The 124,078-nt window shown below is 44.4% G+C and overlaps 2 protein-coding genes across 6 annotated transcripts; both read right to left on the bottom strand.

The window, feature by feature from the left end:
* Positions 1-2,063: 2,063 nt before the first annotated feature.
* LOC133354681 (uncharacterized) lies at positions 2,064-10,472 on the bottom strand. Its single transcript, XM_061571731.1, has 2 exons — positions 10,404-10,472; positions 2,064-8,170 (listed from the first exon to the last, which is right to left on the bottom strand). The coding sequence occupies exon 2, from the start codon at positions 7,873-7,875 to the stop codon at positions 5,512-5,514; it is 2,364 nt and encodes a 787-aa protein (XP_061427715.1). The 5' UTR covers positions 7,876-8,170; positions 10,404-10,472; the 3' UTR covers positions 2,064-5,511.
* A 9,106-nt stretch (positions 10,473-19,578) lies between these two features.
* LOC133354588 (paraspeckle component 1-like) lies at positions 19,579-114,604 on the bottom strand. 5 transcript variants are annotated; one of them, XR_009756605.1, is made up of 10 exons: positions 113,277-114,604; positions 106,649-106,950; positions 105,304-105,399; positions 104,704-104,900; positions 104,123-104,207; positions 98,933-99,047; positions 91,047-91,104; positions 84,079-84,239; positions 28,433-28,553; positions 19,579-26,923 (listed from the first exon to the last, which is right to left on the bottom strand). XR_009756605.1 is itself a non-coding variant. In XM_061571542.1 (9 exons), exons 1-9 carry the CDS (start codon positions 114,444-114,446, stop codon positions 79,511-79,513), a joined length of 2,382 nt encoding a protein of 793 aa, XP_061427526.1. In that variant the 5' UTR covers positions 114,447-114,604; the 3' UTR covers positions 78,613-79,510. The 5 variants fall into 5 exon arrangements, 3 of the variants coding, with proteins under 3 accessions (XP_061427526.1, XP_061427527.1, XP_061427528.1); XR_009756606.1 differs by lacking the exon at positions 84,079-84,239; XM_061571542.1 differs by lacking the exons at positions 19,579-26,923; positions 28,433-28,553 and adding an exon at positions 78,613-79,708.
* Between the last annotated feature and the right edge of the window lie 9,474 nt (positions 114,605-124,078).

The following is a 124,078-nucleotide window of genomic DNA, read 5'->3' as shown; positions in this document are numbered from 1 at the left end:
ACTCACCCACCCAACCACCCACGCACTCAATTACCCACCTACCCACTCACCCACTCAATAAACGAAAACTTTACTATTTCTCATTGTAACAGCTAAGGCCCACAGAGCTATATAGATCTTTTTCAAAAGCGACCTTGTTACAAATGACAGGTAAACAAAGTGGCTTATCACATATACATTTATTGCAGCCAAATCCTCTGAATGCAAGTTTATTCTCAATGCAGAGGTAAAATCCCGAGGACCCGGAGAAAAATCCACGTGACCATGGGGAGAACAAGCACACTCCAAATATACAGATGACAGGGTCGGGATCTAATCACGACCACCTGTATACTAGGCGAGGTAGTTAATATCCTACCACCGTGGCGCCCTACTCTGACTCACCTACCCACTCATTACCTACTAACTTACCCACTCAAACTCTCACATTAACTCACTCACCCACTCAACCACTCAACCAACCACCCACTCACTCACTCAACCAACCACCCACCCATTCATCGATTCACTCACACAACTTACCCAAATACCCACTCAATCTCTAACCCATCCCACTCACTCACCCACTCACCCACCCAATAATCCACTAACCCATCGAGCTCGTTGTTGTGAGCGTCGCTCATCCGCCCTCCGTTGTTGTTGGAAGGCAACTGCCTCCAACTGCCCAGTAGCGTTCTTCACGAGCCTCCTCCACTGAGGCCGATCTTGACACTGCTGGTACCAGTCATCGGCAAGTCCACTCAGCTCCACGTCCTCCTGTACCACATCACTCCATCTCTTCTCTAGCCCTTGCCGCGCCGGTTTAGCCCCCTCGATCCGTGCCGAACAAAAGCTGTTAAGGCATGCGGTGGCTGGGCATGCGGGCTACATGACCCAGCCAACGCAGCCTTGCCTGCCGGAGGAGCTTACCGATGGGACTTTGCCCAGATCTTTCAAGGATTTGTGAGCTCCTCACACAATCCAGCCTGGTTAAACCCAGGATGGATCGTAGGCAGGCCAGCCTAAATGTTTCTAACCGGCGAAGATGCTCCATTAGGGGGGTCCACATTTCGCAAGCGTAGAGAAGGGAGGGAATGACCGTGGCCGAGAAGACCTGAAGCTTCGTGCGGAGTGACAGACCAGGTAGCTTCCACACAGCGTTACGCAACCGATGAAAAGATATTGCCGCTCGACTGATTCGGAGTGAGACATCTGCTGATAAACTGGAGCCGGTCATAAGCACACTGCCCAGGTATGGGAAACTCTCCACTCTCTCCACAACTGCCCCATCACCGATTGGGAGTTGTGGAGGTGGAGTGTCCGATGGTACCTAACCTCCAACCCACACACACTCACCCACCCACACATCCACGCACCCACACACTCACCCACCCATTCACTCATCCATCCATCTACTCACTAACTCACCCAGGCGTGCACCTACTCTCCCACTTTAAGATCCACTCACCCTGCCACATACTCAATTTATAACCCAACTACTCACCCACCCAACCACCCGCCGACTCCCTCAGCCACTTAGCCACTCACCCACTACCCACGTAATTATTGACCCACCCACTAATTTAATCACCTACTAATGTAACCACCCACTAACTCAATCACTGAGTCACTCGAACTTACCCACTCACCAAGCCACCCACTAAATCTCAAACCCACACTCATGCACTCACCCACCCGCCCACTTACTCACCAACACCCTTAACTAAATCTAAATTATGTTTTTTTGCCAGGTAAGGCACACTGACCTATATAGATTGTTTTGAGAAGCAGGGTTTGGATCGAACCTACAAACTTAAAAATACCAGGCAAGGTAGTTAACAATTTGCCAACATGGCACTCCACTCTCTGACTCTCCCACCCACGAGAACACACACTCAAACACCCACCCATTAACGCAACCATCCATTCATTCAACCACCGAGCCAAGCACACACTCACCCACTCACCAAGCCACCCACTCAATCTCTAGCCCACACTCACTCACCCAGCCACTGACCTACTACCCATCAAACGTCGCACTCACTCATCCACTCTCCCACTCGGCCACTCATCTGCACACTAAATGAAAATTACGCTTTTTTTTATTTTACCAGGTAAGGCCCTCAGCTATATAGATATTTTTCAGAAACCACCTGACCACAAATAACAGCTCAATGAAGCGGCTTTTCACGTATAAAGTTACAGCAGCCAAATTCTATAATTGCATGTTTTAAAATGTGGAGAGAGAACCCGGAGCACCTGGAGAAAATTTCACGTGACCATGGGGAGAACATGCAAATATACAGGTGTCAGGGTCAGGATCGACCTCACAACCTCCTGTATAAAAGGCGAGGTCGTTAACAGCTCGCCACCACGGCACTCCACCCACTCACCCATTCAAAACCACCCACCAACCCACTCACAAACCCACTCACTCTGCTACCCACTCAATCTTTAATCCACTCACTCAACAACTTACTCACCTACGGGTCGCTGGCTCGAGCTGCGTCTGGTCGCCTGGCGCTGGAGTAAGAGAGCGATTTCCCCTCTGCGCCCCTCTATTTATCCTCCCTACCTCAAAGGAGATGCTGCGCTGAACAATGGGCTCGCGCACCTCGAGTGCGCGCACGGCGGTTCCGGGCGCTTTTGATATGCTAATCAGTGAGCGGCGTGAACTCCAAACAATGGCACGCGCCCCCCTCGCCCGGGCCAGGCAGCTCCGCGGTGCCTTTGTTCCGCTAATCAATGAGCGACCTGCACGGCGCAAATTACAATCAATCCTTTTCTCACGCAGGCCCCCATCATCGAGGTTCATGCGGCGGTGTCCATCACAAAGGCCCGTCGTGGGAAGCTGTGCATGGCTCCCTGCGCGCCTCCCCTCTCCCGATCTATTCATACCTTCAGCTTAATCGTTTACCCTCCCCAACAATTGTGCCTGCGCGCTCAAGTGCAACCATCCCAACCTTCCGTGACTATGCGCAAGAGCCCCTGCGGTCTTGCTACTCATGCTGTCCCGTCCTTCCCCTGCTTGCCTCGATGACCCGTGGGGGTGTGTGTGAGGGGAAATGCGCCTCAACCGCGGTGGCCGAATGCCCCACGCCGCGGCCACACCATATTAAGGCCGGTCGCAGCGCCGCGGTGCAACGTAGCACGGGGGAGGTCATCCAATTCCCTGATCGCCGGAAACCGTGAGAGTTAATCCCGATAAGGGTTTCTCGGATAAAAACCGGTCGGCCAGGCGACCTCCCCTCAGAGCTCTATGGGGGGGGGGGGGAAATGAGTGCGGGTGTGTTCATGTGAGGTGAGGTGAGGGGGACGCGGGGTCGGCTCCGTTGCTTGGTGGTGGCGAGGTCGGGGATTTGGCGCCTGCCGAACGGCTTCGCGGCGGCGGCATCACATAGCCCCCCGAGGTGCCAGTCCCCGTCCCGGGTTGACTGGAGCACCTCGCTTGGGCCGCGCCCACGAGGAAACGTTGCGGGGTCCGGGGGATCCGTCCGGACCTGGTGGCTGGCCTCGGGGCGGGTGGCTCCGTCCTCTGTAGCTCCTGCGGCGGTCTCCTCCTCTACTCCAGCGGCTCTCCCCGTCCTCCGGCACCTGTGGGCTGGGGCACAAACTCAGCAGCGGAAGGGTTTAGCGGCCGTCGTCCGCGCCGTCTCCGGACTGGATCGGGGCGTCTCGGGGGCCCGGCGGGGCCCATGTAGTGTGCGAGGCCCCCCAACACGAGGGGTGCGGGTACTCCGGGATTTCGGGGCCTTCGGGTGACGGGGTTCTCTCTCGCCGGGGCCACTTTCCATGGTTTTAAGCAGCGGACATTGACCACCGTCTCTCGACCCCCCTCCCCGCCATAAATTAGTACCGTCCAGGGGGAGATCTGCCGCACCACGGTCCAGGGTCCCCGCCAGTAGGTCGTCAGTTTCCCCACCTGCCCGGCCCCGACGCGAGGGGTGTGTAGCCACACCTTAGCGCCTGTCAGGAATAAGGGGGGTTCCATGCGGGGTCGGGTGCCCTGTTCCTGCCGCCGATGCGCGGCTTCCCCTTGCGGGTATGCTCGGCCTCGGGCTTCTCGCAGGGTCTCCAACAGGTGTTTCACGGGGCGGCTTCCCTCCTCCGGCTGGGGGGGAGGGACGCCGAATAGCAGATCTGCGGGTAAACAAGACTCGCGGCCGAACATCATTAAAAACGGGGTTTGTCCCGTCGACGTGTGTACGGTGGTGGCATAGGCGAAAAGGGCGTAGGGGAGGTGTTCATCCCAATCCCGTTGATTTGCGGCCGCCATACGTTTGAGTTTCCCCGCTAAGGTCTGATTCATGCGCTCCACCATACCGTTCGCCTGGGGGTGGTACGCTGTGGTTCGGTCCATCTGGATTCCGAACTCTCGGCACAGTGCCTGGAACAACTCGGCCTCGAACTCGCTACCCTGGTCGGTGAGGACTCGTTCTGGGATCCCGTGCTTAAGTACGTAGTGTTCCACAAATGCCCGGGCCACCACCAAGGCCGTTTTATTAGGGATGGCCACTGCCACGGGGTAGCGGGTGAAATACTCTACTGCGACTAGGATATATCGGTTGCCTCGATGGGATCGCGGGAATGGCCCCTGTAGGTCGATCCCTACCAGCTGATTCATGCGGCTGACGCGGAACGGCCTTAGGGGTACCTGGTATCGTGCCGGTTTCGGCCCGCACTGCTGACAGGCGCGGCAGCCCTGTACCCAGGCCGCCACGTCTTGTGCCAATTTAGGCCAGAGATACTGGCGACGCAGGGTCTCTCGAGTACGTCGTTCCCCATCGTGGCCCCCGAGTGGGTGGTCATGCACCAGCCGTAGCAGCTGGGGTCGCACCTGGGCAGGAACACAGATGCACCCCGGCTGGCCGGCCTCGGTTAACTCCCGTACCACTCCGTTCTGCACACACAACCGGGCATACAAACCGCTCCAGGGTCCTGGTAGGGCGCTCTTTTCCTCCCGCAGTGCCGCCTCCACTGCCGCCAGATCCGGATCTCGCTGCTGGGTCTGTCTCAGCTGCTCGTCGTTTAGGCCCGGGAAGGCGCAGCCGATGTCCTCCTGGATCCGTCCGATCGGGTCCCGAGCCGCGGGTCCCGCGCTTGCCGGGCGGTCGACGGGATCCTCAGTGCCACCTGTGAGGGTCTCTGTGGCGCACACTGCACTCTCTCTCGCTGGGGGGGGGGGGGGGTCAGTGGCCGCGGCCTCTCGGGGGTCCGTTGCCTGCCGGCAGCGTCCCCCCATGAAACACGGGCAGGCCTCCTCCGCCCTCGTCTCGGCGTACACCGTGGGTCGCCTCGACAAGGCGTCCGCGTTTGCATGCGTCCGGCCAGCCCGATACTCGATTTGCAGGTTGTACTCCTGCAACTGCGCCAACCACCGGGCTATCTGCCCCCGCGGCACCTTGAATGTAAGAAGAAACTGCAGAGCATAATGGTCAGTGCGTACGCGACATCTCCTGCCGTACAAATACGGCCGGAACTGTTTGCATGCGAAAATCACGGCGTACAACTCTTGGCGGGTCACGCAATAGTTCAGCTCAGCAAGGTCCGGCTGGCGTACGCGATGACTCGTTCCGTCCCATCCTGTACCTGTGACAACACCACGCCCAGCCCGCTGGTGCAGGCGTCGGTGTCCAAAATAAAATCGGTGGTAAAATCGGGGAAAGCGAGGGTGGGGGCGTGGGTGAGGTGGTCTTTGAGAGTGGTGAAGGCCGTCTGGCAGGCCCCCGTCCACTGATAGGGGTGCTTAGGGGAGGTGAGTTGGGTGAGAGGGCGTGCAATCTCGCTGAATCCCTTTACAAATCGACGATAATAGGTGGCGAGCCCCAAAAATGATCTGATCTCCGTCAGATTCCTTGGTCGTGGCCACTCCACTACGGCGCGTACCTTCTCCGGATCGGTGTGCACGCCTGCCTCGCTGACGCGATGCCCGAGGTACCCCACCTCGCGTTGTGCGATGTAACACTTACGTGGCTTGAGCTTGAGATGAGCCGCTCGCAGTCGCTGGAACACCTCTCGAAGCCTGGACAAATGCTCAGACAAAGATCTACTGAACACTATCACATCGTCCAAGTAAATCAGGCACTGTTCCCATTGCAAGCCCCGCATCACCAACTCCATCAGCCGCTGGAACGTCGCAGGCGCATTGGTGAGTCCGAACGGGAGTACTCGAAACTCGAATAGCCCCATCGGGGTGGTGAATGCGGTTTTTGGCCGATCCTCCTCCGCCATCTCCACCTGCCAGTACCCGGACGCGAGATAGAGGGTGGAAAAATATCGCGCTCCGGCGAGGCTGTCGAAGGTGTCGTCGATGCGGGGTATGGGGAAGGCATCGCCGAGCGTGACTGCATTTAGTTTACGGTAATCGACGCAGAACCGGGTTGACCCATCCTTTTTCGTTACTAGTACCACTGGGGCTGACCAGGGGCTCGCCGAGGGCTGAATTATGTTATCGCGAAGCATGTCCCCAACCGCCTCTTTGATCTGGGTGCGTTCGGGTGCGCCTACTCGGTACGCAGGGAGTTTGATGGGTCGGGCTGCACCGGTGTCAATTTGGTGCTTAACAAGGTCGGTCCGACCCACGTCCGAGTCGTGTTCGCTGAACACGTCGGCATACTCCCGCAGTAACTCGCGCAGCCGATCGGCCTCTCCCTTAGGTAAGTCCGCCCATGGTACATGTAACGCGTCGAGCAGGGGAACGACCTCGGCTCGGGGAGTCGGGCCGACTCGCCAGGCCAGGTCCTGCTCACCCTCAGGACGACCGGGGTCCTCAGCCCAGAGTGCGAACACCGAGTCGTTAGAGTGGCGTGCGTGCAGGGGGTGTACTGTGGCTATCGGGGTGCACCGTCGCAGTATCGCTGGGGTATTGTGGGGGTTAAACATCCGCATAAACAATCGGTCCCCATCTGCGTTTACCAACGTGGCGGATCCCACAACCCCATACCGTTTTGCCAACTCCGGGTGAGGAGTTAGCATTACCTCCCCTGATGGTCGGAGCGCGGGGTCGGTGGGGGATGTTGCCACCGGCACCAGCATCTCGGTGAGCGGGCCGATGGTGACTGCCGTCGCCAGGATAGCGGCCACAGGTGCAAAGCGGCGGCGCGTTGGTTCTCGTCCCAGGAACGGTATCCGCTCGCCGTTGCTCTCCATGGTGGCGCATCGCTGGCGGGGTTGCACGTTGAGTCCCAACCATTCTAGGAGGTCGGTGCCTGCGATACACTCGTGACACAACGCACTCGACACGTAGAACTCCTGCGTGCACACCTGGCTGCCTATGCGGACCTCTAGGGTGGCTCTCCCCAGCAGCCCCATTCCGGCTCCGCTCGCAGTGTGCAGCGCGCGGTCCGGGGCCTGCAGGTGACGCACGTCGACCCCGATCGTGCTGCAGTGCGCTGCGCTCACGAGCGAGGCCACCGCCCCCGTGTCCAGCAGGATTCGGGTACGCACTCCGTTTACCTCCCCTTCCACCAGCGACGTGGCCGCCGTGATCCCCGCCACCAGCTCCCGTAGCCAGTCGCCAGGAGTCACCGTTTCTGTGGGCGTTGTTGCTGGAACCTGTGTGGAGATCACTCGCTCGCCATTATTCTCACAGCTTGTTTGTGTCGGGGCTACGTCGATTTCACCCCCCGGTGGTCCCCTCTCTAGGGGGGCCTTAGTGTTTGACCTTAGCTCTTGTCTAGCTCGGGCGACCTGAGGACAGTCCCTCCTGAGATGCCCTCGCCGATTGCACACATAACACGCCCGGGGAGGGGTGGCGGCTCCGTAGTGGGCTCTCTGCCCACTCCCTCCTCCCCCAGTGCGCTGCTGCTCATATTCTGCTTCTAGAAGCGCTACTCTCCCAGTTAATCCTCCTACCTCGGCCTGGACCGTCTCTACTATTGTCTCCAGCGCAGTCATGTGTGCCCGTACTTGGGTTACCTTGTTGTCTACTTGGGTTACCCTGTCACCTACCTGGGTTACCCTGTCACCTACCTGGGTTACCCTGTCGCCTACCTGGGTTACCTGGCCGGAGACATCCTTTATACCCGTTTGTATACCGGCAACCCATCCCGAGGTTGTCTCGCGGGACACTGGAGGCTCTCTTTCCCGGCCCCTTACCGTCCTCGCGAGCTCCTGTTCCTCCTCCTCGTCTTCCGAGAGCAGGCTCGCAATGGCGCGCTCTCGTCCCAGCCCCCGGAGCTGCGCGCGTTCGCTGTGAATTATTTCACACTTACGTGCGCGCTCGACAAGGGCGTTAAAGGGAAGACGTGGGCAGCTCATGTCTGGCTGCCACCACGCCGTGCGAGACAGGTACCGCTGGATTTTCTCGGCGGCCAGTTCCTCAATAACATCAGTTGCGTACCCCGGGCGTGCGATCTTTGTTAACTCGCGCACATCCTCGGCGTAATCACGTAGATCTTCGCCAGGTTGGCGACGGCGCGCCTCTAAGGCCGATTTTGCTTCCTCCTCGTCACGCGTGCCAAAACGCTGATCGAGTCGGCGCATCAGCTTCTCTAGCTGTGTCTGTGCGCTCGCGGGTAACGCTTCTACAAAATCGGCTGCCCGCCCATCAAGATTCATATTAAGTTGGCGTACTGCCTGCGCGTCCGTCCATCCATTAATTTCCTTGGCCCCTAAGAGATTGCGGGCGAATGCCTTCCACGAAGGGGCCCCCCGGCCGGTAAATATTAGTCTTATTTTAGCGTGAGGTAACGCGGGGGTCCATCCCACTTCTGACACCAATTTGTGGGGGCCGTTGGCCCCCGAGGTCCCTCCCGCCTGCATCCCCTATTCCGTTTACGTTACCCCACCTCCCTATTACCCGCTACGGTTTCGCCGGCATTCGAACGCGACGCTCCTACTGTTACAGCCTCGCGCCGCGCTCCCATGCTGCGAGCATACGTGCGCACATCATCATCAATCAAACGCCGTGCTCGCAGTATAGCCCTGTGCGGCACGTTACCAATGCGCATCCGTATCCGACACGTAACGAACGTATGCGCACTCCCACACACAGCTCTGTGCGGCACTCACTCAACACTGACCACCCACGTTAGGATCGCGCACCTGTATTATACACGTCGTGAACGTGCGCGCACACACATACAGCTCCACACGCGATACCCACTCTTGCGCCGCTCTGCGCCGCGCTGGCCGCTCACGATATGATCGCGCACCTGGGGTACGCCGATTACGCACGCCGAGAGCTTACGCATACACTGTGCCACACGTGTTCACACTTATAACACGAGATCACACGAGGCCACGATCAGCTATTAATGATTTATTATCCGCTACCTGGAACTAGATGTTAAATCAGTGAGTCGACGAGGCTGGCCTACGCTGATACCTCTATACCTATTCCCGATTTATCTGCTATGATTCTAATTCACCTTATTACTCACTGTTAAGTGTCCACGGCGGTCCGCTGATCCTTGTGCTAACCGCGTGCCTCGGTGCTTCGCACGGACGTCCGGGTCGCTGGCTCGAGCTGCGTCTGGTCGCCTGGCGCTGGAGTAAGAGAGCGATTTCCCCTCTGCGCCCCTCTATTTATCCTCCCTACCTCAAAGGGGATGCTGCGCTGAACAATGGGCTCGCGCACCTCGAGTGCGCGCACGGCGGTTCCGGGCGCTTTTGATATGCTAATCAGTGAGCGGCGTGAACTCCAAACAATGGCACGCGCCCCCCTCGCCCGGGCCAGGCAGCTCCGCGGTGCCTTTGTTCCGCTAATCAATGAGCGACCTGCACGGCGCAAATTACAATCAATCCTTTTCTCACGCAGGCCCCCATCATCGAGGTTCATGCGGCGGTGTCCATCACAAAGGCCCGTCGTGGGAAGCTGTGCATGGCTCCCCGCGCGCCTCCCCTCTCCCGATCTATTCATACCTTCAGCTTAATCGTTTACCCTCCCCAACAATTGTGCCTGCGCGCTCAAGTGCAACCATTCCAACCTTCCGTGACTATGCGCAAGAGCCCCTGCGGTCCTGCTACTAATGCTGTCCCGTCCTTCCCCTGCTTGCCTCGATGACCCGTGGGGGTGTGTGTGAGGGGAAATGCGCCTCAACCGCGGTGGCCGAATGCCCCACGCCGCGACCACACCATATTAAGGCCGGTCGCAGCGCCGCGGCGCAACGTAGCACGGGGGAGGTCATCCAATTCCCTGATCGCCGGAAACCGTGAGAGTTAATCCCGATAAGGGTTTCTCGGATAAAAACCGGTCGGCCAGGCGACCTCCCCTCGGAGCTCTATGGGGGGTGGGGGGGGGGGGGAATGAGTGCGGGTGTGTTCATGTGAGGTGAGGTGAGGGGGACGCGGGGTCGGCTCCGTTGCTTGGTGGTGGCGAGGTCGGGGATTTGGCGCCTGCCGAACGGCTTCGCGGCGGCGGCATCACACAACTCACTCACAGACCCACCCAGCTAATCACCCACTCTATGTGTAGTCCTCACCACTTCCAGTATTGTGAGATATTCTTCCTCCCAGCGGTATCTTCACGACAACGCCCTGAAGGGTGGGCAAGCCTCTCAACGAGTCGGGCGAGCGGGGCAACAGCCTGGTCATGTTGGGTTCATAGCGCAGTGCGGCACATGCATACACACAAGCAGAACACACACATATGAACACAATAACAACAGTGGGAGCCACTCACGCGATAGGGATGGGCCGCATGGTCCACTCCAGCTCGATGTACGGCTTGCCCGGATACAATGTTAACTACCTCGTCTGGTATACAGGAGGTTGTCGGTTAGATCCCAACCCTGACACCTGTATATTTGGAGTTTGCATGTTCTCTCCGTGGTCAAGTGGATTTTTATTCTGGTCTGCTGGATTTTCCCTACACATTAGAAACAGGCGTTTAGAGTAGTTGGCTGCTATAAATTTCCACATAAGGCACGTTGTTGACCTATCATTTGTGGCCAGGTCACTTCTAAAAAAAGAGTTATGTTACTCAGTAAGATGGTTGAGACACAGGTGATGAGCCTGTGTGTAAGGGGTTGAGTGAGTGAGCGGTTTAATTCATGATTGAGTGATTGATTGGTTGAGTGAGTGGCTGAGTGAGTGAGTGAGTGAATGGTTGAGTGAGTGGCTGAATGAGTGATTTATGGAGCGATTGGTTCAGTGAGCGAGCGGGTGGTTGAGTGAGCGAGTGAGTGGTTCAGTGAGTGAGTGGTTGAGTGAATTAGTGAGTGGTTGAATGAGTATTTGAATGAGTGAGTGTTTGAACCAATGAGTGAGTGTTTGAGCGCATGAGTGTGTGGTTGAGTGAGTGGTTGAGTTAATGACTGAGTGAGTGATTGATTGAGTGAGTGGTTGAGTGAGTGAATGGTTGAGTGAATGGTTGAGTGAGCGAGTGGTTGAGTGAGTGAGTGAGCAGTTGAGTGAGTGGTTTAAGTTCGTGGTTGAGTAAGTGAGTGGCTATATGAGTGGCTGAGTGGCTGAGTGAGTGAGTGGATGAGTGAGTGAGTGGCTGAGTGTATGAGCGAGTGGATGAGTGAGCAAGTGGCTGGCGCGCACCTTGGCTGCGTTGTCCAGAGTGTCCCGCTGGTGCCGCCCCACTGTGTTGCTGCACTCCGCCAGGGTGAGAGCGGCTGTTCCGCGCCCGCAGCTGCTCCAGCGACTACGCCATCTTGCCCAGCCCCTCCTGGCGAGCACGCAGCATGCCCTGGAGCTCCCATCACATGGTGCTGGCAATCTGAGACACCCGCCTGTAGCACACACACAGAAGAAGAGATACGGGAATGGATTAGGGTGACCCGGGTGACGAGAAGTTCACTACTTCGCCCGGTATACAGGAGGTTGTAGGTTTGATCCAAACCCTGATGCTTACATATTCAATTCTGCTCGTCCAGGCGGGGAGAATCCAATCACATTTATTCGATGTGATGTTTCTCATGGGATATAATAAGCGACAACATTTGGACCCCAAACCGAGAGGATTCTGGGATGTTTGTGGTTTTTTGGCAATAACTCTGGAAGGAAATGTCGCAGACCCATCAAGGTGGGACTCGTCCAGCGACATAATGGTTGAGTGAATTCGGGAATGGTTGAATGAGTGAGTGGTTGAGTGAGTGGTTCAGTCAGTTAGTGGTTTAGGGAGTGAGTGGCTAAGTGAGCGAGTGGTTGAGTGATTGAGATAGAGTGACTGAGCGGCTGAGCGGTTAAGTTAGTGAGTCGTTGAGTGAGTGTGGCTGATTGAGTGAATGGTTGAGTGAGTGAAAGAGTGATGGTTGAGTGGTTGAGTAAGTGATTAAGTGAGTGAGTGGTTGAGTGAGTGGTTGAGTGAGTAAGTAGCTTCGTGAGTAAGTAGCTTCGTGAGTGTGCGGCTGAGTGTTGAGTGTGTGGCTGAGTGAGTGGCTAAATGAGTGAGTGGCTGAGTGAAAGGGTGAGTGGCTGAGTGAAGGAGTGAGTGGCTGAGTGAGTGAGAAAGTAATTGGTTGAGTGGTTGAGTAAGTCATTAAGTGAGTGAGTGGTTGAGCTAGTGAGTGGTTAAGTGAGTGGTTAAGTGAGTCCCCAAGCCGAGAGGATTCTGGTGAGTCGTTGAGTGAGTGGTTTGGTGAGGGGTTGAGTGAAAGGTTGAGTGACGGGTTGAGTGAGTGAGTGGTAAAGTTAGTCGTTGAGCGAGTGGTTGGGTGAGGGGTTGCGTGAAAGGTTGAGTGAGTGAGTGAGTGGTAGAGTTAGTCGTTGACCGAGTGGTTGAGTGAGTGGTTGAGTGAGCGAGTGCTTGAGTGAGCAAGTGAGTGGTTGAGTGAGCAAGCGAGTGGTTGAGTGAGTGAATGGTTGAGTGAGCAAGCAGTTGAATGAGCGAGTGGTTTAGTGAGCGAGTGGTTGAGTGATTGAGTGAGTGAGTGGCTGAGTGAGTGGCTGAGTGAGTGAATGGTTGAGTGAGTGAGTGGGTGGTTGAATGATTCGTTGAGTGGTTGAGTTAAATATTGAGTGAGTGGTTGAGTGAGTGAATATCTGAGTGAGTGAGCGGCTGAGTAGTTGAGTGAGTCGTTGAGTGAGTGTGTGGCTGAGTGAGTTTGTGGCTGAGTGAGTGAATGGCTGAATGAATCACAGCTATGATAAAAATGGACAACAGCATATAAGTGGTCTTGTATTCACTCAGTAAATGAAGTTTAATATAAAATTGTACACTCACAGGATCGAGATAAAGATGACATTGCACATCGGAGTAAACCGAGTCGCGGCTATGATGAAATTTTGCATTAGCATAACATTGATTTATTAGCATACAACATTACTTTTGCAGAGCGATTTAATACAAAAGTCTGATAGACTACATTTTATAAAAAGTACATACAAACCAGGCATCAATACCGTTGCTTTGTATGATCGGACATTTTGAGCTTGCTGCTGTATCGACTGAGTGGAATCAATACAATTAGTATCGATTCACAATCAACAAAGACCATATATGGGAAAATCTCTGATCGGTGATTTTGATTGCATCGTATTGCAGCGCCCCTTTGATGATGTTATAAAGCACTTGCCCCAACAGTCTGTTAAAGGCTATATGGGGATCTTTGTGTGCGAGTAGCTCACAGATCCTTGAGAGATCTGGACACTGTCCGATCATCAGCGAGCTCCTCAGGCAGGCGAGACTGCGTTGGCTGTTGTCTGTGCATTATGAGGTGTTAAATATCCCACGCAGAGGAGTCTGCTTATAGGACAGATAAGAGGTTCTTCACTGACCGTGCCCCGTGTCACCTGAACGTTAAATGGGGTCCCGGTAATTCAGTGTCCATCGCTGAATCATCTTTCACCATCACCACGCGTCCATTAAGGCCAATGCGACGAGGCCATAAATAGACGCCGCGTTATAACGGGGGGGAGGGGGGGAGCAGGAGAAACGTCGTACTACGTGACATCACAACACCCTGCACACAGCCATAGTGGCTGATTAGGGTGCGCATCGTTCACGAATATGTGGTTTAAGTGGTTGAGAGTATATTTTGGTGTAAATTGATCACGATGCATTGCGTAGCCTGCATTTAAAATTTCATGCGTGGGTGTGTGAGCAGATATGAGTGGGTGATTCTAGATTTGAAGCTTTTGTGACTGCAAGGATTCATACTCTTAGTTCTTTCGGTAAAGTCACGTAGGTAAAAAAATGAACCAACTAAACGTCCCTCTCTAAAACCCTCGGCTGCTAGACCTCCCAGACTCTATGGTCTTCCCAAGATCCATAAAGAAGGCACCCGCTACGACCCATCGTGTCAACGATTAACTCTCCTACCTACAAACTAGCCCGTTTTCTATCAGACACTCTACTTCCCTTCACAGGCAAGACCTCTTCGGCAGTACTCAACTCAACCCAACTAGTCTCTTTGGTCAAGGACATGGTACTATCTCCTGATGATATCCTCGTTAGTTTTGATGTAGTATCCCTGTTTACCAAAGTTCCAGTGCCTGATACCCTAACAATAATTGAGGACTTGGTCCAACATGGATTGAATTCTGATGTACCTGCGCTGGTTAGGCATTGCCTCACCAACACTTATTTTACCTGGAATGGCACCTTCTACAAACAAAATGAGGGTACCCCTATGGGCTCCCCCTTGTCACCAGTGATAGCCAACATGTTAATGGAAAAGTTTGAATCAGACGCCATCCAGACATCCACCCTGCGTCCTTCCCAGTGGAAGAGGTATGTGGATGACACTTTCGTCATTTGGCCACATGGCCTCCCAGCATAGAACCACTTTTCGGACCACATCAATTCCAGACATCCATCCATCAGATTCACCATGGAAGTGGAGAAAGATGGCAAACTACCATTCTTAGATATTCTGTTTGAGAGGAGACCTGACGGATCCTTGGGACATTCTGTTTACAAGAAAGCCACCCACACAGATTCTTACTTGAAACCGGATTCTCACCACCACCCATCTCAAAAGAATTCTCTCATCAAAACGCTATACCACAGAGCTCATGGCATTCCTGACCAACACCACCTGGCCAGTGAATTGAGACATGTACATCGGGCCCTCAGGATGAACAGATACTCTGAACGCACCATCCGCCAAGCTGTTTCTCCCACCATACAGAAACAGCCACTTGAACTCTGATCAAAACTGTCACGTTACCATACATAGCAGGCGTGACCAAAAAGATCTCCAAAATTCTAAACAAACATAAGATCCAAGTCCGATTCAGTACAGTACATAAAATCCGTGATCTAATTCCATCTGTGAAAGATGTCATCCCTGACTTGCAATACCCTGGAGTCTATAAACTGAGTTGCAGCTGTGGTGACTGTTACACTGGGGAAACGAAACGTCATGTCTCTGATCGTGTCCGCGAGCACAAGTCAGATTTGAAACACGGCAAAATTGAGTCGTCCGCCGTTGCCGATCATTGCTACAACTCGGTGGGCTCTCATGAGATTGTTTTCTCCGAAACTAAGGTGCTCTGCAAGCCTTCTGGCTACCATCAAAGGTTTGTACACGAAGCCATTCAGATATACAAACACAGACATAATTTCAACCGTGATGATGGGTACAAACTTAGTAATCATTGGAAAGATGTTATCAACCATGCCAAAAAGATTTAATTACACATTTTTGGACCATCTTATTTAACAGGTACTATTCTACTTCATCCCCAGTGTTTAACAGTACTCTCCTTTTTTGTATTTGGGTTGTCACCAATACTGGGTTAAACAACATGCGCAGTGTCGTTCTCTTTTAGCATGTGTCCTTTAGCATGCCTGTTGTTCTCTTTTAGCCCCCCCCCCCCCCCCAATATGTTCCATTCATCGGCTACCACACTCAGGTAAGCTCCTCCCCCCTCCTCCCCTCCTTAACTTGTATTTTAAGAACTTGTATCTTGGAATTTTTTGCCTCACTTGATACAGTAAATCTAGCTGTGACGGTCCCACCTGATGACGGAGACTTGTGTTGTCTCCGAAACGTCGTGATTTATTATTTTATTTTATTTCTATTATTACTTTTATTTAGATTTTATTTTTTACCTATATTGTATGTGTTGGATTATGAAATTTTGATAAAAATAATAAAAATTAAGAATTTTCAGAAAAATGCGCAAATCGCATTATGTTAATGTGTGTATTAACATGCATTAATTATGATAATGTATGTAATTATATGCATACATTATGATACTCACGGAGATAATCGTAGTAATTTATGCGGATGCTTGTGATTATGTTACTGTGAGCAGTTATGATAATTAGGCTCAGCTTCGTTTACCCAGTGTTATATCAATCAGGATAACACGATTATCATCGATTAAACGTTTACCGATTATCTTAGTGTGTTTATGTTATTTTAGGTCTCCAGTTTCAGATCTCATCACAGGCTACAGTTCTCAAGAATAAGACAGTTTTGCATGGACTTGGAAGAAACACTCGAGACTTGGTGTTAAGCAATTTTAATTCTAAACAAACACATGACACTAGTATGCAAAAGCAAGTATACGTCAATAAATTCATGGGCAAGATTATGCAATTAAGGAAAATGGATGACTAAAACATTCCTTATGTAACTCGACGGCAGCAACTGCTTTGCACGATCAGTTGGTAGTGAACGCACCACCTCGAAATGGCAACCCTTTTTGAAACGCAAAGATAATTTTTTTAAAGTCTTATTCGTGTGCGTGCTGTGTGTGCGTTGTCCCCTTGTAAAATTAATTCATTCTTAGAGCCGGGAGTTGTGTCGTTAGCTTGTGTGGTGTGGGAGGATACAAACAGCGGCCAGAGGTTTCCTCTGGGTTGGGCGTGGCCGCAGCGAGTCGTGCTGCTCGGGGCGTGCTGCTCTTGCGCTCTCTCTCCCTCTACTGCTAGATGACGAGTTGGCACGACGCTCGGTGACGCCCGGGTCGTGCTGCTGCTGTGGCTCTCTCCTTGATCGTTGCCAACTTCACACGGACACTCGCCCTTGCTTCAGGCTGTGTTGGCTTGTGGCTTTGGACGACGCGGCTGTGCTCACTGGGTGGTGGTCGGTCTGAGTATCAAACACACTGCGCATTCGGTGGCACTTTCTCTCTCTTGGTGGCAGCCCCCGGCTTCTCCACTGCTCGATTGATCGTTGAGTCGACACGATGCTCGCCGTCGCTCTGGACGTCTTGTCTGTTTACACTGGTCGTTGGTAGGTGTGCCCTCAAACACACGGCACATTCGATGGCGCTGTCCTCTTCCTCACAGCCGTTTGATCAGGCTTTCTCCACTGCTTCGCGCTCTCTGCTTTGCATGCTTGGTCGACGCTTGGCGATCTCCGCCCTTTTACAGGTTGATTGCTTGTCGTCACTCGTCACTTTCTCTGCTCTGTGCTTCCCTTGTTCGTGCAGCTGCCAGCTTCACTCGCACTTAACTTCGTTCTGCGAGAAGCGACACCTGCTATCGGCATCGGTGTTTCGTTTCCTCACGACGCTCCGCCAGCCGGAGCACGGCTGAAACCCAGCCCCGACCCAGGTTGAACTCGGACATCTGCGACTCGAACGACCCCTCCTCGTCCCATCACTTCTCGAGGCACAACCGCCCCAGCTCTCTTGCGAGCCCCGTCGCAACGCTGCATCGCAAGCCGAGTCGCGAGACTGAGCGTGACTCGAACAGACTGCACTCAGACTGTCACCTTAACGATGTCTCGTCGTCCCATCTCTCCTCGAGGCACGATCTGCCCCAGCTCTCTTGCGAGCCCCGTCGCAACACTGCGTCGCAAGCTGAGTTGCGAGACCAAGCGCGACTCGGACAGACTGCTCTCAGACTGTCACCTTAACGACGTCTCATTGTCCCATCTCTCCTCGAGGCACGATTTGCCCCAGCTCTCTTGCGAGCCCCGTCGCAACGCCGTGTCGCACGCCGAGTTGCAAGACTGAGCACGACTCGGACAGACTGCTCATTCGCTATGTGCGCCCGTGCCTAACTCAAAACGTGACTCCCCTCTCTGCGCATTCCTTGCGAGCGGGCAACAAAACACAAACAGAGCGAGAAGAAGCAGACACCCCCGCGACCCCTCCTCGCGACCTTTCCTAACCCTCCAAGCATTCATGGGCCATCTGTTTGTGCCGGACCGTTGGAGACAAAGGTGGCTGAGGAGATTTTTGCAATACATTTATATGGCCCTGTGTGTTACATTTATTCTTGAGTTATATTTTAATGTCCTGAGGTTAAGTGCAACTAAGTTTCCACGTACGCTTCCTGGAATTCGTACTCTTTAGTTTTTAGGAAGGTCATGTAGGTAGGCAACATATAATTCTAAATAATATGTATGCTGTGAATACGAGTAATATAAGAGAATTACTAATAATAAAAAAAATTTTTGTTTGTTGGTTAATTCTCTTTGTTAAGTTTCTACTTTTCGGTTAGGAAAACGTTAAGAAAACGCGAGTGGCAACCGTTATTATCCTTTACTCTGCTCTGCACCCCCTCCGTGCATATCAAGATGTCTTGGGAGGTCAGGCCATCGATCTTTGTCCATCTGGATGTCTCTGACCTCTCTGTGACCGACTTCTTACCAGTTTAATGGCCGTTTCACAGATTCCTGGTGTGCTTGGAGTGGGTTGTTTTCATTATTTAATTGAAAAAAAAGATATAGATATAATAAAAAAAAAATTCTTAATTATTCTTAATATTAATAACAGAAAACAGGGCATAGATACAACACCTACGTGACTTTACGGAAAAAACCTAAGAGTATCAACACAGAGACCCAAGGGCTCGCACGTGAATGTGTGGTGATTTAGTTGAAGGTGGAGGGGGGGTTACCAGCCCCTCACACCCATCCAGAACTCCCTGTGGCTACTGGTGGCTGCGAGGCGACGTGAGGTTCACAGCTGGTCAGGGTTGGCGCTCCCCCCTCCCCAAATTGACATTTCTCACAACCACCGCTGCATTATCGACCGTCACCATTCGCCAATAAGTGACAGTAACGTCACCACGGCAACTGTGCCAGGCGCACTCTGAAGCCACGGGAAGTATCGAAGGCTCGTTGACTGGAGATCCTGGAATAGACCCAGGTGCCATGGCTTGGCTGACAGATGACTGGCAGATGCACCACCTTTACCCCGTACTGTGCCAAATTGCTGCATATTTATCATCCGGTGTTCCGCTCGTTGTTGTGAGCGTCACTCCTCCGTTGTTGTTGGAGGGCGAGTGTCTCCAACTGCCAAGTAGAAGCGACCTTCACGAGTCTCCCCCGCAGAGGCCGATCCCGACACCGCTGGTACCAGTCGACGGCAAAGCCCACTCAGCTCCACATCCTCCCGTACCGCATCAGTCCACCTCCACTCCAGCCCATGCTGTGCCGGCCTACTGACGCACTCACCCACTCATATTTGCTCACGCACCCACGCATGAAATTTTAAATGCAGGCTACGCAAAGCATCGTGATCAATTTACACCAAAATCTACTCTCAACCACTAAAACCACATATTCGTAAACGAGGCGCACCCTAATCAGCCACTATGGTTGTGTGCAGGGTGTTGCGATGTCACGTAGTACGACGTTTCTCCTGCTCCCCCCCCCCCCCCGTTATAACGCGGCATCTATGGCAGGGGTGTCCAAACTTTTTGCAAAGAGGGCCAAATTTTATAAAGTGAAGATTCCCGGGGGCCAATAGTTCCTTCCGACATTTTTACCACAAAAGTTACGTGAAAACACACACTGTTATAAAACAATTGTCATTGTCACAATTACCTTTATTTTTCAATTGACAATGTAAGCCACAACTCTAAAAACACAATTCTGCCTTTCAATTAATCAGATAACATTGAACAAACGGTATAGAATACCTTAAATTTCCATGAGTTAAATATATTTGCCTCATGAACATTTTAAACTGGAGTTATAAGTAATACAAAGAGAACTGTTATCATTCAACTTTAAAACAAGTGAATTTTGCCCTTGTCTTTTACAAGATCTTTCAGAAAGCAAGAGTTTGTGTCACATCTACAGGTACATAACATCAACAGTTATAACCAAATCTCATTCAAGAGTTTAATAAAACAAGTGCCATAAGTCCAAGTGCATTAGTGTGCTTTAGGCTTTTCATTGTTAATAGTGACATGTTACCGTTCAAAACACTCAATTTCAGATGTATCAAGGAACAGATAACTTGCTGACACTAATGAGAAGGGTGATACTGAGATCTAGATTTCAGTAAAGAGACCAGGTCTGGCTTGAGGGCAGTGGTTGAGATGCGAAAAATGCCACGCAAGTGGGAGTCACTCATCCTTGACCTCAATCGGTTCTTGTTTAAGTTCATGACTGAGAATGTTTACTCACACAAATATGTGGAGCCGAATAAGCTCAACATTTTCTTAGCGAATGACCGCATTTCAGGAAACCTGCTTTTGTCCAGCTGCCGGTAAAAGTTAACAAGAGAACAGTGCTGATGTTTCCCGCGGCACTCATCGTCAAACTGCAGCTCAATGAGCTCCAGCTGCAGCTGTGGAGGAGCATCAGGGTCCACGGAGAAGGGGGAAGAGAAAAGCAACATGTCCTTTTCAATAACTGCAAAGTCCCGAAAGCATTTGTTAAATTCCACAGAAAGTGATGCGATAGCTGTTGCATAACTCATTTGCGCACCGATGTTGTCCTGTGGGAAACTGTCAATGACCTCTTTCAAAGCTGGGAAGTTCGCGGTGCAGGGCTCTGTTTGGGACAAGTGTTTTTGGAAAAGTTGCAGTTTGGTTTCAAAGGCCTTGATGTCAGCATATAGCTGGCTCACCACTGCATCTTTCCCTTGAAGATTAACATTCAGCGCATTCAGTTGCTTCGTTATGTCAACCAAAAAGCCAGATTTGCCAGCCATACAGGACGGACAGTTCTTCCATTGGTTGTCTTTTCTCACCCAAAAAATGTCCAATTTTCTCTTTGAGAGAGAAAAATCGCTGCCGTGCGGACTCCCGACTTAGCGACCTCACATCGTTGTGATATATTACGTCACCGTATTCAGCCTGGATGTCACGCAAGAACTGCTGAAACTGTCGGTGGTATAGAGCTTTAGAGCGAATATAATTGATTGCCTTTGCCACTGGTTTCATAACATCGTCAAATTTGAGATGTTTGGCGCAGAGAGCCTGTTGGTGAATGATACAGTGAAGTTTAATAGCGTTGCCTGCTTCTTCGCTGACTTTATTGCAGATCAGTGTGGACAATCCACTTCGCTCACCAGCCATGGCAGGCGCACCATCGGTAATGATCCCATAAACTTTACTCCATGGTAGTTTCATATCATCAACAGCTTCACAAACAGAAACGAATACATCTGTTCCTCTGGTTTGCCCTTTAAGGCTTTTGAGGTCAAGTAGCTCCTCTGTCACGTTCATGTTGTCATCAACTCCTCTTAAAAAAATAAGTAGTTGTGCAGTGTCAGATGCATTGGTGCTTTCATCGCAGGCTAATGAGAAATAAAAGCCACTCCCCTGTCCCCCAGTTGTCTCTGAATATCTGACGATATGTCCTCAACTCTCCGTGCCACAGTGTTGCGTGCCAGGCAAACATTAATAAATTCTTGCTTCTTCTCGGGGCAAATGTTCTCCACCATTTTTATGACAGTCTTTGATAAACGCACCTTCAGTAAAAGGTTTGCCATGTTTAGCTATTAACATGGCCACTTCGTAGCTGGCTTTGGTGATGTTTTCCTTTGACTCACAGGCCGGCGTGAAGAATCGCTGTTGCGATGCCAGAGCAGCTTGAAGTTGCTTTACTTTTTCAGCGCGGTCACTCCCTGTTAGCTTGTCGTATGTTGTAGCATGTTTAGTCTCGTAGTACCTCTTTACGTTGAAATCCTTAAACAAGGCAACCGTCTCTTTACAAATTAGACAAACACAATTTCCTCGATTTCCAGTGAAGAAGTATTGTAATTCCCACCGCTCCTGAAAGCGGCGACCCTCACTGTCAACTTTTCTCCTTTTTTTTGCAGTCGCCATGGCAGCAATAATTCGAGAAGGGTTCGGGGCACGGATGCAGAGCCACAGAGCATTACAATGGTGCTGCCACCATGTGGCAGAAGGAGGAATTACATCTTTAAAGTTTTACGATTTATTCTGACAGAGCTAGCGAGCCATAAATAACACATTATAAGACCGAAGCTGCGGGCCGTATGAACATGCCTGATCTATGGCCTCGTCGTATTGGCCTTAATGGACGTATGATGATGGTGAAAGATGATTCAACAGTGGACGCTGAATTACCGGGGCCCCATTTAACATTCAGGTGACACGGGGCACGGTACGTGAAGAACCTCTTATCTGTACTGTAAGCAGACTCCTCTGTGTGGGATAGTTAACACCTCTTAATGCAGACAACAGCTAACGCAGCCTCGCCTGCCGGAGGAGCTCACTGATGATCGGACAATGTCCAGATCTGTCAAGGATCTGTGAGCTACTCGCACACAATGATCCCCGTGTAGCCTTTAACAAACTGTTGGGGCAAGTGCTTTATAACATCAAAGTGCTTTATAACATCATAAAAATCACCGATCAGATTTTACCATATATGGTATTTGTTGATTGTGAATCGAGACTAATTGTATTGATTCTACTCAGTCAGCTCAAAATGTCCGATTTTATATGAAATATTCTGCGTTTCACAGATAATACAAAGCAACGGTATTGATGCCCGATTTGTATGTACTTTTTATCTAAAAAAATTAATTCAGTCTATCAGACTTTTGTGTTAAATCGCTCTGCAAAAAGTCCTTTTGTATGCTTATAAATCAATGTTATGCTAATGCCAAATTTAATCATAGCCGTGACTCGGTTTACTCGATCCTCGATCCTGTGAGTGTACAATTTTATATTAAACTTCATTTACTGAGTGAATACAAGACCACTTATATGCTGATGTCCATTTTTATCATAGCTGTGATTCATTCAGCCATTCACTCACTCAGCCACAAACTCACTCGGCTACACACTCACTCAGCGACTCACTCAACTACTCAGCCGCTCACTCACTCAGATATTCACTCACTCAATATTTAACTCAATCACTCACTCAACCAATCATTCAACCACCCAATCACCCACTCAATCACTTACTCTACCGCTCAACCATCACTCTCTCACTCACTCAACCATTCACTCACTCAGCCACTCACTCACCTACTCAGCCACTCACTCATTCAGCCATTCACTCACTCAGCCACACTCGCTCAACGACTCACGTACTCAACCACTCATTCAGCTATTCACTCACTCAACCACTCACTCATTCACTCCGCCACTCACTCATTCAGCCATTCACTCATTCAGCCGCTCACTCACTCAGCTATTCACTCACTAAACCACTCGCTCACTCAACTACTCACTCCCTCAACCACTGACTGAACCACTCAATAAACCACTCACTCACTGAACCATTCACTCATTCAGCCACTTGCTCAACCAATCACTCAATCATTAACTCAACCACTCACTCAACCATGCACTTATGCACTCAAACTCTCATTCAACCACTCACTAATTCACTCAACCACTCACTCACTCAACCATTCACTCACTTGCTCACCCAACCAGTCACTCAACAACTCGCCCAACCACTCACCTAACCACTCACTGACTTAATGACTTACTCAGCCAATTACTATCTCACTTACTCAACTACTCTTTCACTCAGCCACTCACTCCTTCACTCAGCCACTCACCCTTTCACTCAGCCACACACTCACTCAACCACTCAACCGCGCACTCACTAAGCTACTCACTCACTTAATCACTTACTCTACCACTCAACCATCACTCTTTCACTCAATCAGCCACACTCGCTCAACGACTCACTAACTTAACCACTCAGCCGCTCAGTCACTCAATCACTCAACCACTCGCTCCCTGAACTACTCACTCCCCTCAACCACTAACTGACTGAACCACTCGTTCAACCATTCTCAAATTCATTCAACCACTGACTCAACCATTGTCACTGGATGAGCGAAATTGAATGGTGCAACTGGTTTTGCCGTGTTAAATGAGATATTTTTACAATTCCTGCTCGGATACTGTACGTTTAGATGGCATGGCTTAGTACAGTGCATACGGCGTTTTGCATGGAATGTGGTCGTGTCTCCAGCAGTTATCTTTCGAACGAGAGTCGTAAAATTTGGACACCTTCTAGGGCACTCGGATCAGATGAAGAACACCAAATTACATGCAATAGAAAATAAATTTCGTCGAGTTAAGGACAAAATTGTGACGTATTTGTTAATACCATTGGTGCCAATTTATACCGGTAATAAGTATTATTTTTGAAAAAATGTTTTACATCTGGATTCAGTCCTTGTTCGACCAAGTCTTCAATAATTGCTATGGTGTCAAGTACAGGTACATTGGTGAACAGAGAGACTACATCGAAACTGACAAGCAAATCATCCGGAGAGAGTGAGATGTCCTTGATTAGAGAAACCAAGTGAACTGAGTTAAGTACAGCTGAGATGGACTTGCCAGTAAAAGGAAGCAGAGTCTCAGATAGAAATCGGGCCAGTTTGTAGGTGGGTGAGTTAATCGTGGAGACGATAGGACGGAGCGGGGTACCTACTTTGTGGATTTTAGGAAGGCCATAAAATCTGGGTGGTCTAGCAGCCCAAGGTTTTAGGGAGCTCTGCTTGGTCTGATCAATTAGAGAAGTCGACTTAGTGATAGCCACTTCCGTGCCCTCGTCGAGGAGGCCGCTCTGCTATCTTACAGTTACATGCTAATTTCTCACATTAACATCACTCGCCCCGGCCACTTCTTTATGACCCTTGACCTACACCCATTTCAAACCTTTTAAAAAGTCTACCTCAGCAGCAGACCATGCTTTCCCACCTGATGATGGACGCTTGTTATGCGCCCGAAACGTCGTGATTTAATTTATTTTATACCTACGTGACTTTACCGAAAGAACCAAAGAGGTACAGTACATTATATATTGACCCTCAACGAATGAGTGGCTGAGTCAAACCCGAACCAAGATTTGAACCTGCAACCTTCCCGATTGCAAGCCGCTGGCTCTACCACCAAGCAACCTGGCCAGGTAAAATATTATTACGTGGGACTTAATAGGTGCCCGCTGAGAGCAATAAGCCCAACAGTGGATGTCTATGAGGCTGTACCACAAGACTGTGTGTGGGGTGCAAAGCTGCTAGATTGGTCAACTCAAAATACTTTGTGAAGTGTTTCCCAAGACCTCGTATAATCCAAGTGCACATGCTTCTGTCCACTAACTTTAATAAAGACACCACGATTCATTGATTCCAGTCAATTATCATGGCCAACAACATGCAATAAATGTTTAAAATAATGTATTATTAATCATTTGCATTTGTAACACTTCCTTCTCTACATTCCCACTGGTGTGGATTCTGTACCATTATAGATTTCATAATTTAATATTTTTACAGAACTCAATTGATTCCTAATGTAGATTCTATCGTAGTATTGTATGGAGGTATATTGTACAGAGTATTTGCACAAAATAATTTACAGCTATTTCTAAGCAATGAATGAAGGCCTTGCCACGCCAGGTTGTTTTTTTTCACCATACTTCATGTGAAGAGGCCGCAGGGAAATGTTTCGGGCAGCAGAGGGCAGTGCAGAAAAAGCCCATGTTGTGCAGTGAGTCTCTGGTTTAAGACCAATGCTTCCCACCTTCAACCTCCATAAAAGGAGCCGAGAGCGGGGGTCTTTGAATCGTTGACACTACAAAAGTATTAATGAGGAAAAAAATACTTGTGTAAGTTGTGCCAGGTCAGGTGCTACCAGATTCTGCTCAGGCCCATGGACTAAAGGGAATGTAGAATTTCCACCACTGGGTCAGGGTGACCAGTGGTGATGTCCCAGAGTGTTCGAGGTCGCTGCGCCAGCACGGCCGAGCCATGCACTCATTTTCAGGCCTCCAAAGTTGTCCTGAGCCATGACCACCGGTCATATAACACTTGTCACCTGTAACTTTCACAAACGAGAGGGATCGTCTGCTCAGTAACTTCCCTTCATGAACACTCACTCCGCCCGTAACACTTGGGTTTGAGCCGTGGCCTCCCGTCGGTCAGGGAGACACCCCCATTGCCGCTCGTTATGGCACCATCTCTCCACCCTCAACCCTTTCATCCATTCGGTAAGTGTGCGTGCATACACCTCCACACTCATTACGTCTGCGTAACGGTGGCACAGTGGTTAGTGCACTGCGCTCTAACCCCGGTGATCTGAGTTCGATTCCCACGAGCGGGCCCTCCCCCCGGTCGACTCGGCCTTAAATGAGTAACAAGTGCAGCACCGGGGAAACAAAGCCGGCTCCCTGCCCATTGCTGTTCCTGCGGGCTCTACGCCCGCCGTGTCTCACCCTACGCCCACCATGCCTCATTGTGCTGTCCCCCTGCTGTGAGTAGACGCAGCATGCGGACGAGAAAAGACTACGGACCGACGTGGAGCAGTGCCTTAGACAGATTGAGGCACGCGCAGGCCTGGAGCGCTACCACGACGCCACTTTCCAGTAGCTGCTGCGCAGGAGTAGCCGCCTCCCCATCTTACCGAAGCAGTTTAATATGCTGCCACGGCTGTCCATTCGTAATTGGGGGTGGGGACGATTATTCTCGTAACGATGATCTAATACGAATGAATCTGTAAAGTTGTTGTTGCTGTTCGGGATTTACCCTGTAGAAAGCTGGCATGATCGGTTGAAGTGCATATAACTACTCAAAACATGACGCCGCTTCTGGCTGAGACCAATTGTGCCCAGATCATGATGACGGCGTTTGTGGTGGCTTGCGGTACGCTTCTTAATTTGAGGTGTCACTGGTTCGGGGCAGGCTGACGTTGCCTGCGATTCTGAGCTCGCAGGGAGATCTCCTCTTATTGCTGAAATCGCAGCTTGTGGTGCAGCAACCCGTCCTCCAGACGCGGCGTCCCATCCTGCAGATCCAGCATCCCGTCCTGCAGATCCGGCGTCCCGTCCTGCAGATCTGGCGTCCTGTCCTGCAGACGCAGCGTCGGTGTTCTCCCGACGCGGTGCCTCATTCTCCCGATGGAAGCCTGCCGTGCAGGAAGTGCGTAGCAGACAGCAAATAAGACACGTTTAGAGAGATGTCCACCTGTCATTCTGGCATGAGGATTGGCCTCCCTTTACGAGATGGTAATGTTACTAAAATAGGAGAAAAACTCATGTGTACACATACTCTGTGATGCATCCCGACATGCATTTGTCTTCAGAAGTATTTAACCCTTTCCATTTCTGATGTAGTATATGTACGTCATCCGTTCTTTTTTCTTCCAATTCTGTTTCGATGACGTACGTATATGTCGTCGGAATAGAACCAGAAGAAAACCCAACAAAATAACTGTATTGGTACCGAGGCTCCCACAAGGCCGTGCGGGAGGGCGTGTGGCACAGTTTGGCGCCAGCTATCGTAGAGTCTGGTCGTGTCGCTACGGTTATCTGTGATGAGTACAATGTCCTTAAAAACAACAGTGCTACTACGCCTCTCTAAATAAAATTTATGCTGAGCCGCTTGCGTGTTCTGAGATTCAGCAATAAACGGGAATACCCACCCTGCAACTTGCAAATGTCTTGGAACGGGAAAGGGCTAATTTGAAAAAATGGTAGCGCTCATGCCAGGTGCTTAAGGAGTAGTTATATCCGTAGGCTGTAATGAGACCACGGAGCTCGTGGCTCTGCCAAATGGCACACCTCAACCGGGAGGGCTGAGACACCGAGATGGGTCCTTCAAGCTGTTTTGGGTAATAATCCTCTGACCGATTTGGCTGCTTTCCTATAGGTTAATTCCTTAACAGTAACACAACTTTATGCCGAAGTTTGATTGATATTGGTTTATCTTTTATGAGTGATGGTGTCCCTGCCACTAGTGACAGATATAATGCACAAATGCTTTCAACCTTAGTTGGAAAGCATTAAATAAATAAATTCAAAAGGAACTGTAATAGCACATTAACTTTCTCTAATAAGAAATAATATCTTTGTAAAAAATACCGTCATGTAAGAATATTCAGCAAAAAGTAAAGATTTTAATAAGTACAGGCTCCAGACCTTAATTTTTTTTCTTTCTTTCTTTCTATACTCATAATGCCCAATTTCTGTGTAGCGGCTTCAGATACGGTCACATTTATACACTCTAGGAATCTACATTGCACTGTATGGAATACATTTTATTAATCCTAGAAAACAATCAGCAAAACATTTAAGTACAGACCTCTATTACAATGAGCCTTATGGTAAGCATGCCAGACTTTTACCTAAACGTCGTCACCATTTTTGTTTCTTAAATATGGAAATAACATTTGATTGGCCAGAATCAACAATATTTAAGTTCAATTACAATAACTGGCTACACCAAGCATGGCTGTGATCAATGCTGTGGTCAGTGAGCATTGTGAGGTCTTTCATCATATCGCTACTTTTCAGCATCGGACTATTCTAAAGAATATTTGGGAGAGTGGATATGTAAACAGGTAGACAATCTTCGTGTGCTGGGTCTGTAAAACATCAACACATCGACAATGTTTTACATTTTCAAGGAAGCTTACCACATTTGCGGTACTCTTTGCCGATGCATTTCAAACTCTGCAGTGCCCCCGCCCTCCTCCTCCGCGCTGTGTTTCACCAAAGGTTACTCCACAAGAGGTCACGTCACCCCGGCTGCACAGGCTGCCGCACCACAGACACACCGGGGAAACCGTGATCGCAACATAGACTCTTTACTATACTGCATCATTGAACAACACCATAAGCATCACAGAAACAATGATTTTTCAAAAACAAATTACACAAACAAACTTAAAATTATATCTGGCGTTTGTCAAATTACGTCAGAGGGTCATTTTTTTGGCGCTAGCATCCCAATACAAGTTCGACATTTAAGCGTGCCTCGACGTTTTTACCCACCCCGATTGGACATCTGTGAAAAAGAGCTTTACACCTCATCGAATTCCTCCAATAAAAATATTCTGATTCTGATAAAACCACCCAGTTAGTTGAACACGAAACTTTTAAGTACAGTAGAACCCCTCTTAACGATAATTGGTTCCATGAAACCGGTCGTTAGGTGATTTGGTCGTTTAGCAAGTATAGGAAATGCAGTACACCAAGAAATCTAAAGATATGTTTCCACTTCAAAGCACAGCAGACACTGATTGTAAACAACGGCCCCCAACGCTCATGAATGGACGTCACCGATTGGCTGCGGCCTGGTGAGACCACTTTGAAGCTCGCCGATTGGCCGAAATTGGTGGTCGCGTGCTCGTTGTAAGCCCGTCGTTAACAGAGGAATGATCGATAAGCGTACACCTTTGGCTCTATGGAGGCCTATCGTTAATCGATTAGTCATTAACAGGGGTGGTCGTTAAGAGGGGTTCTACTGTAAAAAAAAACCCAGTGTGTGTCAACTCAGTCGAATCACTCATTCGTTGCTGTCCTGATCAGACGGCCCTGGGAGAGGAACGGAAACGCCTGGGCTACGGCATGGGCCTCACCCAGTGCACACACACGCGTGTGCGTGAGGGATTATTATTTATTATTGTTTATTAAAGAGATACCTCATAGAAACTTGTCTTTAAATAAGCAATAACAAACTCATTTTAAGGTTCAACACATTTAAGATGGCATGTGACACAAGTCTCCCAGTGCAATGCCGGAGGCCGAGCATGGTTTATAATTTGTCTTGACCCCTACAACTGGTGACACTTCACTAAGACGTAGATTTTCTAAGCCAATTCAATTTATATTAGTTTTTTGCATTTGGTGTTAATTTTATGCCATATTCTTGTCATTAACCCTCCAAGGCCTGACACAGATCGTCACATTGGGTATCCGTCGATTACGAACGTTCCGCTTACGAAATTTCAGGCGAACGCTATTTCGATAAACAAAATCGAATTTCCACGTTAACAAAATAAAAAATGGCACACGCCATGAGATCATCAAAGGAGCCACCCATTTCATCCACCTGCGCCAGCGTCACGGTGTCCCTGCAGTGCAACAGTGATGCCTCCACATCGCCTCAACAGTCATTCTAACATGCAGCAAATCTTTTGACGAGTTCCCTGAAAAGGTTTGTTTTAAATTATTATTGAATTTTGATTTAAAGCTTTCGTGACTGCAGGGATTCATCTTCATGGTTCTTTTGGTAAAGTCACGTAGAAGGGAAGTAATAAAATAATAAAAATAAAACAAAAAATAATTCTCATGACGTTTCGGCCACAACGCAAGCAGCCGTCCTCAGGTGAAGACTGTCTTCTCGACAGACCTGTTCTTCACCTGAGGACGGCTGCTTGCGTTGTGGCCGAAACGTCGTGAGAATTATTTTATTGTTTTATTTTTATTCTATTATTGAATTGTTTTAATATTGTTCTTAATTATTTTTGGAGCGTGAAAAGTGGTATGTCTTTAGGTTAGGAGTTGAAATGCCTATCCAAAACACATCCCTATTTTTTTTATAAATAGCAAAACCCATTCAAATTTACTAAATTTAGTTTTACGCGTGTTTTTTAATGCATCGCCTTCATAAATCAAGGGATAGCTTTCGATTTAAAGCTTTTGTAACTGCAGGGATTCATCTTCTTGGTTCTTTCGGTAAAGTCACGTAGAAGAGATATATTAAATTAATAAAACATAATATAATACAATTCTCACGTTTCGGCCACAACTCTGTCTTTCCGACAGACCTGTTCTTCACCTGAGGACGGCTGCTTGTGTTGTGGCAGAAACGTCGTGAGAATTTTATGTTTTATTTTTATTATTTCTCTTCTACGTGACTTTACCGAAAGAACCAAGAAGACAAGGGATACCTGTACTACTTACACACGCCAATGATGATACAAATGTCAACCAGTAAAGCTCACAGGTGGCTTAAGACTTTTTCACAACCGAATTAAAAATTTAAACTTCCGAACTGATTATCCAAAGAAGCTCAAAGCAGTTTGAGCGAAATGCTGTGCATTGATGTTAAATTCAGTTGTGAAGTCTTAAGTCTATGGCGAGCTTTATTGGTCTCTTACTAGTCATTCTGTACTGCCCTCCAGACAGTAACATCATAAATCTTTTCATGGAACTCTCCAACCTTCTCAACCTTTTCTTCTGTAAGTGGTCGCCGCTTTATAATAGTCGTAGAGTTTAATAACCCCGGCTCTTCGGGAAGCGGAGTTAGATCATCACCTAAGCTGTCCTCTCCTCTACAAATCTACTGTCAATGACGGACCAACACGTGTGTCAAGTATGGATATTGGCAGCACATCAGACCTAACAGTTGAGCCCAAATCAAAATGTCAACTCAATCTACTCGGAACGCCATTTCGCAGCCAACTGTGCACCATCTGTCTACCAGCCATCGAGGACAATCACCGACTACACTTGCAAGTTTGGCTACTTAAATTTTACCACGCTCTAACAAGCTTCTAAATTCCACCTCCTCCTTGGCGTCATCCATCATCCGACACAATCTGCACCAATCAACTGGACCTTAACCCCAGACATGCCATGGACACTTTAGGGCCCGTAAAATGCTTTACCAGTCATTCTATTATCATGATAACCAGTAGCGCTCGGCAGCAGCTGTTGCGTAAAAGTGCAGCAGATGCCGACTGGAAACAATCTACTTGTGCTACAGACTCAAAACTGACCACATTACAAAGTCTCATCTGTAAAGCCACCAACAAGCTCATCATACCCTCAGGTGCTTCATATAAACTCTGTAGCTAACCACCTGTGTAAGCTCTGGTCCATACTTAATGCCATTCTCCATCACAGTGGTGGCCAACGTGCGATCACCAGGCCAACTCTTCGCTGTTAAATTCGATATATTTTTAAAGAGACACACTTACCAACATTGCCTACACCACCCAGATAACATTTTCGCTGTTAAATCAACCCCCGGCCATTTTTTCTTTTGCCGCTCACTCAACACATTTCACCTTTCACACCCCGAGAGAGGTTCTCAACCCCATCCAAAATTTCCCCTGGATTTATTCCCATCCAGCGCTTCAAGCGTTGCGCCGATAAGGTTACAATGGTTTCTCATCTTGAAAACGCCTTTTTCCTATTCGGTCTTTTCCCTCCATTTAAATTGGGCTGAGTAACTCATCTCAAAGAAATCCGGCTCTGACCCCTGAAGACCCTGCCAACTACCGCCTTACTCACCAACGTAGTAACTATCTTCAAACTTCTTGAGCGAATCGCCTTCGTCCGAATCAAAGATCACGTACATTCACCCCCCAACGTCTACCTCCCCTCCCCCCTTTCAGTCTGCCTACCGCCCAGTCCACTCAAATGAGACTGCACTCATCAAGAATATTAACATTCTAGCTGTCAACTCTAATTCCACCGTTGCTCTCTTCAGTCTCGACATACATCTGCCACCTTCAACACTTGGAACAAGATTTTGATCGATTGACTAAAATCTAATTTCGACATCAGCGGCACAGCCCCTCAGTGGCTCTGCCATGTCTCTTCGAGAGAAGCTGCTACATCACGATGGGCAAGTCCTCGACCCGTCGTTGCATCCACTGTAGGGGTCTCTCAGGGATCTGTCCAGGGCCCCTTACTGTTTAGTCTACATCTACCTCATCAACGGTCACGGTATATAAAATATCACGTCTACGCTAATGAAACTAAATTATACTCCACTCAGGGCCCACTTAATTCACCTATTAAATCCCCCCCAAAGCCATAGCCCTTAATCGAGGCACCAGACAGCCGTTCATCATGGTGTCGCTCCCCCAATGTCGACATATCACCGGCTAAACCAAGTCTCTCAAACATGCTGCGTATCACCTTGGACTCCACACGCTCACCGAACAACAACGTCCTCAACACAGTAAAGAGTTATGCAATCACCATCTCAGGGGCTTCCGGGCACATCCGCCTCATGTCGTCTACAGCCACACCACCAAACACTGCCTCGTAGAAGTCGGCACTCATCTTGACAATTGCAACGCCACCCTTACTCGGATATCAGATTGACAAAAAAATCTCAACAAACTTTAGCGTCTATGAAACAACTTATCACTGGCTGTCCTTGGGATTGGGTGGTACCCAAGCAGCTTCCTTGGCTTTAATTTAAAAAATATTGCGCTGGCTCCCCATCAACTCGAGGGTACAGTACAACATTTCTATGCTGTGCCGCCGAACTCCACATCAAGGTATTCCGCCATAGCTCTCTCTACCCCTTCTCACTCCAGACCACAACAAAGCACATCGTACTATGGGGCACATCGAATACTCTACTCATCTCCCACTGCACATTCAGGCTTTCACCTGATCAGACTCCCACCTTTTAAGGATCACCCCATCCACAGGCTCTCACCTGTTTTGGCCCTCACCTGTTCAGGTCTTCACCCGTTCAGGTCCTCACCCGGTTCAGCCTCTCACCCGGTTCAGGCTGGCATATGAGAGTTTTAGCTCTGGCTCCATGCCTCTGACTTCTCAATTGTACGATGCTTCAGATTCGTGAAATGTACGCGTGCTATAAATTGTGTTTATTATTATCAAGAGGCACACAGGCGCAGGATTAAAATTTGGAAAATTGAATTTTCATGAAAGCAGCGAACACCCATGTGCTTGAAGAACGAAGTATTCAATCAGTGGCTATTACGATGACATACGAATCAGAAGCACAGAGCAAACGCTGAAAGGTGCACAAAGAATGGAGAGATGCATTCTTGGGATTGCAGAGCGAGAAAGGAGAACACATGGAACAGGATTCAAACACACACCTAAGAAATCATTTGCGACTCCAGATTAGTAAGTGGGCTTTGGCAGGACACAATGAGAAGGGATGATGGTCGATGGACAGGACTCGTCATGGAAATTCCCGAAAGGATGAACACTCCAGAGATGGAGTGATGAGATCGGTTCACACGCAAGCAGATGGACTGTGGACGTCATGGAAGTATTACAAACGGCAATGGGGTGTGGAGATCTTCACAAACAAAAAAATATTCGAAAGGAATCGCACTATACCCGGGAGTCTTCCATATACAGGGACTCTATTTATGAACTTTCAGAGGTACAAACAAACTTCCATATGTCCAGTTGCCTGTTCAGACCGAGAGTCGTAAGTTAAACCGCCGCGCAATAGATGGCGATGGTTGCTCATTATCAAGCACCGGCTTGTTTTGAGTCTCAGGACCCAAAGACTGAAAGGTTTACTAAGGTGTCGGCAGCTGTTCACGATGCTATTGCCTATTACAAGTTGATTTATGAAGAGAAGAAGAGAGCAACTGTGCAGACATCTCTTGGTAAGTTTTTCAAAAGTAGAGAGGAAACACGAGCACCAAAGGGAATTAGCATATACATCTGTAGAACATGAAGAACCAGTAGCATCATAATCTACAGGAGATTGTCTTTCGTGTACATGCTGTACAACATGTTTGGAATTGACAGAAGTAAAGTTGGACCTACAAACAAATTGACTTACGAACAAACCTCTGGAACCTAACTCATTCGTAAGGAGTCCCTGTACACCAAATATAATAGCCCTAAAAACCTACACTTCAAAAGAGCAAGGCCCTGTCATGGTGAAGAAACTTGAGTGCCTTGAATACACAAGTATCTATATTTTATTGGGGCAACCACAGTAGTCAGGTACTCAGCGAGATCAATTGTGTTCCATTCACTAACCTTTTGATACCGGTCCCCTTTTACTCTTTCTGGAAAGCTGGAGTTCAAAAGAACTCACAAACACCTCATTGTGAAAGACTCAACGCAGAAGATCGCTGGTTTTGATCTTCCGCGAAGCTCATTGGTCTACCTCAAAACACATCCGCATAAACCATCACAGATGCGGATATCTGATTCATAAATGGAATATTAAAAACTCGTGTGAGACTGTGTTCATCCAGAACAGACCGTAACAACGTATAATGATGCAATGCCCGATCCACAAATACGAAGGAGACATCCAGCAATGATACACTCCGCTGCTTCTGACGCGGTTGTTGTCTGGCTTGGCCACCTGAATGTGAAATTGAAGTTGTTGCTCTGCATTAGCTATACGCAAGATTACTTTTCCGTACACATACTGTGTTGGCTTTCCAGTTGTCCCTCAAACAATAATTTTCTATATTTCCGCAAACATGTACGTTGAACGTCGTTCATATTCCTCTTCTGTTCAACTTTGCAGCTTTCACTGTTAAGCTTATTCATGCATTTCCTGCAATTAACTTCGATTGGTTACTATAGCAACAAAAAATTTGTTTGTTACCATGACTATCGACAATGAGATGGTTAATATCTTTTCCCGTAAGATTTGTACAACTTTATTTTTCCACTGTCATTTAAGAAAAATATATTCTAAAGCACCACTGACTGGAGCCTTGGTATGAGCACATCTCCTAACATGGCTCCTCTTCTGCTGCTTTATTGCGTTACTCTCGTCATGCAATGTTGATGTAACGTTTCATCTTTTCTAGTGGTTTGATCATTTCTGTAAAATGTTTTTATCGAGGCCTGATTTCTTGAGAGCTCGGATGACCATGTGTTTCCAAAGAATTTAATGTCTCTTCATAGTATTCAATAAACAGGCATGACACCGGGTGCATCAGTCAATTTACCACTGTAAAACAAATGTTTGAACTTAAAATGGAAAAAGATATGCCATTAGTTAGGTACCATTAAACAGGGCAGCACACTTCAAGATTTTTTCCCAATCGCGTCGCATCCGACAAGAAATTTGAGAATGGGGGAGATCAAGTTGTGGAGTGTTTTTTGGAGTAAATCTCCATACACAGCGCAACAAAATATTCTGGGCAAGTTAAAGCGTCATAATTTGCCAAGCAGGGAGTCAATTACCCGAGGTCAAACCCCATCTCGTGAAACTGCAAGTTTTGCGGGCGAGTCTCAGCGAGGGCTCACCACTGAACACTGTTAAATGACAGAAAATCTAAAAGAAACAATTTTATTTTATTTTACCAGATAAGGCCCACTGAGCTGTATAGTTCTTATTCTTTGGGTCTTTCGGTAAAGTATAGTTCTTTTTCAGAAGCGAACTGGCCACAAATGATAGTTTAACAAAGTCGCTTCTCGTATGGAAATGAATTGCAGCCAAATACTCGAAATACATGTTTATAAATGTGGAGGGAAAAACCGGAGGACCCGGAGAAATATCCACACAACCACGGGGAGAACATGCAAACTACAAACATAGAGGCATCAGGGTCGGAATCGAAACCACGCCCTCCTCCATACTAGGCGAGATAGTAAACATCTCGCCACAAACATATAATACGTTTTGTTGTAGTGTATAGAAAGGCATTTGAGTGGAAACTCATTCCGTTATTCAGCTCTCATAAACCAAAGCACGAATAACAAATTAATGAAAATTAAACGTATTTTCAAACAATAATTTTCACTCAGGGTGTTTCTGCTACATTGGTGAATGTCATGCGATAATTTTTTAGTTTTACCTTTTAACGGCTGCTGCATGTTGAGGAGACAAGCGTGGTGGCGGGTGGCGACACCATGGGTACGTGGGGGGCACCGCGGGTACGTGGCGGGTATGTGGGGGGCACCGCGGGTACGTAGGGCGGCACAGCAGGCAAGTGGCCGTGAAGCTCGGCACTCCAAGTTTAGAGAGCTTCACGGTCTGTACGTATGACGGTGAACTTCATTCACACCGTACGGAGCCAACCGTGCTAGTCAGAGGTGCGTCATTTCAGTCTCGGTATCTCATTGTATATTTCATATTCCTTTATAAGCAAACATGTTACACGTTCAAGAATTGTGTCTAGATCAGCATTTTATTTCTAATCTAATCTACTTATTTAGAGCGCCTTCACTCAAGGCTCCTGAAGTAGCTTACTAAACGGTGACAGGATATAATTATTTAGATGGCAGGGGCACGTGCTACAAGTATTTAGAGATGAGTGACGGCAATAAGAGGGCAGTTAGGGATCTACACACTTAAAATGTATAACTTACGTGGACACAGAAGTGCAAGAATTACATTTTAATATGGAGCAACAGCTGTTTCTCACTAGAAACTAGTTTTAAAATCTGAAATAAACGTTTTTATATAAATCTATCAAAACCATCTACAGTATAATCAGTAGTTAGACAATGTCAACATTACCATTCCTATCAATAGTAGTCATTTAAAAGTATTACATCACAAAAAATAATACACTGTATATCCCTTAAGAATGTAATTCCCATTCAAATAATTTTGTAGCGATTTTTACGTTTACATAATTGTGGTAAACTGTATTTACAGTTAACTATAAAATACCCAACCGAACAGCTCTTGTGGGTTTGGATTTAGATTATTTTATTAACGACTAGCGGGAAGCATTGCCCAGGGGAAAATATATTTATATACAAATACTAAGCTATTGTGAAAGACCGGTGTTCCGTTTGTCCATTTGTCCGTCAACAAAATTATAACAGGCTTGCAGAAGTCTTGAATCAAAAAGTACAAGAAAATGGGGGGTAAATAGTGTATCTGAATAGCTTCCAAAAATTGACCACCCCCCCCTTAAAAAGTCCCCCCCCCCTCGTAAGCATATATACCTACACTCCCAACATACAAGAGTAGTATCTAGTGACTATAGTAGTATCTACGGATTCTGCAGGTGTATCTATTGACTGCAGTGGTCTCTACTGACTGTAGTAGTATCTACTGGCTCTATGGTAGTATCTACCTACTCTAAAGTAGTATCTACCGACTCTATAGTACTAAGTACTGACTCGATAGTAGTAACTACTAACTATACAGTGAGGGAAAAAAGTATTTGATCCCCTGCTGATTTTGTACGTTTGCCCACTGACAAAGAAATGATCAGTCTATAATTTGTATGGTAGGTTTATTTGAACAGTGAGAGACAGAATAACAACAACAAAATCCAGAAAAACGCATGTCAAAAATGTTATAAATTGATTTGCATTTTAATGAGGAAAATAAGTATTTGACCCCCTCTCAATCAGACAGATTTCTGGCTCCCAGGTGTCTTTTATACAAGTAAGGAGCTGAGATTAGGAGCACACTCTTAAAGGGAGTGCTCCTATTCTCAGCTTGTTACCTGTATAAAAGACATCTGTTCACAGAAGCAATCAATCAGATTCTAAACTCTCCACCATGGCCAAGACCCAAAGAGCTCTCCAAGGATGTCAGGGACAAGATTGTAGACCTACACAAGGCTGGAATGGGTTACAAGACCATTGCCAAGCAGCTTGGTGAGAAGGTGACAACAGTTGGCGCGATTATTCGCAAATGGACAAAACACAAAAGAACTGTTAATCTCCCTCGGCCTGGGGCTCCATGCAAGATCTCACCTCGTGGAGTTGCAATGATCATGAGAAGGGTGAGGAATCAGCCCAGAACTACACGGGAGGATCTTGTCAATGATCTCAAGGCAGCTGGGACCATAGTCACCAAGAAAACAGTTGGTAACACACTACGCCGTGAAGGACTGAAATCCTGCAGCGCCCGCAGGGTCCACCTGCTCAAGAAAGCACATATACATGCCCGTCTGAAGTTTGCCAATGAACATCTGAATGATTCAGAGGACAACTGGGTGAAAGTGTTGTGGTCAGATGAGACCAAAATGGAGCTCTTTGGCATCAACTCAACTCGCCGTGTTTGGAGGAGGAGGAATGCTGCCTATGACCCCAAGAACATCATCCCCACCGTCAAACATAGAGGTGGAAACATTATGCTTTGGGGGTGTTTTTCTGCTAAGGGGACAGGACAACTTCACCGCATCAAAGGGATGATGAACGGGGCCATGTACCGTCAAATCTTGGGTGAGAACCTCCTTCCCTCAGCCAGGGCATTGAAAATGGGTCGTGGATGGGTATTCCAGCATGACAATGACCCAAAACACACGGCCAAGGCAACAAAAGAGTGGCTCAAGAGGAAGCACATTAAGGTCCTGGAGTGGCCTAGCCAGTCTCCAGACCTTAATCCCATAGCAAATTTGTGGAGGGAGCAGAAGGTTCGAGTTGCCAAATGTCAACCTCGAAATCTTAATGACTTGGAGAAGATCTGCAAAAAGGAGTGGGACAAAATCCCTCCTGAGATGTGTGCAAACTTGGTGGCCAACTACAAGAAACGTCTGACCTCTGTGATTGCCAACAAGGGTTTTGCCACCAAGTACTAAGTCATGTTTTGCAGAGGGGTCAAATACTTATTTCCCTCATTAAAATGCAAACCAATTCATAACATTTTTGACATGCGCTTTTCTGGATTTTGTTGTTGTTATTCTGTCTCTCAATGTTCAAATAAACCTACCATTAAAATTATAGACTGATCATTTATTTGTCAGTGGGCAAACGTAAAAAAATCAGCAGGGGATCAAATACTTTTTTCCCTCACTGTAGTAGTAACAACTAACTCTATAGTAGTATCTGCTGACTATAGCAGTATCTGGTGATTCTATAGCAGCATATACTGACTCTATAGTCGTATCTATTGACTCTGCAGCAGTATATACTGACTGTAGTGGTATCCACTGACTGTAGTAGTATCAACTGACTGTAGTAGTATCTTCCAACTGTATAGTAGTATCTGCCGGATCTATAGTAGTAGCTACTCACTATGTAGAAGTATCTACCGACTACAATAGTAACTACTGACTCTATAGTATCGACTGACGATAGTAGTAACTACTAACTCTATAGTAGTACCTGCTGACTCTATAGCAGTATCTGCTGACTTTATAGCAGTATCTACTGACTGTACAGTAATATCTAGTCACTCTATAGTAGTATTTACTGACCGTAGTAGTATCTACTGACTCTACAGTAGTATCCACCGATCTATAGTAGTATCTACTGACTATAGTAGTGTAGTGACATTGCGGGATGTCAGCGTGCAGTGCTGGCCCTAGAGAGGCACGGCTTGCGGTGTAACAACATCGCAGATACCACAAGGGTGTGGGTGTAGTACCGGCCCTAGAGGCCTGGTGATCGCTGATTGATAGCGCTAGAAGGCACCACGCTTGGCGTGCAGTGCCAACCTTACAGGACAGGGTGTGTGTTGGACGAAGGATGAGGTTACTAAAGGCCATTGCACTCTTGTTGACCCGGGAGGACACGTGACCAGTTAAGGCTACAAAGGGGCCCCAAGTGGAGGCTAGGGGTGATCATGTGGTTGGGATCCAGATCCTTCCCGAGGATTCTGGAAGGTGGTCGTGGCCAAGGGCGGAGCCAGCCATGCCGCAGAGAATATAATCCAGGTCCCGAGAGGGACTAGGGTTGTTGTTCATCCTGGAAGAAACCTTCGTCTACGTTCTCCGTTCAACGAGTCTCCAACACGTGGACCTGGACCCAAGCTGTTGGTCCCGGTCCGTAGTAGCAGTTACGTTGTAATTAGTGTAGTTAGCCTGGTGGTCACCACCATAGGTTGTTATTCTGTTAAGGGGAAAGTTACCCCGTGTGTTGGAGTTGAATAAATGTGTTGCCTCCAAGTCTACGTTTGCGACTCAGTTGAACTCACTACAACTGGTGTTGGAAGTGGCCAAACGTTATTTTGTCAGTAAGATAGGCCGAGTTAGCTTATGTTTACGTGACGCAGACTACATACCAGGCCGTTGTTTGACGACGAAGGCGTTATTCCTCAGAAAGCTCCGGGGATGGCGACCCCGGAGAAAGGGAGTGAGATGCCATCGGCGGAGCATCGCGACGACCATCTCAGCGACAGCTCACCGCCGTCGGGGAAGGAACTCCGTACGTTGCACACCCGCCTAGCGGAACTCCACGAGGCCGTGGCTGCGATGGTCGCGGAGTTCGAACACAAAGAGCCAACGGTGGAGGGGAGAGCACCGGAGCGGCGCGGGGTCGAGCATCAGCCAGCGCCGAGTTTGCCTGTTGAGATTCCATCTCTCAAGCGACGTCTACCCTTTGTTAAATAATTTTCAGCCGCCAGAGGCGACTGGGTGGCCTTTAAGCGCCAGTTCCAGACGAACTGCGACTTGGCGGGGTGGACGGAGGCGGAGGTGATGAGAGTGCTACCCGCCGCACTTGACGACGCCTTGGCGGCGTTTCTTACCATCCCGCCATCGGAAAGGGCCACACTACAAGCTTTTGCTCAAATGGCGGCAATCTAGGAACCACCATCAAACGTTCGCCATAAGTTCACTGCGCGGAGGAGGGGGGAGGCCGAGACGGAGTTGATTCGCTGGTCCTAGAGAGATTGTTGACATTGGCGAAGGACCTCAACATCGTCCTACTGGCCATCGACGAAGACGATTTGTCTTCTCAAGGTTGCAAGATGCATCCAGGCGCACCTGCTCTTGCAACATTAGGGGTTGGCGGCGTGTACTGCGCCTCGTGAGGCGCGTGATACACCCGAAGATGTGGAATCCGTCCAATCCTGCGCTTCAACCCATGGCGGAGACTGGCGGGGGGATGGCATGGTGCGATGGGATGAACTTCGACGGCGAAAGACCTCTCCTCTTCCTGGGAGCGGGCTTGTCGTGTGCATCAACTGCGGCCTGCTGGGACACGTGTCGTCGGGCTGCCGTGTGTCGCGACGATGCCTTCCCGGACCACCGCCGTCAACCGACCAACCGTCCTCCACTACACTATACCCGAAGGCGAGTCGCGACACATCACATACTTGGCCCCTGAATCCACCTCACTCATCGCGTTCGGTCGGTTTTCATTCCCGTCGTGTCGGGGCATGAGGGTTGGGATTTTCCTTGGGCTGACTGGCTGCTCCGACCTGGTCAGTGGTCGGAGTTGGCCCATACAGTGGTTTCCGCGACTGCAGGTTCATCCTCTGTTATCGGAATGATAGAGGGGGTTGAAATCAGAATGCTCGTCGATACTGGCACGTCTGCGACTATCACTTCCGAGTTGATTTTTTACATTCTGCCGCCTAAATGTCATACCCTATGTCCCGTCGGGGTTCCATGCTTTGCCGCAAACGGCAGTTCATTGGGCATCATTGGGAAAATAACAGCAGAGGTGTGTATTGGAGATATCAAATTGACGGGACCAGTTCTTGTATCAACGTTCCTTGTTGTTCCTTGATTGCTCGGGACTAATTTCTTGGGGAAGATGTCCCTGAAAATTTCGATTGATCAAGGTTGCCTTGAGTTACTATAAGGCTGTCGCATGGCCTTTTTTGCCTTCTCCCACTCGATTGTGCATGGCCAACGCTACTGTACAAGCGATTGCGAGTAAGACCGTAAAGATTCCCCCCAGCGTACAAATGTTGGTTCCTTTACGATTGCGGAAGCTGCTAGACCAGGAGGCGACTGCGGGAGGAATGCTCCTAGGACCCTCAAACAAAGCCATTCATGGGTTGATGTTGGTGGGGGCCCAGACTCTGGTATCCAATGACCAGGAACCGTTCATTCAAGTCCTGAATGCAGGGTTGGACACGTCTGTCATTCAGGAGGGCACCGTGCTAACCCACGCGTCGCCCACGCTTCGTGAGGAAAACATCGTTGGCGGTGTGGGGGTCGCGTCGCATACGAAGCCGCAACAGGTTTCTGATGAAAAGTGGATGGATACGCTTTGATCCGAAAATTCGGAATTGTCCCGAGTCCCAGAGGAGGGAGTTGAGGGCACTTTTGCGCGAATTCTCCGATGTGTTTAGCAAGGGCAAATTTTACATCGGCCACACTACACTTTTGAGTCACCACATCGATACGGGCGACGCCGCCCCCATCCGGCACAACCCCGACCGGCTGAGCCCTACGACAAAATAACACATACAGCTAGTGGTTGATGAAATGTTGGCCTCCGATATTATCTCGCCGTCGATCAGCCCGTGGGGAGCCCCGATTGTTCTTGTTAAAAAGCAGGATGGTAGTTTGCGCTTCTGTGTTGACTTCCGTAAGCTTAAAAAGATATCTGGCTGACGTGGGCCCCCTTCCTTAGATGGACGATTCCCTGGATGCTCTAGCAGGAGCACATTATTTTTTGACTCTTGACCTCCTATCCGGATTTTGGCAGCTGCCCTTAGATGAATCCTCTAAGCCCAAGACAGCCTTTCGTACACCACAAGGCTTATTTGAATTTAATCAGCTTCCGATTGATCGAACTAGTTCTCGCGGGCCTCCAGTGGGACTCGTGCCTGATATATCTGGACGATGTTATCGTTTTTAGCCGTACGTTTAAAGAACATCTGGAATGGTTACGTGCTATCTTTCTTAAGATGCGTGTGGCGAATCTCAAATTTAAACCTCAGAAGTGTCACCTGCTCCAAAAATCGGTTCGGTATCTTGGCCACATAGTCAGTAAATCAGGGATAGTGACGGACCCGAACAAAACCGAGTATGTTCGTACTTGGCAGACCCCCACGTCGGTGGGGGTGGTGCAGAGTTTCAATGGATTTGTGTCCTATTACCGCCGGGTTCGCCACTATCGCCCAAACCTCTCCACGCCCTGACGGCAAAGGGTTAGAAGTTCCATTGGGGGAAGGAGGCTGCATTTGTTGCGCTCTGGGATGGCTTGGTGAATGCCCCCTCCCCTCCGCTACCCTGACATATCCTTGCCGTTCGTCCTTGATACGGACACTAGCAACACTGGAATTGGCGCTGTTCTGTCTCAAGTCGTTAATGGCCTCGAGTGTTGTAGCATATTGCAGCAGAGTACTGTGTCACACGCCGGGAACTTTTAGCTGTTGTTTTTTTTGTGCAACAGTATTGCCACTCTCTTTATGGCAGACACTTTGAGGTGCGCTCTGACCATGCAGCGCTACAGTACGCGCTGTGTATTGAGCAGCCGTCTGGCCAACTTTCACGTTGGTTGTAAGTCCTCCAGGACTACTCCTATACTGTTTCCTATCACAAAGGTACCCGACACACGAACGCGGATGCCGTTGCGATTACCAATGAGCGACAAGTGCGCGTGTTTCTCGGGCTCGGGGCGTTGTAAGATGACTGCCGAGGACTCGCCCCCTCCCCTTGTGGCATCGGGCGAGGTTGACACCTCTGAGGAAGCCGATGGTCCTGTGGCATGTGACGCCATTATTGGATTGGACCATGCAGAGTGGGGGCACCTCCAGGTTGAGGACGCTTCCCTGTTTAAGTTACGACGTCGTGTCAAGGAGGCGGACAGGGGTGGGGGTCGACGGGGTGTAGCCTCTGTAATCCTCGGAGGCAGATTGCTCATGCATTGGGACAGAGGGTTGCGCCGTTACATTGTCGTGCCCACTGCCCTACAGGATAAAGCCATCTGGGCTGTGCATGAGCGACTGTTGCACCTGGGTGTGCATAAGACGCTAGCCACACTTAAGCTCGACTTCTTCTGGCCCGGCATGGCAGAAGATGTCGTTAATGTATTGAAGGGGTGTGTGCAGTGCGTGCGGCGGAAACCCCCGTCTTAAACCTGTTGTCCACCATAAATGAGCTGGTCGCTCTTAATATCCTTGGTCCACCCCTCCCGGCAATAAGTATTTACTGGTGGGCGTCGAATATTATTTAGTAGTATCTACTGAATCTATAGTAGTATATATTTACTCTATATTAGTATCCAATGACAATAGTAACTACTGACTCTAAAGTGTCTGCCGATTCTATAGCAGTATCTACTGCCTCTAGTCGTATCTGACTCTGCAGCAGTATCTATTGACTCTGCAGCAAATATATACTGACTATAGTAGTATCAACTGAGTGTAATAGTATCTACTGACTATAGTAGTATCAAACTAGATTCAAAGCTTTGGTGACTTCAGGAATAACTCTTTGGTCATTTCGGTAAAGTCACGTAGAAATAAATGAAATTAAATAATAGAATACGTTGTTTCGATTGCAACACAAGCAACCATCATCAGGTAAAAATGAATGAGAAAACAAACATAGTAAACTTGGAAATATAATGCAATACAAGACAGAGAGTCGGCCAACACAACAGTCAACAACCCACCTGGTTGGTTACGTTCTTCCAAAGATTGCTAAATTTGAGAGAGACAAAACATAGACACGGAGACACACAAGCAGAGAGAGAGAGACTCACACAGAGACAGAGACACACACATAGGCACACAGAAAGACATCTCTGTGTAGAGGTCTTAAATAGAGAGGGGGGGGGGCAGAGGGGGAGTTGTGTGGAATTCCTGCACATAGCGGACGGACGAGCTGGACACTGGACTTATAAACAAACAAGCACGGAGCATTGTGTGGAATTCCAGCCCATAGGCCTCTTCCATTTTCTGCCAGCGATGTTCTCACAAGACACCTTTTCCGCCTCTATGAGTGGGAGCTTGGTGTGCCTCAGCATCGCCAGCAAGTGGGAACTCGATGTGTTCCATTCACTGCTCAACATGACCAGTGAGTGGGAACGTGACGCAGATTGTCCACCACTCAACATAAGAGAGTGGGTTTCCCTGCTGCCCAGCACCACCAGCGAATGGGAGCTCGGCGAGATTCGTCCACCCTGCTGCATTACCTGCGAGCTGGAGCACAGTGCGTGGTCAGCTACTCCACTAGACCTCATGTTCTTCTGACCGCTCCATTGTATGCGCCACGTGCGTGATCGTGTCTGCACGCGTACGTGCTAAACAAGTGTTTACGTAGGCATCTACGCACCCGCCATGTGCGTGGGAGCATGTGCTGACAGCATGTATCTTGGCCACCACTACCTGGACTTGATGCTCTGGGCAACACAGCCGCTGATCGGAGTACACCCGAATCCTGGCCCCCCCAACACCACCACCCGTAAAGCATGAACTGACATAATAGGGCTTCAACATGCACCATCTCTTCATCACCTGCACCGGGAATCCGCCCTCCTGAGGATGCTCTCTGACCATGGGCTTCTTCGCAGTCAACGTCAGAGACTGCATCAGCATGATGGTTGCAGAGGCGGTAGGTAGGGGCTGCTGTTCACAGGATAACCTTCAACAATCTTTTTCGAAGCCGCACCTCTTCGGATCTTCACATCCACCTTTACCCATCTGCCTCGGCCTACTCAACTCATGCTCCATTACCAACAAATCAGCCCTCATTCACGATACCATCTCGGACCATATGGACCTTTCGCGCCCCCGGAATACAAGGTTCTTCACAAACCTCGCGCAACTAACCAGCGTGGTGGCGGCTTAGCAGTCGTCTAAAATGCTGACTTGAGAATTAAAGAGCTCAATCTATCGATGGCTCCCGCCACCTTTGAGGTCCAGTCCGTGTCCCTCACTAATATCGAGTGCTTTTTCCTCATTTCCATCTATCGTCCTCCAGATGGCAGCATCACTACCTTCTTAAACGAGCTTTCCAAATTGATTTACCTCGTTCCTAACCCATCTCACAGGCTCGTGCTTACTGGAGACTTTAACTGCCCCAGCAATACTCCAGCCTCCGTTGATAGCCACCTTGAGTCAACCTTGGCCTGCCATAACCTGGTCATCACCAACTCAGGCCCCACCAGATCTTCCTCAACAAATGTTGAGAGTATGCTCGACCTAGTTCTGGAACCAGACCTGGATCGTCGCATCTCTCCACTGAGAGTTTTCAAACTGGTTACTCCGACCACCACCTCATCCTATTTTCTCTCCAAATTCCCAAGCCAATCACCATCAAAACCACCCGCCACTCCTGTAATTTTAAGGGTATCAAGTTTTCCACTCTATAGCACCTCCTCGCAAATTCGCCTTCAATATTATCCCCATCATCCGATCCAACTGTCTGCGCTCTTCAGCTAGAAGCTGACCTGAGGGTGGCGCTGGACAAGCTGGCACCATTCAAACCACGAACCACTAGGGAGCCTTCCCACGACACTCGCTGGCTCTCAAGAGACGCCATCCTTGCTAAGCGAATCAGGAGGCGCCTTGAAAGGATCGCGTCCCGCAGTGGTCTTCCTGCTGATCGAGTCTCCTACAAAACTCCCTGCAGGAAAACCAACGAACTTATCCTCCTTGCCTCACCGTCATCCTACATTGAAGAACACATCAAAACAGCTACCGGAAAACAACGCATCCTTTGGAAAATCCTCAAGGATCTTCTACATCATGGTAGCAACATGGTCCCTCACCTTAGCGATCCCCTGGCCTCATTGAAACTTGCCACCTCTTTCAAAACTTACTTCACCAGCAAGCTGATCACCATTGCAAACTCCTGCACGTCTTCCATTAGATCGCACCATTATACCCCTCTCCCATTTGTCTGAAATTGTATGCATTCACCCAGACACCTTTCTAACCACGTTCAAGCCGGTGTCTTCAAAAAACGTTTTCTCTTTGATTCAATCACTTCACATGAAGTCATCTCCACTCGATGTCCTCTCAGGTTCCTTGTTCAAGCAATGTGTTCCGGAACTTGCCATCATAATCAGGAACATCGCAAATGCCTCATTCTCTACGGGGTGTCTTCCGTCCAACTTCAAATCTGGTCCAGTTTCCCCCCCTGTTAAAGAAACCAAGTCTCAACCCTGATGATCCATCTATCGTCCCATCACTAATCTCTCGAATCTCTCTAAACTCCTCAAAAGACTTGCCCTCGCCCAACTAAAACCCCACATCACCTCCTCCCCAAACTACTGCTCCTTCCAGTCAGCTTACCGTCAAAACTACTCCACAGAAACAGCACTCACCAAAGTCCTCGACATCTTTGGTCACAGCATCAGGTTCACCAATCACTTCAGCTACCTTGGTGTCATCCAAGATTCAACTTTATCCTTCGACCGCCAAACCAATCATATCAGTTCATGTAACTTTCGCCTGAAGGCTCTCAGACACCTACATCCTCTCATCTCCACTGAAACTGCCAACATATTAGCATGTTGCATAGTTAAAATACAGCAGGCAGTGGTATCTACTGATTGCAGCAATATCTGACTATATAGTAGTATCTACCGACTCTAGAGTGTATCTAATGACTGTAGTAGTATCTACTGAATCTATAGTATATATTAACTCTATAGTAGTATCCACTGACCGTAGTATCTACTGACTGTATAGTAGTATCTACTGACTATAGCAGTATCTGCTGTCTGTATAGCAGTATTATAGTTGTATCTACTGAATCTATAGTAGTATCTATTTACTCTACAGAAGTAGGTAATGACGATAGTAGTATCTACTAACTCTATAGTAGTATCTGCTTACTCTATAGCAGGATCTGCTGATTCTATAGCAGTACCTACTGACTCTATAGTAGCATCTACCGACTCTGCAGTAGCATCTCCTGACTTTACAGTACTATCTACTGACTCTACAGTAGTATGTACCGACTCGATAGTCGTAACTACTGACTCTATAGTAGTATCTAGTGACCGTAGTATCTACCAACTCTATAGAAGTATCTAGTGACCGTAGTATCTACCAACTCTATAGAAGTATCTACTAACTTTACAGTAGTATATACTGACTATAGTAGTATCTACTAACTCTATAGTAGTATCTACCGACTCGATAGTCATAACTACTGACTCTATAGCAGTATCTAGTGACCCTACCGTAGTAACTACTGACTGTAGTAATATCTACCAACTCTATAATAGTATCGATCGACTCAATAGCAGAATCTACTATCTCTACAGTAGTATATACTGACTATAGTAATATCTAATAACTATATAGTAGTATCTACTGACTCTATAGTCGTATCTACTAACTCTATAGTAGTATATTCCGACTTATAGTCATATCTAGTTACTTTACAGTTGTATCAACTGAGTGTAGTAGTTTCTACTAACTCTATAGTAGTATCTACCAACTCTATAGCAGTATCTACAAACGCTACAGTAGTATATACTGACTATAGTAGTATCTGCTAACTCTATAGTAGTATGTAACCAGCACAGCTGGCAGCAGCGCGGTCACGTGGCTTCTGTATGCCTTTTAGTAATTAGTGTCTAAATTATTTTATACAACCCCATTAATGTATATGCCATATAAAATATTTTTTTTCCCTCTGGAACGGATTATTTCCTTTGCCTTTATTTCTTATGGGAAAAATTCGTTTGGGATGTCATTTTGGGTATAAGTCCTACCTTCTAGAACGAATTAACGACGTATACCGAGGTTCCACTGTAGTTGGCTAGCTCAGTCAGCGCCGTCAGTGTTAGACGGCTAGTGTTGTGTAAAGGCTAGGCTGAGCTACTGTGGAGAGTGCACGGACGAGACCGTGAACGTTGTTTATAAAGAAATTGCCTCCTGAAAACTCTGCTTCTGAATGGTTGAGACTACAAATGTAATGTTTTACGTCAGTTAATTTGGTTTGTGCACATGTAGAGATATCTTTTTTTATTTAGTTCCCAAGGTTTTTAGTCGCGGTCTTCCCGATTTGAACCCTTTGGAGTTGACAGGCATCTCTACCAACCAGCACTGACCACCATAGCGAAGTATGGCCATATGACCCTCCCCCACCCCCCTAAAAAAATAAGTATTAAACCACGACCCTCAAAGTCCCCCAAGGCTTTATATTCACCGGCTATGGCGGGGGGGGGGGGGTGCCTAGCATCGCCAGGTACGGACAGGGACAAGATGCACTCTCGATTAACCACAAGGCTACTACGTACAACACCGAAGACTCTGTCGAGTGATACGAACCTTGCCAAATTGTAGACAGCATTAGAAGAAATTGGGAGACAGATAGTATCGCCGAGGAAAGCACTCGGCACATTTAAATGGGACCTACAGTGTCATGTTGAGAAAATACAAATTAAATCATGACCACGGTTCTGTAGCAGAAGAAAAATCTGCAGCAAGTTAATGCTTTGGCCAATGACTCTCAGTTCAGAGCCGAAAATAGTAGATTTGGGCTTGTAGCTGGAGAGCACACGTCCAATCACAAACCAGCCTCCCTGCCCTCACTCCACTCAAGAAGGGCGATTTCCCAAACTGGTATTAATGATGGCCAAGGAAAGGTCCAAAGACTTTTTTCAAGAGGGTCCTGTTAGGTTTCTCAGCAGATGCCAACGATCGCTGTGCATTTCCCAATTGGGTAAATTGTGGTGTAATTCTTAAAATTTGGACCGTGATGCCAGAACACAATGGCCTACTCTTTTTCGATGTCAAGGGATTTGTGCAGATGGTGCGCATTATTTAATTGTTAACACACCCAGCAGAGTATTAGCCAGGGCGGGCTCCTGGATTTAAAACCACAAATCTCTGTAAAAAACGGTGAATGCGCTACCGCTGGGCCGTGTCCCAGCCTTACACGTCTGCTCCGTTCATCGAGGAAAACCTCTCTAAGCTGGACTTAAGTAAAAGCTATTTATTTTACCGAGCAAGGCCCAAAGCTATATAGCTTTTTTCCAAAAGTAACCTGGCCATGAATGACAGCTTAACAAAGTGACTTATCACGTGTAATTTTAAAGCAGCCAAATACTCTAAATGCATGTTTCTAAATGTGAAAGGAAAAAACGGAGGACCCAGAGAAAAATCCAAGCGACCACGGGGAGAACATGTAAACTCCAAATATACAGCAGGCGTCAGCATCGGGATCGAACCCATGTTCTCGTGTATACCCGGCGAGATTTATTAAAACATTTAAAACAGACCAAAACACATTGACCAGTATACAATTCCCCTGCCAATCAATCGGCAATGCAGGACACCAATCCGCATGTCAATCCACACGCATCGGTCCATCCACACGGTCACTTGGCGGTGACGCCATACTATGGACAATGTTATTCGGAATAAAATTAATTAACTTCGTTTAGACTAATTGAAGGAGGCAGTTACCTTAATTTGAAACTCAAGTTGAACAAGGGCAAAGGTTCACGACCAGAGCACGTGGCAGCCAGGCCACGACCGGCAGTGAAGCGGTAGGGATTTGGCTGCCGTGACTCTCCGCCTGAAGTGTTCAACATTCCTAATCTCTACTGCCATCAATAAATTGCTGTAGGTGCGTAATTTTCATTATTAGCGACCACATCATAAAATGAGCCTACCACAGCCATTGAATCTCAGCGACTCTAATTAAACTGCACTGTAGCAATTTTAAAAATAATTGTTTTAATTGTAAATGTCAAATTGTAAACATTTCATGAATTCCAGAGGACAGTGTTAATGAAATGTTCAATGTTATGTGTAATGCAGATTCAAGAAATGTGTTAAGATAATTTGCATGTTGTACTTGCACTATTATTTGCAGAATGCTGACATACCCCATAATTAGAAAGGCTCCTCGTCCGATTACGACTGCCGAAGTTTTATTGCATGTAACACATTCCCCTTCTATCATGCACACTTATTATGGATGCTGTATGTTAACTTATTTTGCACTGTTACATAGCCAAAAGTGCTAATCAAGAATTCTAAATAAATTAGTTCGTCAATCTAGATGATTTTCAAGTGCATAGCTCTATTGGCTTCCAAATTTTGGAAGAGCGTTCCAGACGGCCGCTGAAACACATCCAAAAAAGCGCGATGCTGTCTTTGTTCTATGGCTAGCCATGATAGGTGAATCACAAAAGTAATTTATTGATGCCGATGGCTTAAGGAGGCTTTCATCCAGTAGTGGATTGATCATAGCTGGCGATGATCGTGTCCAACAATGAAAAAAGGCCAGCCCTGTGCGTGCACGACACTTGGAACATACATGGCTCCCAATGGAGCAACGGTGTGGTTCGAAGGTTCACGTGCACGCCAATCGGAGCGTCCGATGCCAAAAAAAGTGCAATCAATTTCATGGTTTTGAAATTGATTATCGATTAGAGGTTTATCGATAAATCGGTTCACAACTGTAGTTCGAATCCAGGCTAGGTCTCGCGTGCGGCGAGAGTTGATGGTTTCAGCCCAGTTTCAAGATGTAACGTGAAGGTGCAGCCCTGCCACGACTTGCTCAAGCCACTCCTTGTGGGGCCTGCAAGAGGGGATTCTGGGCTACTCTCTCATTATGGGCAGTCATCTAGTAAGCGGTGGGAGTATAAAGATAAGGGTACCCCCGTATAACCTCATCAGACTGTTGGGGCAAGTGCTGTTAGCAAGTAGCAACCTATGCAGACCGGCGCGGCACACGAGGGGGTGGATGGTCAGCAAAACACCCAGCCACCTTTGTCTCCCGAGGCTCAATTTTTACACATCGAACCAGGTACAGTACTCATTAGAGGCTGAATCGACCTAGGGGAGGCCCAGGACTGGTTGAGGTAATCATAACACGGGAATCGAATTCGGGTCGCCGGGTTTGTAGCAGAGCACTAATCGCTACACTATCGCTCCCCATAACACCACCACACCACACATGACCTGCCAATAGACAAATTGACTGCAGTGTGCCCATTTAAACTGCCTGGGGGAGCAAAGGCGGGGAGTTGCCCATTGGGAAATCGAACTAGTGATCTCCGCAAGTCCGCGCGTGCACAACTTTACACTGCAGCCATTTGTCATTTTAAGTACCAGGAAGCACATAAAATTAACGATTTTTTTCGTGTTTATTATATGTCCTTTGTGAAAAATTACCTAACCTGTCATTCATAAAAGGAAATATAGCAAATAGTTAAGATGTTTTTCCCCTAACAGCATTTCACCCGCACCTTCTATCTTTGTGTTCCCAGCCCATAAATTCTCCAATTATACTCTGTCATCATTGTCATAAGAGATGAATATCATCGATTTCAAGGTTCTTGGGTTGCGGAAACCCTAGCGCAGTATAAACCACCGGTAACCAATATTTACTTACCACCTGGGAGAGCCCACGGAGACAAGTCCATATTTTTAAGGGAAACACCTTTACTAGGAACGCGAGAGCAGCAAAAACAAAGCGGTACCACACACACACAACACCTTCAACTCAACAAAATGCATCAAGTGTAAGTTAGAAATGGTCAAATCAATCTTAAATCTGTTCTGTTAAACAGACGACGGAGCGGTATCGCCCTGTGAGCTCCGCACCATCGTGGCCAAACGACGTTTTCCAAATTCTTTCGGCAAACAGCACAACAATTTTGTGGAGCATCTGAAAGTAAACAATAATCTAAAAAATCGGTGTGGAATTAACTTGCCGGAAATTACTTGGTATGGACTTTAATTACAAATGGAGACCAAATAACCTATCCCCAAAGCGATAGCAGGAGGCAGCCAGTCTTAGCAGACATCAAAGAGGACGTTTTCAGATAAGCAGAAGTCATGTCGAGTGTGCCGTCAAGTTACGTTTATTTAATTTCCATGTAAAAAGTTTGTGGACGTAACGTCAATCAAGTTGCGTCGAATTAACGACGTCACCACGATTTAGGATAACACAAGGTGCGCATGTGAAGGGCCCAATTAAAAAAACGGTTCACGTAGAGAAAAAAACTCAATATTTAGAGCTGCAGTTTGATTAGTTGCATAAATCACGTCAACCAGAATCAATAATAGCAAAGGTAGCGGTGGCAGCAAAAACATGAATTAACAAGTAGATAAGGAGAAACATTATTTCTGTAAACGAATGTTATCCCGATTTTGTACATACAGTATTTGTGTAACAATGTTAAATGAAGAAAAATGCCCAAGCATGTGTGTAGCAGTAATCATGTGGTTTGATACTCTTTGGTTCTTTCGGTAAAAAACAGCAGTTTTTTCTTGCTGTGGTTGTTCCACCTGACGCCGATTGCTTGTGTTGCGATCGAAACGTCGTGATCTATTATGTTTCTACCTACGTGACTTTACCAAAAGAACCAAAGAGTATGAATTCAAGCAGTCACGAAAGCTTCAAATCGAAGAATGTGGTTTGATGTTTTTAATGCAAGGGTGACAGCTCAGATCCCTACCACAGGAGGAGCTACCGAGATGTTAACTACCTCACCTGGTACGCAGGGGATAGTGGGTTCAATCCCAACCCTGACGCCTGCAGTATATTTGGAGTCTGCGTGTCTCTCCACATGGTCGCCCGGATTTTTCTCCAGGTCCTCCGGTTTTTCACTCCACATTTAGAATCAACATGCGCTCAAGAGTATTTGGCTGCTATAAATTTCCACAAGCCACTTCGTTGAGCTATCATTTTTGATGGCCAGCTCGCTTCTTACAAAGATATATATATATAGCTCAGTGGGTCTTACCTGGTAAAATAAACATTAGTTTATTAGTTTTATTTTAATTGGCCAATGTTAACCAGGCTGGCCAGTGTCATCTCAAGACGCTGGCCTCTCCATCCTGACACAAGCTACAAGGAAACCCATCTCCGTGAGACGGACTTAGCCAAGATTAACGAGGTCTGTGCAGTCCACTCGGATACCACGGCGGCTGTAAAAAGATGGTTAGTAATATCCTGTCTTGAAGGGGATGGTGGCTATTTAATGAACTGAAGCAAAATAAAATACAATGAAAACGAAATTCCCAGAACAATAATCGTCTAAACAAGATGAAGTAACTGCAATGCAGGAACCCTTTTATTATCAAGGAGGCAAGGATAGCATGCCAAACAGCTTGCAAGTTATGGCATTATTATTGATGGGTGAGTGAAACAAGCTGAATAGCACCAATTGACGCCATCACCATGTGGGGTAATGTGAAAGAATGGACTGCTTCAAGCGTTAAGAGTTACGGCTTTTGATTTTCAATTTTAATTTAACCTTATGGCGGGACCCCGGGGTCCCATAAGCCCCCAGCTCTCACATAAACTGCGTTGCGACATAATTTTATGTCTGTTGAAGGTGAGCGATACGGAAATCTATTCCTCTCGACGAGCTTTACACGATGCGCTAATCCAAGTTTTGTTTATTTCTGCGCATTCGTCCTCGCTGCGCTTGGACGACATGACAACAGAATTATTCGCACCAGGTGGGTCGCGGCGTTTATGTGCACGGGACCCCGGGGTTCTGCCATGTGGTTCAATTAAGCCCGTTAAAAATATTAAACTATTGTTGATCCAATCAACAGACATTGGAACAGACATTGGAAATTCGTTACTCTGATGAAATAAATAGGTGAGTCATCAGCAGTCAATGCTCGAGGAAAACTGAAAAGCAACTTAGCAAATGGAATAAAGAAGCAAGTAATTACCAGCTGCTGTGACATGAATTGGAAAACTGGACCAAGAAAATAAATGGAAACACCAAAAGGTACGTAAATCATGGATAGACGTCCACTTGAAATTACACCGAGATGAGGAGGAACACATCGATTAGAGGACATAGGCAAGGTAGAAACATCATCACGACTACTAATAGGCTTAGGCAGGACACACTGTGAGAAGGAACACGGCTGAAGGTTGAGAAACGATTGAGAGGCGGCCAGAGGACAGAATGTGCCCAAGAGAGAGGCCAAAGTGGAGATGAGATCTGTTCCTGTGCAAATATTAATTTCCGCACATCAGGCCCATGAGGGACACTTGGACAGACTTTCATCCAGAAGCAGATAGATCATAGCTAAAATTATGGAAGAAAAATATATACACAAAACTGTAAAAGCCAACTTTCTATACCCATTTTATTTATAATTTGCTGGTTTTTTTTATGGCAAATACAAAACAAAAGCTTAAACGTCCAACTCATTGCAGTTTATAAAAGCTAATGCAACCAAAACAATACATTTCTGAACATCTACAAAAAAAGAGCCCATTATTAAACAACGAAAATCAGAAGCTCTAAGCACCTAGAGTCGTAGGAATTGTCCTGTAACCATTAACACAGGGGGCTCTTTCAAGCAGACCTGGGCCTTCAAGACAGAAAATTGGTAATAAAACCCAGCAAGCGATTTTAGTAAGATCCGAAATCCCCTAAAAGCCAGTTTCTGAAACTTGTTTGGCCTGTGGACCACTCAGCACCCACACCCCCTGTTAACCAAATGGATTCACTTACCTAAGTACCACTTAAAAAAAATAATTTTGTTTTTTGTCTTTTAACACAGGTTTTTCTAGAGGGGGGGCACATTTAGATCATAGGGTTAGGGCAGTTTCATCAGTGTAACATGAAATATCATAAGTAAAATATGAATTCATGTTCAAAACTAAAGGTATATAATAAACGTTATCATTGTCCAGATTTGCCTGCATTTGCATCACAGCCTCACGGACCGCCTGGAGGACTGTCGCAGCCCTACATCGGTGGTACCAGAGACCACACTCTTGAAAAACGCCGCCTTAAGCGGGATATGAATCTAAGGACACACGGCATTGCTCTCGTGAGCCCGTAGTAGTCATCGTCACTCCGACTGCACCAACCAATTGGCTGCTAGAAAGGCAGCCCCTTTACACCACGGCCGCCATGAAGTCACCTGTGCAAGAGCAGGCTTGATGTCAGCACTCCATGCGATTCAGCCGGTCTGTGGCTGAGGCAAGTATATGTACATTTTTAATGTGCATTACATTCGTTACTAATGCGACTGATATGCCCCCTTGTTGGAAACTACCTTCCTAAATGTCCGATCCCTTCTCCTCGACTCCTGCCTCACCCCCCTATAGGCATACGAGAGGTCCTGACCACCTCTAAGTTCTCTGCTCACTCGACGATGCTTCGTCTTAACTCCCACATGGAATTTGAGTTACGACGTCTTTGCTGAAGCGTACTCAATAATTATTTAAGTCCTCTGGACTTAGGCCCCTGGACAGCCTTTGAAGAGACTGAACAAGAGGAAAATGTGCATGAGGGTGACCAGCAAACAACAAGATGGAAGGGGGTGATTGAATAGAGGAAAGACGTTCCTTGTAGAGAATGTATATTATCACGATTTGCATACACTGTCAAACTCTTGACATAATGCAAGTCACAGAGGCCATCCAAATCAGCATTTTATATTGCCAAATAATGTGTTTACCCTTGTCAAGTTTATGTCTAAGGGTGTAAATAGGGGTGCGGTAACATCAACTATGTATGGAGTTGGATCAGTAGGAACAGATCTAAGGTACTAGGGTAATCTGAAACAGATTCTGGTATGTGAGTAGCAGTTACCCAACTGTTTAAAGTTTTTCAAAAGTGCAAAATCAATTCAGCTTAAATTGCAGTATGCCTTTCTTATAGCCATGAATGTTGTGGATGTGAAAGTTACCAGGCGCTGCATGGTTGTAGGTTAGAGGAACATAGTGCCTCTTGGGCAAACCCACAACCCACGTGAGTAACCAAAATGTTTTCTGGGATCCGTGCCCAGTGAGTGACAGTGGTGGCTGGTGACTTCCAAGTCAGAGGAGGCACAAGTACAAAACCCTTGCCAATGAACAAGGTAATCTCTTACACATTCTGGAGCTGTTAGCAACAAAGGAATTTATCAGAGGAAACTATCACCTTTGTATGAATGTGTTAAGAGTGCAGCTTACAGGGTGATAATGCAGTTAGGCAGAGATGGAGACAAAAGACACTCACAGAAACGATATAGTCACGTAGAAATAAAATAAATAATACAATACATTTCAATTGCCACACAAGCAACCGTCATCAGGTATGAATGAATGAGAAAACAAACCTAATAAGCTTAGAAATGTAATGCAATGTAACACAGAGTCGGCTAACACAACAGTTAACACTTCAAATTTAGCAATCTTTGGAAGGACGTAATCAACCAGGTAAAGTATTAAATGCTGTGTTAGCCGACTCTCTGTGTTGCATTGCATTACATTTCTACTTACTATGTTTGTTTTCTCATTCATTCATACCTGATGACAGTTGCTTGTGTTGCAATCGAAACGTCGTATTCTATTATTTATTTTATTTTCTTTCTCCGTGACTTTACCGGAAGAACCAAAGAGAGACGATTCACTCGCACACAGACAAAAAGATCCCTCGTATAGCCAGAACAGACTGTTGGGGCAAGTGCTGTTCGCGAGTAGTACCTATGAAGGCTAGTAAGGCACGAGGGGGTGGGTGGCCAGTACCATACCCGACCGCCTTTGTCTCCCCAGTGGCAATGTTTTACACATCACATTAGGTAATCAATTGAGGCTCAGGCGACCAAGGAGAGGCCCGGTTCAGATAATGGTCACTGGTGTTGGCCATTTGTGCGAATCAAGAAATGTATCCAAAGTAACACCATAGAGATGAAGCAATGAGACCTATTTATGTGCCTGCATAAGATCAATGGTGATGAAAATACTGGACCATGAGGGAAGATGTTGTGGGGAGCTCTTCATCCAGCAGTAGACAATGGCTGATGATGAACATTCCATCGTGTAATTGCACAAACTACCATTCCCAATAAATCACCTGAATAAATGACGGAAAACATCGATAACAGACAATCGATAAAAGACAATCTCGTTTCTATAAGATTAATAAATGATAAGTTTGTGACCAAACCTGGTGTGGAAGTTTGGAATGCAGCAGGCAGAGTAATTTGGAGGCTCCTCTCAGTGTCTTGCAATGCTTGCAGTAATTAAGATGCTATATAAATTCAGATCATTAGTATTGCATTGGCTTGTGGACTGGGCAACATTTTTTATTGCAGTGAGCAGGATACAGTGAGCTTCGTATATAAATGGACCAGTCGATAGTTTCATTACAATGTTTACAAATCCAATTAAAATCCAATCTATTTCTGTGAGGTCTGCAAGAGCTGCAACTTTGCTCCCTTTTCTTACCTGCTGCGAGTCTTTAACTTCTCCATGTCAAAATGTCCACCTGAACCCTCTGGTCTGCTTTTACATCGCAGCTTCAATTTTACTCCGACAACAACTTTGTTTTCCACAGCCATGCCTGTTTATATCGGCTTTCTGAATCCTTAGCATGGCAACTAAACCCCAATAATCATTAAGAATCCATTATTCACGAGCCTTGGACAATAACAATGAACTCTAAAAGGCCACGATTCACTAGGGCAATAATTGCAATGCATTAATCGTTATTATGGCAACTTGCCAGGTAGTAGGTGAGTGAATCCATGACGAGAGAAGCTTTGCTTAATGGAAAAGCAACGTGGCTTTTTATTTGAACTATCGATATCCCCACTCGTGCAATTTATTGAGAGATTGACGTTAGGCTGTCAAGTGAACTTAACGATCAAATTGTAAGTTGGTGTCCCAGTCACCCACTCGGAAAGCTGTGATCAGATTTGTTTGGACTTTGGGAAGCTAAATCTCAACCGGAAATGCTGCAGCAACCTTGCAAGTGAGATTGCATCAATTGGTGTGCTTGTATTGAGTGCCGGCTGCTAATGTCTATATACTCTTCTATAGAACTCATTAATCTGCAACTCTATTATGCGTGGCTTATAGCAGCTGTAGGGTCTGCAGAAACCCTCTATCTGCGGGTCATATTCTTCCTACATGCCACTTGTCTCAAATATTTGCAGAATGGCATCCTTTTAATCACAATTTTTTCAGAGTTGCACGACAAATATATCCTATTATCAGCAAAAAAGAACTCCGCTATTCCCATAGCAAACACTCCTTGTGTCGCATACACAGGTAATTATTAGCGAGCACCTATTAAGGCCGATAAGGTTAACAAGAGGGTTTCATGACCAGAACTACGCCTGGTTGCCTTTGTCTCCCCAAGCGATGGTGTTTACACTGCGTACATTGTGCTCATTTAAGGCATAGTCGACCTAGGGAGGCTCGCGAGCGTTTCAGAAAATCACCGCCGACGCTGGCCATGAGCAGTGCACGAACACCCGTGGTCAGATCTGACCTCACCCCTCAAAATCTCCCTGGTGGATTGTCCTCTCGGACGTGTTCAATTTCGTGGCTGACACTCCCCTTATGCTTGAGCTTTGTCAATCTTTCCGTCTAGCGACAATGTCCTGCCTAGCCCCTTGCAGAGGACAAAAGGACATTTCCGCATCCCGGTCTCTTCGTCGCTTTCTGTGTCACTGTTTCTCGGACACGCCACTATGCCGAGATGTTAACTACCTCGCTTGGTATGCCGGCCGTGGGTTTGATTCAGACCCAGATGTCTGTATATTTGGAGTTTGCATGTCTCTCCGTGATCGTGGGATTTTTTTCTGGGGTCCTCTGGGTTTTCCCTCCACATTTAGAATCAATATGCGATTGTAGTATTTGGCTGCTATAAACTTCCACGTGATAAGCTACTTCGTTGAGTTATCATTTGTGACTAGGTTGCTTCTGAAAAAGAGCTCCATAGCACAGTGGGCCTTACCTGGTAAAAAAAGACAAATGTGTTTGAAGCACTTCCGCTTCAAAAACCGCAGCTATCCTTTGAAGACTTATCCACAATTTTTTCACGGATAATAGCCATCGTGCGGAAAATTCGTCTTAATATCCGCCGGTTATTTTTACCCCGCCGATAAAAGGTAACTTACCAAATAACCGAGATCCAATATTTTGGCCCCCCATATCACAGCAGATAAGAGCTCTCCTGCATAAATAATGCACGCGAATTGAAATAAAACAGCCACATCTGCTGCACTGCAACTTCACGTGAGTTGACATCACATTGCATGGTTCAGTGACTTTCTCGTGACAGCTATAACATATATCCAACAGCATCAGTCTTAGAATTGGGTGATATCCATGAGACCTTGTGTGAGTTATCCCATTGGAACGAGGTATTTTTCACCAATTACCTTACTCTCCTGGTCTCTTTAGTTCTCCGCTGGTGAAAAATAAACGTGAAATTGTCTTTGCCAAGCACACAATCCCAGTGCAGCCAGGGAGGTTTAAAATTTTCATAACCAACATTCAATGGTGCTGGTTTATTCAGTTCTCAGTGCCTATTTGAAATATTTAAAAAAAGATGACTGCTTTTGTGTACTTTGACAACGCTGCAGGTAAATGTCAGAGAACCTGTGAGCAACTAGGATTTCTTATTTTAAAGTAAAATATATTCTACGCCAAACTCTATCGTTGTCGGCTGAACCTAACAAAATTGTCAGGCAGAAAATTGTGAGTTGTTGGTTAACTCTTGATATGGCATTACTGGGGCATAGGAAGACATGCAGTCAATGTTGTTGTTGTTGGTTGCTGGAGTAATAGAAAGCACTTCTTCAAAAAAAGTTTGGTTAATGTCCCATTAATTCTCAAACTGTCAGGTACTTCCACCATCGTGCATATTCCAGAAAAATGTTTAATACTTGCCATTTATAGATTGGCACCCATCACTGCATTTTATAAACAAAGGTCCACATTTCAGTCACTCCAGGACTTTGGTATCAATTTCAATCCTGTAGACATGCTGAAATGTAGCATGTTGCACCTAAGCAGAATCCAGGTTAAAGTGTTAGTTGCATCGAGCAGCAATTCATTTGGAGCACATTTCAATGTTGAATTTTAAATGCAAAGATGAATTATGATCGTCGGCCCAAAACATCTAACATTTGTTGCTTGAAAGTTAGTAACATTGCAGATTTTTTAAGCTCACCAATCTTTGCACGTCATTTTATCACAGTACTTTAAACGTGAATAGGCAATGAAAATACTCGAAACGTAGGTGCCCAGGACACTGAACAGGGCCTACACAACTAGATATGTAAAAATCCATGTCATCAAAATGGGTGTACAGATGCAAGCAGACTTATGACTACCTAAATAGCACTTGTGATACCCCAGGCAAACTGTTGGAGTATACTTGAGACAATAATTTTGCCAGTGCCTGCCCTGAGTTAATTCGTGTAAAACTGTTGGGCAAATTGGCTATCAGATTGACATTCAATGCCCTTTCATATCTTTATAAAAAAAAGGCAAAAAAAATCAGTGATGGACGCTTCTCATTAAGTATTGAGACTACAGTGAGGGAAAAAAAGTATTTGATCCCCTGCTGATTTTGTACGTTTTCCCACTGACAAAGAAATTATCAGTCTATAAGTTGTATGGTAGGTTTATTTGAACAGTGAGAGACAGAATAACAACAAAAAAATCCAGAAAAACGCATGTAAAAAATGTTATAAATTGATTTGCATTTTAATGAGGGAAATAAGTATTTGACCCCCTCTCAATCAGAAAGATTTCTGGCTCCCAGTTGTATTTTATACAAGTAACGAGCTGATATTAGGAGCACACTCTTAAAGGGAGTGCTCCTAATCTCAGCTTGTTACCTGTATAAAAGACACCTGTTCACAGAAGCAATCAATCAATCAGATTCCAAACTCTCCACCATGGCCAAGACTAAAGAGCTCTCCAAGGATGTCAGGGACAAGATTGTAGATCTACACAAGGCTGGAATGGGCTACAAGACCATCACCAAGCAGCTTGGTGAGAAGGTGACTACAGTTGGTGTGATTATTCGCAAATGGAACACAAAACAACTGTCAATATCCCTCGGCCTGGGGCTCCATGCAAGATCTCACCTCGTGGAGTTGCAATGATCATGAGAGCGGTGAAGAATCAACCCAGAACTACACGGGAGGATCTTGTCAATGATCTAAAGGCAGCTGGAACCATAGTCACCAAGAAAACAGTTGGTAACACACTACGCCGTGAAGGACTGAAATTCTGCAGCGCCTGCAAGGTCCCCCTGCTCAAGAAAACACATATACATGCCCGTCTGAAGTTTGCCAATGAACATCTGAATGATGCTGAGGACAACTGTGTGAAAGTGTTGTGGTCAGATGAGACCAAAATGGAGCTCTTTGGCATCAACTCAACTCGCCGTGTTTGGAGGCGGAGGAATGCTGCCTATGATCTCAAGAACACCATCCCCACGGTCAAACATGGAGGTGGAAACATTATGCTTTGGGGGTGTTTTTCTGCTAAGGGGACAGGACAACTTCACCGCATCAAAGGGACGGTGGACGGGGTCATGTACCATCAAATCTTGGGTGAGAACCTCCTTCCCTCAGCCAGGGCATTGAAAATGGGTCGTGGATGGGTATTCCAGCATGACAATGACCCAAAACACACGGCCAAGGCAACAAAGGAGTAGCTCAAGAAGAAGCATATTAACGTCCTGGAGTGGTCTAGCCAGTCTCCAGACCTTAATCCCATAGAAAATCTGTGGAGGGAGCTGAAGGTTCGAGTTGCCAAACGTCAGCCTCGAAACCTTAATGACTTGGAGAAGATCTGCAAAGAGTGGGACAAAATCACTCCTGAGATGTGTGCAAACCTGGTGGCCAACTACAAGAAACGTCTGACCTCTGTGATTGCCAACAAGGGTTTTGCCACTAAGTCATGTTTTGCAGAGGGGTCAAATACTTATTTCCCTCATTAAAATGCCAATCAATTTATAACATTTTTGACATGCGTTTTTCTGGATTTCTTTGTTGTTATTCTGTCTCTCACTGTTCAAATAAACCTACCATTAAAATTATAGACTGATCATTTCTTTGTCAGTGGGCAAACGTACAAAATCAGCAGGGGATCAAATACTTTTTTCCCTCACTATAAGTGAGGGCCTGGTGCCAACTGGAGAGGCAGCGACCAGTCTATAAACTTAGGAGATATAATCTGGCTGCGAGGCCCTCACGCCATATTTGCGGTTAACGCTGGCCCACGTGGGTTTTCATTGTCATGTTAATTGCTCCATACAGCGTCTCTGTACAGCGTCTCAAAAACCCTCAGATGCATTACGTAATTAAACGGGGAACTGAAAGTGTAATATGGAAGCAAAATTGAGGCTACAAAACGGTTCATTAAAAAACTTACAAGTGGAGATATTCAGATCTACCGCAGTTTCACATGAAGTGAATAAGTTTGTATACACTTCACTTTATTCTTCTCACAAGACCAAAAAAAAGCACGAGGGCACTGCTCATAACCCTCACAGTACAACATACTTGAAACGCACACAATCCACACCAAATGCAAACTCTTTTTCGACAACGCATACAAAGTTAAGCATTTGTGCAAATGAAAACACCCCCAAACGCGCGCGCGGTTGCACAAGAACAAATGCATGCAAACGATCGGCAAACACATGCACACGTGACACAAGTGAACACACATTTAATCCACAAACATGAACACACATGGATTTGTAACGACGCGAGTGAGTGCGTGAATCAAGTTGATTGGCGAGGGATGCCACATGGTGGGATACTGCGGTATATCCGTCACCCGTCCTCCCCAGGGTGTGGTGGTTAACAACCAGCGAACCTTTCAGTGCATACATTTAAATATCAGCACGTGCCCCTCTCCTGTACACTTCCACAATGGGACAGTAAATGCACAAGCGAAATGTATCCGAATGCTGAAACTAGAAACCTTCGAATTAAAAAAGGCGAAATCACGCAAAGACAAGGCGCATAAGAAAATGGTGGCCAGTAGTATTTACTGGCCACCATTAGCAGCCATTTCAATGTCATTTAACATATAGCCATATATCCAAACTATTGAGGAAATTGCTCCGGAGCTTGGTTTTACACGAGTCTCCAAAACGGTCAACGACTGTGTAAAGTGGAAATAATTTTTGACCGAAATCTTCCTTGTAGTCTGCTAGCCAATGGGGGCTCATGATTGAGTCATTTTATCCATTTGGATAAGTATCATTCTCTAAGAGTAGGCGCACACGCCACGGGGGTTCGGAGGTACGTACTCAAATACTTAGCAAATAATTTAGTACATTTGGCGCTCGCACCCATCTTACAGGGCTGCGCTATGACGAAGGCATTAGGTTTCAGTCTGTAGCAGCTTCACGGTAGAGCGATGTCACTCTGTGTAATTCAAATAAGAATAATTTCCAGGTAATTATCTTAATTTGTAAAATCGGGCCGTGTCGCCGCCACAAAATGGTATTCTATTTTCTAAGGATGTCACGGGATCTTTTATCATCCGCTGTGAAGTAATTTATGGTTGACACACCAGGGCTGTCTTGGCGGATTAAAACCGCGAAACTCTGCAACAAGCGGCACACACTACGCCAGCAGTTCTTAACCTGGGGTGCGAGATGCCCTTTCTGGGGGTGCGAGACATGGCCAGATTGTTTTAGAAAGTATATCTATATACGAATTGAGCACGGGCAGCTAAGTACAACTAAATTTCGATTTAAAGCTTTCGTGACTGCAGGGATTCATCTTCTTGGTTCTTTCAATGTATAAGGTAATATATAGTATCGAAATTGTATAGTGAATATACAGCAGTGTGGTATAGTTGGGTGGGTAGAATAATACAGTGTAATACTACACTGTATTATTCTAAGACATAGGGTAGTGTATAGTAATACAGTATACAATTTAATACTATGTAGTTTATACTTTAGAGTTTTACGTTGTTGCTTAGTTACTGCAGCTACATACTATTAACATTCCTTCCCTTTATTAATGCTACCCCTATCCCCCTCCCTTTGATGCTGCCAATCCTACATAATGCATGGGCATTATGCAGGATTAGCATTTCACAAATAGCACTAATCGCATTTCTGCATTTCACATAAATATGCAAAATTCCTCTTGATATGCAGATTATTTAGTCAATGCGCATTTCCCCCCCCCTCCTCCAACCCAGCTTAAATAGACGCTCCAAGCGTGGTGGTGTTTTCTTTTAGACGCTGTCGCCTCGACAGACCTGTCTTCACCTGAGGACGGCTACTTGTGTTGTGGCCGAAACGTCGTGAGAATTATTTTATTATGTTTTATTTTTATTATTTTATTACTTCCCTTCTACGTGACTTTACCGAAAGAACCAAGAAGATAAGTACAACTACTTTGTTTCATCGAAACTATGTATTTATTAAGCATAATAGATGTTTTTTGGGTTAGATCACATAAATATAAATTTCGTTAAACCCACCACCACCCGACAGAGGCAATTAGTAAACTTTGTCATGTAAACAGAACGTGCCAATTCGTGACTAGTACAACACACCGGTGTGTAGGAGAGCAAATCTACATTTACAATCGGAGTACGACATTTCCCCAGTAATTACAGCTCGCTTCATCAGGTGACAGCCAGATTTGCTCTCCAACACACCAGTGTGCTGTACTAGTAACGAATTGGCCATGTTCTGTCCACGTGACAAACATTACTAATTGGCTGTGTCAGGTGGTAGCTGGTTTAAGGACACATTTTTACTTACGCGATATAACCAAAAAAACCTATATGGATATTGGTCACGAAAGCTTACGTGGTATTTATTAACATTATACATTTTCTTACGATTGAGAACCAAAGGGGTGCAAGGCTGCAGTAAAGGTTGAGAACCACTGCGCAACGTAGAGCCGCGTCACCGCCCCATAATCAATAACACCAATTTGCTGCACATAACTCAACTGGTTGCCATACTGGAGTAAGTCATTTATTCATGCATGCATGGACAGATGTCCCTGCACTAGTTTTAAACAAGACAGCCGAAGCAGACATGCCGCTCAAGCGTAAGTGTGCCAATGTCGAAATGAAAAATGTTCAGGTTGCTGGGATTCGCAACAAATTGCAGGGGCTATGCATGGGAATGCATGGGAACTTCTACATATGTGAAATCAATGACAGTGGGTCAAGTGATTCAAAATCACAAGCAATGCCAAAACAAGCGTTGCCAATAACATTGCAGGCGCCCACCAGCCTGTCCAGTTAAGTACTCTGTATTGGCTAGGCACAAGGTGTGTGCATGACAATTACCCACGATGTTCAGACATCGGCAAGTTGCAATATGCAGATGTCAATGCTGTAGAACACATCTCCCGTGGTGGTGGTACCTGTCCGGGTTTGACCCAGACATGACTGCCACTCAAACAGATTGGCATCTATGCGAGCGTGGCAGTAGCTATTTGTACCAAGAACTAGTGGTACTGTGTTGACCGATATGACTGGATACTCTTTTTGTTAGACCTAGATTAATCTACCATTATAAAGCAAAAATTATACTAGTGGGACTTTCAAGTTGGGACATGGTAGCATAAGAGGTTCAAAGTGCTGAAATGTGGAGCTAATGACAGCGCATACCAAATTCTTTATCTGGCAAGTGGCTAGTGAGACCTTTCAAAGCTGGACACATTAAGGAGAGCCCCTCAACTTATATTGGATGTCTGCAATATTGCAAACATTAAAGGACTGAAAATGTACCTCTTAATGATATTTTTCACGTAGCTACCACCTAGCATTTAATTCACACTTAATTAAGAAAAAATATTTAACATTTTAAATGTAAATCTTGACTTAAAGCTTTCGTGACTACAGGAATTAATATTCTTTGGGTCTTTCGGTAAAGTCACATAGATAGGTTCAAAGAAAATAAAAAACGAAAACTACGACACAAGTGGTGGTCTTCAGAAAACCGCTTGTGTTGCGTTTGAAACGTCGTAGTTTTTTGTTATTTTTTTAAAACTATTTACGTGCCTTTATCGAAAGACCCAAATAATATTTTAAATGTACGTTTAAATTCTTTCACAATGTACGTAGCTGACCATGCTAATCAGAGGTGCGGGGGAAGGACAACAAAACACAAAAAAGCATATGAAAATGTAAAAATGCTTAAAACCATAACTGTAGATTTCGATTTAAAGCTTTCGTGACTGCAGGGATTCATCTTCTTGGTTCTTTCGGTAAAGTCACGTAGAAGGGAAGTAATAAAATAATAAAAAATAAATCATAAAATAATTCTCACGACGTTTCGGCCACAACGCAAGCAGCCGTCCTCAGGTGAAAACCAGGTCTGTCGGGGAGACAGCGTCTGAATGAAACAGTACACGAGCTTGGAGCATATATATAAGCTGGGTTGGAAGGGGGGGAAAGGGCGCTTCGACAAAATAATTTGCATATCAAGAGGAATTTAGCATATTTATGGGAAATGCAGGAATGTGATTAGTACTACATATGCCCGTGCATTATGCAGGACTAGCAGCATCAAAGGGAGGAGATATAGGAAATGCAGGTATGTGAATAGTACTAATTATGCCCGTGCATTATGCAGGATTAGCAGCATCAAAGGGAGGGGATAGGGGTAGCATTAATAAATCCTGCATAATGCACGGGCATAATTAGTACTATTCACATACCTGCATTTCCCATATCCCCTCCCTTTGATGCTGCTAGTCCTGCATAATGCACGGGCATATGTAGTACTAATCACATTCCTGCATTTCCCATAAATATGCTAAATTACTCTTGATATGCAAATTATTTTGTCGAAGCACCCTTTCCCCCCCTTCCAACCCAACTTATATATATGCTCCAAGCTCGTGTGCTGTTTCATTCAGACGCTGTCTCCCCGACAGACCTGGTTTTCACCTGAGGACGGCTGCTTGCGTTGTAGCCGAAACGTCGTGAGAATTATTTTATTATGTTTTATTTGTATTATTTTATTACTTCCCTTCTACGTGACTTTAGCAAAAGAACCAAGATATAACTGTAGAGTTAAGTTCATCACAACTGTAGTCACCACCACCACCGTGTTGCAGAGGTGGATGGCTGAAATTCACAATGTGAAGCTTGATGCATCTTTGTAAAATGAATATCCAAATTAAGAGACATCTAACTTGAGGATGACCCGAGGCATCCAAGGGAATGGATCCACAGACATCCATCTGATGTGGCTTTAGAATTGGTAGTGCGTAAATTAATGTGCCGCTGTATTCATTAAAACGGCGTGAGATAGCTAGTAACATGTTCCCATGTTGACAAGCGCACCTCCAAGTTACTACAAATTAGCATCTGACTTTATGGACTTCATGCCGATCTCGGAGGTTAAGTGAGCAAACAATGATCGAGTCGGGTTTCTTTACATTTCCTAAACATGGGTTTATTCTGGGTTGACTTTCTGGCTTAGTCGAAATTCTGGCAAACCCCAGTCGGCTTTTGAGAGGTATCACTGCACTGTCAGTATGGTTCGGACTTAGAAAGACTATCGGTACAATATTCTTACATTCTCACAGGACAGTAAATGCACCTGTCAATTCTAAGACATGAACTATGTTACCAGGTGGAAATACAAGCTTTCCTTACACTAGCATTATTCCTATGAATTCTCATCTGTTACGTATAACTTCATATACAACACGCATTAAAGACACTCGAGTGCGCACAAGTAATCCACATTCGCCACGAGCACCACCGTATAGCAGAGCCGTAGAAGAAGGCTTCCACAGGGTGGGGACAGGGAGACGGGACGGGCGTGGTAGGAGATCACACCCTACTTTGGTACCAAGAAAACAGAGCAATGTTTAAGTTGACAAAGTTGTTTAATCGACATACGATCCCCGTTTCTTTTCCTTAACAATGAACAAATCCTAAACAAATATAAGATTTCTATCTTTATCAAGCTACTATACATCAATTTCAAAGGGTGTTTGCTCTTTACTAAATTTTAAACTTCACGTGCCTCAGGGCACCATTGTAAACATAAGTCAGTGGTAATGACAAATGTGATTTTATTTGTGCATCATTGCTGATGCAGTCCCTTATTTTTCTGGGCAATTCCATTCAACCCATCAGTAAACCAGATTTCTCCGGGGTAATGTATCTTGGCCATGGTCTGTTTGTCCATAGGATTATGCAATGGAAAACAAAAGGTTAACTGAATGCACAATTGACCAACTGCTAGATATTGCTCATAGTGGCTTCAAGATACCCAAGTAGAACAGTTTTCACTCATCGCGGGATACGTCAGCACACACCTTTCTCACCACACGGTTGAAAATGGCAGCGAAGGTGAGATTACGATTCGCCAAGATTCTGTGTAACGCGCGTGACGTCATTCCACATGCCGCACCCCCGTCATTAATATTCATGAGTGGGTAGATTTTTACACTCGCGCAGGTCGAGCGTAATTGTTTTCGCAAATTCGCTTTAAGTTTGACGTTTCTTTATTGAAAATGAATCTAATAATTCTACGCAGCAACAAAGTAGATTTAGTGTCTTTATTTCTTCATAACTTGAGACAAAAGGTAAGTCTAATTTATGCCTCTACATTATAGTAAAAATAGACATTTCTCGGTGATTTTCCAGATATTGTATCGAATTCCAATTTATTTCAACCCCAGCGACCGAAAGCAGAAGAGAATATATGATCAGCAGTGAATTTGAACAAATTGAAGGTCAAATTTTGATTTAAAGCTTTAGTGACTGCAGGGATTCATATTCTTGGTTCTTTCGGTAGTCACGTAGAAGGGAAACAATAAAAATATAAAACAAATTGAAGGTTACATTTTCTTGGTGGGTTTAACACATGACGATTGCTTGTGTTGCAATCAAAACGTCATGAGCATTTTAATTTTTTCCCTTCTACGTGACTTTACCAAAAGAACCAAACATTGAAGGTCAGTTATATAGTGATATGAAGTGGTGTTTTGAGTTTTGTGCAAGAATCACTGCCATTAATAGTGCTAGAGTGAACTGCAGTGAAGTGTTTTATGCCTTCGTTTTGTGCCAGATTCAATGACATTAAGTGCTGCAGTGAAATGCAGTTAAGCGTTTTAGGACATACTTCTGTGCAAGAGTCACTGCCATTAAACTTACATGAGACGCAATTATAATCTGCTAAATTTTTTCGTAAATATTACAGCTTCCATCCTAGGATGGGCAAACAAGCTAGTTATTTAATATATTGACTTAAAGCTTTTGTAACGGCAGGAATACATATTCTATGGGTCTTTCGGTAAAGCCACGCAGACAGAAAAATAACTATTATATAGAAAAATAACCCTCTCACCTGAAGACGATTGCATGTGTTGCGATCGAAACGTGATATTTTAATTTTTCAATCGACGTGGCTTTACGGAAAGACCTATAGAATATTTAATATATGGTATGGATTTCAATGCTTACCTGTGAAATCTTGGTTAAACTTGACTTGAGAAAATGCTGTTCTTATACTTTGGCACTTGGTTATGTAATGCTCATTCAACTAATTATAAATAATCGAATGTAGGCGTTTTGAAAAGTATATTTATTAATTCTAGATTTGAAGCTTTCGTGACTGCAAGGATTCATACTCTCAGTTCTTTCGGTAAAGTCACGTAGGTAAAAAAATGAAATTAAAATTAATAAAAATAAAATAATAAAATCACGACGTTTCGGAGGCAACACAAGTCTCCGTCACTTGATGCAGCAAATCTGGCTGTGACGGTCCCACCTGATGACGGAGACTTGTGTTGCCCCCGAAACGTCGTGATTTTATTATTAATTTAAATTTAATTTTTTTACCTACGTGACTTTACCGAAAGAACTGAGTATATTTATTAAGTTTGTGATGTACTTTAAACTTTTCTTTCATTGCCAAATGAAACACATTTTCCATGTGGCAAGCTTATTTGTATACCTCACAGGTGATATGATAACCGTGAGTTGTGCGGGGTGTAGTGTTAACAGGCTACAAGGTACAACACCTTTCTTGATAAATTGGTTCTTGAAGTTCTAATCTTCTATGGTTCCATGTAGTTACACATTACGACAGAACCTTATTTACTCTTGGACACTTTCATTCACCAGGTGTTTAGTTTGTCCAAAGCACTGGACACGTAGGCTTGCCCCGTGAGTGGTGCAGAATCCGTACTGCCAGTAGATAACCCGCTCTGGGTCCACCAGTGTTGCACGCGTGCTCCACAGCAGCAGTGCCGTGTCTGCACATTTAACCGGAAGAACTCTGGCAGGAATGCACAGAGGCCACCCTCCCAACAGATATAAAACAAAAAGAGACAAACTCAGCCCCAGAAATTACATTCTCTCTCATGATCCCCACTTTGATCAATGACATTTCAAATTAACTTCCCATGCTGTTCTCTGGGTATGGTGGCTTGGGTCCACGATCCAGCACTTTGGTGGAAAATGGTCGGTAGATGACAGATTTGCAAAAACTCACACAACACACCCAAGCTGTGTGGCCAGAGAAGGCAAGACAAAAATGGTGTTGTGAGCCAATGTTTAAGGATCTTTAGAGTGTTATCCCTTCACATGCTCACGTACACACGGGTTTCCCCCTGCTATTCTGATTTCCTTCAACGTGCAAAATCTTGGTGAAGTTGGCCAATCATCGCTATACAAGACACTTCTTGATAACGTCTTGCGATTCAGAAAGTTTTTACTTGAGGCAGAAACCTACATAAAAGTATACATATTCAATGCAGCATGGGTCTGTGTTCATCTTCAGTGGAAACCCTGACCAAGTGCTGCAAATCCTACTACAGCTGGGGCCAGCCTCTCCTTCTTACAATCAGTCCACTTTACACAAAAAGGACCACATTGCATTGATCCTGGCAGACTTAGACTCGATCTTTGTGATTGGGCACTCCAGCCATTATACTGAAAAATGTGTGAATGCTGCTGGGGTGCTCGGGCGCCAAGAGCATAGAGTTGGTACCCCTGAGACACTGGGTCAATATTTTGTTGGTTTCACCGAGTCGTGATGAAACCAGAAGTCTCAAGTAAACCAAGTTGGTGTCAGTTTGGTCACAAATATCTGTAAAAAATCCAAAAACATTCCATTTGTTTTTCACATCACTTGGGTTTAGGTGTGAGAATTAAAAAAAATCTATTAGAAATGTCATGCTTGTTGCAGGTCACACAAGAGACATGACCCTACAGTGCATTAGAGGTCGGTTGAAGTAACTCGAGCTCTGAAATTGCTTCAGGGGGCCATTCGACTGGACGTGGTGGTCATGCGCTGCTAATGCAGTTCCTCGTGATGGTAAGAAGACAATTGAAATAAAAGGGGAAAGCAACATTCTTCTTAAAACAATTACCCGAGTGTAGATAAAGAGGGCTACTTAAGTTAAATAAAAACATAACACAAATTTGTGTCTTGCACTCCAATGAGTTGAATTGGGTAAAATCTAAACCAGCTGCAACCATTGTCTCTGCCAATTCTTGTGACGAGTGCAAACTTCCAAGTCCCATCCACTGAGAATAACCATCACGCCACTGTCAACCACAACCGAATCTCGTGGTTTTAATAACCTCTAGCCCAAGAGGAAACTAGTGTACACAGCTCAAGTGAATTTTGTTTAAACTGGTAAAGAACTCGACAACGGGATTAATTTGAAAAAGTGGCATGGGAAAGGCCAACCAGAATCTATTATCAATTAGTAAATGGAAACATGGAAATCAATGTCAAATAATTTTGGTGAAAAACCTCGTTTTTAAAAGCGCAGCACCAAAGAAACGCCACACGCAGCAGCAATTTAGAAACCGAATGCTGGTGTAAAGTGTTATAACTATACCGTTACCACAATATGCTGTGTACCAATATCATAAAAACCCCGAGACAGACGCTTGTAGACCACAGGAAACTCAAAGGATCAAGAACCTTTTCGAGTGGGTCCTGTAAAGTTATATTTTTTGCAGGAGGGGGGGCAATGTTGCTCCGAGTCATCCCAATTGAGTGATTTGCAGGCGATTTTTCAGCATAGATTGTGTGGGGTTTTTTATTTGTGGAAGGAAACCCATGCAGAATAGAACACAAACTCCAGACAGTAAAGGCGTCAAGTCGGGAATTGAACCCGGGGGCTTGTTGCTGTGAGGCACAGGTGATCCCACCGCACCACCGTGCCAAACTGCAATAACTAAGACAATAAATGTAATGCAAGGACGAGAACAAAATTATTAACTTCACTCTGTACGGTGTATAGAGCACCTTCGTATACACAGCAGGTCACAAGGCACTGACAGCGCTTTGACTGGAGTTGAGGACGATTTAGCCACCTGAATCAAAACTTTCCAGTGATTTTTGGGGCTTGTATGAATTGGTGGGTTGCTGCCAAATTCTTGCTCGGCCAGCAAGCCACGGCCGATATCGAAAGACATCCCCAAACCCCGCTCATCACCACCTGTCCCGTGGCATACGTGGCAACAGGGAGACATTTTACTGAATTACTTGAATTAACCGATTAGTCTGGTAATTTAACTCATGAAAGTACGGATATATATTTGGGTCTTTCGGTAAAGTCACGTAGGTAGTTTTGAACCTATCTTCCTGCAGTAACTAAAGCTTTAAGTCAATATTTCAGGACAGATATGTTAAGGTTGATTTCTCTTGCTTTAGCTACTTTTATTCTCCACAATGACACTAATGATTGCTTTGTATTACACATTGGAGTTTTGCATCATCGAACTAGGACCCATATTTAAGAGGGCCCATGCCTATAAACATATGACAGTTCAAAAATATTGATTCAAGCAAGTCCGACTGATAAGACGCTGGATGTCAATACTGGTCAGGAATTTGCTTGCGTTGAACCAATTGCTGCCGATATGCGGTCCCAGAAGGCCGTGTCGCCGATAGGATACTTTTTATGTGGATGGTTATATGCAAGAGGCAAAATGCACTATTTTATTTTGGCACTTGATAGATATTCCAGCTAAAGCTGACACTGAAATTTCACACACACAGCTAACAAATATTTATTCAGTGGATCCCAAGAATCTGAATGGGATGACAATCTGCGTGGGAGAGTTATGTGAAATGTTACTTCACAGAGGGACAGAATGTAATTCTCGGGCAGGGTCCTGCCGTGTGCACCTACTATTGGGGTGTTCAGAGATATGCAAGGTGCCTACTCAATCATTAAGGGCTTGGGATTCTCCGCATGGGAGCGGACCATACTCAGGGGAGAATGCGATCCTTACGGAAAACGTCATGTCCACAATCCATCAACAGCAACCTCCACCGACTGATTCTTTATTGCTTGTTCTCAAGTGGTATTCTTATGTAAATTTTTCCATTGAAGCCCAGGATTTGTGATGCCAACACTGTTTCTACAATCAAGTGTAATATAACAAACAATAAATAAGCAAACAATGCCTTTTTCACTTATCGGTCCTTCAACATTAAAATAAAAGTTTTTTTTCCATAATTTCACCAGCACTGGTTCAACAGAAGCAAATTCCAGACCAGTTTCAACATTCAGTGTCTAATCAGCAGTCAGACTTGCTTGATCTTTATTTAACTACAAAATGTGCATCGGCAAGGACCCTCTGTTAGATATGGGTCCTACAAAGATCCGAGACACACTGCTTGCTATTTTATGTTACACCAATGATTGTACAAAACGGTTGGCCATTTAACACGTAGCAGGCTTTTGCAAAATATATTATAGAGGTTTTTGGAATTAGATCGCGAAATTTAAATGTTGTTAAACCCGCCACCACCCGAAACAGCCAATTAATAAGGTTTATGTAAACAAAACGTGCCAATTCGTTACTAGTACTTAAGAAATCACATTTACAAACTGTAAAAGTTGTGGGTTTACTCTCCAAGACGCCAGTGTGCTGTACTAGTAACGAATTGGCACGTTTTGTGTATGACACAAACCTTATCAATTGGCTTTTTCAGGTGGTTTGCGGGTTTAACACATTTATATTTGCGCGATATAACCCAATAACCTCTATTATGGACAGTTGACCATGGCCTAAGTCATTGGTGAATGAATTCTATTCACCTCTCAACCAAGCAGAGAGAAGCCTGTCGCAGCAGGGATGGGTAGGAGTCCAGTGGGCTGTAACACCAATCATCAAAAACCAGTTTATACCAGGTACACAACCTGTTTTGATATCACTGTCACCACCTATTGGACTCTTCCGGTGTTAACTTGAGAAACCTTACCAGAGCTGGTAACCCAGAGGAAGGGGCAGGCCGATCCCTATACGGCCTACTGGCAGGACCGTTCTCCCTAAGGAGGGCATCCTGAGAAGAGATGGTATCCAACCTGTAATGTCTCACAAACGTGCGCAAGGACTCCCCAGGTCACAGGGATGTTGGCAGCCCTAGCTCGAGGTAGAAATCGGCCTGGTGGAATGGGTTCTTAGCCGTCTGTGGGGAGCCTCATCAGCCACCTCATAGCAGCAGGTTATATTCGGTCTTATGGCCATTCTGAGATCCACATCGTGCCCGCCACAATTGCTCAAACGAAAAGCTGTTGGGACTTACACAAGTCGGCCATCCTCTGCAGGTAAACCTAAAATTCCTCGCCACATGAAGAGTGCAATGCTGTGAGATGTAAACGGCAGCACTTGGACGTCGGCATGTGGAACTTTTATTGCAGGTGGAAAGTCCAGGAGGGAGACACCGATATCAGAAATTCTGGACAGGTTTGACAGAGACTCAAAATAAGTCAGGCTTGCTCCCTTTTGAATTGCGAAATGGTCAGTCAAGTGCCCTCTTAGTGTGTTGAACTTCTTTCGCACCATACACAACCAAGCATACTAATCAGAGGTGCGGCGGAAGGACAATAAACTAAACGCAATGCAGTTCTCAAGAAATGTTCTTGATCTAGATTTAATAGTGTATAGCTCCAGTGGTTTCCTAATATCGAAAAGATGCGCATCTGAAAGCACACAAAGCAGCGACCGTCTTTGTTCAGTGGCTCGCCAAAAGCCGCTGCAAGGATGACCGGAGTTCGTGTTACGATTTATGCTCCTTACCGAGACCAGCAAGGTGTTGTGGATCGTTTGTGGCAAGCACTTAGCCTAATGAGTGTAACCTCTGTTAGATATGGATCCAAGAAAGATGTGTATTGTAGGCTGTTTTCTTCTTATATTGTGACACAAATTATTATTTTGTGCAAACTAAAATTATATTCTTACCTTTCAAACATGCCCTTGTAACTCATGAAAACATGTTAAATGCTTAGAAACATAATTCAGCCAGCAACTCCATCATTGATTTTAACATTTTGGATCCCATAACCACTTTTAGGGTCCATGGCTAATTGTGGAGTCTTGGATTTGTAGATGGAAGCATTAGATATCTATACCTCCTTTTAATCCCTAGGAGTTAAAGCCAAATCACTGGTATCAAAGCACATCCTTACACTCTTTTACAGCTCCACTCAAGGTTACTGTAAAAGCAAAATGATAAAACAATGTACGAATACATTTTCACATTTTCTTTGCAGGCCTGTGAGACTGGGAAGTGATACTTTTTTTCGTAAAAAAATTACATTGGGCAACAGTCGTCCGATGGCCCAGTATCCACGCAGCCTACACGATCCACATTATCTTCCTATCACATTCGTACAAACTCGCGTTAATGAGGTTTTCCGAATAACCCAATATTGAACCATTAACATAAACGGAGTGGATAAGTCGGAGTCGCCCATAAGTCTTGGCAAAAATTTCCTATTATATGTGCTTCGGGTAAGGCTGCCGTTGATCAATTTACACAATGTATTTGATCACGTGAGCATGGTAGTTGGATGAGTGGGCACCATGCATAACCGGCGACATGGGTTGCTGCCAAGATATGTTGGGAGCAGCATGGGCATCAGAGGTCAGTGCAGCAACATCCACTGCACTGTACTTGCATGCTCCCCGATTTTCAAAACTCGCATTGACCAACATGGTGACAAAGGGCTGTATACAGATACAACCGTGGCTACAAAATACCACCTTGATGGCAAAGCTACACACAGATGGAATAAACAAAGCATGATGCATATATGATTACGTTTTCCACCTGCTGGTGAGTGTGATGGTGATAACACTGATGGAATAATGGTAAAATTAAAACAATTATTATAGAATAATACTTTCTGGGCGTGTCGTTGTTATGGAACATCTAATGCTCATCCCACTGTCCCAGGGTGTCGCATGAATTCACGTTGTGCTGAGACTGTCACTGTCCGACTGTGCTGAGATGATTGTAGCGATCATCATGTTCATGACAAAATTACGGTGTTGATGAAGATGGTGGTTTGGTGATGTGGATAAACTAACAAGTAAAGCCCACTGAACTATTAGCTCTTTTTCAGAGGCAACCTGGCCACGCATGACAGCCCATCGAGGTGGCTTATATCACCATGTGGGAATTTGTAGTAGCAAAATAATCTAAATGCACATTTCTAAACATGGAGGACAAACTCGAGTTATTCGGGGGAATAAACCACACGACCACAGGAGGAATATATATCTCCAAATTTAGAGGCGTCAGGGTCGGAATCAAACCCATGACCTCCTGTGTGTAAGAACTTCTTTTGCATCATATGTAGCCAACCGTGCTAATACCAGGGGAAAGAAGATAACAGCTCGCCACCACGAGGATAGGTGTGACCCCGCAGACCATCGTCTTGGTAGCAAGAGGTGGCAAATCCAGCCACCCATTGCCAGTGCTTCGGCATACTTGAATCACTGAGAAATTCACTGCTGATAAAAACATGTTTTTGCTCATCGTCTATGCCACTTTCCACTGATTGCTAGTTAAGGGCTATTATGGTTGCTGGTTAGTCCTAACTATCCAACAGTGGACAGTGGCAAAAACAAGAAAAACTATTTTTACCAATGTATAAAACCTTATTTGAACTTAGCAGCTCGGATGAGTAAAATGCATGGGTAAACATAATAGGATCTGTGCCTAATCGGATAAGTTTCCAATGTATATTCTTCTTCTACTGTGCATTAAACAGGTTATAAGGCTGTTCTTGGTAACTGTTTGCGGAATGCCCATAAACACTCACTTTCACTCACGTTAAAATGTGTCCAGTAACACCGGATCAAGAGAAAAATTTGAGTTGGCCCTTGATAAAATCAAAGCATTTGCTCACCAAGAATTTGTATGAGCGGCTCAGTTGAATTTATCAGTTCCAAACAATTTGCAAGTAACAACTTAATTTCAAATGCTGATCGGTGCTTTTTTTAAGCATCAGATACTCTTCAGGGTTTTCTCTAAATAAAATTATACTTATTTTGATACTGAATTTTCCAGTTAAACGTTTTAATGTATAAATCTGCAGCGCTCAACAGAAGAGTAATTTCAACAAATAAGAAATGAAATGCGAGCTATTAAATTTTACATAACACACAAATGTTTTAACTTTGAATGAAGATTCTCAAATGGCCATGCTGTCCCAAGTACACCATCTCATGCCCATTATTTCACTCATTTTAATCTTTTATCCCCTTTTCCTTCTTCAGTATCTTCCAATTTTAGTAGATGTTTTCCCAATATGAATACAGAATTGAATCGAAGGACGTAACATTTAGGGAGCTTCTCCACTGGTCCTACATTCCAAGAGTTGTGGACCCATGACTGAAGTCTTACATCTACCCATCTAGTGACAAGCCCATACTGGCTCCATGTCCTTAACCCATGCATGCTATGGTTAGGCAGGAACACTTATAAAGCATTTAAACAGTTTAAGAAAATGTGAACCCCCATTAGTTAGGCACACTTTCTCAAAGCCTTTCTTGACATCAAGATACACGCGATTTAATCAAACACAACTTAGTTAAGATAGAAAAAAGAATGTTTAATGATAACCTGAAAAATTACTTAACGTACATTCTACACACATTTGCCAAAAAAACACCGTCTAGAGTATTTTATCAAACTACCAAAAAAATAAAAGGGAAAAGACGGATGAAATTAAAACCACTGATGATCAATATTAAGCAGGTCTTCCAACACTAAAACACCGCTCATTTTCAAAAGCAATAAAACGCAGATTTCCATATATGCGCGAAGACTACGTTATTCTCCGGTTGTTTGGCATAGAGTGGAGCTTGCAAATTAGATGGACAGGAGATATAGGATGAGGGGTTGAGCAATGGAACACCAACACCAAAGTCCAAATAATGCACACTGTTAAACAGCGGAACTCACAAAGTGGATTTTTTACTTGATACGATCAAAATGCAAATATTTTTTTCATCACGTTCCTACGTTGGGGCTTGACTTTTTCACATTGGTTTCTGTGGAGTGTGGTTTTTATGCTTCTGTCTGGACTTCAGTGGTGTGCACCATCCCTCTAGGCTCTAGTTCAGACTGCCACAAAGATAACTGTTATCTACTTACGATCGTGTAACATTTAGTTTTTCAAAGTAAACACCAATGTACATTGATAAAAAATTAAACCCCTCGTGTTTACTTGACTTATAAAAGTCATGGTGGTCTACCGTTAAAACAAACCCAACTTTTTTTTAAGTCCCATTTAAGGAGAGAAAAGGCATGGCCTATTTACCGGAAGATGAAACGGGCTGTGTTTTTAATTACTTCTACATTTTCAAACGCCAGCTCAGCTTCTGCAAGAGGTCACGTATTTCGGTCGAGTTAGACACTAAATGGCCAGGAGTGGGGCTTTTGAGAGTTGTTTGAAAGGCAGCTGTGGGGCACCAGAGCCCAGCTGTCTAGTAGCGGCGACGCTTGTTAGGACCTTCATAGTCGCCTCCTCCGTACGAGGAGTAGGCGTTGGCCTCACCCGTGGCCATGAAGGCCCTGTTGCCGGCCGTGCCACGGTTCCCAATGCCAGCCCCCTGCTGCTGCTGTTGCTGCTGTTGCTGCTGTTGCTGCTGTTGCTGCTGCTGCCCATAACGATCAGCATACTGCTGGCCGGCATGCCAACAGGTTTGCATGGTTGTCGCGTTTAAGGGACAGCGAAAGGGGGAAAATATGATCAAATTCGAGATGTTGTGTTTGGTAGGAAATTATAGTTGCAAGCAATTAAAAAATGTAGTGGTGACATTAAAAAGTTTCCAGGACCCCAGGATAACCCACCCCCAAATTTTGATTGTCAGATATATACGTAATAGATATTTTAAAAAATAAATTTATAGTAGTCAATACATTTGTAGGAAAGTTTACAACAATAGTTAAATGTTGAAAATATTAAACAAAAATTATAGTTAAGGTAGTCCGACAATAGTTTCATAGTTGGCGTATAAATGTTCGTATTTCATCGTGAAATACACAATATCGTTCATAAATTGCAATGGAGCAATTTAGTTAAAATTAAATGTTCAGTGAGGGTCGGATGTCCGTACGAGTGTGTGCGTGATAAAGCACACACATTCAGCCGTTACACCGCCAGTCCAGTGGTACCGGGCAGGAGAGGGGAGAGAAACAGGCGTACACAATACACACCGTTAGACTGCAACACCCAGAACCACCTGGCACTAGTGAACAAAAATAAAACAATGCTTCACATGTTAACAGGTGGGGGTTAAAGCAATGTACTGTCCAAAATGAGGACTTTTGGGCAGCACTAAAGTAAAAAATATATATTAAACCCAAATTTATGTTGAATAAGGCTCAAGTGAAGTGGAAAATCAGTAGTCGTAATTGTTTATAGTTGTATGAACCATACGGTTGGGGCGTATCAATACCACTCGACAGCCAAAGTAACCCAAGAAAACCCACGAAAACCCAAGACGTGCACTACTGTTTATAATGAAGACCTGAGCTGTCCGCTCTTCCAAATTTACATACACCATGACACGTCTGCTACTAGAGAAATAAATATGTATGATACCGTGTTTTATTACTACTCCACGTAAGCATGCAGTATGTACGTTTGAAATGTATTTTCTCGGCGTGTTGTATACACGAACCGTTCGTGCCACAGCCGTTTCCAGCGCTCGTATAGAAATAAGCAATGTAAGGCAGTAGCTAAATAATTAACAGCAACCAAATGCAGACATGTTTTACATACTTAAAACTTCACAAGGAAAAAGTCCAAAAATCTGTTCATCGTACAACTTTGAACTCTCATATGAAGTTGTATTCCAATTTCAACCAGATACCCAAAGACGTTAAATGTCAGTTTGTTCAAATGGTAAAACGCTGTCATTTTTAATATCAAGTTAAAAGGTCTTCAGTAACAAAACCCAGAATATCATGGTACTTTGGGCACAAAGCATGATGTATACACCACAGCAAACAGCATGGGATAATCTAATTGAGCACAGCCAACCCTCACTAAACAGCCATCACAGTACAATCCATGGAATAGGCAACTCTTTTAAACTAGTCATTGTATATGCACTTGCACATTGTACAGCTCACATACAATTTCCCTGTACATGGACAGTGGTGATTACCAATATACAATGAAATAATCAACCTTTTTTACGTAAAGAAACTGCATTAAAACAAGGCAGACAATTAATCAAGTCAGCCTCGGACTTTTTTCCCAGTTGTGGCATTTCACAATAAGCATACTAAGCAATGAATGCTTTGACTGAAATGTAAGGATCCTAAATGTCATTTAACTCTTGGGAGTTTTAATTTAACCGAAAAAAAACTCTTTTATAAAGCAGTTGTGATGTTTGAGCCATTATCATTTGGACTCGTAATAAAATCCAGTTTCCCTATTGAGTCTCAAAAACTTCAGTGATGCCTATCCTGTACGTGCATCACATTAAATGAAAATGCTAATACGACTACATAACACAACGTATTAATTACTAACATTCCAATCCCGAGTTTCTCAATCTGTAGGTGAGGTGACCACAGGCAGGTGCTGTCATTTAGCAGGGGGAGAGAGGTCACTGATTCGGATCAACTATAGTGACCTAACGCTCCAAAACCCTGTGCTAATCAGCATTCCTAAAGTCATCAATTTATCATTTTCCAGCTAAGAATTTAGGCAAACACGTGAGAGAGCTCTAAATCCCCCAATGTAGGCGCACAAATTGATTTGCAATAAAACCAATGACATGAGCTGGTGCCATGTGAATAACAGGCACAGACCACAGATTCATATTTAACTCGTGGGAAGGAAAATACTTTATAATTCAGCCGCTTCGCTACATTGGTACATACACGTGCAAGGACAAATTCATTCAAAATGATTAAAGGCTTAAAATTACAATATTTTGCAGACAGAAGGCCATGTGGCCTAATGACCAATGATTGAAGTTCAGATCTCAGAATTTTCGAAAAAAAACATTGGCGTGTCCCCGCATCAGGGCACTTAAGGTGGTGCGCCCCCTACTGTAGCTGAAATGGTCAAGGGATTTCAGAAGCGGTAAAATATCGACCACCCTCAGGAGGCAGCTCTACCACACTTGGTTACATTGCTCCAAGAGCACGCTCAATGGATACCATCATGACGAGACCCGTAGCACAATCTGAGAAAATATATGCATGCCGTAATGATATTCGGACATTTTTAAATGTTTAACTTTATTAATTGAATATTGGCTGTGTCATGGATGTCACCATCTCGTGTCAACAACCAGTTTTACACACAGATAGCAAGCTGCATGTGGTGACAAATCTCCCTCTTGGGTCCCCAGAATTAATTCTTAAAAGATTAATTAAATGTCAAGTTATCCATGTTTAAGTTCCGAAGTTGAGAATCCATTGCATCCATTTAAGGAAAAATATCACCTTCAGGTTGACTCCATATACTTAAATGTATATTGCACTGATGATTTGGATATGCATATATCACACGCTAATAAAGATAAATGTAATTGGCTCTCAGATACAAATGGGATCCCTCAATCCAAGAAAAGCTGTTTTGCCAAAATAATGCACATTTCCCTAATCAAGTATGGTGGTATGTATGGCTGTTCCAAAGCAAATCAATGTCAAATTAAGCCTCACTTTCTCCAGAAACAAAATGTAATATTCCACAAAAAAATGAAGTTAACTGTGTTTTGTACAAAGTTAAACGGTAGTGTACAGTTTAAATAATATTCAGTTATCTACTGTCGACCATCATCTACACTTTAGACTGGAGAAACCCTACATTTCCTGTCAATGTAATCGATTCATTAATTGCAAGGAACCAATCTTCCTGTTAATAACATGCCAGCTTCAGTTACCTAGTGCCAAGTAAAAATGAAAAAAGGTGCACAAGAAATGCATTGTTTACTCTGCATTATTTTAACTACCGTGATGATTAAAACTTATTAAGGATTTAGTCAGTCACAATAGAGTTGCGACGCATTTATGGTTTCAGATTGAGGCAGCAAATTGAGCACACCGTTTTGAGGTGTGTGACCACACACAAGACATTTTCACAAAGGCACGGTGAATGTTGTCCACATTGGTCGATGGTGGCGTTCCCAAAGAAATATGCTGTCACAGCAATGCCGAGGAATTGCCTATAAAGCATAAAGTGTTTTTTGCAGGACAAGTTAATGAGACACACTGGGGGGCAAGGACCTATGATCCAATTTCATGGCTATTGGCAGCTGTGTGTACTCTTCTTCAGCAATATATATGTAGAAAATACGTTAAGTCAAAAATGGGCAAAGCTTAACATACCTAAACACTTTATGAAAAAGAAACAGCCTTAATAATTCTGCAATAATCAAGAGCTAACATTAAGATGGTGGCTTTATAGAATGTTTTTTAAAAGTCAAATTTGATCGTGTTGCAAAAAAGCCCAAAGACTGCACATTTCAAAACTACCGTCAACCATCAGCATCATATTCAGCCAGAGGCTTGACTCCTGCTCATCCAATCTAGCTGAACCCACACTGGTTACATTAACGAGTATACAGTCACATGGACCAAATACATGCCCGCAGGATCCTCCATTCTCCACCCAACAATAGGTTTGTACTGTGATGGCTGAATTCCAAACGCTCCCCATTTCTTTCACCACTGCTTCATTTTCAAATGTGATAAAACACATGCCGAGTAGGATGCCACCGAGTATGATGCCGACGTGTACATTGAAGGACGTCGTCACACACGTCATTTTGCGGCACATTTCAGCTGTGGTGAATTAAAGTGAACTTAAAAAAAAGGATTTTAAAATTACGTGCTGGTGTTTAAATATCCATGGTGAATGTATATCTGGAACACTGCAGTATTCTTTTAAGTGTCAATCTTCAGCATGTATTATTGCAGGATATGCAATGGCACCTGAACAGGTAATAGTGCATACACATTGCAGTGGATCTTCCGTAGTTTGTGCAGTGTGTGCAAAGTGCTGGTGTGGATGCAATGAATACATTACCGTTGCCATGCCGTTGTTGGCCGAGCCCATCATGGGGCTGCCCATCCCTCCGGTCGCTCCTGCCCCCGCCTGGCCCATACTTGCCCCAGCCTGCTGCTGGTAATTCATGCCGAGCATGGCGTTTTGGCCCTGGTTGCCCGTCACAGCCTGCCCATACCCATCTAGACGACACACCGAACACCACACGATGCACACTCCAAAACACCCCGTGCACACCCTTCCCCCGACGCTGCGCGGCGTTAAGAAGGACGGATCGGTTCATGTGGATTCTCACGCTCACGATATGGGCATCGAAATTGTGCGTGCGAGAATAGATTTAAACGTGATGCAAATTATAAGCGAATAGTATGCAAATGTTACATTTAAGCCAATGGAATTGCAAAAACAAAACAACAATCGGTCAACAATACAAATGAGATGGTAAAAATAAGGCTATAAATGTAATTCTTGAATTGACCCTGAATATTAACAAATAAATTAATCTCGGTGGGAGTGATGTCTAGGCACGAGTGATTCCTGTGTTATTGGCCAAGCAGGGAGACCCATGCATTTCCTAGAAAACAAAATGAACTGAGAAAAACACCACAGGTTTTAAATGGACATTAAATGGTGGTTACTTTTACATTCCATTAATCTAGTCCATTGTCACTATTTTCCAATATCAATCAATATTCCAGTCCACGTATTGTGCCACAATGAACCCAAATTTTTCATAATAAATAAATAGAATACTCATTAAAACGGAGAGTTCACGGGCTTTATATAACTGAAATGGACCAGTGTAAATGTATTTAAGTACAGGCAGTCCCCAAGAAACGAACGTCCGACTTACGGACATCCTCACTTACGATCGAACCGCCATAAGACGTTATTATTTTTAACCACTGGACTTGTAAATGTTCGGACGTACTCACAAACCGCGGAACTATACATGTGTATTCTCTATATTGGACGAAATGCTGTGCGGTGATTATCGCCACTTGTGGATCCGATCAAGCAGTGAAAATGTCACATTAACTTGACAGTGGCTAATCGAACCATGAGATGACCCACTATTGATTTACCCGAGGGATAGCGATTTCATCCACCATGTACCGATTGGCCAATTAGACCCCGGAGTTCAACAAAAACACCTTCACAACGCAAGTAGAGCATAAAGAGCATGTCTGCATAAGGGCACTTGAGCGTTTCTCAAAGCTCATCGATTAAAAAATTGTCCCCATCTTGCTAGTCTTGGTTTGACTCAGAATGATGGTCGTCATGGTGCAAGGTGAATCCCTCTGTGCTTAATATACAACCGCAAAATGACATGAAGCTATTCTAAAACAATACCCATTTCGCACGATTCATCTGCGGCCAAACTGCAACTATGGTTTATTTGGAAAGATTTAACTTCACTTTGAGCTTCATGTGGCAGACCTAGTGTTGCTGCTGCTGCTCTGCTCTACCAAGTCTCATAGGGTATCATGACCCTTGATTGCTTGGTTCAATAAACCTCTCTCCGCCTTCTTTTGGCCCCTTGGTTATAGTTAGCCCATCACACAGCCCCATCAGCACTAGTCACTCTTTAGATTTTCTGAACCACGCTGCTCGGGATAGTTATTGAGCACATTTGCCAGTGAATCAGAATCTTTATTTAATCATAATCAACGTTTTTGGGTTAGATCGCGTTATTTATAAATGTGTCTTAACCCTCCACCACCCGACACGGCCAATCAGCAAAAAAGTGTCACGTTGGCAAAAAGACAAATAGTTCACTGCTTTAGCCCACCGGTGTGTTGAAGCGTAAATGTTGTGGTTTCACGCTTCAACACACCGGTGGGCTAAAGCGGTGAACTATTTGTCTTTTGTCAACGTGACACTTTTTTGCTGATTGGCCGTGTCGGGTGGTGAAGGGTTATGACACATTTATAAATAACGCGGCGATCTAACCCAAAAACGCTAATTATAAATAATATTGGTCGCGAAAGCCTACGTGTTAAACTGATCTTTATTTAATACTGGAGGAATCTAATAAGCTATGAAGCTATGTCCAGTAGAGGTGGGTGAGCAAGTTAGTGAGTGGGCCCAGAGCATCTCAATGCAACCCTTTCAGAAAGCACAACGAAGAATCCATATTTTGAGACTGGAAGAATCTGATGAGCTATGAAGCTGTTTTTTTTAAGGATGTCCAGGATAACATGAATACAAGCAACTGCTCATATCCATCAGCAAATTTGTGCCAGTAGTGGAAATTCCACACCAAATACATTTTTGACTTTGCATTTGTGCTGTTTCTTAGATGTGGGTACCAACTGAAAACCTTCCTTTTGTGAGCATTTAGTTGACATGAGAGCTGATGGCTGCATGAAGTGGTAAAGTCAAAGCCACCACAGTTTAATGAATGACTGATTTGAATTCTTTTACTTTTTAAACAAACATAACTATTACACTCTTTGCAGGGGCTCTTCTATATTGGCAATCATGAGCAAGTGGTGGGGCAATTCCCAGATATCGATCATGGAGGCAAATCTTTCAAAAGAACTCAATGTAGACATACACCAGTGGTTCTTGTTTTATCAACCCAAGAGGGATGATGGGTTGAGTGGACGAGGCTCGTCAAATGTGAATTGGAATGTGAGAATGTTGAAAAGGCACCACGTGTTACATTCTATCATTTCTCATTTAAAACGTACAGGTACAATCCCTTGTTAATGCCACTGCTGGCAGGCCAACCACCAGAGCAGGGTTTCCCAAACTCCAGTCCATGTAACCCACCAAGATACAGCTTTCCACGTTTACCAATTTACTCCTCATTCAATTGCAAATTAACCAATTCCACGCTGCACATGCCTGATGATTGTTAAAATGCAAGTAATGTGTACACACAGTGAGATCTTAATGGCTCAATTAACCGCAGACAGCGCAAGCTGCTTAACAATTATCGGGTGCGTGCAGCATGGAACGAGTGAATTTGCATTTGAATGAAGGTAAATTGGTAAACACGGAAATACTTAGCTCCTACATGGTGGGTCATAAGGACTGGAGTTTGGAAAACCCTGTGCTCGAGCTCTAGGGAGCATTTGGTCTATTCTTCCATGCTGACAGGACTTCGTGGAAGAGCTGGATTTGCTCACACGTAATCCCACTATGCGTGAACAACCAACCGACCATGGTATATCCATTTTAGCCTTCTGGATAAAAAGTTGGGAGGAGATTGAAAAACCTTGTCCCATTGTTTTAAAAACTCCGATGCCGGCAGACCAAATCAAACCGGAAACCTCTGGATTGCAAGTCCAGTGTGCTAACAGTATTTCCCTTCATTTCTCAGTTCAAAATGTGAAGGGTTTTATTATCAAACATTTAAATGTGCGGAAAACCGAGAACCATATTTTTGTCATAATTTCTGATGTGGTTGCAGTTAATCCACAAACAATTTAAACAAAACTAATTGACATCCAAAAAGGAATCTAACGAGTAACTGTTCCAATTAATAAAATACTCTCCCACAATTTGGATAGAAACGCATATACTTGGATCCAATAAGCAACCTAAGTCTCGTAATCAGTATTTGGTCATTGATAGTAAAAGACTGGCAACCAGTGAAATTGAGAATACTTTGATGGCGTACGAGTTAAGTTGCAAATGAGGGTTCATGCAAAGATACATTTTTGACCAGCACACCAACCTTCATGACAGAACAAGCAATGGGTTACAAAAGCAAGCAAACTTTCTCAAGTACACATCATGAACCAGTGAATAAATCTAGCACCCACAATAGCTCAGTGGCTGTATCCACAATTGAACTGTAAAGATAAAGCAATTGGACCTTCCAACAATGAAGACAATTCTCAATACTTGAAAGATTAATGTTGGTACTCACATAATCCATGCTCCCAAAATTTTTTACGTTTTGTTCATTGTTAGCTGAGGGTTATTTTTAGAGACATGTAATCCATAATGCCAAATCGTTTTTTTTTACAGAGGTCATGTATTATATACTAAACTACTTGGGGTTGATGCCAGATATTGTGTCTGATCATTAGATTTCAGGTGCCAGGTTTGAACCTGTTTAGTACTCAAATGGACACGTGTCTGGACCACTGCTGTTTTATGTCCGGGCTACTAGATGGCCAGGAAATGGCAATACAGCACTTGATTGAATCCATATATGCACATGTTTGATTGTTGTCCCTATGTATATAGGGGTTCCTCTGGTTACTCTACTTTCCTCCCAAAAGTCAAGCACGCATGAATGGAATTTAGCCAAACATCCCAATTCAGAACCTTTCTAAGACATCACTCAATGTAGCTTTCTTGGGTTGAGTCATAGATGTGCTTGCGATAACTTTAATGTGTTTTAATGTGTTTGAATGCAGTATCAAGTATGAGCCAATAAATTTCGGCAGTGGGGCCAAAATTAAAACCATATAGCCACACCCCAAAGTAACAACCACCGACCGCAGCATGCATGGCACGCCACTGAACAGGCCAAAAAGCACACGAATGCTTTGTGTGTCTGAACAGAAAATGAATCTGGACATTGCATACATTGTCAATGACTACTTCCACGATGCAGCTCATCATTGTGCACAATTAGGTTGTGCGAGACCAATGCCCCATACAATGACAAACCATCACAACATATCAACCACGTCAAGTTCTAAAAACCAACCTGGAGTTTTTTGTTTGCAAACAAATTTCTCTTTGTGAGCAGTTAATATTACTTTTCCCATTTAAGTTAGAATGTAACTTATTTTGAAGTCTCAGCATGGATAAAGTGTAGTTCTACTGTAGTTCACACTTTGTATAGTAGCCCTTAATACATACAGCAAATACACTGAGCTTGTCAACCCTTTAGTGTACACCATTATGCACCGGTTTTGAAAATGCAGCTTACAAGCAATATCTGCACGATCCAGTCAATCTGAAATCTGAGCTGTTGCTTGCATCACCCCATGTCAGCAACAAGCATCATGTGCATTTCAAGCTACCCTGTGTTAAGATACAAAACACGTAGAGGACTTGTGCTTGTGAGAAGAGAGAACATTTCCAGAAATAAGGATATCCCCCTGAAATCTCACAAAATATGACCAGTTCATATTTGGTAATCAACAGCAATTCTATATTTTGGTATAAATCTTGTAAAAACTGGCACCTTAAAGCCAGGTAGTCACTTTTATGTCACATCTTTTCAACATTATCAATGTACTAAAATGTGTACAGCTGCATACCTGTTGCTCACAACTGTTCCTTCACAAAAGCATATTTTTTTCAGAGCAGTGTAACAAATGCACACCCCCTCAAAACACCTCATTGTATATTAAGTCACACAATTAGAGGAATATGTAAAAAAAACCCGAACCGTGCATATGGGATAACTTTATATTTTGCCTACTGCTAAGAGTTGCTTAATCATTGAAAAACAATAAAGTCTCATTTGGTAGGGCACAACGAATGTTGGAGACCGATGGAGGCAAACCACAGGCAGGGCTTACCAACAATAGACTCTAAGCTTTCCCACATTCCTTTTGGAGCTACCAAATAGCTATACTGTCGTGATGCACTGCATAATGGTCCAAATTAGGGGTGCCAAAGTGGCGAGATATTAACTACCTCTCCTTGTATGCAGCAGGTTGTGGGTTCGATCCCGATCCTGACGCCTGTATATTTGTAGCTTGCATGTTCTCGCCATGGTCGCGTGGATTTTTCTCCGGGGAATTCCGGTTTCTCCCTCCACATTTAGAATAAACATGCGTTTAAGAGTATCTGGCTGCTAGAAATTTCCACATAAGCCACTTCGTTGAGCTATCGTTTGTGGCCAGGTGCCTTCAGTTGGCTTTACCTGGTATAATTAAAATAATATATAGTTTACATGACAAATTCTGCAAATTACTCTAATCGTATTACACATAGCAATCATCGCCCCTACTGACAGGCATGCCCACTTGCAAGCCGGTAACATTGTGCTGTACAGCAACAGCTACCGCTGAGGTCCCCTTCAAACGTTGGATATGAGATGTGATGCAAGGCGCTTTGAGTTGCTGAAGTATTTGAGAGCAGCATACAAATGCAATCTATTTTCATTAAATATGACCCTGTCATAGACAATATGCCTCTTCAAAAACACACTTCAGCGTGCCAATTAAAACATAAAACTATTGTGAATTTACGATTATGGAGTTAAGTCCTTTCAAATATTTATAACTGAAATTACATTTATGCTCGCTTGAATAGCTATTTGGGAACACGTGTAAGAGCTTCTTGGCACGTGTGTCACACTTAAACCATGGTACAGCCAGAGCAACAAGAAGAATGTTTACTTTTGGAACACAATACCATGTCCATTCCCCATTGTGCTATTCTCAATTTGATAGGTAATGACATCATTCAAATTACAGAATCTATTTTTGGAACATAAGTTCATGAGCAAAACTATATTTCAAACTCAATTTAGTCCCATTATCCAATTTTCTCCCTGGTATTAAGCCAGCAGATTAATAACACGTTAAGTTTTTTTAAACAAATACCTACAATTCAGCAATTGTAATAGAAAGCAAAATCATCAAATGCAGATGATGATAGCCTACAGCCAAGTTTATGCATAAACACTCATGAATCCAGGAATCTTGCAACCTGCTAAAGTCCTATGCAAGGTTAATTGAATTTCACTCCTGCAATGTGTTCTGTTCACATTTATCCACAAAGCTTGGTTGGCGATGTCTGACAAAACTTTATTTCATTTGGCCGACTATAATAATTGTGCTCGGCTTTTTCCAATCACAAAATAGGTTATCTGTTATATGCTGGCCTTAAAATACTTTAAACAAATTCTTACAAGGTTATCCACTAGAATGCCTCATTAAAAGCATCTAATTTATTTAATGACCTGCATTTCCAACAAATTAGGACATGGATATGCATGTCCAGTGGAGTAGTACAAGTGTGTATTTAACAGCACAGTGTCCCGTGTCTGGACTCTCACTCACCTGTCATGGACATGTTGCTGCGGGCCCCCAAATCAGTCATACGCATCTCGCCTTCTCTCTGTAAATGAAAATCAATTCATAGGCTCATTCACCACCTCCAAAGGGTTGAAAATGGAGTCTTCCTTTTGTAAAAATCGCATCTAAAAACAACTGTTAAAGGCATCTTATACTTTACATGAAGCATTATTCAGTTTTAGGTAGAATATTGTTTTTCTAGGCTAGAAATGTGAAAATCCACCTCAGACAATGATGCAAAATGTCCAATTGTGGAAGTCAATGGGAGAAAAGATAGGTAAAAATAATAAATGCAATGCCATAACAAAATAACACTACAAAAGGACATGTATCACGCTATTATAAAAATGAACCAACATGGACATTATCCTTGGATATGAAACGCATGTCTACACAATGACAAAAACTCAAATTGAAAGTCTGAAATGACTTTCATCTAAACCAATAAAATCAGCCTAACACCCCTTTTGTCTGTTTGGCTATAGATGCTTGTATTCAACCCACATTTTTTGCGGCAACCTTCCACTCAAACAAGCAAACCCTACTCGGTGCACAGCACACTAGCCCCTGTGCCCAGTCTAGTGTTTTGCCAGTGATGTGTGCATGTGTATTTTCACTGCATGCAGAGCATATTTTTTATGTCACTCTTTGATCTAATAGAAGTCACCTTGACTAAATTTGTATTCTTAAAACTGAGAACTTGATACCCAAACCCCATATTTCCCATACAAGTGGGCACCCCCACGCACTGTTCACAGTTCAGGTTTTCCATCACTGCCATTTTGTAGACAGCTCAAATATACCATAAAAAACACAGAACATTCACTGATGACAAAACATCTTTGAGATGCCAAATAAAATAAGCAACACCGACATTTTTCAAGTGCAAAAACATGCCCCTAGTTTCAAAGACAGCTTGAGAGAAGACGATTATAAACAAAGCTTTTCCACGACAGGCACAATCTCAGACTTGTAGATTTGCTGCTCAAGATCTGATGGGAAACCGTTTCTATGTTTAATACAACTAAAAATATATATATAAAATTTGTACATCTGTATTCACAAATAGAGCTGTCTGATCTTATTCAATAGTGTGTGTACGCATTAAAGGAAATTAAGGGCCTGTGTTTACAGTGCGTGAGAATGAAGGGGTGGCGCAGAATTTAGCAAAGCACGCTATGGGTAACTTGACTAATGAAGTTGGATTCTTGACCACAGTGAACAGTATCAGAACTGGTTATTTTCCACCACCCACCCCCTTTCCAATAAAACCAACTTGATGAAATATGAGCAAACAACACCTAAGACTGACATGGCATAGGGAGGTCTTAATCTAGCAGTGGATTGACAAAAGACTGAACAATATGAGACAGCAGTAATCATACATCTGCCAGTGTAAAAAATGCACTTCATTATAAAACACTTGGTAACTCTTTGCATTACAAATATTGAGGGGAAAGAGGATTGATTACACTGTGTAACAAAGTTTTTTGTTCCTGGGTAGTGTTATTTCCTAATTGCTTATGCCTCAAAAGTACAGAAAATGGCTATTGTTCCCCACAAACTTTGCTTTTGTGACCAGGACAGTGATATTTTGAAGTTTACATTTTTCCATAACATTCCAGATAGATTCAGTGCTGAGTAAACTTGGAGTAACTTCACTTCTAGAATGTTATAGAACTTTCCAGTAATATAAATAGTAGTACACGTACAGGGGCCTTAAGCCCACCAGTTCAGTTTAGTTCCAGCTGCCTAAGTGGATACATATCTGCATTGTTCTGAGATGGCATCAAGAGGCTGCAAGAATCCCGGCAGACGCATTTTGCTATGTCTGCAGCCAATTTATCAAGACATGAGCGAAAAAGTACTCTGTGGAAGCATCTGCGGAGATGTGCGAGGCCTACAAGGCATATTTCGGCATGCCTGTCGGGGATCAAGACAAACCCTAGGCACCTCATTTCACCTGCGAGCAATGCAAAAAAACTGGAAGGTAAGATGGACAATTGTTGCTCGGAATTTTATGGTACAAATTTTGTTTTAAAAAAAATTTTCATTGTAAAAGTTTTTTTATTTTTAAATGGTTTACAATTTTCAATGTTATTGAAAACATACATGAAAAATGTTGCGAAAATCTCTTACACATTAGTCATGGGTGAAATAAATGTATTTTTGTAGGATGGTACAGAGGGGAAAAGAGAGCCATGAAGTTCGCTATCCAAAGAATTTGACAGGAACCCACTGACCACTCAAGCAAATGCGACTTCTGCATGGTGGACCATTCCAAACGTCAGACTGGCAAGAATGCACCTATCACGTATCTGGACCTTCCTTCATCCATCGCCCCGGTGCCACACTGCCATGAGCTCCCCGTACCCACTCCTCCGGATAGAGGGGAGGTCGTCTTTAGAAGAGAGCAGAGAGCGAGGAAGAAGTTGTAGATCCAGATGACAATTTCAGAGGTGGAGCTGAGGAGAGAAATCTATACTACCCCAACAAAAAGACCTCAACGATTTGTTGAGAGATCTTGGTCTCACCAAGTCCAATGCAGAGCTTTTGAGGTCTAGGATCAAACAGTGGAACTTGTTGGATAAAAGTGTGCAAGTTGCAGATCAGAGGAAGCGTCACCAACCTTTTTGCAGCTTCTTTACCCATCAAGATGGGCTCTGCTTCTGCCACAATGTGACCAGTCTGTTCAAGGCAATCAGAATCGCCTGTAACCAGAATGAGTGGCGCCTCTTCATTGACAGCTCATCCAGGAGCCTCAAAGCCCTGCTGCTCCATAATCGTAACAAGTAGCCGTCTCTTCCCCTGGCTCACTCGGTGCACCTCAAAGAGGATTACATCAGCATCAAGACCTTGCTAGACGTCTTGAAATATGACGAGTACGGCTGAGAGGTCATCAGAGACTTCAAAATGGTGACATTCTTGATGGGTCTCCAAGGCAGTTTTATCAAGTTTCCTCTGCTATCTTTGCCTTTGGGACAGCAGGGACGCCAAGGCGCACTACCACAGGCGGGACTGGCCACAGCGGACCGAGTTCTCTGTGGGGAGGAACAACGTCAAGTGGGAGCCACTGGTGGACCCCCGGAAGGTGCTGATGCCACCACTGCACATCAAATTGGGCCTTATAAAACAGTCGGTGCTGTAGATAAGGAGTCGGCAGCCTTCAAGTACCTTCAAGACTTCTTCCCTAAGCTAAGGCAAAGTTCAAAGCCGGTGTCTTCATTAGACCATAGATAAAGAAGATCATGGAGTGCAATGAATTCCCCAAGAAGCTCACTAGTAAGGAGAAAGCGGCTTGGAACAGATTTGTCGCAGTGGTTCGTGGCTTCCTGGGCAATCACAAGGTCGAAAACTGTGGAGCTGGTTAAGACTCTGGTGAAGAACTACAGCACAATGGGCTGCAGGATGTCTCTCAAAGTCCATATCCTTGATGCTCATCTTGATAAATTCAAGGAGTAAATGGGAATGTACTAGGAGAAGCAAGGCGAGCGCTTCCACCAGGATATACTGGACTTTGAATGCCGCTACCAAGGACAGTATGAGAACATGATGGGAGACTACATTTGGGGGCTGATTCGTGAAAGTGATTTACAGTATAATCGTAAATCTTGAAAAACTACTCACTTCTAAATCATTTGTCATCATTTTTGTATTACTTTAGTATAAATAAATGTTAATTTTGATTTATATGGTTTGTTTTTCTGACTATGTGAACGAAAAGACCCAAATTCGCCTGTTTTCTCATTGAAAAGAGGGCAATATCAAAATATCATTGTCCTGGTCACAAAAGAAAGGGTTGTGGGGAATAATAGCCATTTTATATACTTTTTAGGCATAAGCAACTACGAAATAACACTTACTACCCAGGAACAAAAATTAGGTTAGTGTTATAGAAAGAAAATAATGCTAAAATATGAATAAATGCAAAACAATATCATCACTCTTTTGGGTAATTCTTCAATGCACTATGTGCTTAGTTTGTTGTCCTTCCCCTACACCTCGGATTAGCACGGATGCCTATGTACGGTGCGAAAAAAGTTCAAAGTACATCTCTTCAAAACCATAACTCTATTCAGAAATCCAATTAGCAGTGCTCGCCAAACATTAGTGCACCAAGTCCAAGTTGTATCCTTGCCAATCTCTGTTAAATCCAGAATTTGGGTGACACCAAACAGTGGCAATTCCCAGCTCATCGGTCTGATCCAGTTTTGGCAATGAATAACCAACATTGACTTTACACAAACATCTAAAGTCAAAGTGATTCAATACTCAAATGAGCATTGAGGTGGTGCTCAATTCCCATTTACAGTCCTCGGCCAGTGATATAAATTCTACATTTCTATGACGGGGGCAAGTATATCCATAAAACCACTGGCGACTTCATAAGGTGATATTAACCCGGAAGGATGATGGGCAAAGTAAAACCCCAACCCAGATTTGAGCTCGCAACCAACCTACTGCCTACTGCAAACCAATCACTCTAGTGCTCAGCCCCTTGGCTGGAATAACAGTCCTAATTGGTATTTGTTGCACATGCAGTCTCTTTGCTAAGTGAGAAGCATGATTAGCAATGGCTTCAAGTAAACACCTATGACATAAACCAAATTGTTCTTAAATAATTGATATAGGAACAAGCTGTGCAGGACTTTCAAAGCCAAAACATCTGAAACCTGGTCACTAACCTAGACATCTCCCATGTGTACACACGGCTCTGGGATAAACTTTTGAGTATCTACCTGCTGTGCAATGGTCCAGCTTTGGGTGTCTAACTGCAGCACAAGAAACATGAAGCATGCCACGCGACGTGCCGACATCACAAGTCATAACGTTATTAAGAGGGCAGGGAGGAGGCACGTGGAATTTGACATCATAAAATTATGTCAAGTTGAACTATGTCACACAATGACATAATTCGCATTACGAGGTTTCATTGACATCAATAATATCGCCAAGTTGAGCAACCCTTTGTTCAATTTGCCTGGTTTTCGGTCGGGGGTACAACTTTTTCCTAAAATGCTGCCTTCATTGGATAATCATAATAAGTAACCATTACAGAATGCTAGAGAGCAATTACATTCACACTTTCAATCTTAGTGTCAATATTGAACAAATACTTAAATCAAATGGTATGCTCAACTTCTACTTCATGCACAATGTGATGCGAAGTAGGTTATCAATCCAATCGCTGCAAAATAACTGAATATCCATTTTGTATTTATGTTGAACTTCTTTCGCATGTAGTCAACCGTGCTAATCAGTCACGACAAGTTAAGCACTTGAGCATTATCAATCCTAACACAATGGACCTTACAAATCACCGATCTTCCAAATACTCATCAGCTTCCGTCAATATTAAGATGACAGAATTAGTTACAATTCGTCAGCTTTACAGCCTACTCCTGAAACAATCACCACACAATAGCTCCTGCCAGTTACTGTGCAGCACTTGACTAATTTCAATCACTCTGCTGGGAGGGGAATTCTTTCACCTCCTTAACCCCTCCCAAAAGAGCAAGCAAAACAAGTGCTTAAAACTTCCAATGGTCTGTGATGTCACGGACCACAGTAAAGAAGTTTCCGTACCCAATGTGAACAAAAAGTAGAACTTGCAAAACATCATCAACGCAGTGGTGAGGTGTACCACCAATTTTTTTGCAGCAGTTAGGCACTTGCAAACGCATGCATGTTATATGCGTGTACACCCATAAACGCATGTGCGCGTGCATTCAACTCCACGATGCACAAAATGTGCACAAGAACCTTATTTTCTTCATGACTCACATATACCACGATGATTCAGGCTGACCTTTGCAGAAAATAGCATGGCCGGACGAGATTGATAACCATTACAGATAATGAAATTGATACTATATTATGTATCATTTCAAGTTTTTTTTTCTCTTCTTAATAAGCTTCTTAATGAACTTCATGCGTTTAACATGTCAGTGCACCTGAAGCTGTTACTGGTAGGAATTTAATCAACTGTCACCTGGTTAGGTGACATTCACAATTTACCTGCAATAATCATGGGTCACTGGTCATTTTCTGTCACAGTAAACCGCAAAAATTGTGGCTAGCCTTAGGTAAAGTTATTCACAATGTAATAACTTTCTCACAGATACCCGAAGCATTATGGTATTGTTACATACTTGCATCACTCTTCATCAATGCCCCTTAGATATGGTACTATTTATTTACCATGAGGGCTATGACCTGAGGAATATTTTAGGTAACATGCCATCGCTGAGATGTGTAAGAGATATGCAGCTCAACATTAAGAATGCGCACAACCTCGTGCACCCACATAATACATTAATAATAGACATGTTTAAATTAAATGTCCCACAAAGCAAAGTTGGGAACAAAAGTAATACAGCATTGAAGTTCCAAAGAGAGTTTGCATATTTGAGGTGATGTTTAGTATCCCATGAGAATGCAGTGTGATGGCGTCCAACACAGCAATCTTAGGTTCTTAATAGCCACAGCCTGATGATGTGGAGCCCAACATTACGTGCCTGGGAACTATGTAGCTGGTGCTGGAGCATTCCATAACCTTCAGTGAAAATGGACTTATCATCCTGTGAGAAAACAATCATCGAAGTTAGATTTTAGGCATGTCTCTCAACAATGTTCCATGTGCTGTAAACAGCGACACATTTTCTACAAGTGTTCTCACCAGAATGGGTCTGAAAAAGGAATTCTTCTCAGCTCTACATTTTGATGTGCAAAACAATTTGCTAGGAATGCATTTGTGGTATTTACTGAGTACAGATTTGCGTTAATTAATTTCACGATATGCACATGTGTATGCTCGTGACAACCGATACTTGGATAAGAAATATATGCCAGAGAAGCTGTACACATTCTTAACCGAGGATATTTTGGTTACTCATGTACAGGCTTTGGTAAATATGCAACTCAAGCTGATGTCAACAATATGCTGCCAATCAACACTTAATTTCCATATTGTAAATTAGGTATAGATACCATTATATACACAAATTACATCTATGGATAATTCTATATAACGTGTATTAATATTGATATTTACACCCGTTTAAAATTGTAAAGGCAATCAGTCATAAAAAAATTACACCTTTTCAAGGTTTCAAATCCCTATTTAAATAAGTATATATTACGCAATATTACTGCATGATTTAGTTAATTCATTCACAGGGTATCAAAGTTTGGAGTTGTTTCTTACGTGACTATAAAAAAGCCACCTTGCAGCGTTTATGTTCCAAATATTGGAAACAATAAATTAATTCTACTAAATTTCAATGAAGTAAACACATTAGCTCGAACAATATAGATAATCAAACCAACTTTTCACTGAGTGCACTCTTTCTGAAGTGAACAGGCTGAATGCAACAGTAGACATTGCCAATTACGCAAGGAGCACCTTCTGGTCTCTACATGATCAGCACTGGAATGGGGTAAATTCCAGCGCTGGCATTCACAGGCTGACACAAACAAACAAAAATCAGAAAATTATGAAAAGTTTACAAACTCCACAGGCAGAATATGAAATTGTCAAAAAACCCTGGTAGCAAATCAGTAATTCTTCAATTTAAATTTAGTTCATGAACATTGTTATATTATGAAAGCAAATCATTTTCATTAAGTGATTAAAGGGAAAAACAACCATTTGATGCACGTGTGCAAAGCAAATCTGTACCAAACTAAAGAATGCAGGTCCCTTAAGACCCTATTCCTGGTGAGAAGAGATATTTATGCGATTATAAACAGAACATGCATTGCAACATCAATTGTCATTGGCACTGGCAGAATTAAACAAATGCCAATACGGAGTCACCGAGAGCCCAGCCTTGGCTCTGCATGGGTCGGCAAGCGACCTGGGTACTCACGGCGCCCTCCATGTAGTTCATGCGGTAGCTATCCTGCTGGCGACGGAGCATTTCCTCCTGTTCGCGCTGGCGCCGGATCATCTCCTCCTCGCGCCGCCTGCGTTCCTCCTCGTGTCTGCGAGTGCACACGGCATATTCACAGCTGAAATTCCACCCTCTCAAACATCTACATTAACAACATACCATGTGCCCAGTGGAACATTTTCTTTCATTTTGACAATTACAAATGGGCAGTAAAAGTTAAACGAAAAAGTTTAAGCGTACACACAAAAAATTGAGAGATCCAAGGGGGAATTACATTGAGACAAAGCAGATTGCATGGAACAAACACCTACACACCCTACATACAATAGTGTGAGTAGTATATCGTGACTATAGTCATATCTAACTCTACAGCAGTATATGGCTCTACAGTAGCATCTACCGACTCTATAGTAGTAACTACTAATGCTACAGTAGTATCTACTGACTGCAGCAGTATTTACTGACCATAGTGGTATCTACTGACTGCAGTAGTATCAACCAACTCTACAGTAGCAAATAGACTCTACTGAATCTATAGTATCTATTTACTCTACAGTAGTATCTACTGACTCGTGGCATCTACCTACTCTACAGTAGTATTTACCTACTCTACAGTAGTATCTACCTACTCTATAGCAGTTAATTACTAACTTAACAGAGTACCATGGTGAGGCCTAGTTCCGTGCAGAGCCCCCGACCTTGCCTAGATTGCCCAGCCGGCTGAGGTGGAACCTTGGCAAGCTGATGCTGGGCTGCAACCCCCCCCCCCACAATCCCCCCGCCCGCTCTGCAGTAGTATCTACGGACTATAGTAGTAGCATCTACCAACTCTATAGTAGTAACTGCACAGATTGGGGTGGGGGGGGACATCACACTGTGAAGAATTGACCTTAGCATTGTGTATTGTTTTGCATTTTTAACACGAATGATGATTTTTCCACACCCCCACCGATCGCGTGTGGGTTGCTAAGGCAACCACGGGTCAGCGTTCTCGCGCATGCGCAGATGTGTACTTTGGCGAGCGCCCAGCATTGTAATATAATAATTAATAGTAATACATTGTTAATTTAACTACTTCAAAGTTGACGGATGTGAAATACGAATAGCACTGGCTCACCCCCAGGCTTATCGTGTGGTATCTGGGTACTCTTTGAAACGTAAACCCCACAGTTTGTGAGTTAAAAGTGTCACAAGGTGCGTTCACACACAGATGGACAGACAAAAAGACTTATGTAGGTAAGACTAGCAGGAAGTACCCGGCGTTGCCCGGGCAAAAAATAGATTTCAAAACGTTTCTTAAAAACCTTATACATACACAGATACTAAGGTATTGTGAGAGCCCGGTGGGCCGCTTGTCCATTTCTCCACCAACAAATTATAAGAGGCTTGCACAAGTCAAAAAAGTTATGGAAAGTGGGGGGTAGTTAATCCAAAAGGTTTCCGAAAATTGTCGACCCCCCACCTCAAAAAATATCTTTACCCCCGCGTAGGTATATATACCTACACACCCTACATACAACAGAGTAAGTTGTATCTATTGATTCTGTAGTTGTATCTACTGACTGTACAGTAGTATCAACTGAGCCAGTAGTAGCTACTGACTGTATTGTAGTATTTACTGACTGTAGCAGTATTTACTGACTGTAGTGGTATATACTGACTGTTTGAGTATCTACTAACTCTATATAGCAGTATCTACCAACTTGATAGCAGTATCTACTATCACTACAGCAGTGCATACTGTGGTGGTTACTGCGATGATTACAGCAGTGCATACTGACTGTGGTGGTATCTGCTATAACAGCAGTGCATACCGACTGTGGTGGTACCTGCTATGATTACAGCAGTACATAATGTGGTTGTACCTGCTTTCACTACAGCAATGCATACTCACTGTGGTGGTACCTGCTATGTTTACAGTAGTGCATACCGACTGTGGAAGTACCTACTATCTCAGCAGTGCATACCGATTGTGGTGGTACCTGCTCTGATTACAGCAGTACATACTGTGGCTGTACCTGCTTTCACTACAGCAGTGCATACTGACTGTGGCGGTACCTGCTTTCACTACAGTAGTGCATACCGACTGTGGTGGTACCTGCGATCACTGCAGCAGTGCATACTGTGGTGGAAACTGCTATCACTGCAGCAGTGCATACTGACTGTGGTGGTACCTGCTTTAACTACAGCAGTGCATACCAAATTTGGTCATACAGTAAAACCTTGGATTGCGAGTAACTTGGTCTGCGAGTGTTTTGCAAGATGAGCAATTTTTTAAAATAAATATTAACTTGATAAATACGAGTAGTACGTATACGCTTTGTCTGCCGAGCGTCACGTGATCACAACTGAGCCGATGGTTCTTGTCTCGTTCTCGCTACGGGATTGTGGGTAATTGTCTCCCATGATCGGTCTCAGTTGGTGTGCCTCACTCGTATAGTCAACATCCGTGCGAGTGTATACTGTTTACTATTGTGTTGCGACCACGTGTGTGTGCGTAAAGCATTTTTTTGTGTCCAAGTGTAGTAACTGTTCTTTAGTAACTGTACTGCAAGTGAAAGTCGTCCTACACAATAACCCTCCTCTCCTCTTGTCTCCCTCACACCAGCCACGAATACATTTTATTAATAAATTTGATTACTTTATATTAAATTTAAATAATAAAAATATAAAAAAGGTATTTTGTATTAATCATTTTTATATGAATAAAGGATTTTTTGGTTGTGGAACGAATCATCTGAGGAAATTCACTTTGATATGAGTGCTTTCGATGACAACCACGTTTCTGGAACGAATTGTGCATATCGACTGTGGTGGTACCTGCTATGATTACAGCAGTGCATACTGTGGTGGTACCTGCTTTCACTAGAGCAGTGCATAGCGACTGTGGTGGTTACCTGCGATCACTGCAGCAGTGCATACTGACTGGTGGAACCTGCTATCACTGCAGCAGTGCATACTGACTATGGTGGTATCCTGATATTGCTACAGCAGTGCATATCAACTGTGGTGGTACCTACTTCAACTACAGCAGTGCATACAAAATTTGGTCGTACCTGGTACAACGACAGCAGTGCATACCGACCTTTGGTGGTACCTGCTATCACTACAGCAGTGCATACCGACTATGGTGGAATCCTGCTATAACTACAGCATTGCATACTGTGGTGGTACCTATGATTACAGCAGTGCATACTGTGGTGATACCTGCTTTCACTACAGCAATGCATACCGACTGTGGTAGTACCTGCTATCACAGCAGTGCATACCGATTGTGGTGGTACCTGCTATCACTACAATAGTACATGCTGACTATCTTCTTATATATAAAAAAGGGAAATTTGTGAATGTGTGTCTGTTCGAAATGTTTAGCATACTTGCCGATATGCAACCAACTTATATTAAACGGGAATAGGCCGATTCTAAAGAAATCTACAACCTGCGATTCCTTTGCACGATTTAAATAATCGAATCGTGGCGCACCTGGGTTTTATTTTATTTTTAATCAATGAGTTTTCTTTTCCTTTGTATAGTATGTTTAAAAGTTCAGACATTTTAAAACATTTTTCCCCCAGGGCAACGCCAGGTATTTCCCGCTAGTAGCAGTATATATCGACTCTATAGCACAAAGTACTCGCCTAACAAGAGTGCCGTGCAGAGCCCCCGGCCTCGCCTAGATTGCCCAGCCGGCCGAGGCTGGGCCGCTACCCCCCCCCCCCGCTACAATAGTCCTGTCTAAGCGCTATAAAATTAGTATCTACCGACCATATAATAGTATGGGGTGGGGGAGAGAAGAGGACGTGACACTTTGATGAATTTACCTCAGCGTTGCGTGTACATTTTTTTGTATTTTGAACGAGAATGAGAAATCCCCCCCCCCCTCCACCAATGGCGTGCGTGCGTTGCCAGGGGCAACTCCTGTCAGCGATTCGCGCATGCGCAATAGCGTGCTTTGTTCCGCGCTGGGCGGAAAAAGTAAATAATGAAATGAAGAGAAATCACACTCAAACGTGAATTTAACTACTTTAAAGTTTACGGATGGGACAACGGAATAGCCTATTCCTACCGCGGGGCTAGGGGCTAGGGGCGTGCTGCCCGGCAAATTTTTTTCTACGTAAACCCCACCGTCTGAGAGCAAAATTCCTCGAGCGTGTGTGCGCAGACGGACAGAGGGACAGACAGACAAAGAATGCCTTTTATAGGTAAGATAAACATTTAAGACATTTAATTTCATCCTAATATGCAACGTCATTGTATTTTTCCATCAACAAAATTTGAATTGTATTTTAAGTCAAGCACAGTAGAACATCTCAAAGGTAGATTTGAATAAGCTGAAATTGGGGGTCATCCGGAAAGATTCCCAAAAAGTGAAATGAAGGAGCCAATTAGAAAACTGTTTTCTAGATAATAACTGAAATGCAGACTTGCAATTTTTTAATAATAATAATTTGATACAATGTCTTAAGAATATATTACCTTGGATGTCACATGCTCCATTAATGTTCTTTTTTCACATTTATTTTACGAACACAACTAAGACTTAAAGCTCATGAGAAAATTCATTCAGACTTCCACATTTAGTGAACATCACCCTTTATTCTCTGCTTCAGTAAGAAAGTGATTAAACTGTATATAAATTAATTTATATCCAGTGAACCCAAGAAACTTGGCCCATAAGAAATACCACTGGACAATGGTGGTTCCCTTCAAGCATCTAGGTATAAAATGTTAAGTCCTTAACTTGTAAAATATGGACTATATTTGCAAAACAGATGATACAGAGGATTTGATTTTGTGTGATATCACAGAAAAAGCAACTTTTTGCTGTAAAAGGCATTTCTTAATTTTTTTGCACTAGAACCCATAAGCTATTGCTGTTTGGTTTAAATCGGTGTTTATGTTGCGCAAAAACGTTTTTTTAAGGGCTCGCTTGGAAAAGATGGATTGTCTCAATGGGCTTCTACCTGATCTTAAAGAAAATGTAATGTTTCACAGGAGCCCAGCAAGCACAAGCTGATCAGTGCGTCAATGCAATACAAATACAATGCAAGGGAGAACTATTAAATGTACGAATACCTTCTGACGTTTCTTTTGCAAGAGACATGGGTAAGAAGTAACGTGTTAAATTAAACTATTATGATGACTGAAACAGGTTTGTAAACTGACCTCATCTCAATTTCCTTGCGCTTCTGGAGCTCCTGGTTTCTCAGTTCCTCCAAGCGCCTCAACTCCTCCTGACGCCGCAACAACTCTGAAAGAAATCACGGATTTCAGGACATCACCCTTGTTAAATACCTCCGACAGCTTTCCATAAAGGCAACCCAACACTTTAAGAATTTAAATGATAATATATCCTGCATAATGCACGGGCATAATATTAATTTGAAACCCCCCGCCCACCTCCTACGCTTTTTCCATATGCTAAATTCCTCTTGATATGCAAATTATTTTGTCTAGGCGCTCTTCTTCTCACCTCCCCCCCTCCAACCCAGCTTAAATATACGCTCCAAGCTTGGTGGTGTTTCATTCTTCACCTGAGGACGGCTGCTTGCGTTGTGGCCGAAACGTCGTGAGAATTATTTTATTGTTTTATTTTTATTATTTTATTACTTCCCTTCTACGTGATTTTACCGAAAGAACCAAGAAGATACAACTTACAATAAAGAAATGTAAACTGGATGTCCGTTAATTTATATATATATCTGTTAGAACTGTAAAACGACATGAACGTGAGGTGCAAAGGTCACCTTGGCGCATGAGCATGGCCTGGTGCTCGTGAGAAGCTGCCTCCATCTCAGCATCCAGTTTCTCACGAGCCTCCCTCATGTTCTTTTCCACCTGGTCCCTCTGTTGACGCTCCATCTCATCGAGAGACTTCCACCGTGTTGAAAACTCGCACTCAAACGAGCCAGGCTGCGCAAAGCGAGGTGGCTGCTCCCGTTCCCTGCAACAACCGCACAACATCAGATACAATCCTATGAAGACAAAAGCTTCCAAATGTTGCACTTAATGTGTAACAAGCAAATAAAAACATTGTAGAGAAAACATTAACAAATACTATTATTCACTCGAATGGATTCCTGATCACCCATTGTCTACACATTCCCTGTGATAAGAGTGGTTACAGCAAATATAATTTTACATGAAAGGTTATCAATAACCCCAATTCCTAAAAATGTGTTCCAAGTAAACAAAACCCACACTAATATTGCAGAGCACACGGCAAAGGCGGAATGAAAGCCACAAGTGTCCGCAAGTAGATGTGAAACACTAAAAGTTAGGCATCGTGAGACAACTCATAAAATATCAAACATCAAATAAGTGGCGGTGATAGTGGCAATGCTCACTTCTGGTAGAGTGGGTGCTTCTGAATGGACTTCTCCGGCAACCCGTCCTCCTCGTCATACTGCTCCAGTGGTTCCACGATCACGGGCCGGGGCGAGCTGTCAAACCGTACGCAGACCTCCATTACTACGTCGATCCCACAACGGGTCCTCAAGCAAATTACATGGCACTGAGTTAGTATCCGTCAGTGTCTTGAAGTGCATTTCCTAATTTATATTAAGAATCTCAGATTTTTTCTGAAAACAGCCAATGGAAATGAACTACAGAAAATTACAGAACTGAGTACAGTATTGGCTGCATATGGAAAAATAAGTCATGTACAAGTTCACTAAACTGAAGTAATCTTCAGAGGGACACAAATGAAAACACAACAGCGTACATATATAATACTGAGGATCAAAATGATAAACGGAACATTAAAACATGAGCAGGCTGTAGTGCTTTATAAATAAACTATTAATAATGAAAAGCAACCTAAATGAGTGTGAATAATAAACATTAACTGCTGTCACATCAGAAACGGGGACAAAGAATTTGGAACAAAATTCTAAAAGTGCACAAAGAAGCATGGGGGGCATGTTTGGAATAAAACGTACAGTAAAGCCAAGGAAGGATTAGAGAACATGCTCAAGTCACCGACATCAAATTGACTTAAGAAACTTAAGTGGACTTTAGAAGGACGTTAGGTGAATTTACGACGGCCGTTGATCGTAAAAATGGCAACAAAAGAGAACACTCCTGAGTGGATGTCTACCGTGGAAACAGGAGCGCAAAAACCAACTCACGATTAAGGGCTATATGGATGATGGCTTGTCGCATCATGCACCCATGATATATAGAACTCAGAGAGTCCTTCATTTAGCAAAGTATAGTTCACAGCTTATGATGATTAAGAAACCACCAAGCTACGTATTGCCATTCTTCATAAACCTCAAAAACTGAGAAATTAAAGTCAAAGGTGGGCATACATGCAGCTTTGTGGCAACTGGCCACATGCTGCTGATAATAGTAGAAACTGGCCCATGGGTTGAGATGCCTTGAAAAATGCAAAGGTCCAAAAGGAACATAGCCGGCTAACAGACCAAAGTGTAAATTTTCGGTGACCAAACTAACCCTTACCCTTTATTACCCAGACCAAGCACAATCATAACTTTGCACACACCAACCCGGCTTAACACAAAAACATGTAGTCAACAGACCATGTAGTCAATCGTATAGTTATGAACGAGTCACATAGCAGCAATAGCAAAATCCAATGGGAAATAATGGAATGCATTTATCCCTGAAACTTTTTGATTCGACTACAATTTGACCGCACACATTGAATTTGAAGTCCAAGGCACTCACGCAGTCAGCAGGAAGGCGCCGTCCGTGCAACGGTCCAGTGCTTTTCGTGCCGCAGGCTTGGTAGCGAACTCGACGATACCACGGCCGGTGGAGCGGCCACGCTCGTCCGCCACCACGACGGCGCGCTCCACCATGCCGAATAGGCTGAAGGCCTCCTCCAGCAGCTCATTGGAAACCATAGGCGAGAGGTTCCGTACCGACAGGGCGGCCCCGTGCGTGGCGAAACGCACACGCAGAGGCCGGTTACGCATCATGATGCCGTCCAGCTCTGCCTTGGCCAACTCGGCAATGGTGCGCGTCTCCTGTGGGCGGGAGTCACAAGTTTCAAGTTTATTTTGTTTAAAAATATTTACTAAAAACTATTCTTGAAAATTGTTATTACAGGTTAATGTAGCCAAGCATAAATGCACAACCCAGATCCACCCATTTCTATTTTATTTTACCAGGTAAGGCCCATTGAGCTGTACAGCTCGTTCAGAAGCGACCTGGCTGCACATGATGGCTCAACAAAGTGGCTTATCATGAGGACATTTATTGCAGCCAAATACTTTAAACACATTTATAAATTTGGAGAGAAAAACCCAGAGAAAGATCAATGCAACCAGAAGGAAAACATGCAAACTCCAAATATACAGACCGCATCAGGGTCTGGATTGAACCCACAACCTCCTGTATTACCAGGCGAGGTATTTAACATTTCTCCAACGAACTCAAAGATACCTGAATAGTCTCCATTGCATGAGTGACCTGGGTCACCAAAATTACAAAAACATAAACATAAAAGAAGGTACCTGTACAACAATGCAGTGAACAGAAATCAGCAAACCTAAATCAAGAATAAAGTACATACATTTTCTGTCATGAAAATTAGCTCGGATTTTACGTTTAAAAACTGATTAGCACGATTGGCTACGCACGATGCGAAGGAAGTTCAACATACATACCAGGGTGATCACTGTACTCGTATGTAAAGAGATGTCAAATATTGTACAATTGCTCGTGAAGTCATCGTGCAGATCGACAGCTTGAGAAATTGTGGATTTGGAAACGGTTCTGTAAAGGCCTTATAGACGAACCGTGGCAATCTAACTTGACTCAGCGACCATGTTCAATTAACTTGACTGTTATATTGCGGAATTACAAAAGGTGATCCGAAACATGAAACAAGCGATCTTTTGTCCAACTTGATAATAATCCAAGTATTATTAAAATCAATCAAATGTATCACTGTAAAAATAAGCCCAAAGTGCAATTTAAGTTCCTCTGTCGAGAATTAGGTTATCGAAAATACCATTTGCAAACCAACTACCACAGAAAACCCACACATACGGTGGGATAACAAAGTACCGAGGGCGTTACCGTTGTGTAATCGTGATCATATTGCAATGAAGAGGTCCAGTTTAAATCCCCTTCCCGAGTGTGGCAATTGTAACAAATGTGCGAATGACTTATATTCGCCCCCTACACCTCTCTGTACACTCAGCAGTATAAATGTGTACGCAAGTCGACCGTCGGGTGTGATGTGGTAAAGTGTGGGTAAGCCAACATATCCCCCAGACGTCCAGGCAGCGTCGAAGAGGAGACTAAATGCCGAATACAGCTGTGCTTCTCAACATTAAATTTAACAGCAATTTTCAAACTTGCTCAATCTTCATATTGTGTGCCCAACTACGCATGCGCGACCGAGGGAGTTGAGAGCCGGAGGTGGGGACTGATGGCTGTCTACTGGATTTTTTTTTCCCATCCCGTAAATTGTAAAATGCATTTACGAAACGTTAAGTTTTAAGCAGATATAAGATACACGTAATAGATTCCATAAAATTGTGCTTAAAATAACGTGAGTGGATATCATCGTGTACCACATACAGTACATCAGGGTTAAACCCAGGGTTTCTTAAGTGTAGGGAGTTGGTATGTCTGCGCGCACATTTTTTTTTAACAAAAATGTGGTTTTGCAAATTTCTGCTGAGAAATAAAATAAATCGAAGCGACTCCAACACCTCACGGTGGTTCTTGAGCGTGTGGACCTCGGGAGCCACACTTACTACGTGACCAGAAAGCACATAGCCTATTAGACTAAGATCCCCCCCCCCCCATATAGTTTTGACAGACTCTTGGGGAAAGCGTTGTTAGTGAGAACCTATGAAGGCCGGTACGGTAAACGAGAGGGTGAGTGACCAGCACTATGCCCGGCCGCCTTTGTCTCCCCAGTTATAATGATATATCGCACCAGGTACTCGTTTGAGGCTAAAGACCCATTCAAATATTCGTCAGTTAATGGTTGGGGGCCGTCTATAAATGGCGTCACGCGATTGTCAATTTTTGACCACCCCCCTCATCACACGACGTCACAAAAAGTCAGACCCCCCTCATCCTCAAATATGACGTCACAAAGCTCTGCCCCCCCCCCAAAAAAAACATGCTTCAAATCGCTTTAAACTATTGTCATTGTAGTGCGTATTAAATGTGTGGCGCTACACTCTTGATGTTGTAGGAGAAACATGTATTAAAAAGTATATTTAATCAAGTAGAACGTGTTGTCTATCTATATATATAAAATCGCAAATCTGTCTGTCTGTTTGTCTGTCTGTTTGTGTGTGTGTGTGTCGCCGGACCATACGCAGTTTCATTGGACGAAATGTGAGGGATTTGCGAGACGCGATTGGTCCGTTTGGTTTTCCACGGCGGTTGCCCCTGGCAACGGGTAGCGACGCATTCGCTGCGGGGTGGACGCCATTTTGAATTCCCGTTAAAAATATGCGCACGCATTAACACGCGACTGAGGTAAATTCATCAAAGTTTCACGTCCTCTTCACTCCCCCCCCCACCACAATGTGTGCAATTACTATTATAGGCTCGGTAGATAATAAAATTATAGCGATTAGACAGTATTATTGTAGCGCGGGGGGGGGGGGTAGCGGCCCCAGTACCCACCCTCAGCCGGGTGGCCAATTTAGGCGAGGCCGGAGGCTCTGCACGGGACTAGGCCTCACCACGCCACTCTGACAGGTGAGTACTTTGTGCTATACAGTCCATAAATACTGCTATAGAGTCACCATGTACTGCTGTAATCATAGCAGGTACCACCACAGTATGCACTGCTGCAGTGAAAGCAGGTACCACCACAGTCAGTACGCACTGCAGTTACATTATTAACAGTAGTTTTTAAATATTTTTAAAACCCAGCCTCAGCCGGGTGGGCAATTTAGGCGAGGCCGGAGGCTCTGCACGGTACTCGGCCTCGACACCCCACCACACTATAGGCCGTACATATTACTGCACAGCGGCCGAGGAGATCGTGGCTGGGGGAGGGGGGGGGGTAGCAGCCCATCTGTGTATATATGTAAGGTTATTAAGAAATATATTTTTCACCCGGGCAACGCCGGGTACTTATGCTAGTCTATATATATAAAATCGCAAATCTGTCTGTCTGTGTGTCGCCGGACCATACGCAGTTTCATTGGACGGCGGTTGCCCTTGGCAACGGGTAGCGACGCATTCGCTGCGGGGTGGACGCCATTTTTAATTCCCGTTAAAAATATGCGCACGCATTAACACGCGACTCTGAGGTAAATTAATCAAAAGTTTCACATCCTCTTCACTCCCCCCCCCCCACCCCAATGTGTGCAATTACTATTATAGGGTCGGTAGATAATAAAATTATAGCGATTAGACAGTATTATTGTAGCGCGGGGGGGGGGAACGGCACCCGTACCCAGCCTCAGCCGGGTGGGCAATTTAGGCGAGGCCGGAGGCTCTGCACGGTACTAGGCCTCGACACCCCACCACACTATAGGCCGTACATTTTACTGCACAGCGGCCGAGGAGATCGTGGCTGGGAGGGGCAGGGGTAGCAGCCCATCTGTGTATATATGTAAGGTTATTAAGAAATATATTTTTCACCCGGGCAACGCCGGGTACTTATGCTAGTATTTATTTAAAGTTGCGCATTTTGATGTGACGTCACATTTCTCAAACTCCCCCCGTCACACATCGTCCACAAATGTCTGACTCCCCCCCCCCCCCTAGGTGCGTGACGTCATTTATGGACGGCTCCTTGCGAGTGGGAACCGAACTCGGGTCGCAGGGTCTGCAGCGCTCTGCACTAAACACATGATTACCGCTCCCCACACGCCTATATTTTCATCTTTAAAAATATGTTAATGTTTTATATTAATTATCTTATAATATATTGTGGTTCCAGAGCCACAACCAAAGCAAATATTGGTTTATGACGGAACAATATATCGTAAAATCTATTTTTGGGCCCACTGAATCAGCGGGTTTTGCGAATGGATTCGTCTCATGACGTCGCCAATAGCACAATCGTAGTACATTTGGAGGAATGTTTCAAATTAGTTTAAAAAGCAACATTTAAACGTGTCCATATTTTCTACAACCGAGTTTTAAGGAGGTAGTGCCGTTTTTTGAAAAGCTATGCAACAAAATTACACCATTGCACCGCATGGCACAGGCGTCAAATCAAAACATTTCTATTGATTTAGCCGAGAGTAAGGTCAACGTAAACCTCTTTAAACATTTACAAAAGCTTCTCCTAGTCGCCGCAGGGGTGGGCAAACAGGGATGGAGGCGGGCAGGTGTTATCGAGTGCCCCACCCCCGGTCTATTTGTTTGCTCCGTGGCGTTGCCATTTTACATACAGAGACGAAAACCGCCCCCTATAACCTTAACAGACTGTAGGGACAAGCGCTGTTAGCAAGCACCTATGAAGGCCGACACGGCACACGAGGGGGTGGGTGGCCAACATAAAGCCCGGCCGCCTTTGTCTCCCTAGTGGCGATATTTTCACACCGCACCAGGTATTCATTTGAGGCGGAGTCGACCTAGGGGAGGCCCAGGACCGGTTCAGATAATCGTCACTGGTGTTGGTCGTGAGCGGGAATTGAACCCGGGTCGCTAGGTTCGTAGCGCAACGCGCTAACCGCAACAATACCGCTCAACAGAGGTAGCGTCATTTTTTCCTTGAGTATGTCCCCTCATTTTGATACGTGCCTTGATTGTATATGTAAGACGATCTTCGTTTAATTTATACTGTAAAGAATTGTGATGCCCTCTATAGTGGGGGAGAGTTTTTCCAATTTGCTTTTACTGAATGTAAATGTACGTGGCCAGCCCATAAATGCACACGATGACAATGCGCCTCCAGTGGTTTCTGGCGGCAACCCCTCCCCCCTTGATTGGTCGAATTCGAATTTCCTCGCTGCACCCTCGACCCGTTCATTGGTCTGTGTGGACGCAACATAGCGTCATTCCTTGACCTCGCTAAACTTCTACCCCATTATATGCCACAAGCAACATTTGACAATTTTACTTCAGAGGATTTATTTTTACGACCGATGGGTTTATGTTACTCAAATAGTTACTAATATGTAACTGTACAAAAGCCTTTTAAATAGTTTACCAGCAAACATGTTTTTTTATTTAATCGCATAAGGAACCATCGGTGTAAAGTCAACTCTTATCCACTCAAACTCACTGGCATATGTGAAATTAACGGTCATTGACAAAAACGTCGTATATTCTACACTTTTCCTTTTGGGGCCGTGTTATTGACGAATGTGTCCAGTATTGTTGTACGTTTGCACCACTGCAACGCACATCAATAGAACCAAAAAAATCGGAGATTGTTGAGGGCTGCCCGTTTGTCATCAGTGTGCTTTAGGGCAAGCGATGCGCGTCTCGTAAGGGGAGTGGGTGTTGACGAGATGTGTCTGATGCGTGTTATGTTGAGACAAGCACTAAGTGTTGCTAGTATGTTAAACGGCACACAATGAAACTCTTTGGAGGGTATCCCCACACCCCCCTGCTGGTTATGGGGGGTTATTTTCCTAATATCAAACCACGCTAGTCACTCAGGGTTGGAGCATATACGGGGAAGATACTGAACTTAAAAAAGACAAACAAATCAAAACCCAGCTCACACTCTCAATATCATATCCCTCAATCACAGCTCTCTCAATAGCATATCTCAATCGCATCTCCAATCTCAATCGAATCTCCCTCTGAATCGCATCTCCCATCTCAATAGAATCCCCCTTTCAATAGAATCTCTCATCTCAATCGAATCTCCCTCTCAATCACATCTCCCTCTCAATCACATCTCCCTCTCAATCACATCTCCCTCTCAATCACATCTCCCTCTCAATCACATCTCCCTCTCAATCACATCTCCCTCTCTTAAACACATCTCCCATCTCAATCGAATTTCCCTACTTAATCGAATCTCCCCACTCAATTGCATCTCCCTCTCAATCGATTTTTCCATCTCAATCGCATGTCTTCATCCCATCTCCTCAATCGAATTTCCCATCTCAATCCCATCTCCTTTTCAATAGAATTTCCCATCTCAATCGCATCTCCCATCGATGTCATCTACCTTTCTAACCCCATCAGGTCGGCGATTCTGCCCATCGTCGTCTGTCATGGCGCCTCCGCAGCGCCCACCGCACACAAAGGGGAGCGAGGGGAGCTCCCCCTCCTCCTCCTCCTCCATAGGGGGCAGATAGCGGCCACCCAGGAGGGAGATGATGGCAGAGCCAGGGAGATGCAAAAGAGAAAAGAGGCAGGGACAGGGCGAGCTGCTGCTGCGGCAGAGCGAGGCGCTCACCAGGCGGATGAAGCCGAAGCCTTTGTCGGAGTTGAGGAATATTTCGGACGGCTCGCCGTACTTGGCGAACATCTTGCGGAACCCCTCCTCGCTCAGGTCGCTGGGGACATTGCCCACGAAGAGGCGGCATCGCTGTGTGTAGGTCTTCTCGCCCGGCTTCCTGAACGTCTTGAGGTCGAGCGCCAGCTGCCTCTGCTGCTCCTCCTTGGTCGCCGCCTCCTCTGCGGCCTTCGCCTGTTGCTTCTGCTGAAGCTGCTGCTGCAAACTCTGTTGTCCTTGCTGCTGCTGCTGAATCTGCGGCTTCTGCTGCTGCTGTATCTGCGGCTTCTGCTGCTGCTGAATCTGCGGCTTCTGCTGCTGTTGTATCTGCGGCTTCTGTTGCTGCTGAATCTGCTGAATCTGCGGCTTCTGCTGCTGTTGTATCTGCTGCGGCTTCTGCTGCTGTTGTTGTATCTGCTGCGGCTTCTGCTGTTGTATCTGCGGGGTCAAAGGCGGCTTCTGCTGCTGTTGGGGCAACTGAGGCTGCGGCTTCTGCTGTTGCTGCTGGGTGAGGGGCTTCTGCTGCTGCTGCGGTGAAGCGACTGGCGGCTTCTGCTGCTGCTGCGGTGAAGCGACCGGCGGCTTCTGCTGCTGCTGCTGCTGCGGTGCAGCCACCGGCGGCTTCTGCTGCTGTGCAGCCACCGGAGGCTTCTGCTGCTGCTGCTGCGGTAAAGCCACCGGCGGCTTCTGCTGTTGCGGTGCAGCTACCGGTGGCTTCTGCTGCTGTACAGCTACCGGTGGCTTCTGCTGCTGGGGCGGCTTGTTGTTGCTGTTGTTGATGACGATGTTGGGCCCAGGCTTCTCCACCCTCGGCGCCGTCTTGATGCCCAGAGGAGCCGCCATGACGGGAGTCGGCGGTTTCTGCGGCGGGATCTGAACCGGCTTCTGCGGCGGGACCTGAACCGGCTTTTGCTGCGTTACCTGAGGCGGCTTCTGCTGCTGCTGTACTTGCTGCTGCTGTTGCAGTAGTTGTTGATGTATCTGCTGCTGTTGTTGATGCTGCTGGAATGGCGGCCTATTGTCGCGATTTCCGTAGAAACTCTGGCGCACGTTGAGATTAGCGCCTCCGCGCCTGTTGTTATTGTTGTTATTATAAGGGGTACCGCCGCCCCTGAACCTGTTGGGGTACATGACGATAACTGTGGTGGCTCAAGATGATGGCTGAACTGCGTTCGAGGCGAGGGAGCGGTACTGGAGCGAGGATGGACGCGGATTGCTGCGGCACGACCCAGGAACGAGAAGATGGCGATCTCCGCCTCGCCGCAAAATGGCCACGGAGCCCCGTTTGACGCCCCTCGTCCAATCGGCGCTCGCGCCGGCGAAGGCGTGACCCTAGCGAGCGGTGATTGGCCCGTGGGGGCTGATTGACGTCGCGTGCCTCGCCTATTGGTCCATCGCGACATTCCGAGGTCCTGAATGAGGCTGTTGGGATGACTGGAGATGAGGAGGGTATCCGATGAGCTATAAAGCTCTTGTGCACAGACGTCCAGTGAGGGATGTGTCACAACGTTAACAACAACAAACGATACAAACATGCCGCACCCATATGACCCCTCAAGGTCCCTAAGATGTGGGGATGCAGATCTTGGGTGACCGAGATTTTTCTCGTGTAGTCCCCAGACTACGGAACGCTCTTCCACGAAATATCAGGGATCTCAGTGTGTGGACATTTTAAAAATTCGCCTTAAAATCTGTACGTTTCCGCTTACAACACTTTTAGCTAATTTCGTAATTTTTTAAAATGTTATAATATTTGTATGGTGAGTGTCTGCTGTTGCTGTGTCCTGTACAGCGCTTATTATCTCTACGTGGCTTTACCGAAAGACCCAAAGAATAGGTGATGTCCTCCACATGGACCCGTCCCTCATTAATAATCATGGATGCAATGAATATCACATCGCAGTCTGCTTTTCGCTTGCAAGCCTCAGATTTACAGAAATACACCCGTCCTTGGATGGGCAAAAAGACTATATTTCCCGAGTTGGGGCCATTGAGCTCGATTGCAGAAACTTAATGCATTACACAATTACAAATTAAGAAATAGAAATTACGTTTTAAAATCACAAATCACACTTTCGTGATTTTAATAAGTCAGTTTTAATGTGGACAGAGATGGCGGAGCGGAGATGTGAAGAGACACGGGTGGTTGAATGCATTTGATGCTAATTATGTGCGAATTCTGGGAACTAAAAAGAGGAAATCAGACGTGCGTCGCAGATTTTTAGGATTGTCCTACACTGTAAAAAAATATTCCGTAAATATACAGTAACTTTTCTGGCAGAAAGTTGCCATTGAATTTTACCGTAATTATACGGAAGATTAAATCCCATTTTTTACAGAAATATGAACAAAAATTTACAGTAATTACTGTATTTTCACATAATACCATTCGTGTTTTTTTACAGTAATTTATCCGTATTCAGTAAAAAAACTATATTACCCAGGACTGTAAAAAAATGTTTTCTGGCAAAAAGTTGCCAGTAACATTTTCTGTAATTTTACCGATTTTTTTTGCGAATTGTGTTATCTTACTGTAAACTTCTATATTTTTAAAGACACTCCATATTAAAAAATGTCTATTATAAACAAGAAAATAAAACCCAAATTAGATTTAGTTTAAATGGAATATGTTTGACCCTAAACAGTACACGGGCAGTTTGCCTGCTGCTCCCCACCATTACCTCTTCCTGGAAAGAAACTAAACAAAGAAAAAACTGCTTTTGTGGCGTGAAAGACTTTATTGTCTTTTTTAAATATGTAAATCTACATACATTGGCTTATGAAAATAGTCAGTACATGCATTTGAACATGTTTTTAAAATATGTAATTGCGAATGTATTTTACCCTATTTTATAAAACGATCTTTAAAAATATACAATAAAAAAGCGTCTGCATTAGCCTTTAACAGATACACTTTGTATAGTAAGGAAGTGTACAATCATCTGGAACAAACATGAGAAGAAAAAAAAGCAAGTAACTTCCAAGAGTTTTTACAGCTTCCAAGCTGCAGTACCAGCACCAGTATCAAACACTTCAGCAAGTACTGAAAGAAACTGGTTTAATTCTTGATATTTATTCTTGATATAATCACTTCAAAAGTTTGAATAGTTTACGTGTATCTGTTTTTGCTTTCAGCAACTTGCTTTTAACACTTTTCAAATAAAAAGAAAGGAGTCCCAACTCAAAAGGAATGAGATAGTGTTTCCTTTGCATTAGTGGTTAAAAGTGTATCAGTGTATGTATACATTGTGTCTGTAATACAGTATGTGTATGTTTGTTTGTGTACAATATGGTTGCCATACCATGTCAGATCTTCAGTTTCATTTTATTTTTAACAAAATGAAGATCTGACATGGTATGGCAGCCATATTGTAAACAAACATACACCTACGGTATGATAGACACAATGTAAACTGGAAACAAGTATAACCCGTAAAAACAAAGTTTTTCACTATAAATCCTTTATATGCGTGGCGGCTAGAGTCCTCTCGTCCTCTGGCTTGAGATGGCTGCCACCTATGGGTCAGATGATTGCATGGCAGCATTAAGCAACTGGTAATTCAATATATTTTTGTCCTAAAAAGTGTAAAATTTTGGAAAAAAAATTTCACGAACATTAATTGTTACGCACAACGAGCCTGTGTGGAAAATGTCAGCTCGATTGGATCACGGGAAGTGGGTTAAAAAACGACCGAAAGATTTGCACGGTCCTAAGCAAGCAGGCAAGTGAACTTAATATAAAGGATAAAAAAAAGAATGAAAATTAATGAAAAAAATCTTAAGTGCTGTCTGCAAAAGTGTTTTCAGAGACTTCAGGGGTTTCATGGGGTTTCAACGTCTCTCAGATCCGAAAGGAGTATCAGGATTCGGGGGTGTGTGTTGTGGCTTTTCTTTCCACGTGTCTGCTCCTTTTTTGATCCTCGTTCTGGATTAATTCCAACAAGGCATCTAAAATATAAAAGGATAAATGTTAGGAAGGATAAACAAAAAAAGCAAAAACAGAAGCAAGCTGATCTTCTGGTCAGTATTGAACCAAATAAACTAAGAACCAATCAACAACTTAATTAATAATGTTGGAACCTACTGCATATGTAAATGAGCATCTGTCTCGTCATTCAATACTTCATAGTTATCAGTATATCATATGTTATCAAAAATACAAAACATCAAGTATTTAATTAGCCCTCTAAAACATCTAATTACAAACTCTTTGGTTCTTTCGGTCAAGTTACGTAGGTAGAAGAATTAAACAAAAATTATTATTATTTTATTTTTCTACCTACGTTACTTTACCGAAAGAACTAAAGAGTATGGATTCCTACAGTCACGAAAACTTCAAATCAAGATCTAATTGCATGTGGAATAAGTTTGCAGGTACTCGCTATTACTTTATTTCTGAACATTATAAAATAATTCTCACGACGTTTCGGCCACACCGCAAGCAGCCGTCTTCAGGTGGAAAACAGGTCTGTCGAGAAGGTAGAGTCTGAATGGCATGCTCCAGGCTTGGAGCGACTATTTATGCTGGGGTGGAGGGGTGAAGAGCGTCTTGACAAAATAATTTGCATATCAAGAGGAATTTAGCATATTTATGGAAATGCAGATATGTGATTAGTACTACTTGTGAAATGCGTAAGAGGTTTGGCGAGGGGTTTAAAGTCATTATGCCCATGCATTATGCAGGATTAGCAGTATCAAAGGGAGGGAGTAAGGTTAGAATTAATAAAGGGAAGGAATGTTAATAATATGGCGCCGCAGCAACTAATATGCTTATAGACTATACATTGTAATATTACACTATGTATTATTCTACCCACCCAACTGTATACCACACTGCTATATATTCACTATAAAATTAAGATACTATATATTACCTTATACATTGTATTAAACATTACAGATATGTGATTAGTGGCCAGATGACAAAAGTGACAAAAGTGTCATCTACGTACCTAGACCAATTCCTTGACCACATCAATTCCATACACCCAGTCATCAGATTCACCATGGAAGTAGAAAAAGATGGCAAGCTACCCTTTTTGGATGTCCTAATTAAAAGGAGACCTGATGGTTCAATGAGCCACTCTGTCTACAGGAAAGCCACCCATACGGATGCTTACCTAAAACCGGATTCCCACCACCATCCATCCCAGAAGAATTCCCTCATCAAGACTCTATAACATAGAGCCCAATGCATCTCCGACCAGGAACACATTGCCAGTGAACTCAAACACGTATGCCAAGCTCTTAAGGCTAATGGTTACTCCGATTACACAATCCGCAAAGCCATCCCTCCAACCATCAAGAAGGATCCTGTTGAGGAGCCTTTCAAAACCATCACCTTACCCTACATTGCTGGGGTCACAAAAAATATCTCCAAAATCCTGGTAAAACACAAGATCCAGGTCCGATTCAACACAGTACATAAAATCCGTGATCTGGTCCCGTCTGTAAAAGACATAGTTCCAGACATACAGTACCCTGGCGTTTACAAACTAAGTTGCCTCTGTGGTAGCAGTTACATTGGAGAAACCAAACGACATGTCTCGGACCGCATCCGCACGGTAGGACAAACACCTCAGCCGTGGCAGATCACTGTTACAATTCAGTGGGCTCACATGATATTGACTTCTCCAAGACAGAGGTTCTCTGCAAGCTATCCGGCTACCATGAGAGATTCGTCCATGAGGCGATACACATATACAAACACAGAGACAATTTCAACCGAGAAGATGGATTCTGGCTCAGCAATCATTGGAAGGACGTAATAAATCATTTCGGATCTTAACTGATTGTGTTCACGTTTACAGTGACTTTCAGACCGCAGTCCATTCACTGACATTGACTGTATATCTTGTATTCTCCGCAGGGAATGGATTCTTTGCTCCACTGCAAGCTTCCTATCACCACTCTCCCATTGACATATTTCGTTGCTTCCTCTTGTACCTTTCACGCGACGGTCAATGATATAGTGTATAGCATATTGTACAATAATAAATAGTATTAAAATGTAATGGTTAATACAATGTATAAGGTAATATATAGTAGCGTAATTGTATAGTGAAAATACAGTTTAGTAGGTAGAATAATACATAGTGTAATATTACAATGTATAGTTACTGCGGCGCCATATTATTAACATTAATTCTAGATTTGAAGCTTTCGTGACTGCAATGATTCATATTCTTAGGTTTTTTCGGTAAAGTCACGTAGGTAAAACATCAAAATTAATAAAAAATAAAATAAAATAAAGATCACGACGTTTCGGAGGCAACACAAGTCTCCGTCATCAGGTGGGACCGTCACAGCCAGATTAGCTGCATCAAGTGAGGCAATGATTCAAGATGTAATCCCTTAAAAGCGAGTTGAGGGGGGAGGAGAGGGGGGGAGCTCATCAGAATGTGGTAGCTAATGAATGGAACGTATCGGGAGGGAGGGGGGGGCTGGGCCAAAAGGGTGGGCGACGGCGTGGAAGCGATTGTGCGCAAGCGACAAACTGCTGCACACGCCAACGTCTTGGACAGGGAGGGGGGAGGGGGAGGCCTGATACACATGATAGAAAATAACAAAAATGCCCATGTTTATACCAATGCTGGCTGAACAATGAAGAGATTACTGTTAAACACTGGGGATGTTAACACTCGGTAAAGTAAAGTAAAATAGTGCCTGTCAGATAAGATGGTCCAAAAAAAGTGTAATTAAGTCTTTTTTGCGTGGTTAATAACATCTTTCCAATGATTACTAAGTTTGTAACCATCATCACGGTTGAAATTATGTCTGTGTTTGTATATTTGTATGGCTTCGTGTACAAACCTTTGATGGTAGCCAGGAGGTTTGCAGAGAACCTTGGTCTCGGAAAAGACAATTTCATGAGAGCCCACCGAGTTGTAGCAATGATCGGCAACGGCCGAAGAATCAGTTCTGCCGTATTTCAGATCTGACTTGTGCTCGCGGACACGATCAGCAACATGACGTTTCGTTTCTCCAATGTAGCAATCACCACAAATGCAACTCAATTTGTAGACTCCAGGATACTGTAAGTCAGGAACGACATCCTTCACAGATGGAATCAGATCACGGATTTTATGCACTGTACTGAATCGGACTTGGATCTTATGTAGTCCAACATGGATTGAATTCTGATGTACCTGCGCTGGTTAGGCATTGCCTCACCAACACCTATTTTACCTGGAATGGCACCTTCTACAAACAGAATGAGGGTACCCCTATGGGCTCCCCCTTGTCACCAGTTATAGCCAACATGTTCATGGAAAAGTTTGAATCAGACGCCATCCAGACATCCACCCTGCGTCCTTCCTTTTGGAAGAGGCATGTGGATGACACTTTCGTCATCTGGCCACATGGCCTCCCACTTCTTGGACCACATCAATTCTAGACACCCATCCATCAGATTCACCATGGAAGTGGAGAAAGACGGTAAACTACCATTCTTGGATATTCTGTTTGAGAGGAGACCTGACGGATCCTTGGGACATTCTGTCTACAGGAAAGCCACCCACACAGATTCCTACTTGAAACCGTATTCCCACCACCACCCATCTCAAAAGAATTCTCTCATCAAAACGCTATACCACAGAGCCCATGGCATTTCTGACCAACACCACCTGACCGGTGAATTAAGACATGTACATCGGGCCCTCAGGATGAACGGATACTCTGACCGTACTATCGAGCCAAGCTGTCTCTCCCACCACACAGAAACAGCCACATGAAACTCCGACCAAAACTATCACGTTACCATACATAGCAGGCGTGACCAAAAATATCTCCAAAATTCTAAACGAACATAAGATCCAAGTCCGATTCAGTACAGTGCATAAAATCCGTGATCTGATTCCATCTGTGAAGGATGTCGTTCCTGACTTACAGTATCCTGGAGTCTACAAATTGAGTTGCATTTGTGGTGATTGCTACATTGGAGAAACGAAACGTCATGTTGCTGATCGTGTCCGCGAGCACAAGTCAGATCTGAAATACGGCAGAACTGATTCTTCGGCCGTTGCCGATCATTGCTACAACTCGGTGGGCTCTCATGAAATTGTCTTTTCCGAGACCAAGGTTCTCTGCAAACCTCCTGGCTACTATCAAAGGTTTGTACACGAAGCCATACAAATATACAAACACAGACATAATTTCAACCGTGATGATGGTTACAAACTTAGTAATCAATGGAAAGATGTTATTAACCACGCAAAAAAGACTTAATTACACTTTTTTTGGACCATCTTATCTGACAGGCACTATTTTACTTTACTTTACCGAGTGTTAACATCCCCAGTGTTTAACAGTAATCTCTTCATTGTTCAGCCAGCATTGGTATAAACATGGGCATTTTCGTTATTTTCTATCATGTGTATCAGGCCTCCCCCTCCCCCCTCCCCCCTCCCTGTCCAAGACGTTGGCGTGTGCAGCAGTTTGTCGCTTGCGCACAATCGCTTCCACGCCGTCGCCCACCCTTTTGGCCCAGCCCCCCCCCCTCCCGATACGTTCCATTCATTGGCTACCACATTCTGATGAGCTCCCCCCCCCTCTCCTCCCCCCTCAACTCGATTTTAAGGGATTACATCTTGAATCATTGCCTCACTTGATGCAGCTAATCTGGCTGTGACGGTCCCACCTGATGACGGAGACTTGTGTTGCCTCCGAAACGTCGTGATCTTTATTTTATTTTTTATTAATTTTGATGTTTTACCTACGTGACTTTACCGAAAAAACCTAAGAATATTATTAACATTCCTTCCCTTTATTAATTCTAACCTTATTCCCTCCCTTTGATACTGCTAATCCTGCATAATGCATGGGCATAATGACTTTAAACCCCTCGCCAAACCTCCTACGCATTTCACAAGTAGTACTAATCGCATATCTGCATTTGCCATAAATATGCTAAATTCCTCTTGATATGCATTCCGCAGGGAATGGATTCTTTGCTCCGCTGCAAGCTTCCCATACACCACTCTCCCATTGACATATTTCGTTGCTTCCTCTTAGTACCTTTCACGCGACGGTCAATGGTATAGTTTATAGCATATTGTATAATAATAAATAGTATTAAAGTGTAATGTTTAATACAATGTATAAGGTAATATATAGTATCGTAATTTTATAGTGAATATATAGCAGTGTGGTATACAGTTGGGTGGGTAGAATAATACATAGTGTAATATTACAATGTATAGTCTATAAGCATATTAGTTGCTGCGGCGCCTTATTATTAACATTCCTTCCCTTTATTAATTCTAACCTTACTCCCTCCCTTTGATACTGCTAATCCTGCATAATGCATGGGCATAATGACTTTAAACCCCTCGCCAAACCTCCTACGCACTTCACAAGTAGTACTAATCGCATATCTGTATTTCCCATAAATATGCTAAATTCCTCTTGATATGCAAATTATTTTGTTAAGACGCTCTTCGCCCCTCCACCCCAGCATAAATAGTCGCTCCAAGCCTGGAGCGTGCCATTCAGACTCTGCCTTCTCGACAGACCTGTTCTCCACCTGAAGACGGCTGCTTGCGTTGTGGCCGAAACGTCGTGAGAATTATTTTATTATGTTTTATTTTCATTATTTTATTATTTTCCTTCTATGTGATTTTACCGAAAGAACCAAGAAGATGAATCCCTGCAGTCACGAAAGCTTTAAATCGAAATTTAGACATATAGTAATTTAAAAAACTAGTTATCATTTTGATAAAACGTTTAAAAAAGGAAGGATAGTATTTTTTCTTTGTCTTATAACTTAAAATATTCATACAAAATGGCAAAATAGGTGCATCGAACTCACAGCACATACTAATTATCAGAATCGCAGAATCCTGTTCTGTTTTTGACAGCCAATACAGAAATCACCCACCAAAATAATGAATTAGGTTACACTAGCATACCACAAGCCCCACAAAATCCATACATTATTTCAAAGTATGTGGAGTTGATTAAAATCTTACCTTTGAATGAATTCCAGTGCAAGGGTTGCAGTATGTGGATGATGAATATTTAATACGTAATAAGTAGCAAAGAAAAAGCTCAAGGCAGTCAGTGGAGAATGAAGGTGGTCATTCACGATGATCTGATCTACAGCAACCATGAAGTGGCCTGCAGTCAGCACCTTTTCGCCTGAAAAATACAATTACAAAGCAAAAATCATAAAATGACAGTAATTTAGCTGAACAGATTTCCTGAAGTAGAAAAGATGTTCCTCTTGATTTTTTTAAATTGTGAAAATGTAAATGTTCAGTTGTAGTTAAATACATAGTTAAATACAATTTGCATTGGAGCAAAACACTTAGGAAGGCTGTCACAGACATTAACACTAGTTATATTTACTTACCTAAATCATTAGTAGTCTAAGATTAGTGCTAATCAGGATCTGTGATAGAATAGGTAAATGTTCTCCTATAAATTGACTTTCCAAGGGCAACAATGCATGGGGTGGATGGAAGGTCTCCCTTCACTATGGAACTGGCGGTTTCAGTTTCCTTTATGAAAAAAGAAAAAAAAATATGACATTATTGTAACTGATTCAAATGCACATTGTACAGGTGGAGAGGAGGAAAATGGGAACGTGACGTCAGGTGTGCCGTTCAGTGCGATGACGTCACGTCTCCTAGGGTACTTAAGGGAGACCCCGTGACGAGAGCGGGGTCACTGTGGGAACGGGTAGAGTACGAAGGGTGAAGAGGGAATCAGGGGTAGAGAGGGATCGAGTAGTGAGTCTGGGGAGAAGCCGGTGGTAGCCGATA

This window comes from Lethenteron reissneri, chromosome 48 (genome assembly GCF_015708825.2).
Source record: "Lethenteron reissneri isolate LAM-NWPU_2019-01 chromosome 48, ASM1570882v1, whole genome shotgun sequence".
Lineage (NCBI taxonomy): Eukaryota > Metazoa > Chordata > Hyperoartia > Petromyzontiformes > Petromyzontidae > Lethenteron > Lethenteron reissneri.
Note: the sequence above shows the minus strand (reverse complement) of the source record. Positions and strands in the feature narration are given on the sequence as shown.

What these genes read in the sequence shown, in the direction of transcription:
- LOC133354681 (XM_061571731.1), bottom strand. Translation starts at nt 7,875, where the DNA reads ATGACTGCGCTGGAGACAATAGTAGAGACGGTCCAGGCCGAGGTAGGA.
- LOC133354588 (XM_061571542.1), bottom strand. Translation starts at nt 114,446, where the DNA reads ATGTACCCCAACAGGTTCAGGGGCGGCGGTACCCCTTATAATAACAAC. An exon ending in CAGCAACATGTCCATGACAG is followed by an intron (nt 84,240 to 91,046) that starts GTGAGTGAGAGT and finishes TGTGTCGTCTAG; the next exon opens with ATGGGTATGGGCAGGCTGTG. An exon ending in CCAACAACGGCATGGCAACG is followed by an intron (nt 79,709 to 84,078) that starts GTAATGTATTCA and finishes CATGCCGGCCAG; the next exon opens with CAGTATGCTGATCGTTATGG.